Source organism: Peromyscus californicus, unplaced genomic scaffold (assembly GCF_007827085.1).
Source record: "Peromyscus californicus insignis strain IS unplaced genomic scaffold, ASM782708v3 Scaffold_13__1_contigs__length_99412109, whole genome shotgun sequence".
Lineage (NCBI taxonomy): Eukaryota > Metazoa > Chordata > Mammalia > Rodentia > Cricetidae > Peromyscus > Peromyscus californicus.
The window spans coordinates 14,707,740-14,829,635 of NW_026294424.1; the positions used below are offsets into that span (position 1 = coordinate 14,707,740).

Sequence of the window (121,896 nt, forward strand, 5' to 3'; positions counted from 1 at the left end):
ATGCTGTAAGCAGAAGGTAAAAGTGATCCAACATATGAACAATTGTGCTCTTTAAAACCAAACTAAGGGGCTGGGAATACAGTTCATTTGCAGAGTGCTTGGCTAGCACTCATGAAGTCCTGAGTTCAATCCCTAATACCACTTAAAAAAATAAAAATAATACCAAACTAAAAAACTAGTCATATATGAACTAGCCCAAGGAATCAAACCTATAGTTTGAAGGTGTACACGGTGTTCCAGAAAAAAATATGACTCCAGTCTATCAGAAATGGGCACCTATATCTACTGTCTTTTCTGCAGATGGTCTTTCATGGGTCCTCAAAGCATGTCCTTTATCTTGAAGATGCTTTCTGGGGCTGGGTTGAGATTGATGGCATGGCTGTCTTTTGTTACTCTCTTACAGCTACTGGACCTCCAGGGCCCTGATAGCAGCCCCACTTCTGTGGTGGATGGGGAGGAGGGGGGGGGATGACACATAAAACCTGTGTTGGACCAAAAAAAAAAAAAAAAAAAAAAAAAAAAAGCCGGGCGGTGGTGGCGCACGCCTTTAATCCCAGCACTCGGGAGGCAGAGGCAGGCGGATTTCTGTGAGTTCAAGGCCAGCCTGGTCTCCAAAGCGAGTACCCGGAAAGGCGCAAAGCTACACAGAGAAACCCTGTCTCGAAAAACCAAAAAAAAAAAAAAAAAAAAAAAAAAAAAAAAAAAAAAACCTGTGTTGGTTAAGTTTTTTTTTTTTTTTTTTTTTCCACCAGCTACAGAGAAGGAACCTCAGTGGAGAAAATACCTCCTTTAGATTGACTTGGAGACAAGTCTGTAGGGCCTTTTCTTGACTGATGATTGATGTGGGAGGGCCCATTGTACTGTGGGTGGTACCATCCCAGGCCATGTGGACCCTCCGAGTTGTTTAAGAAAGCAAACAAAACAAGCCAAGATGAGCAAGCTAATAATCAGTGTTCCTCTATGGCCTCTGCTTCAGTTCCTGCCCAGACTTCCCTTCGTGATGGACTGTAAACTATAAACTGATATAATCCCTTTTCTTCCCAAATTGCTTTTGGTCACACAAGGTGTTTGTTTATTTGTTTTGTTTTGAGACAGAGTTTCTCTTTGTAACAACCCTAGGTGTCCTGGAACTTGCTTTGTAGACCAGGCTAGTCTTGAAGTCCAGAGATCCACCTGCCTCTGCCACCTGAGTGCTGGGAATTAAGGAGTGCGCTACTGTACCCGGCGGTGCATGGTGTTTTATCACACCAACAGACACCAGGATCGTGGACTATTGCTGTGACAGAACTGACCATGTTTTTTTTTGTTGTTGCGGTTTTGTTTTTTGTTTTTTTTTGTTTTTTGTTTTTTTTTGGTGGGGCGAGGTGTGGATTGTGGAAATGTTCAGAACTTTGGGCTGGAAAAGCCATTGAGTTCTCTGAGCTTACTGTGTTGTGGAAGCTTAGAAGACAGTGCTCTAAAAGGTCAATGGAGGCTTGACTTGTGAAGCTTCTGAAGGAAGTGTGAGAGTCTGTGAGAGACGCTAACAGGGCAGTTCATGCCCTAGATCTAAAGAATCTGTGGTATCTGGTCAGCAGGAGCTGAAGAATCACCATGACCAACAAGAGACCGGCACCGCTGAAGCTAAACCTTTGCTTTACTGCAGTGGTTCATGGTTTTCAACCTTCCTAATGCTGCAACCCTTAATACAGTTCCTCATATCGTGGTGACCCCCAACCATAAAATTATTTTTGTTGCTATTTCATAACTGTAATTTTGCTGTTATGAATTGTAATGTAAACATCTGATATGCAAGATATCTGATAGGTGACCCCTGTGAAAGGCTCATTTGTCCCCAAAGGGGTCACAACCCACAGCTTGGGAACCACTGCTTTGCTGGGACTATTGATGCTGGTCAGCTGGAGCTGAGAAACCAGCTGTGGTTAAGAGGAGACCAGCATCACTGAAGTGAAATCTTCTAGGCGTATTTCCTCAGGGTTAACACACAGAAGCTGTGGTCCAGGAGTAACCAGGCTGCATCTCATGTTGGCAGCCGAACTTGGTCATGTGTAGGAGTCACTCAGGTGCTACCGATTTTGAAGGCATGATGGGCCACAGAGAACAGCTGAGGCTCGGCACTGTGAGAGGCCAGGAGAGGTCATTGGAAAGGTGTGTCCCAGATGTGGGACTTTGAGCTACAGGATTTAATTTACATTGCTGAATTTTGGTTTTGCTTTGATTGTGACTGTGGTCTGGTTCTTTCTTTTTGGAATAAGAGTGTGTAACTTATTTTTTATTTTACAGGAACCCACAGTTGAGAATTGGGACTTTTTAAGAGACTTTTTTTTTAAATGAGAACTTTGACTTTTAAAATGTTGAAATCTTTATAAAGTTATGCTTTATTTTCTGTTATGATATATTTTCATGGACTCTTGGGGACAAAGAAGAAGGGAAAGTTTATGGTGTCATAGTAATGTGGTGTGTGTCAAGGTGACAAGGAGTCCATTGTATTAATATTTTGTGACACCAAGTCATCTGAGAAGAGGGAACCTTAACTGAGAAAAATGCATCCATCAGACTGGCCTGTAGGAAAGTTGGTGGGGTGTTTTCTTGACTGACATGGGGATGCCATCCATGGGTAAGGGGTTCTGGAGTGTGTAAGAAAGCAAGACAGTAAGCAGGCTCCTCCGTGGCTCTTGATTCGGTTCCTGCCTTGGTTTCCCTTTATAATAGACTACAGCTGTAAAATGAAAGAATCCCTTTCCTCCCCAAGTTGCTTTTGCTTATAGTCTTTTATCACAGTAATAGAAAATAAACCAAGACAAAGTCCAATGTGGTGATATATTGTGTACCCTAATAAACTTGCCTGGGGATCAGAGGGGCAGAGCCAGCCACTAGATTAGACATAGAGGTCAGGCAGTAGTGGCACACACCCTTAATCCTATCACTTGGGAGGCAGAGATCCATCTGGATCTCTGTGAGTTCAAGGCCACGCTGGAAACAGAGCCAGGCAGTGGTAGCACACACCTTGAATCCCAGTACTGGGAGGCACACATGCCTTTAGCCCCAGGAAGTGATGTCTGGGCAGAGGAAGGTATATAAGGCCTGAGGAAACAGGAACTCACTCTCTTTAAGCTGAGGATTTCATAGAGGTAAGAACTAGTGGCTGGATGTTCTGCTTTTCTGATCTTTCAGCTTTCACCCTGATTATCTGGCTCTGTTTTTTTTTTTTTAATTAAAAGACCATTTAAGATTCGAACAACAGTCCAGTACTGTCAGTGATACATTTTCCATTGTTGTTCCCAATCTTTATTAAGAGTGAAGTCTAAGCGCCAAGGTGCAAAGTGGTCCGAACGAGTTCTCTACTTTTTTTTTTTTTTTTTTTTTTTTTTTCGAGACAGGGTTTCTCTGTGTAGCTTTGCGCCTTTCCTGGAACTCACTTGGTAGCCCAGGCTGGCCTCGAACTCACAGAGATCCGCCTGGCTCTGCCTCCCGAGCGCTGGGATTAAAGGCGTGCGCCACCACCGCCTGGCGAGTTCTCTACTTTAAAAAGCAAATATTGTTTTATATTTAACAAGCATTCCTTTGTCAATATATCTGTCTTAGTGTTGTTGTTTTTTGATTTTGGTTTTTCGAGACAGGGTTTCTCTGTGTAGCCCTGACTGCCCTGGAACTCACTCTGTAGACTAGGCTGGCCTCAAATTCAGAGATCTGCTTGCCTCTGCCTCCCAAGTGTGGGGATTAAAGGCCTGGGTCACCACCGCCCAGCTCCTTAGTGTTTTTTTTGTTTTTTGTTTTTAAAGATTTATTCATTTAATGTATGTTTGTATGAGTGTGTCAGATCCTCTGGAAGTAGAATTACAGACAGTTGTGAACTGCCATGTGGGTGCTGGGAATTGAACCCGGGTCCTCTGGAAGAGCAGTCAGTGCTTGTAACCTCTGTGTCATCTCTCCAGCCCCCAGCTCCTTAGTGTTTTAATGGTCATTGAAAACATATTTTTGTCCAGGAAGTGGTAGCATACTTGGGAGGCAGAGGCAGGAGGATCTCAGTGAGTTTGAGGTCAGCCGGGTCTACAAAGCGAGTTCCATCCAGGACAGCCAGGACCGTTACACAGAGAAAAACAGTCTCATATAGTCCAAGCTGGCCTCTGGCCTCTACATCACTGTTGTTAGGCTAGCCTTGACACTTCTGATCTTCCTGCCTCTGCCTCTCAATTGTTGGTATTATAGGTATGTGCACCTGTGTCTGGCACAGAAGATGTATTTTAAGCACTTATAAAGTAGTGAAATCAAGGTTCAGGTTGTGCTCTGAGCATTTTTTTTTTCTTCCCATGTGTGCTTTGTTTGGCTTCTGTCATCCTATTTGGAGTAACCAAAGTACATTTGAAACGCTGGCCTGGTGGTCCTCACCCACTTTGGCTCTCATTATTGGAGACCTGTGAAGGGCCACAGGGCTGTATCATGATGAGGAGAGGCATGTTGCCCGTTTTTTTTTTTTTTGGTGAGGGACGCTGTCGAAACCACAGATTCACATTGTGTGAGTATGTGTATGGTGTGCACATCAAGGGCCCGAAGCAGACATTGGTTGTCTTGCTTGATCACTCTCTACTGAATTTACTGACACAGTGTCTCCCTCCCACAGAACCCAGGGCCCCCCAATTCTGGCTAGTCTGGCTAGCCAGCTTGTCCCAGTGATTCTGTGACTGCTTTCCGAATGGGATTACAGATGGGATTACAGAGCTGCCACACTCGCCTGGCTTGGAGGTGGGCTCTGGAGGGTTCCTCCAAGTGCTTTGCACCAAGTCATCTGCATGGCTCCAGGGACTTGTGTTCTCAAAGCAGATGGCCAGTGTTACCAACACTGCAGGTGACAACATGCCCTGGTAAGTGGGTAACTGGGGCAGGTGTTGGAGGAGGCATGAAGACAGCACATGAAACTCTAGGGTACGTGGACGGGCACCTTCAGAGCCCTCACATGAGGACCTAGGGCAGCAGAGGCAGAGTGCACCATCCTCTTCATCGGCCAATGTCTTTTAAAAAATACTCTTTATGTGTGTGAATGTTCTGCCCACACGTATGTCTGCGCATCATGTGCACGCCTGGTACTTGAGGTCAGAAAAGGGCACCAGCTTCCCTGGAAGTATAGTTAATGGGCAGTTGCGAGCTGTCATGTGAATGTTGGGAACCAGACTGGAAGAGCAGTCCGTGCGCTCAATGGCTGAGCAATCTTTACAGCCCCCTCAATGTCTGACTTGCCAACCTGGGTCCTTGATATTTTAACGACTTTGTCCGAGTGTGAATGTTTTTATTTGGAGGTGTGTTTGTTAAACCTTTGTGGGTATCTCTCTGAAACCTTCGAAGGTCTGTGATTCCTTGTGTGTATGTTCACAGTCCTGGGTATATAGGTGTCCAGGAACTTTTGTGCTCCTTTGAATATGGAAGCCAGAGGTTAACCTTGGGTGTTATTCCTCAGGTGCCATCTGCTTTATTTTTAATTTTTTTTTTTGTTTTTGTTTTTTCGAGACAGGGTTTCTCTGTGTAGCTTTGCGCCTTTTCCTGGAACTCACTTGGTAGCCCAGGCTGGCCTCGAACTCACAGAGATCCGCCTGGCTCTGCCTCCCCAGTGCTGGGATTAAAGGCGTGCGCCACCACCGCCCAGCCCTTTTTTTTTTTTTTTGAGACAGGGTTTCTCTGTGTAGTTTTGATGCCTATCCTGGGTCTCACTCTGTAGACCAGGCTGGCCTCGAACTCAAGAGATCCGCCTGGCTCTGCCTCCCCAGTGCTGGGATTAAAGGCATGTGCCACCACCACCTGGCTCCATCCACTTTATGAGACAAATTCTTTGATTTGATCCAGAACTCACCAATTAGGCTATGTTGACGGGCCAGCAAGCCCCAGGGATCTGGCTTTACCTCCCCAGCACCACGGTGACACGTGTGTGCCACTACTGGCTTTTCTGTGGGTTCTCAGGATGGAACCACTACCTTTATCTTGTGTGGCAGCCCCTTCACGGACTTAGCCGTCTCTCCAGCACAAGGCTGTGATTTTTTTCTTGTGGGAGGAGGGACAGGAAGAGGCTGGCAGGGATGTCCTGGCAGAGGCGAGCTGGCCCCGAGTCTCGCCTGACTGTTACACAGGAACCGGGGTTCTAAAATCCGGTTCTCTTGCTTGCATTCACAGCAAGCACTCATACCCAATGAGCTACCCACCCCAACCCCGGTTTTTAGATACGGCGTAAATAAACACACGGGAGGAAATGAAGAACACTTTATTAATGTTTATTTCTAATAACAAGAAACAGAACATCAGTCCCTTATGTGTACAAAAATACCTGAAAGTTTACAAGTAGGTTCACGAGCCAAAGAGCTATGTAGCGCAGAGTGAAGCAAAGCACGCGGGAAAAGGGTTTTGTCTATGAATGAACACCCTCCGCATCCCCTGAAAACGATTACAATGTCAGGTCAATTTTTCCGTCCGCAGTTTGCACTATGACATCACAAATCTACGATGAGCTAGCTGCGCTCCCGGAGGCGCAGTGATCGGACAGACTGTCAGGTATTTAAGTGCAGAAGGGAGGAGAGACAAAACACCTAAGCTGAGGCACATATTTCTTCAAAGTTTAAGCAAACAAAAACACGTCCAGAAACTCTTAACACCTAATGATATAACAGAGCCTACCTATTAAAAACGCTAAAAACCCAAAGCATTTGGCATTTTCCTTCTCAATTTAGTCCAGGTGGCCACACGGAGTTTTCATTTGGAAAAGAAGATCACAGGCAGAGACTGCGAAGTCCAACAGGCTCCAAACAACCCTGAGCTGTCCCCTTTACATTCATGTCACTTAAATACAAAAATAAAAGTCAAATGTCCTTCCGTCTCTGGCTAGGGGGAGCTGGGTACCCACTACCCCAGGGACTAGCTGTTTCAGGTGGAATTCCCAGCTGCCTGTGCAAAGGCTGGTGAGCTCGGGACAACTGAAGTCTGCGACACTCAAGGTGGGTTGCAGCTTTCAACAATTCACTTCGGCTAGGGATGTACAAAATACGTCAAACCAGCTACGTAAAAAACTGTGAACCAGAGTCAAGCCTATACTTCCTTTTAAATAAAATGCGTACTTATAAATATGAGATGCATGTCCTAGCTGTCTACTGTAGAGCCAAAAGAGAAAACGATGATGCACGGTGGGGACTGGTCTGTGTAAACTGGAGAAAGAAACCTTAGAGTTGTTGGCTGTCTGTTTTGTAAAGTTCTGACCTGAAGTCAGCAAAGCGAAATGAGTATGGTAAAACTGAAATGTCCGTTATCTGTCCCTAAGGGGAAGATCAGTGGAAACCTGCTGCCAGGCATGAACTTGAGAATTATCTCATTGTCAACTGAATGATTAACTAGCTGCGAAAGAAAAGAGAAATGCAATTGAGCACTTAACGCTTACGAAAAAATGTTTTACTAAAAAATAAAGAAAAAAAGATAAAAAGATAAAAAGATAAAATGATAAAATGATAAAAAGAAAAAAAAAATTCTTCATTTGTTGTAATCAACATCTCGTGGAAACACGGTTGCGTGGTCTGTGAACTACAGTGTTTCTATACTGTGGACCAGCTCGCAGCTGACCTGTTTACAAAGCGCTGTTACATCTATCTTCCACTGCGTGCCATCCGCAACGCAGGGCAATCAGACGTGCTCCCTGGGGAGCACTTCAATGAGTCGGGACTGGCAATCTGGTGGCTAGCTCAGGTTCAAAGGGCCAGTCAGGTGTGGTGTCAGGAAAAGAAACCTGTTCACCACGGTTGTCTGTGTGTTTCTCAAGTGAGTCCCGTCTGCTAAATCATTAAGGGGACAACAGAGGGTCCTCCATGGGGCTCAGGGGACTCAACAACAACTCCAGCCACCGTTTGACTCCTCTCTTGGAGGAGGAAGCAAGCATCATGCTGCTCAAAACTGTCCAATGTTCACAACCACTGTGAGGTACTTCTCACCCTAAGCTAGCAGAGGCATTGCCTCTGCATACCCTGCATCTGCTGGCTTAGGGGGTTATCAGTAGGGTGCAGAGGTCATCAAGCAAAGACTCAAAGCCAGCCTATGCTGTGGCCTCTGCAGTGTTTCCTTATCTTTATCACCAAAAAGCTCAGAGTGACAGAGCACAAGGCCAACAAGTTGACATTTTCTCTTGAAATCATTTAACCCCACCCCCCCACCCCACCCCTGTGGGAGAACTGAAATGACCGAGGCTACTGCAGAGGGCAAAGGCAGCAATTACTCTACAACAGTGGGTGGCTGTGAAAATGTGAGGCACGGGGCACCCCAGATGGACGATGTGGCATCCACAATGAACACCAATGTGTTCCAAGAAGGCTTGCTGACATCAGTCTAAAGCTGAGGTCGTGCAGCTGTGCTGTGCTGGGGACCAGTGAGTCTTCCAAAGTGATGAGGTCTCCTGCACGGTGGGGAACGAGACACACTGATAATAGAGGACCAGACGTCTCAAGGTCTGCACACTGATAATAGATGACCAGACGTCTCAAGGTCTGCACACTGATAATAGAGGACCAGACGTCAGCACAACAACAACAACAATGACCAGACTTGTGGTAGCTTGACTAAGCCACAAAACATGCTTGGTGTCAACCACAACTGACACCTTGTATTTTGTTAGTTTATTTTTTAAAAACCAAAAGCTTTTCAAGTATAATGGGAAAGACTGGGGTCTCTAAATGTAGGAGGAGCCAAATCCACACTGCGGCAACCTGTGGCAAGCAGGATGCCCTCAAGAAAACTTTGGGGAACCATTTTTTCAGGCTGAAGTCTGCCAATTCAAAAATTCTCTGTCTCATCTGGGTTGCAAAGCCACATCCTCTCTCTCCTACCATAGGCTGAGTACAACATTAACAACGAAGAAGGAGTGCAAAAGAGTGATCAATACAAAAAAGTAAACATCGCGGTTTGAAATGTCAAGATTATTCCAGGGCAAGAGTTCATTTCCAATCACTTCTCTGCGGTTTTTCACCCTCACATGGCCTAATCAAAATTGTCATTCCAGTTTCTTCCCACACTTGCACTGGATCTCTTCCCTCCCCCCCATTTAAATGGCTGACGCAAGAGGGAGGTGGTCCTGCTTGATCCGCAGCGGTAAATCTTGGTGAAGTCCAATAACTAATTGATGTTGGTCGGTTGGTACCGATCAAAAAAGCTTTGTGTTTTCTGAGTCCGTGGGTGGGAGTAGGTGTGTGTTTTCACCCTCATGCAGGCCTCTCTTCTCCGTTCCAGTGTTGCTGCCTCCAGCCTCTGTGATAGGGCAAGGAGGTCATAAGGCCACGCGGATGCAGTGGTGCTTCAGCTTGCAGGGCAGAACACCTTTGTTGAGCTGGTAGAAGTCGACCAGCTGGATCAGGTCGGAGAACTTGGTGTTCCCATCATCCAGAGTGAAGAAGGTCTGCCCATCATCCTCGCATTGCTGAAATACAGAAAACACTTGCCACATTAGGGGATGCGACCTTGGGGGACAACCTGTGGCCTGCGGTCAGGAGCAAATCTGTCTGCTCATGGTTCTGTTCCTGAGAGCCACACGCAAAGTTGGCAAGGCAGGTCAGAAAACATGGTGGGTAGGGAGCCAGGATCAGAATTGGAGAGGAACTCACTGGGTGCTCTCACTTCACTGTCTGATACTGGGAAAGGGACAAGGGAAGGTACTGAAGGTATTGGTACTTACGGGGAGGATCTGGAAGTTCTTAATCTTCTGGTGGTGGCACAGAGTCAGCACAAACGCCTTCGGATTGCTCTGGCTGTCACGCAGGAGGAACAGCCTGTGGAGTGGGAAACCAGCCGTTTATTATTGATTCTTTTCAAAATCCAAAATGAATTTCCCATGTATGAACACACACGTATGCATACACACACCAGCTTGACCTGCCTGATCAAAATGGGCTTATAGCTACGACACTTTGGTGTTTGGGCGCCTGGGTGGCTTTCAGTGGCAACAGCACCCAGAAAGTTGCTTAGAATGTCATTTGACATCGAAAGGAACCAAGGACCCTTGAGAACATGGCTGACTCGGGTAGGGCAGGGAAACTACAAAGACAAAGCTGAAATGTTCTGTATTAGAGGGTCAGGAGGTGCTCAAAGACCAATGGGGACATGCCCACATCGCCCACTGAAGCCGCTTTTCCCTAGGGAAGATGCCGGCGACGCAACTGAGGGGTGGAAGACCCACCACGCCCTTCACTCACTGCCAAGGACAAAGAAAAGCTTCCATGGGAGCTAAAACCAGGGGATGCGAGCTTGAAAACTAACAGGATACTTCCGACTTCAAAGTGCCTCACTTTTCACAAAAGGGAAAATATCAGTTTGATGGTACAGGAATCAGACTGAGACCACCTTCCTCCAGTGTCAGACCACCACCATAGGCACAGGGCAAAGGGACCTCAGGTGTCTCCAGACTGGATACCCTGAGGAGGCTACTGCACCACTTCCTGTGTACTCCTGCCCTAGATCTATGAGCCAGCTCCAGCCACGGGACACTGCCTGGAGTAAATCCAGACACCGCCGCTCAGGTCTGGCTTCTGCTCACAACAGGAGCTGACTATAATGCCTATAGAGAAGGTAGATGTAATAACCAAGGTTATGGATCTCTTTCCTTTTGTTATAAAGCATACAGTGAGTGGCACTCTAAAAACTTAAATAAGTGACAGCTGTATCAGTGTTTGCTTCCTGGTTTTTATCATGTCATGTGGTTATGTCAAACCACACAGAGCTTCCATTCAGAAATCACTAGGAATAGAAGGCCATATATCCACCCTGACTCTCCAAGGGGCTTCACCACAAAGCCCCACACCCTACCTAACTATCACCTTCGTTGTGGCATGGCATTTGGAAGAACCTGCACTCTTCAGAATTTGAACACTCTGGGAAACAACCAGCACATTAGTCCATGGCTTGGTCCGGCCAGGCTCAAAGGGGGAATGTTATCTTGGACCCAAGATATGTTGTATGTTTCTCTCATATGCGGAATCCAGACTTCAAAATATATCTTTATGTGTGCCTATAGTGATCACATGAGATCAGTGCAAACAGAAGGACCTACTTGGCGTGAGGGGAGGGATCAGTGGAAGACAAGTGACAAAGGAAGGTAGGAAGGTAAAAATATGGATGGACTACAATGGCAGATACGTATTAGAACTCTATAATGAAGCCCACTGTTTTGTAAACTACATTTTTTTTTTTGGTGGGGGGAGGCGTGATCATGGGTGCCACTGTTGTGGGACATATTCACTGTAGGCAGCACGACAAGATGCTGGGGAAAGAACAGGGTTACTCACTCCCAGAAACCTGGGAGCTTGGAGTGTTCCTGTCTGATCAGAGGCAAGATGGCTGTTCTTGTCTCAGTCATCTGTCTACTTACTAGTTCTGTCTGTGGTTAGGGGGCTGCGACAAGACGAAGGCAAAGGTGAACACTTGCCCTGGGTTGCGAGAGGCCACTGGGACAAGAGCAGCCGTGAGATGGTGTGCACCCTGAGGTCCAGACTCTTGCTGGCCCTGCTGACCCTGTGACAGGTATGATGTGAATGCTTGGAGGTCAACCTGCTACAAACATGTTACTTCCAGTAACTCTGGCCAATGGCTGCCATCATCCACTCTACACATGAGTGAAGCCATCCATCCTCTGTTGTCCTGCCCCACTTAGTAGTGAGACAATCTACTTGAGTAGTTCCCAACTGTGAGAAGCAAGCTTCTTGTGGGCTAAGTCAATCACAACCTGGTCTTAGTAAAAGGCAGTTTTCTAAAGTGTGTAAGTAAAAAGGTATTGGTGATTGCTTTTTTTTTTTTTTTTCTGTTCGTTCACTGCCTCATCTTTTCTATTTAAATTTCATTTAAGGAGTAAAGGGCACATCTGGATACATCCAGGACAGGAGAGTTCAGAATCATCTCTGTCCTTAACGTGGCCTGGCCAGCATATTTTGCCTCTGAGCTGGTTTCTGCAGGGAACGGTGAGTAGTGAGCGGAGATGTGTGCTTATCACAGTGAGCGCTCGATAGATCATAGCTTCCATGAGTGGAGTTTCCTTACCCATCCACGAGTCCCTGCTGTTTGATGATACGGTGAGACTCCTCGCGGGAGATACGTCCATGAAACCAATGCTGAGTCCTGTGAATCACTGTGGGAAAGATGGAGGAGAAGAGAGGGTAAGACCTGGCTCCTCTGCAGAGAGACCTCCAAGAGTCCATGACAAGCTTGGATCTCAGCTCTAGTAAGTAGCACCTCACACAGCTCAGAGAGGTTCAGACAGTGGGGATCCTCTTTGCCTTTACATACAATACAGAGCCATTAGCTGCGCTCACCTGAATTCAGAGTAGAAGTATGAAGAGGGCTTTGGCTGCTCAGAACATTCATCCTAGTGCTTCGCTTCTGCAAAAGAAATGCCCACATTAGCAAAGACGAGAGACCGAGGTACCAAGTCATCTACTGTCCAGGGCAGGGTGGCTGAGTAGTGTCCCCAAACTCTTAGACTCTGATGACACCACCTGACTATGAAGAATAAAGGGTTTCTTGGCCAAAATGGTAAAGAAAACTAAGCAAATGCGTTTTGGTTCTTTCTAGTCAACCTAGCACTGAGGCAGTAACATGTTTCTTGTCCAGACTACCTATGATGTAAATTCTGGAGACTCTCAGCAAAGCAGCACAGGCTACCTCTTTAAATTCTGGCAGTTCTCAGAACATTTTTCTCCAGAGTCCCTGTGCTGAAGACTTTTGCCCTTTTCCCACACTATGGCTACAGGACTGGGAATGTCTTCTAAGCAGAGCCCTGGGCAGGTGTTCTGCACATGGTCTTTAAATTTCAGGGAAACCTGAGCTGGGAGATAATCTTCCCATCTGCAGATTCAGCACTTGAGCTTAGTGAGAGAACTGTTCCCTGTGGAGTCCTCATGCGAATGTCTGGCCCTGTGCCCTCTACAAACAGCCACTAGTAATTTATCAGCAGGAACAGCTCAGGACAGAGTGGTGTGGAAGGTCGACAGCATGGAGGGCCCCTGGGTCCGACTGCTTCCTACAGTTACTCCCAAACCCCCTCTCACCAACACCAGGAGAGTTTGTGTGTGACTCAGTTTGGGTGTTTGTGTATAACCAGTTTCAACCAGACTGGGGCTAGTGACTTACGCGCCAAGCATGGCCCTCTTCCAGGGCAGCACTCTGGGCCTCAGCCGGATTATCGATCACTCTTCCAATTTGTCCAGAAAAATCCATTGCCACCAGAGAACTCTCAGAGACACTGCGCTGTAAAGCAAAAGGCCACAGATTCTGATGCAGAGAAAGCAGCCAGGGTAGTATGCTGGAGACCACCCCACGAAACAATCATGAAGACTTCTACGAAGGGAGCTACAGAGTTCCCTGTTGCAGGTTTTTCAATGGAACCACACTAAAAATGGCAAACATGGCTTTGGACTTGGTTTAAAAAGAAAGGAAGGAGGGAAGGAGGGGAGACTGGGTGATCCGTCCCCAACGCCTCACCGCAGACCATGCTTGGGGGCATCAGTTCAGGGAAGCAAACACTACAATCTTCTATGACTTGGCTTGCTTCTTCTCTCCCGGGAACAGGTCCCAGAGGATCTTTAAGATCACACTGGTAATGTAGTGCATTTCTGTGCTTTTAGGGAGCAGGTTATATATATTCTCGATATCCTCACCAGGGAGTGACTTCCGCATCCACGGGGCCCATGACTTAAAGGAACAAGAGCCAAAGATAACAAAAATGGCTCCTGGAGAGCTGCAAATGGCGGCTGATATTGTTTGGAATAGGTAAGGCATGCCTCAATGAGGTTCCCACAGTACCTAACTGCTGAGGGTCCTCTACTTACCATAGGTGTGTTGAAAGGAGAGAGCAGAGCCTTCCTCTGCTGCGGGATGCGGTAGTTTTGGTACAGGAGCATTCCGTACTGAAGAGGAAAGACTAGGGTCAGTACCAGCACCCGAGAGCTCCCACAGCCCCAGCCTACAGCAAACCCCACAGCTGGGAGGGCAGTGCCAACCCGCAAGAGACGACTACTCTCTGCCAAAGGCCCCCCAGGAGCCTGACACGCTGAAGATAGCGTGCTTCTGTTCAGTTCTGCCTCAGGACTTCTCTCCTGGAAGAGAGGGGCTGCTGACTGGCCTGGGACTGTTGGAGAGGGAACAAACAGGGTGACAACACATATCATAATCCTGAGGTCAAGAGTAATTACCTTTCCTGAGTTCTGCATGAGTCAAGCACTGTACTAAGTGGCCTATTTCCTTTCCTGCTCCCCATTTTTATGATCTGTACACTATCGTTAGCCCCACTTTACAGATAATGGAACACAAAGAAATGAAGCAAGTGATCCAAGGTCATGAGAAGTAAGAATTCAGGACTCAAATACACACAGCCAGTTCTAAAGCCAGTCTCCAGGAGACAGAGACCTCACACGCCTTGAACAGCCCAGACAAATGGGAAACACCAAATTGGAAAAAGTATGAGAGAGAGAAAGAGAGAGGACACCAGAGTGAGCACCAGGAAGAGGAAATAGAGCGCTGAAGTAGCTGCATCACCCTCTTGCCCTTGCTTCGCAGGATGCAAGTTCTCCTGCAGCTCTTGGCCCTACAATACACACTCCCTCCTAAAGCATCAACATGTACAACATGACAAGACTACTCTCCACGAGTGTAAGCGCACAGGTCAGGACAAATGTCTGAAGTGAAAAAGCACCGAGAATTCCTCCACACTGTTGAGAAGACACCAAACTAAGGAGTCAAGAATGCATAGATCAGACACATCATGAGGAAACTGCTAACTAAAAACAAAAAAACAAAACCAGAGACAAAGAGGAAACCTCAAAAACAAAACCAGATAGTCAACATTTTTACATAAATGAAGAAATTCAAAGGACAGCGGAATGGCGAGGATGCAGTAGTAACTGCTACTAGTGGACTGTTCCTTCAAGAACATAGGCAAGACTAAGAGTTTCTTGGGTCCACACTGCAAGGATTGTTAAGAGCTGAGTTCTTCTAGTCCCCCAGAGAAGAACGCATGTTTGGGAAAAATTATAGTGCAAGTAAGTGGATGATTGAAATAAAATTTGAGTCTATGAGGCACAGCAGCCGTGCACTTGAGGGGGTTTTAATATACAGAGAACGACTATTCCCAACAAGAACATTTCAGATAGGTGGCGAGGGAAATGAAGAAAGCTCTTTGTCAGCCTGACTGTGGGGAAAGGACTAAATTACATGGCTTTTTAATAAGTTAAAAAGATGCACGTTGTGGTGCTGTGGTAGCCACTGGCAAACAGAAAATCAGTGTCTGAGAAACAGGCACTGTTTTTACAGGGAAGATGTAAAGGAAAACACACAGCAAGTACTTTACTTCCTGAGCCTTCTCCCCAGTCCTCAAATATAATTTTATTAAAAGAGCATTTCTCATCTGTTTGCTTGGTTCTGAGAACGTGGAGTCTGTGGTTAGGCAAGGCTGACTGTATACATCCAAGTATATGCTTGTGTGTGGTCTCTCTGTGTGTATGTCCATGTGTGGGGAAGTCAGAAGTTAATGTTGGGTGGGGTCTTCCTCAGCCATGTTTTGAGATAGGGTTTCCCACTGACTAACCGGGAGCCCCAGGGGTCTTCCCTTTTCTCCCCCCAGCACTGGGGTTACAGAAATGTACTGTCACATCTGGCTATTCCCGGTGATGGGGATTTGAATTCAGGTCCTTTTGTTTTCATGGCAAGGACTTTACAACTGAGCCATCTTGCCAGTCAAGTAAATATGGTTTCTGGGTGTAGAGATAAATGGAGAGATGGAAATGAGGGGTTACGCTTGCCTCAGCTTCTGAGAGATGACCTCTGAGTCATTAAAATGGCCTGCCTGATATAAGTGTTTAGCTGGGGGCCTTGGGCCAGACCACAGAGCCTATGTTAAGCGTGTGATTCATGCTGGGCCTGGGGCCATGCTAGGGACTAAGGCCAGCCACATAAGTGATAGGTCTATACGGCCAACAATGCATGGAAACTGGGGTCCCCACTAAGGCTTGGGTGAGCTTCCGAAGTCAGTAATGCTCTGGGTGTGTTACCATATATTTTTTTTTGTTAGCAGATTCAACTACCATGTGCCTGACTCCACTCTTCGGGATTCCTTTTAGGCCTCACTCACACCTATTCCTTTCACTACAACACTTGCTGAGTCTGTAGTCCTAGTTCATTAATGAGGAAGAGGGAGATATAGAGTATCTCCCAAGCTTGCCTGCACGTCTCTCCCTGTAACACATAGTGATACACCTAATAAATCTAAAACCTACAGTGTTCTAAAACCAAATCTTTTGAGGAATGATATAGGCTCTCAAGCAGAAAATCCAACATTTGATTTTGTGTGATAGGTCACAGTTAAAACTCAGGCAAGTGTATAAACTTATTTCAGGCTATGTGTAAAATATATGTATGAGACAAACACATTTCATGTTTAGACATAGGTCCTATCTCCATGACATCTCATTATGTTTACGTAAATATTCCTTGTCATAAAATGCCCAAATCCACAGTACTTCTTGTCCTAAGTACTTCTGAGAAGGGTCACTCAATCTGGAATGGCACAAATTTGGGAGTATTTTAACCTTCTATATGTTTTTCCCTTTCAGTACTTTTGTTCTTTATCTGGCTCAACTTGCTTGCCTTTTTAGAATGCCTTCAAGGAGATCACTGACTTTAAGCTTTACTTAAAAAAAAAAAAAAAAAAAAAAGTATTTAACATTAAAGATTTACTTCTGAAGTTCTGCTGTAATGGTAACTTATGATACTTTTATAATTACTCAACTGATGTATCTTGATTTTCTTTTGCATTCTACCCTTGATCTATAAATTAGTTTAAATAGATCTCTTTAAGGAGGCATCATGTAGAAAATTATACTTCATTTGCATCATATTTTTAAATAGGATTTAAAAAAAAATCTCAGTTATTAAAGAAGTAGACTGTTTTTGTATTTATTGTTTGTAGTTTAAAGATTACAAATTCACACTGTTTCTACTTAAAAATATGAGGACCTACATGGTGGTTCTTGTATTCCCACAAAGTCTTGAAATTGTTAAGCCATTAGCCATTCCATTAGCCATTTAAGGACCAGCTGCCTGTAGAGGTACTTTCTTTCCTTTCCCCTTTTATTTTAGTTGACTGGGCTTTACAGATACATGTATAGACCAATTCATGTTATTTCCTTTGTAATTCCGTCTATTGCTTCAGGAAAAGAAAGTATGACCTAACAATGTTGCCTGCTTCACTGCAGTGTACTCTGGCTTCCTATTCACATCAAATTAAATGTGACTCTCCTAAACAGTAAAGGATTAAGGTAGCAGTGGACTGTTTTGTTTCTTTGTGTAAAGAGACAACAGCCACGTCTCCACATTCAGAACTTGCCATGAAAAAATGTCCTTCTGGGCCAGCGAGATGCCTCAGTGAGTAAAGGTGCTTGTCACTAAGCTGGAATTTGGTCCCCAGAACCCACATGGTGGAAGGAGAGACCTGACTCCCCCAAGTTGTCCTCTGACCTCCACACACATGCCCACACACATTCCCCTAAAGAAACTAATTAATAAATTAACATAATAAAGAACCATAAGCACATCAATAAAGTTCACAGGAGTTTAACATCACAAATGGGTTGAGTTGGGGATCTAATGAAAGGAAGCCATTTGCTTTGTGAACCCATTGTGCACTGACAGAGTCCCTTTATTACCTAGTTTTCACTCTGGCCATTAACCCTGGAAGACCCAACACGTTGAATAAAAGGACAGATCTTTCTCTAGTAACTGAGTGGGACATGGAAGTTCTTAAGTGAGGTGGTAGGCAAGTTTACTGTTTTATGCAAAGGGAACAAAAAGGTTTCGAGTCCGGGCTGAAGAATGCTTCAAAGACTGCAGCTCAACTCTGGGCATACAAGACAAACTTAAAGAGGTGCTTTTTAATGGGGGTGGGCTGGAATCACATTGGAAGTACACCCTATTTAGCATAGATGTTAATGGAAAGGAATCTATTAAGTTCAACTCGGCTCAGCCTTCCAGAAGCCCTGTGATTTGATGGCCCATATCCCTGGTTCAGAGGTGACAAAGGCCAGTACAGGCTGGAGATTCTAACTGGGAAGTGACAGTACTCTTACCCTCCCGAGGCCATGGGAACCCAGGCTGGGGCTACTCTTGGCTGTTACAAGCTACTGAGACTGGGGGATGCCTTCTAATCCATAACACTCTAATCTACTGCATTTAAAAAAAAAAAAATCCGGTCTTTTTTTCTGTCCGTCATATTGGGGAGTTTGGGATTTGCAGTGAAATGGGAAGAATTCTGCTATGGAAATCTTTGAGAACCACTTGAGTTCTTTAGGAAAAGAAGGCAAGGAGTCTAAATCCACAACGCTTACATTTTAGACATGACAAAGAAACAAATTTGGGGGAGAGAAAAAAAGCTCCAAGTGCTTAAGGTTTATCAACTGATTTATCAAATTAGATAATTAACACCCATACACAAAAATTCAACCAAAGCTTCTACTCGGTCTCAATAACATTTTATGAAACAAAGGATATTTTAACATCATTCGGTAAGGTGGTCATAATCTCAGACTGAAGGATTGCAAATGGATGTACCCTCACTATGAACCACAACCGGCTTCAGGTCAAACGTGTCCCACTGGTCTTAAGTGCTTCATTTTTGCCATGAGCAGGAAATGCCTCCTCCCAGTAACTGAGGACTAGCTGTGTGGAACTCTAGGTCTAAAGTCTTGGCATCTAAAGTAGGACCAGGAGGGAGTATTTGCACGTCTGTAGAGGAAAGGCTCAGGACACGGAACCACCCAAGTCCTTCTGTGATTCCTAGCATGTTGCCCTTTCTGGCATGCCTAGGCTCCACGAGGCGAGGTTTCTCTGACCTCATTCCATGGAGTGCGGTCTTTTGTTTTGTATATACCCTTCTCACTGCTGAGAAGGCTTTGATCCCCGCATTTAGCTGCCTCACAGCGCTGCAGTGAATTTCTTCTTTGTTTCCAATATGCTGGTCCTACTGTCAGAGTGCTTTTGCAGAGGAGGCTCCCCGTGCCTCTTGGTGGTCTGCTGTCTTGCTGAACATGAACCTAATTGCCTTTTCAGGGCGGGGTAATTTAAAACCAAAGCAACCACAATGACAGGCTCTTGTGCTGACACAGCAAGACATTTTGTGGAGGGGATTTTTACATCAGTTTAAGAAACTTTTAGAAAAGGAGGGAGAATAGGAGAAGTAGGTAACCGTTACAACTTTCTACCACGTTGGCACAGTCCTGTGGCCAAGAAATGACTCAATGATGTACTAGGAAAGGATGAAGAACGCAATCTGACCCTATGTCCTGCACTGGCCACTAAGAAATCTGTAACGCTGAGCACAGCAATGCCTTTTTTTCCGTTTTTTTTTTAATATATATTTATGCAAGCTTAAAGATGTAAGATGGTCCTTGGTTAATTTTAAATAACAAAGTTATCCTTCCCCGAAGCTCCAGGATCACAACGTGATATAAATTACTGTTTCAACACTGCTGGCGCCAAGTCCATGTCCACTAATCAAAAATGGTAATGAGACAGGGTTAGGGATGGTGGGAGAGGACTTTACACGATGATTTAGGATTCTATGTTCACAGATGTAATAAAGCAAGGAAACCTCCATGCTGAATTCACTTTTTCTAGATGAAAAAAAACAAAAAAAAAAAAAACAAAACAGCCTTTTTCTAGCAGGCAAGAGTGTCTGAGAGGATCAAGTTCAAGGACCCGTTCCTGCATCCCAGACCAAGACCTGCACCCTGATCTGAGGAGACACAACCTGACAGTTTGTTATCTGGGCTGCTGTGAGTCCATTCAGTGCCTTTTCCCAGCAGCCTGAGGGAAACTTGGGTATTACCATGACACACAGAGGGAGCATGGCTTCAAGAAAGGAGAGAGAACACATGGGTGGAATCCCGGTTAAGGCAGGAGGATCAGTCAAGTCCTGCTTGAGTTACAGAGAGAGTTTAAGCCCAGCCTGGGCCATCTACTGCGACTCTGCCTAAAAATGTATAAAAAGAGGCCTGGGGATAGACAGATTGAAGGAATGGACAGACAGGCAAACCCACACACAGAGCCAGAAACACAAGTGTAATCCTGAGACCTTTGGCATCTGTGGATCACTGGATCAAATGATAACTGCAAAGTAGCTGGGACACTAGAACTCAATGCAGAATCAACTCTACTCCAAATACTAGGAAGGCTGAGGCAGGAAGATATTGAGTTTGAGTTTGAGTTCAGCTTGAGGCACATACAAACCCTGTATCAACACAACAAACCAAACCAAAACCAAACAGGAAGTGGACATGCAACTGCCCGGGGCTCTCAGGGAGGGCGGCAAAGCACAGTACTTAGGAAGTGAGCTCAGGAGCCAGGATGCTGCTCTCAACCTGGCTCTGCCACACCCCAGCGGCCATCCCTCCAGCCTCAGTGCTGTTACCTGTGAATGAGACAATCAGGACACAAAGCTGCTGTGAGGAGAATGTGAGGTTGGGCACGGAGGCACGGATGTTCAGAACAGGCTAATGGTATCATGTTAGCATTAATATGGTGTAAGATCTCATGATTTGCACTTAATGATAAAGCCAATTAGTGTTCTGCCCGTTTCCTTTCCTGTGATTACTCAGGGTACAGCAGCTGAGAACTGGAGCCTACTAACTGGGTTAGGGATCACCAGCTTCATAAAATACACTGTTTTATAGTGTACAATACCATTTTCCTATTTCTTTTGTTGCCTTTTTAAAAAATATATACATTTTCGGATTAAACAAACAAACAAACAAACTTGGACCTGTACAGAGATGTAAAGGTTTGTCTCTAGCGTCTGTCCCTACTTGCATAGTGGGGCTATCTCCCAGCGACCTTTCTTTCCTAACCCTCAAAGTTAAATACACATTTTGATTTTGTCTCTTTCTCCTACACAAAAATGGAGAACATCCTAATATTGATATACACTTGGTTTTTTAATTAGTAGTTTTCCTAAGACAGAGATCAACCTTTTATTTATCATTCACTCATTCTTTTCTATTTTTTAAAGAAAGGGTCTCTGTATAAGTCTAAGCCTCAAACTCAACAGTCTTCCTGCCACTACTTCCAACTGCTGGGACTCTAAGCATGTGCACCACACCTAGAAACCTCATTATTTTAGCATCTAAAAAGTATTCCTTTCATGGTTGGCTTACACATCCCATCACTTTGATGTCAGACTTTGCATTGGCTTAGAACTTAAGAGTTGTCTACTGCGGGGGGGGGGGGGGGGGGGAGTTCCTTATCCCTTGATGCTCAGAGGACAGTTGGAAACGTCTAGAGGCATTTTTGGCTGCCTCTACTGACTGGGGGCATCTTGTGGGCAGAGATCTATAATGCCCAGGGCTCCCCTTTTAGCTAACCAAGAATCAGTTTCCACCAACACTTGATAGTGCTCAGTTAGAAAACCTGGCTCTACCCTTTTTAATGCTCTGAGATCCTATGTAGACGAATGTACCACTACACACTTGATAAATAAATTCTGCCTTAATAGTAGAAACATCATAGTGTTTTTGTGCCAGGACGGACTCACATCCAGTTGTTTGCTCTGCAGGCGATGCAGCCACTGCAGCCTTGAGTCACATACCTTGAGCAGTCTGAAGGCTGTCATCCAGCAAGAACGGATCTGATCATCCTCGGCACAGAGCAGACGCAGCTCCTTCATCTCAACTTTCGCTTTGTTTGGCTAGAGGAGAAATGAAAACCCCACCCGTGCACCAGTGAGCAAGTGGGCACCCAGGGTTAGAGAAGGCTGCCCCAAACCAGAGGCAGTCTGCTGGACGGCACCTGAGCAGAGAGCAGAGCAAGGGGCACGTGTGCCCCTCGTCCAGTTTAGCCACCACCTGCTTGACAAAGCCCTTGTTAAGGACTAGTCACAGACTAGCCCTGAGCTAGCCGCAGCTACAAGTCAGTCCCTCAGCTGAAGCAGAGTCCCTCTCTTGACTAGCAATTTTGGGAGTTGTACAGCAAAACTAACCCTCATGAGGCTGTGAACACAGCAAGCACAATGGGACAAGGAGGAGAAGGTGTAGTGTGTGGAGGGGACACTGGTGTTCATAACTGCCTGCTGAGTTACGGAGAAGGCCCTTCAAAAGGTGAAGGTCCGTCCCTTCAGAGGCTAGCTCCCCGAGAGGGGATCACTTGAGGGGCGTGAGTGTCCAGAGGTCTTGAGGATGATTACCAGTGGAAATCCAGGTGAGTATCAGTGACAGCACTGAGCAGGGGTGCTGAGGTGGAGCTAAGAGCCCAAGGGAGATAGGGGTATGCCTCCATCCCTGTAGTCACAAAGGACAGACAGGGCCATGTGACGAAGTGATGATAATCAGGTGTCAGGTCAGGAGTCCCCTGCCTCTTAACCAGCTTCTACCTCTTCTTACTGTGACCAGGTAAAAGCTGCAACCAGAGCAGGAGGCCAACAGCTACCTGGCCTTAAGTCACTGAGGCCACTGACTACTCCAGAGGGCACGTGTTTACTTTCTAAAGCACCTGGACTATTCAAAAAATCACCAAATCCTAAGCACACAGTAAAGCCAGTGTAAGAACTAGCTCTGCAACCAAACACTGGGCAGCATCCTGCGGAGCGGAGTACCTTGATGCACATCCCATGGTCGTTGGGAGCATTGTACTGCTTCTTCCCAGCAATCACGTAGAAGATGCTGGTCTCCTCCAGATCAGCCAGCAGCTGCAGGTGTCTTGGTTCCTGCAAAATAGCAGCCAGGCAAAGTGTGGGGTCACAATTGCGTATAGCCATTATGAAAGCTGCTCATTAATAAGTTCACACTAGCATAAAAGAGGTTTGGGTGCATTTAAAAATTAAGCCCACGTTCACAGCAAGCATACCTAGCGTACGGAGGAGTAAAATGTTTTCAAATGTACCTTTGAAGTCCCCTTGGTGGAGTAATAAAGGCCAGATCTGCGCAGGCACACGTACAGCTTCTTCCAAGACTTTTTCCCAACTTCCTTCACCTGCAGGAACCCTTGGATCTCAGGGCAGCTGCTGGTGTTCAGAAAATTCTGTGGAGGAACAAACTTTTAAAATTAGGCAACATGCATATAAAAAAAATGAAAGCAGTTATGTGATGACATATAGCTGATATTTCCAGCATTATTAAAAATACTTCAGGGTGGGTGTTGGGCAAAATTTTCTTCCTTCAAACTCCTTAAAATCCCAGCAAAACTGGTACTGCATCGAACCCAGTTAGTGCTGACAGAGAGAGGAGCAAACGGCTCGCCCCCACAGGAGGGCGGGCACGACGCTGTGGGTTCCCTGAGGAGCAGTTCAGGGACCCGCGCTGTGTTTCGGACCCTCAGCAGGCCTGTTTCGGGGGGACCCGGTTCTCGCCCCATACCTGCAGAAACTGAGCGTGGCTGCCATTGGGCTGCTGGCACCAATTCACCATCTGATCCGGGAAGAAGTTCTGAGACACAGAGAGGGGGGGAGAAGAAACAAGCGCGTTACAGACGGCACAACCCGTCAGCATTAAACAACCTCCGGGTACACGGTTGTGATCATCTGTATTTCAAACAACAGCATTCTCATCTTTCATCAAAACCTGTACTACCCCAGTACCAAAAGAACACCACAACCACAAAATAAATAACAACAAGGTGGCCGCAGTTGGAGACGGTCTCTGTCACCAGTCTCAACGACATCGAGTTATGATGGCGTCGCGTGTGAGGTCTGCTTCATGAAATGGCGACACTTCTTAAGCCCATGTACCCACAAGTCTCAGCTCGTCATCTGATAATCAGGTTCTATTCAACCCCAGTACAAATGCCAAGATTTCAAGAGTCCCAACGTGAACCCCAAAAGGAGACTTACCACTGGATTCTTAAAGAACTCGTACTTGGCATAGTTCTTTCTGAACAGAAATTTACTCTCATTTGGCATGGTGCTCTCCACTTGGACCACAATCTCATGGTCCTCCAGGCACCTCTCTGTAGGGAGAAACATCACATGCGAGATGAGGCAGAAACTTCAGCACAACCTTCCAAGGTCAAAACCTGTTTTTTTAAGCTCCGAGAATGAAGAGTATGTCAGGAATGACACTAAATTTAAGTCTTGTCTTTAACAAGCTGATGGATATCTAAAAGAGGTCTTAAAATTCAATAAAATGCAAAATTCAGGTCAGTACTGACAAGCACTTGGAGTCAATGCTACATTAATGAGAGGGGTACAAATGACTTTGCCCTTATACTACAAAATTTCAGTTCTTGCATCGAATAAACCATCACATCTGGAAAACACTCCAAAGCAAAGGCAAGGCAGAGACCCCAAGCAAGGAGGAATTGTAAGAGGCAGGATGGAAGAGTAGAGGGCGAAGAGGTGCTAGGACCAGGGGAGCTGTGGACAAGATACCATAAGCAACGGAATGTCCAAAGCATTTATCCTTCCTATCGTCTCTCATGCTGTCAGAGCTGAGTCTCATCTGGGAAGGAAGGGAGATGCTGAGCAAAAGCCACTTTAAGGGTCTCAGAATTGGGAGAAAGACTTTTTGTCCACAGAAGAGAACTGTGAGCACGGGCACTTCTCTAGGAGAACCACCTCTGTTATCAAGAAGAGCACATTCTGGGCTGACACATCCTTGGCCTTAATTCTGATGCTGGACGAAGGGGACATCTTGGTAGAAACATATTTAAAACCAGAATTGGTCCCCATGGCAAATACAAAACTCACAGAACATGAAAAGCCGTGCTTGACGCAAACCTAGAATAGTTTCCATTTACCTCTATCTGGGAGAATTCTCCCTGTAACACATGAGAGCTTATGTTTACACAAGGGTTATATTTCCTCAAGACATAGGCGAACAACCACATACAACTTAAGCATTGACTAAAACTGTGATGCATGGTTTGAAAAAACAGCCAGGCTTAAGTTCATTCATTTTAAACAGACTTTCTCGTCTAAAAACAGATCAGTGAATTCCATTAGGAGTTTTACTCAGAGAAAATATTCTAAACAAACTTGAAAACAAAATTCAACAACCCCATAATCTGTGGGTGGCTGTTTTACAGAATAAATTACTTTTCCATTTAAAATACAGAGTAAGAAAGGGAGGTAGCTGTCGCCTAAGTAAGGACACAGTGGCTAGCTCTAAATCAAAAAGTGTTCTGCTTTCCAAAGAACTCTGAGGAGCACAAAGGACCCTGTGGAGAGCTTCCCAGCTAAGACCAGTGCTATGGTCTATACTGCTCTGGCCCGCAATAGTAGCTGTCTGGGAGGGTTGCACACATACTGCACGTACACACAGAGGGAGGGCATGGTGCTTGGGGAAGGAGCAGGGGAAACGGGGCCCCACTGTGGTTTCAGGTAACCAGTGACTACCAAGCTGGCCTGCGCAGCTCTAAAGGATCATGCTTTCCCCCACTGCCAGGCTGGTGACCCCAGCGGGGCCTCACTGTAGCTCTTCATGAAGACCAGCTGCAGCGTCAACTGTTTCCTTCCTCAGTGAGCTGGGAAACAGTGGAGAAACCCTGCTAAACCCTTCCTCGGGCTGCTATGGGATGCCTCGAGACACAGCCGTTGCCTACAACTTGGTACCCTCAAGTGTCTGCCTGTGAACTAACTTCCTGCTGTTCGAGGGCTAAAACCGGACCAAGGCTGTGCTTTAGGATGTTCCTAAGCTACTCTGTGTTCACGTGGAAGAAGTGGAGACTCCTCAAAGGCCAGTTGTTATTTTTCAACTATTTGAAACTATATTCAGCATCTGTATCAACATCTCACTCTGTGACAGAAGGGCTTGAGCATCAGACGAGTCAAAGAGGAAACCGTACTTCTTTGCTTTTAAAGTACATAGCTACTCAGAGCCTCAGCAGAAACTCGTCCAGCCCAGGGGGCATGGAGAGATCGTCATGCAGGACAGAGTGCAGAACAAGGCTCAGTGCAGCCTTTCAGCTGGCTCAACCCCCTGGTAGAAGGTCTCAGGCCTCCAGGTTGACTGCTGGGAATCGTGGCACCAGGCAAGGAAGCGTGTCCAAGACACCTTGACGCCAAGCCAGCCAGCCAGCTTTCTTTCTATCCGTATATTTTAATGAGGAAAATATACCACTTGGCATTTTCAAATTAACAGTCAGGGAGCTATAGACGGAACACCAGCTCATGGTAGGCTCCTTCTGGGCATGGAGGACTGAAGGAGACTCTGTAGTGTCCAAGGCACTATGGCATCTGACTGGAACACGGAGCTGTAAACAGCTCCCAGAAAGCCACTGCTCTTTCCTGGGGGTGCCTGTCTAACTCACACAAGCCACAGTGCTCACTCCTCAGTGGCTGAACCAGGCAGGATCTGTGGGAGCCTGTCCTCGTATGCCTGCCTGCTGCCCTCGCTCCCCAGCCCTGGACTCTTCCTGCTTGATGCCTGCAACGTGTCAAGGCCTGGATGTGAGAGCCCCGGTACCAAGTGACCCTGCGCTGCGGTCCCACTTTCAAGTGCTGGGGAGGGAGCACCAAAATGCTGTTTTGTAAAGTGTACTTTGCAAAATGTCTTTAAAAAGTCATCTGTTTGTCTGCCATGTTTGCGGGATGACTATGTTCCGTCACTGTGTTTGTGGGGAACTTTCCCGATGGAAGGGGAGATTCTAGAGATTTGCAGCTCACATACTTGCACAGACGGGACTTCCCCATCCACCCTATGCTAGCACACTAGTCAGACTTAATCACTGACTATCCCCACACACCAAGGCTGAAGAATTCCCAGTAGGGAGGCCTTATAGTAAATGCTCGTCAGGAAGTGTCCAGTATTTCAGCGGCTAAGACCAGCACAGTAGCACTGTTTGGAAAACCTTAATCTGAGATCACACATAAACTGAAAATATCAGAATGCTCTCCTTATGCCCCCAACTGTAACAGTTTTGCTGTTTAGTCTGTTTTAGAATCTGCCCGAAAGACTTGCACACACAGTCTCCCCTTTGTGTGTCCTCCTCCCTAATAAGAAGACTCAATATAGAATTGCCTAAGAGAGCTGTTTCCATGGAGACAGCGATACCCAGGAATGTGGGGCAGGGTGGTTCCCCACCAAGCATAGGTGAGGCCCCACTCTTTAGGCCGGGACCCAAAAAACACACCCTAGAGCAACATCCATTACAAAGAGCCTCCCACAAGTCTGTGGTTCACTCATCCACAGCAGGGCAGCTTAATGCTAAGATGTGAACAGGGCTTTCTGAGAGGAACCACACAGTACTACATCTTTTCACCAGTGGGACCCCGACAAGAGACTGCTGTGGAGCTGGGGCAGAAACAGGATTTCCTTTTAAAGAGCTACATAGCCGTGTTTTCTTTCTTTCTTTCTCTCTTTCTTCACACACACACACACGCACACGCACACACACACACACACACACACACACACACACACACACACGCACACACACACTCGGAGAGAAGTGAGAGAACTAGAAGGCAGAAATGGAGCTTGTGCTGGGGTTGCTCACACAATCCTCTCTAAAATCTAGCTCAGTTGGAAAACGTGTTTCACTTTTCCTAAAAAGGGAGGAACTGGTGTGGAAAAGACACCTTCAATGAAAGTCTGACAGGCTTCTTTACCTGAGATGAACCAATTTGAGGGAAAAAAAAAATAATGAATGCACCCCAGCAAGTTTGGGAGCTAGTACACATTTTCAAATATTCTATGGTATAAAATATGCTCTTGTTCCATAAGCAACACGACTGTGTACACATGCACACCGAGTGTAGACATCGCCTCAGAAAGATGCCATGCAGGCACTTAATTCCTATGAGATTCCTTTGGAATGTATCCTGACTCCCTGTCCCTACCGCAAGGGAACTATGGCTCTCTTCTTCCTATGAGATGGGTAGCTGATGGGCCAATGGGCTCCAAGCCCCTCTAGGCTCTGGAAGAAGAAGCAAGTCCTAGAGAACCTACCACCTAGGCTGAGCCTTTGGGAAGTTACTGCTCCGAGTACCCAAGGTGAGATTTTCAGAGTATCAGAGGGAGAGGACTGAGAAGGAAGGAGAGCAATGTTTAGGAGAAAGCAAGGGCCAGAGGGAGAGCTGAGCCTCCTATTAACTGCCTGCCCGTGTGGCAGGAGATGGTGACACGTTTACATTTGGCTGTGGCATACCCATTTGATTACAGACTGAGGTCCCCAGGTGCTGTGCGACCAGTCCCCTACCTAATCCCAGTTGGGGGTGGTGCTCCACCAGAGTCCAGCTGTTGTCATCCACACAGTGACTTCTGTAAACCAGCAACTGGCACAGGTCCCTGGCAGTCATGTCAGTCAGAATCTCCACCACCCTGCTTGTCCCGTCTTCACTAAAGACTTTGACATCCTGCAACACACAAAGGGACAAGTACAGATGAAACAACTTGGCATTTACAAGAAAAACAGATGAGATAAAACACAAGTAAAAACATTAGTGTCTCAACACATAGACAAGTGGTTTCTCGGGCTCCACAGAGGCAGGTCCAGGGCTATGGGACTCCCTTTCCTCTCTTTGGAGGAACCAGGGAACCTCATAGGCATAGACAGCACAAAGCCAAGCCACCAGCCTGGCTTAGGGAATCACAGAACCCCCTAAAACACTATAGCGGTTCCAGGTTGGACAGTTTACGCTTGTACAAATGCAGCAAATGTCTGAGCTGATCCTCCTCCCCTAAACTGTAGCAACCCCTTTCTCTCCATTCCCAGAGTCCACAGGGCCTGCAGCTCCTGTTCCCTCTACATCCTTCAAGTTCCTGAGGCACAGGAGGAAGTTGAGATAAAGGGGTATAGAAGAATACAGTCATGAAATTGTTTGGCCCTTCTCCTACAGTTTCGAGGTCCTATCCAAATCTACAGAAACCAAATAGTTCCTCGGGAAAAAGCATAGTAGACATTTCAGAGATTAAAAATGCTACCTGCTCCAGTGGATGGGGCTGCAGTCTTTGGGGAACAGTGAGATTTAAACAAACAAAAAAAATAACAGCTACAACAAAAACCCTCAATAACAAAAATTCTACCGAGAATCTTACCTCAACAGCATGGGAACAGCAGCTAGAAGGACATGGTGGAATTTTAAATTGTGATTGCCTACTGCCTGGTACTTTCTTCTGGTGTTTCCCGACCTTCCCTGGGAGGCCGGGCTCACTGTCCAGCAAGGGCTGCAGTCCTGGGCAGCTTTGCCCTCATCAAGGCTGCTTTTGTTCGCTGCCTGCCATCTTACTGGTCCCAAGGTAGGAAGGCAAGCACTCCAGCAACCCAACTGTGCCCTTCCGAGGACTGACGTAGCCTCCCCAGGGGCTTTTAAGGCTGATGACAATGGTGACAACATCAACAACACACAACACGATCGGCTGCAAAAATCCCTGGGCAGTGAGACACCAACAGGGCCACTCAGGCTGGAACACGTGCGTCCTCTGGGGTTGGACCAACCTTCCGCTAATCTCTGTCTCCAACTGCTGCCATCAGCCTCAACTGACCGGTAGCTTGTTTTGAAAGACTGTCTCCAGTGGCCCAGTTCTCTGCCCTTTCTCCAGTTCATGAGCTTAGAAGGACGGACGGCTCTATGGAGGGGAGTCAATGCTAGCACTTTGGAGGGTCCTGTGGCCCCGGGGGGCAGGAGCTATATCCACATCGTCTTGGAGAGAAGGCTCCTACTAATGAAGGACAAAGTAGTCCTGAGGCTGGGGAGAGAGAGATCATATTCCTCTGGCTTTGAACTCCCAGATGGGGTTGGGGATGCTTCGGGGGTATCAGGAAAGCTGGGGGAACCCAAAGGGCCTCTCTACCCCTGCCACTCCCTGACTCAAAAAATCAGGGTTTGCTTTCAAACCCACTTTGACTCTTAAAGAAAAATACCCCTCCCTCTTCTGGAATTTATGTCTCACTCGGGGAAGTTTGCCTCTATCAGCAAGGCACATGCCTGCACACAGCTCACATGACCGACTCAGTCTAGGAACTAACACTTAATTCAAATCAAGAAAACATGTCTGTGGTCTCTAGGCAAGAACATTCTTTCTAAAATGCTTTAACATAAAAGCAACAGAAATTTGGAAAGTATAAATGCATTTGATATTCTGGTTTGCAGTACGCAGGGCCTCTTGAGTCTGTGAAGCTTTCCACTCCCCAGATCAGTCTCCTAATGCTCTTCCTTTCCTAAGCTTCGAAACATTTATGTGGTTACAGCAAACACTGTCTCCTCCAGGAAAGTTATGTGGCAGTGAAGTATGTGTTTCATGTCTCCCCAAGTCCATTCGCCACTCTTCCTGCCCAGATCAGCCGTGGCTCCACGTTTCAAAGTCTGCTTTCAGCCCACTGCATTTTTCTTTAAACGCTCTCTTTTTCCCCTCAGATGCTCCACAGTCCTCCTGCCCACCCCCCGTCCGCCCTCCCCCCTCATCTATATATAGTCTGGGCAGTACAAGCTAACACATACTCTGTCACAGGTTTATCTCCACTTCTTTGAGATTCTCACAAAAAAAAAAAAAAAAAAAAAAAAAAAAAAAAAAGCCAGGTTGGCAGGATAGGGCAGTACGTGATGGCTGAGGCCTTCCCCCCTCCCCCTGAACCCCAAAGCCTGTGAGAGAGAACAGACAGAAAAGTACACACCTCCCGTTATAGACTCTAACTGACACACCACCATTCTTTGGCTATTTCCCCAAACTCCACAGGGCCTGCTGCCCGCAAGCCAAACAACCTCCAAGACAGAACTCTGGAAAAACCATTACACATACCAGCAGTGTTGATCTGGGTAAATGTTGGAAAGTACAGAAGGGACATTTTGTAGCAAATATATAAGGCACAAAGCGAATGCTGTGTGCAGCTCCAACGTCCTTCCACAGAATCTTTCAAAGGAGGGTTCTAGATGGAGCATTTGGTGCCACACTGTCACCCGCCCCCCTGAGCAGACCTCTGAGCTGCACTGGCACTCATTAAGGAATCAAGTAAGGGTTGTATATTTCATAGGTCTGTGCAAGAACCTGGGCCAAGAGCGCCTGGGAGCAGCCGGGGCCTCTGAGGCACACTGAATGCTCTCATTTCTTAACCAGGGTGGACACAGAAGGTTCTCTCAGGCAGATCAAGGTTCTGGGCCCCCAGCAACTCACATTTCAGCAGGGTAAGAGCCATAACACTGGCAGTTATTTTCCATGGGCTAACTGTCCAGGGCACATAGGAATCTGTGCAATACTGGAAAGGATTAGGGAAGCAGGAGACCCACGGTTCCATCTTGACACAGTAAGGTTCATTTTCCTCATCTGAACTGTGGGACACTGTTTTGTCAATGAGTGGAATACACAAAGACCAATGCTCCATGGATGCAACTTTGGCACTGGCTTGAAGTTTTGGTATGGCAGTTAGGGCTGGTTCTAAGTGGCAACTCTGGAGTCAGAGGGAGCCACAGCTCCCTTCATGATTTATCCGACTTTTCTGAGCCTCAGTTTCTCCATCTGTGAAGTGGGAAGGAACCCACAGGTGACACTGGCCTCACAGTGTTAAGACGGCTCTTTGAAAAGCTTACAGCCGTCTTTGTCCACAGACCCGGGATAGGTTGGGGTGGGCCAGCTGAAGGCCTGTAGGTGACTTCATAGGCAGATGGGGAGGGTTCTAATGCCTGTGCACCAGCACTCCCAATTCTTAGAAAGCAGACCTCAACTGGTTAAGATGCAATGCGGAAAGCATCACCAACCAACCACCCAACCAGTTAATTGCTTTAAACATAAAACAGTAATATGAAAGAGAACAGGCACAATTACGTCAACATGAAACTCTCTTTCAGAGGGGATGGGGGAGGGAGAGCTTTCTTGCTGGATTGGCCCACTACACACTCTGCTGTAAGGGCTCTGATGAGGTAATAAAACGTTCCATTGTTCCCAGACTTTCTGTTGTCACTTCCTATACATTCACCATATAGAGGAAGGAACAAAAGCCCCTTTCTTTGCAGAAAAAGAGGGAAGGTGTTTGAGAACAAGTGGGGCTGAGCACATCTGCTCCGTGGCCCCAAGCTACAATCTGGGATGCCTGGCTTTTTGTCTTCATGGTCCCAGGCAGGTGGACAGTATGGGGTCTTTGGGCCTCCCTGCTCCCAGTTTTGGCACACAATCTCACCGCAGCTTCCTGTAATAGTCAGACCTTGCTGCTGCTGGCTGGGGCCTAAGGAATCTTGTTACTGAATTCAAAAGATCTTCTGACTTTGGCAGTGAAACTGTGCCAGAGGCTCACCTTATAAAAATAGAAAACAGGACACTCGAAGCTCTGTGCCTCCTTGGCCCCCCTCACCAGCTGTCTGCAGTGCAAAGATTTCCCCATGTAGATGGCCTGGTCCCTGGGGTGCGCAGGCTGATGGCCCAGCATCACTAAGGTCTGCTCTTCCCAGACACCGCATAGTAGCTGCGACAGTGGTGGGCATCTGAAAGCATCCCTGGGACCCTGAGTTGTCCTCATTCTTCATCTCTGGCTAAATAACTCCTTAAATCAAAGGATCTTGTAGGATGAAGGCTAGAGTTTTTGCCACTCTAGAGGCTTTACTTCAGGAGAGGCTGGCTGCAATCAGAGGACGAGAGGAGGCATGTTCTCAGAAAAGGCATGCACGGGATACTGAGGGAATCCTACACTGAATGTCTCAGCAGGGACTGTTTTATTCTGAAACTACAGGGCTTAGCCGGGCAAAGGCAGAGAAGTCATGCTGAGGCAGGAAGGGGAGAGCTAGCCTCAAGGCGGGTATCAAATCAGCCTCATCAGAATGATGCCTGGAGGCAGTAGGGATTTCCCAGTGACAAGAACAGTCAGTCCTGGGGCGAGGGTTTGAACCCAAGGCTCTCTGACCCAACTGGCCTTTTTGTCTCCACCAACCAGCTGCCCCTCAGCACCTTGTATTGATCCTTCCTGCCACACAGGCTCCAATATTTTTGAGTTGAGATGTCCTTAACACCCACAAATAGAGGAATGGAGAGGTGCCTGATGCCTAGGAGTTTGTGTGAATAAGATGGGCTAAATTAATTTTGGTAAAAAAGAATGAAATTCTACTGAGTCTTCCTGAGGTTTGTCCTAAGTTATGGCACTGCTTTGTCTCTGAGGATCGACACTGAAGCACAGGACTCAATGTCGTGAGCGTGGCTTTCCAGCCACAGGAACACACAACTCTGCTCTTCAACCTACTCTGAAAAAAAACTCTATGCAATTCATACAACCTCATCAACTTCACATTTCAGTAGATTTATAAATACTTCGAGTCCTTGAAAACTCCTTACAAATAAGACAGTTCTAACTATTACTAAAAATAGTTCTCAAAACTTGAACGGGGCTTTTGGAGTCACGGCTAAGACTTCTCTACAGTGAAAGGGTCTCATCAGCCAAGACTGCCCCAAACCAGTTCTATTTCAAAAGAAAGGCTCATCTGATGAGTGGATTTTGTTCTGCTTCTCTGTGTATGAATGCTCAGCTCATCTGAGATGCATCAAGTCTGCTATTTTTTTTTTTTTAAAGATTTATTTATTTATTATGTATACAGTGTTCTGCCTGCGTGCCAGATCTCATTACAGATGGTTATGAGCCACCATGTGGTTGCTGGGAATTGAACTCAGGACCTCTGGAAGAGCAACCAGTGCTCTTAGCCACTGAGCCATCTCGCCAGCCCCCAAGTCTGCTATTTTGACAAAACTGATTTTTATAAATTGGCACCCCATTATATCAAATAAAATTTGAAAGCTACTCAAGAAAAATCTGTTAGTGAATCAAAGAGGAGTTAAAAAAACAAAGCCTCCTTACTCTCAGTGGGGGATTTGTTCAAGGGCCCCAGAGCTGCCTGGAACAAAGGATAGTACTATAAGCTACAAGTGTTTTTCTATACTTGTGTACTTATGATGAAGTTTAGTTACAGCCACTGCCGAAATTACCAGCTCGTAATAACAAACAATAGCAGGTCATAATGAGATAAAAACAATTCTGAGGATGGACTGTGGTAAAAGTTATTCAAATAAGGCATTGCTTTCAAAATATTTGATTTACTCTTACCTTTTTGGTTAAAGAAAGTGTTTTACAGCTTCTCTTCATCATTTCCAAGTGGCCATTATCACTATTATTGGGCTTTAGAGCTGTTATTAAGTATCAAGTGTTGCCTGAACTCAAGCATCGTGATACCACAATACACAATCACATGTATGAACGTGTACATAGTAACAAACCTATACAGTACCAATATGTACACATATATCCAAATACATATATATGTATAAAGATGAGGAATAAAGACACATACATATGTTAGCTTTATATAGAGATGACGTGATTCTCGTATCAAACTGGAAAAATACAGTAAGGAACGAAGGGGAAATAAACTGCTAATCACTGACAGTTCACAGACTCACTGTGACAACATTCTTCTGCACAGATATTTATAAATAGAAACCCTGACAGAACTGTAATCATACTGCACACACACTTTTAAGCTGGGCTGTGCAGCTTCACATTACATCATAAACACCTCGCCATGTCATCATGCTTCTTCGTTGCTTTAGAGCTTACAAGGCATCCAAGATGAAGAACTCTCCCACGCTGCTCAATGTGCGCTCCCCCACCCCCTCACTTTTTATTCTTATTATAGAATTATTTAAGATTATCTTCAAATATGTCTTAGTGTATATGTTTATTTTCTTAAGATGAATTGCTAGATATCATGCCTTGTTAAAATATCTCTCTACTAGGTTTAAACATTTCCCAAGAACTTAGTCTGCCAGACATTTTGGGTGAAGCACTCAAGTTGTTGAGGAACAAGCAAAATGGTGGACAAATCCATCTGTCATCTCCAGATTTTCAGTTTCCCCAATTTTCTGGGTAGATACCTCCCCAGTGCCTACTCCTTACACCCACAACACTAGACAGAAATTGTGGTACAGCATAGACTTCAGTCCACATGTCCTAGACATGTTGCTGGGCACAGCTACCTGCTGCACGTGTAGTGAAGCAGGATGGTTCTACGGACTGAAGTATCACACAGGGCAGTGTATGAGAGTGTCTAAGAGTTTGCACCCAGTGAATGACTTCCAACAGACTCACTGGCCTTCTTCCTTTGCAGCTGACTGCCAACAGGCCTAGAGACAACCGGGAATACATTCATCGATACCACATCCTCCCAGACTGCTGTGTTTCCAGTACTAAAAATCAGACAACCCAAGCAAATCTCGCCATTGAGAACACCACTGGCAACTTCTGGCCTGCTGGGCAGATGTGTCTGTTGGACAAGCAAGGAAGAAATTCAAAGCAAGAAATAGCAGCATGTGTGCTAAGTCCTTTAAACCAAAGGAACAAGGTTCTGTTGAGCAGAACCTTAGAAAGGTACAAAGACCTGATGAAGCCAATGGTGCACATCTTACCCCTTCTACTACTAACTGGTTGGTGCTCTCAGAGGCAAAGAGCTTTACAGGACGGATGTGAAAGCCAATGACAGTGCCTCAAACCTCCTGGTTTATCCCTCTGTTCCAGTCAGGCTCGGTAAACATCTTCTAGGGTTTCTTGAAACTACAGAAACAACTAATCAACATGATGAATTGTCTGGTCCTCTGCCTTCACATCCTGGGCCGCTGTCGCCCCAGAGTTCCAGTGATGTGAGGCCAGTGGTAGGGATCTAAAACCAGACTGCAGCAAATCACAGAGCCAGGCTAGGGGCCAGTCCCACCAAACCACATGCCCTCAAATTTCATTCCAAGGGACAGACTGTATTTGACACTATTTATAAAATATATATGTATATGTATGTATATAAATATATATATGTATATGTATGTATACTCATAAAACCATAAATTGCTTAGCCCAGCCATGACACTGTTAGGAATCTATCCACCCCATCTATTAAGTGACCAAAGACATATGTAAAAGAAGTCACTTCAGTTTTGTTTACTACAGTAATGTGGATGGAATTGCAAACAGTGAAAATGTTAATCAGCAGGGCATTCAGTTAAAAATGAATCCTGATACCTCTGTGTGACAGAACACATGAAAACGCATATTAGCATGTGTGGATCCTGTCCACACTGCTCCCCTCTGGAAATGATCACACTTAGGAATTTACTGAGAGGATCATCTCATTTTTAACAATTGTGATAAAATACCTAGGAAAGCAATTTAAGGGAGTAAGGGCTTGTGTCAGCTCACAGTTCCAGATTACAAGCAGGAGCTTGAGGGAGCTGGCCACACCACATCCATTATCAGGAACAGGGAGCAATGATGACCGTAACTAGTGCTTAGCTCTCACACACCCGCTACTTCACATAGCACAGCATTCCTTGCCCAGTGGAGGGGTCTTTCTACCTCAATCAACGGTCAAGATAAGATAATCCCCCAGAGGCCCATCTCCTAGGCGATTCTAGACATTGTCAAGCTGACAAATAACACTAGCCATTACAACCAAAGCCATACCCTTCCCCCTTCCTTTTAAGAAAAGGTCCCATGTAGCTCAGGCTGACCTTAAACTCACTATGCAGCCAAGGATGACCATGAACTTTCTGATTCTCCCATTTCTACCTCCTGAGTGTTGAATTACCACACACATGGGTTTTATGTAATGCCAGAGATCAAACCTGGGGCTTCAAGCATGCTAGGCAAGCATTCTGCCAATTGAGCTATATGCCCAGCCCCATGTACTTTCTGGTTGTGTCTGTAAAAATCTGCTGTATTGTTGCTGCTCATTTTTTTTTTTTTTTTTTTGTCTCCTGGCTGCACACAGATGGAAGCTCTGTGAAAAGAGCGGATTCCTTTTATCTGAGGTTCTTTCCCCGGGAGTAGGTGGCTCTTAAAAGACCCATAGATCATTCCTAAGTGTCATGTACAAAGCCTTATCACGCCGGGGCTGCCGTGGGTTCCATTCCCACCCTTCCAGGGCAGAGGGGGGGGGGTGCTTTGGCAGAAGCAGTGCCTGGCTCTTTCACTGGGCCTGACCAATGTCAGCAGCACAGACATCTCTACAAAGGTGACAGGGAGAGGCATGGGGTGAATCTGCCAATGAATGGAAGACAGCTCTTTGCAATGAATAGTACAATTCCAGTACAGCTGCCTTTATTAAGAATCTCAGCAAAACAAAGTGAGTAAGAAATCATTTAACAACTTCCAACTGCCAGACTGAAACTTTGCTTGAACTTGGGGCACCCACAATACTTTTATAATTTAGGAATCCCATCAAAGGAATCAGCAATACACAACTATGAGCAGGATTCATAATTTTTTTTCAAAAAGGGGGTATTTTTTATTGTAGATATCAGACTTACTATGAAACAAACCTAAAATGTAATTTATAATTTTATCAAAAATTTAAGACTTGAGTTGGGCTGGGTGAAACTTTGCAAGGTATTTCAGGTTCATTTGCACGGGATGAGGTGAGAAGTACACTCTAAAACTCATCCCCTCGGCTGAATTTCCCCAAGGACCTATTTAGTGCTGGGCATGGAGATTCTAGGGATCTGGCCCCTCAAACAAATGTGTTTGGAGTTATGGAGCTTCCTAGAGTTGGGGGAGAGAGACAACCAGCACAGAGGCAAAAGTCAGAGGTGTCAGATACTGGAAGCTGAAAGAAATGAATTCAGGATGGGGCGGGTGAAGGAAGCATTCACCCTAAAATGTGAAATCACTATGGAAAAGGTGTCACTTGGGTCCTGGGTGGGGACCTGTGCTGGAAGGGCAGCAGAAGGTAGAGACCAGTTGAGCTAGAGGTTTTAATAATGCCCCAGGCAAGGAAAACAACTTAGTCCTGAGTCCTGGAAGAAAATATAGAGACTATCTAGTTCTTGTGTGGAACACCAAAAATTCAAAGCTGTGGTCCTTGTAGATAGGGAGAACTTTGGTGGCCTGCTCTGATGACTCCTGTCCCTCTGTCATCCTGTGTGTACAGAGGGCGGGTGTGCTTTTGGTTTTAAACAGAGGGCTTTTTGTTGTTCTTGGTTTAGCATCTTATTTTGTAATAATTTCACACTTGCACAAACTTTTTAAGTAGTGCAGATTTTCTGTATGTTCTTCATCAGGGCTCCCCGAATAGCAACATCTGGCCCCATTTGTCTGCTCATATTTCCACGCTCTTCTCCGTCTGCTTGGGTTTGCAGACAGACTGTGTGATTTTTTTCTTCTAACAACTGAGAATGTTCTTACATAACTGTAGTTCAATGACCAGAAGCAGGAAATTAACAGTGGCCCACGCCACCATCTCATTTACAGACCCTACTCGGGCTGAGCTGCACTCCCTGTTAGGGCTTTACTCCCTAAAGGGTGGATTTTATTCTCTGGGACTTTTCTACACACTAGAAAGCTCTCAAGAGCTCTGGCTGTTCAGTAGAACATGTCCAGGCCCTAGTTCAGGGGAGGAGGACCACTAAGGAGAAGCCAAGACCCTTTTTGGGTCACCGGGTCAGAAGAGCCAATATTCTGTTTCTGCTTCCCACTTCTGGAGATATCTACTGGGACCACTTGCTCAAGGCTTCCTGCCCCTCACTCCAGTTACCATTTCTCTCTGCTCTTCCAGCTGTCCCACATCCTTGTCACCTTCACTCTTTAGTCCTTTTATTGTGGGACATGTTTAGAAACCTAAATCTGAGAGAGGAAGGACTGACTGCCTTACTGTTAACAGTTGGCTTCTTCTCTGTCCTTCGGCTGCTACCTCCTGAGGTGAAGACTTTGCTCTGCTACACGCTTCTGCCATGATATACCATCTCTGCCAGCAGCACCTCCACCCCAAGGGGGGCCACTTGATCTTGGACTGGAACCTCCATAACTCTCAGTCAAAATAATCTTTTTCTCTTTACAAGTTGGCGCCTCAGGTATATTTTGCTGTAATGATGGCAAGCTAACACATTTATTGTTGCTACACTACTGTTTTGCGATCACCCGATGGTCAGGAATCAGATCCCAGTCATATTTATATTCCACAGTTAAATGAAAAAGGAAATAATGTTGCGTCCCTTTTCTTCTTCAAGTATTTATGATATTCCTGCCACTGGTCTGGTTCCTTTCCAGGGCTCGGTGGAGAAACTAGGGACGGTGTGAACAGAAACACTTCCAGGGAACAAAAGCTGAGGAATGCACTACTCATATAAATGAATCCAAGATGCCAGGACACCATAAAATCGTTAGGACCTGCCGCTTTGATTCAGCACAGAATGTCTGCTGATGAAATTACAAGAAGGAAACTACTTTGAGGTAAGGTGAAAGATAAACAACCAGTCATTTGCATGTAGTTCTCTAGAGAACCAGAAGACATGTAATTATTAACCTTTCTAAACGAGGTCAACATCTGTGTTCCCTTTCCTAGAAATGTGGAGACTTGGCACCCATGGCCACGGGAGGATGTTTACCACATTCCCCCTGCTGAAGGCACTCAAAACACCCTTGCTTGCTTCCCTCCAGGGATTCTCTAACGTTTTTACATTTGTTATGACTCCACTCAGGCTGGTTAAGAGACTGAGGTGAAAGTCTGGGAGATGAGTACAAAGGAGAGGAGGAGGAGGTAGGTGCTATGCTGGACACATGCAGCCTGCTGGGCAGCTGCATCTAGGCGTGGCAAAAAAAAAAGCCTTACAGGACAGGCACATAGATGAAGAAGGAAGACTCTCACCCAGCAATGCAGTTTTATATGTAGATTAGTGTCTCCGACAAGAGTGAAAAGGCTGAGATTTAATGCTTGGTAATGGTGGTGAACACTTCCTCATGGAAGTGTCTCAGCTAAGACAAAAAGCTATGAGACTTTTCTCCTTTGTAATTTCATGAGACACCTTTGTTCTAAACCAGGAGGAACCACCAGAGGTGCAGACTCTCGGTTGCTCATAGACCAAGTGTGGCCTACCTGAAAGGTTTGTGATTGAGTTACTTTAGTTGGGGGAATATTTACGTATACATGATGAGGTCACTTGGGGAGGAGACCCAAGTCTAAATGTAAAATTTAGGTTTCATGAGTGGACTAATTCTTAGACTGGAGGTTACTTTATATAATAAAACAATAATTTTAATATTAATAGTAGCATAGGTGGAATCTTCCACTTGTGGCATCATGCTGCAATCTGGAGCATTTCAGATTTCACTGTTGGATGAGAGACGCTTTGCCTGCAGCTCTGAAGAGCAGACATTCACATGCTGTGGGAGTAACAAGCTGTTCCTCCACAGGGGGAATTGTGGATTCTAATACAAACACATGGAAGATGGCAAGCCAAGCCATCATAGGAGGGATGCTAGCTTGTTTTCAGATGCTGGGATAAAACACCGACCAAAAGCAACTTGGTGGGGAAAGCGCTATTGGATTTATAACTTCCAGATCCCAGTCTATCACTGTGGGGAGTTACAGCAAGAGCTCAACACAGGAACAGTGCAGCTCGCTTTCCTTATACAGCTCAGACTCATTTGCCTAGGGACAGAGCTGCCCAGCAATGGGCTGGGCCCTTCTGCATCAATCATCAGTCAGGACAATCTCTCACAGACATGGCCACAGGCCAATCTGATCTGGGCAGTCTCTGAATTGAAACCTCCCTTCACATGACTCTGGGTTGTGTCAAGTTGACAGCTGAAGCTAACTAGGACAGAAGCTAATCAGGTAAGAAGTTCATGAGCTGGCGGCTCTCCCATTTTCTAATGAAATTTAAAGTCGAAACATCAAGTAAGAATTCGCAAATCAATTTTCCCAGGAACATGATTTCTGGCTCCTAGCAGACCAAGAGGCTCTTTTTGGAATCACCAATGTTCTTTCCTCTTGCTGGACCCTGATTCTGCAAAAGGATCTTATCATGTTGGTCCACATGCAGGCAAGGCACAGACTCACTCCCGAGGCTAAAGTATGGAGGTTCTTTCCACAAAAAGATAAAAATTTAAAGGCTTATGTTTGCAGTACTCTTTCAAGATAAGAGAGATCTGAGGCTGTGGTAATCAGCCAGGCTTCTCAAATTTATAGAATTTATATAAGATATTTATAGTGCAGAGAAACACTAGGCTGGGATTTCACATGAGATTCCTGGGATGATTTCCTGTCTCATTTTTAGCCAAGCACATAGTCTGCTCCAGGTCACGACTCCCTGCTGTGACTGCATCATTTGTTCAGAGACGAACAGAGACATGAAGGTACCGTCACGTCGTCCAAGCAGTAGGGATTATTCTCTGGCTCCAGGGGCTATAATGCTCAGGGCTCCGAGGACTTAGCAACACCACCAATCAACTGTGACAGTCAGGGCAGCCCTCACCATTTTATCTTGGGCAATTCAGCACCATATCCAGAATAGGCTCAGTGGGAACTGTTTTTATGTAAGTATTTTTAAAATATAGAATATTTAATAAATATTTAAAATATGCAGAACTTTCTTTTTTTTAAATGTCAAAAAAGCTCTAGATTAACTTGAATTTTCCCTGCTAACTTTTTCAGGTCCTTTAAAACCAAGCACGAAATGTGAATTCCCAAGAATGTGGGAGAAAATACACAATTTCCCTAACTACGGAGCTCCATGTTTTCCAACCCAGAGCCCTGCACTTATTAGACAAATGCTGTACCACAAAGCTAAATCCCCAGCCTAAGATGGTGGTTGTTGCCTGGTTGCTTTTGGTAAACTCACACGGATACTCCTAGCGAAACGCTATGTGAATGTTCAGTTTGCTCAGAGGTGTTTTTGCTGTGTGGGACTCGCGGTGGCACCTTGCTTGCACAAAGGCTTACATGTGAACGGTCTTAGACATGAACTCTATTCTTTGACGTTTTAGTTACTGACCACTGCCTTGCCCTTTCTGGACCTCAGCTGACATTTGAGCACGTCTCTGGTGGTCTGTTCTAGTCCACAAGGGGAGACGAGGATGAGGGAAGCAACCATAGCGGCAGCTGTGGCATTAGGCATTTATTAAATATAGGAAGCAGCAGTTGCACAGTGCCTACATTTTCCTATGTGCTGAATTAATGTCACAACTGGTCTGAGAGGCTAGGGTCAGTGACATCGGCTCCCTTGGACAGACAGGGAACTGAGGCTGCTGCTCAGAGGGGGCCACCAGCCCTGTCCTAATGCCTGGGCTAGGGCTCACCCTCCACACACTGGGCCTGCCTCTTAGTACAGAGAAGACAGGCCACCAGGCAGGGCCTCCCTGGAGAGATGTGAGGGAGCAGTAGGTCAAAGGAAAAAGGGATGGGTGTGCCAGACGGAGGAGTTTATCTTTTAACATGGGATGAGCTGATGTATGTCTTATGCTAGGCTGTCATGAGATGCTGGCATTGTCTCTGTCTCACTGGGGATGGGCATCCCCGTCTCTGTTCCAAACCAGCTACAGCCCAGGGACTGACTTCTTTAAACAGTCACAATCTGCCTCGGGCAGGGGTCCCGAACTAAAGTTAAACTTCGGCCGAGATCTAGGTCCTGATAACTTCTGATCTCAGAAGGTACCCGAAAAGATGACAGGACAAACTGTGGGGGCGCCAAGAGCAGGAGGACTGGTGAACAATGTGCGGTTGGGGCCCTCAGGGAGTGACAGCCCACTCTTCACACGGTGGCCAGGATTAGACTGCCCCGCTATACAGGGTTCTCTTATAGCGGCTCATTCACCGAGCGGCAGTTAAAGCCTCGGAAGACCCCATTCTGGTCATTAGTAAATGCAGGGGTGGAATCCTATGTAAGGCCATTAATTTAGTTCCAGAAAATTAATTTTTAAACTTAAGCAAAGAGAAAAGAACTGACTGGAGTTGAGACAATATTTATGCCCCATTAATGATGAGGCACAATATGAGACTAATTGTGTTTAAACAGCAAATGGAAAAACATGCTCTAACGAGTCATTGTGTGGCCACAGGAAATTCTATTGGCTGAAAGAAAGAGAAGCCTGCCATTGCTGAGCTTGTTATGAATTCAAAAGAGGCCCCGTCTACAGCACTACCTAGCACGAATCAGACCTCCTCTTCTGAGCTCCCTTGACCCCCACCGCCATCTTTCTCAGCAGCTGTGCACTCGAACGGTACGAGCCAGCCACAACTCTACTCATCATGTCCTGTTCTTCAGGGCACTCCATAGAGTACCTCAGTCTCCCCTTTCACCATTACACGTGTCCAAGCACCTGGCTCACTGCCTGTGGTGGAAAGGTTGTTGCTGAATGACAGTCCCAACTTTGGTCACACCAGCTCCAGCTGCAGAGACTGAGTGCAAGTCCCACAACACAGAACAAGGCCAGGACAGCTTCGGCTTTCTGCCCCAGATATCCTACCCCATGAAAGTTAAGTGTCCTCATGAAGGAAGCCAGCCAGGTTTGGTTCTCTGCAGCTAAATATATCCCGACAGTGGCTGAGACAGCTTGGAAATCCACAAATCCAGCACCCGGGTTACCACCACTGTCGTCTGTAACTATGGCAGTGCTCAGTGATACAGGGTCTCTCTCATGCCCCTCCCAACCAGGAGCTGGCTCACCAGGCTGCTGAGCCCACAGTACCCTAGACAAGCTGTACTCAGGACAGTGGTTGTCTGGGGATGGTAATGAGTTGGGTTTAGACCACCCTACCCTATGATCACAGCTCCCATGCAGGATGAGGAACAGAGCCTGGGAGCCCTGAAGCTGTCAAGCTCTAGTTGGTGAAGGAACAAGTACCCTTGGCAGGTTTGGGTTTCAACATGGTAATCTCCAATTGGAAGCTTTCACTCTTGGACATTTTCAGTGTCCCCAAGTCAAAGGATTAGGGGTACTTATGGGAAGTTCAGTTATATCTGCCAGCCATGAGGATGACCTCGGTGAACTGAGGGCTACTATGGCATAGCATCTGCTAAGAACCCAGCCACAGCACAGCCAGCAACCTGGTGGCTGATGTGCCCTCTGGGATCCCCCAAAAGTATGCAGAGTAGCTACGGAAGACTTCCCCATCCTTTCAGGTAGCGTGAAAACTTCTCTCTGCACACCACCACGTTCTTTTGACTATTGGCTGTGTCTTTGTGCCTTTGCCTTGGGTAGCGTCTGGCTCTTAGTGCCGACACTCTAAGTTCTGCAGCCAGCTTCTAGTGGCAGGGTCTGCCAAGGAGCTGGCACAGGCTAAGGGCTTGGGATGATAGCCTAATCAGACAGGTTGGAGGTAGATGGCACCAAAACTGCTGCTGGCATTACTGGGGTTGGGGCTCTTTCCTGTCCCCTGCAGAGTCCCTCTCCTGCACTTCCCTGAGCCTTGAGGCCTCTATCTGGCATCTGCGGGTTACTGAGCTACATGTGCCCATCCTGCACTCTACAGTGCTCAAGATCTTTGGTGTTTAGCATGTGGTCACTGTGCCTGACTCAGGGGGTTGTCTCATGGTGGTGGGGGTGGTGGCAGTGGTCCACTCACACCCTCATCTTCCAAAGAATGGGCGCTTAGGGAGCTTGCTATCTGTGATAAGCAACAAGTCTAACCTCAGCAGTCTTTCTCCAGAGTTGGGGGTTCAAACATCTAGGCCACTCTTGCCCCATTAAACAGTCACTGAAAAAACCCTTGGAAAGGAAATTCAAAGGAAGTGGAGGAAGGCCTCCAACTCCCAACGCAGGACTGAAGCAGGAGGAAAGCATGCTACTTTCTTCAGTGGCGTAGCCACTGGTAAGTTGTCCGTACTCAGTAACAGCCTTGACCCTTACTAGAACTCAGTGGGTCGGAATACAAACAAGAAGGCTGGAGACGGCTCTGCAGGTAAAGGTACCTGTGGCCCAGTCTGAGGGACTGAGTTTGAACCATGGAATCTACACAAGAGAAGGGGACCAAGGTCTTCAAGTTGCCCTCTGATGTCCACCCTCGCTGTCTGTAGCACATGTGTGCCCCCCCAACTCCATAAATGTATTTAAAAAATTCACAGCAGTGAAAAGACATGAAAGTAGGATGGGGCTTTGGGGGAAGGAGAGAGTGGGGAGGGATCAATGGGGGATAACGATCAAAACACACAATTTACATGCACGAGGTTATCCAAGAATAAATATAAAACAAAAACAGCCACGAAGAACAACGGCCCTCCACAAGTGAGAAGCCCCCTCCCTGCTCTCACTGGTCCCAGTCAGCTTGAGGAATCTGACGGCAAACACGCCAGTGCGCTGTTCTCATGAGGAGCCAACTCTGATCCCAAGAAAAACACAAGCAGGCAAAATTCCCGGGTTTCCTTATTCTTACAAATTTGGACAATCGGTGGGGAGGAGGCTCATTTTCTTGCCAGCCAAGGCGAGGGCCAGACAGTACTTTTGTGGTCTACTTCAGGACAGGAAACTTGTAAACAACCTCGGGGACAAACCATACACGCTCATCAGGATCCTTACTCAAGGCAGAAGGTCACCAGGGAGGTAGACAGCCCAGATGCACTTCAGCATGTGACCGTGTGCGGAAGCCAGGACAGTGCTGGCTCCCAGACAAGGAACACTGACCTCACCTTCTAAGTCTGACAGTGCTGTAATGTGGGCGGCTCGAGAGGCGCTCAGGGGGAGCAGTGTTCCAAAGCCAGCGAATATTAGACAAGAGCCTGGGGCTCGAGGGCCTGGGGCTGCATGCCCCCAGACTGCGGGGAGTGGGGCTTGCTGGCTCCCAGGGTCAGAGAACAGCAGAGGTGTGCAAGCGGGAAAGCACAGAATCCTCTCAGCTGCGTTTGTTTGAAAGAAGGTCAGGCACAACTCTATGCTGACCATGGCCTTGCTTTCCTCCATTGTAGCAGACGGTGGCCCTTGAACCGAATTCACAGGGCTGACCTGAGCAGTAAGTGAGCACAGCAGTACATGTGCTGCTCAGAACAGAGCCTCGGTGTGAGTTGCGTCTGTTATATTCAATCTCTAGCCATACTGCAGTAAGATGTGGTGTCCTGCTCCCTATCTACTGCTCAGGGAGTCTGAAATGTCAAGACTCCCCTGCCAGTGTCTCTGATAAGCTGAGTGGCTGTCACTGGGCAGTTTCTCACATGGGGGCAGTGACTAGATCTCTCCTTCACAATACCACTTCAAAAGAGAAACTTAAGTTTTAAAAGGGCAGTAATTATCTTGGGGGTCAAGTGGCCATTCTTTGGCCGTGAGCAGGCCCCATACAAAGTTAAGACCTCAAGAAGGAAACTCTGACTGTATCCCATACTGTAGAGTAGGCGCTCAGGAAGGCCCAGTGGTGCTGTAGCAGGGCTGGCAGACCAGGATGACCTGGTAGCACAATTTCTTTAAAGGAGCTAAAATTCATCTCCAAGTACCAAATCATTAATAAAAAAGCAAACCAAAACACACAGGTAGGACTCTTTTTAAAACACAGCGATGCATTCCTCAGTCTGGTGAGAGGCTAAAGACACTTGGATACCAAGCCTGAGGACCTGAGGTTGATCCTCCAGGACCCACATAGTGGCGGGATCGAACTGTGACCTCACACACATACCACAGCACACATGCTGCCCCCATAAATAGATGAAATTTTATAAAACTACGCCCACACATTCCTAACTTATTAAGTTGAATTTTGACCAATCAATTTAAAGGACTCATGAGACAGAAGTTCAGGATCAACCCAAAGGAGTGATCTCAGAACCTCCCACCTTTTCCCACAAGGAAATGCATCGCTGTGCTGCAGCTAAGGACCACTCACCTGCTTGGTAGGTGGCTTGCTCGGAGGCGGCGGCACATTGCTCGGAGGAGCAGCGGCCGCGGCAGCAGCAGCGGCCACGGCAGGGCTTCCAGGGCCACCAGAGAGCTCCGGGAACGGATTGGGGATGGCCGGAAGAGAAGAAGTTCTCAGCTGCTGGTCTTCCTCCTGAGCGCGCCTGCAGGAGGCAAACAACGGTTAATGTGCGCCATCCAACAAAACGCATCACAGCACAGCTGCTGCTGCATCTATGCCGCGGAGAACGGAACATAGGATTTCTGGAGATGCTCGCACACCTGTGTTCATGACAGCATTATTCACAGTGGACAAAATTGGGAAGTAACCCACCTGTCCAACTGTGAATGGATAGGATAGCGGAATGTGGTGTGTCCTTGTGATGGAATATCATGTAGCCTTAAAAAGAGAATTATCTAAAAAACGAGGAAGGCTATTCTGACATATACTACAAAATGAGTGAGGCTTAAGGAAATTATGCTGAGAGAAATAATCCAGTAACAGGACACATACTGGAAGATTCCACTTGTGTAGGGCATACAAGTTAGTAGAATTCAGAAAATAGAATGGGTAGTTACCAGGTGCAGAGGAGACAGGGGAGCTGCTTGTTAGTGAGTACAGTTTCTGTTCTATAAGATGAGAATATGACAGAGACCGGCCATCAGTTCTGAGTGTTCAGACACTTTAAAAGTAGCTACTACACTACCTATCTTTTGCTGCCCGGCACATGATGTTCTGTTGGCCATCTGTTCACTGTGTACCCCGTATGTAAAAAGGTTCTGTGAAAAAGGCAGCTTCATTCAAGTCTCTGAAATGCATACACATCTAATCCTAGAGGAGGTTTCACATTTCCTCACCTGAATGGAGGGAATGATCAGGTTGTACAGAAGGGTGGTTAGTACTACACTGGAAGTCACAGGTTCAGGGAGCTATCTTCTTGGAGTATCCTTACCGATTCATTATCTCCTCTGAACTCCTGGGCACTTCTGCAGCTTCACCTCTCCTTCCTTTCCTCCTTTGAAAAATCCAAAGCTCACTGTCACACCATTAGGCAATGGATGATGAATTGGATATAATCATGAAAATAGCATAAAAACGAAGTTCAAAGTCAAAGCTACAAACGATACAAAATGCTCAGTGCTTTTCTTTGCACAGTCCTGCTAGTGACCTCCTGACCACATTTCCTAGAGTTTCCTGGAGACATTTCATTCCACCCACCTGCCCACATAACCACCCACCCATCCACCCAAATACCTACCCACCCATGCACCCACATACCCACCCACCATCAAGGGGCCATGACCAGTGTGTAGAGCCTTCCTTTTAGGAGAAGCAGTCTGGTCTACTCACAGTCTGCTCAACTTTTATTTTTGCATACCTTGGGACTACCTTTTGTATATTATCTTCAAATAATTTTTTGAATATCTTTACAATCTGATAAGTTCATTTATCTATGAGCCTTCCTGAGAGAACTGCTACTTGAAAATTCACTATGTGACCACTGGCCTTACCGACCAACCTCTAACCTCAAAGGAAGATCTGTCTTGCCACTTTGTGTGGACTGAGAAATGATGCACTGACTTTTAAGATAACAGATCTTCCAAGGCAGGAAGGACATCTGTTTCGTTCCAATACCAGCTTGATGATGTGGCCAAAAGCTTATTTTTATTGTTAACAAATCCTTCTCTTCCTGTAATAGCCTCAGCCTCAGCATCTTTGATCTACAGAACCAGACAGGACTGTTTCTGATGTCCCAGCAGCTCACAAAAGCCTCCTTCTTTATTAGGGTATTTTGAAAATTTATAATTTCAATTTTTAACATCATTAATTTTTTTTAAGCTGTAACATTTCACAGATACTGCGCAGAAGCATAATTGAGGGGCACTACATAAAGATGACAGCAATTCCTGTTACAGAGGCCCACATTAAAAGATTGTCCCTGAGGCTACAAAACTAAAGTGTCTATGGAGAGGGACTGAGATTCAGGGATATCAAGGTGGCCAGGACCTGGGAGGTGGAGGTGGCCATGCTTCCAAAACCTTGCCTGGCTCATCTGCCTGAGAAGTCTCCCTCGCCTGAGCCTTCCTCCTGCTCCATTAGCCTGTGGGAAGCACTGGGAACCCACCCATAGTGTGTACCCAGCACCCATCATGAAACTCTATGGCAGCAGTTTTCAACGTATCAGACATCCTGTACATCAGATATTTACATTATGATTCATAACAGTAGCAAAACTACAGTTATGAAGTAGCAACAAGATAATTTCATGGTTGGGGTCACCACAACAAGAGGAACTGTATTAAAGAAAGGGTCACAGCATTAGGAAGATTGAGAACCACTGCTCTAGGGCTTTCTTATGTAGGCTGGAGAGCAAACTCTCCCTTCCCCTGCCTATCTCTGCTGTGAGCCTGGGCTTTTCGAGTGATCCAAAGCAACAACCGCATAGGACTTGGGTGAGAATGACTCCAGTAAATGAATGAGAAATTTTATGGAGCCTGTTGCTCATTGCTCAACAGGTGTGTCACTTTATAGAGCATGGTCACTTCTGTTCTAACCATTTAAAACAAGTCTCCCTTGATGGGAGGAGACAAGAGACACTTACACACCCAAGAGAAGAGTCAATGGCAGGCAATGATGCCTGTCACCTTGCAATAGTCAGCGCTGTTGTCCTATTGACCAGAGGCACCAAGGATACCACAGAAATGACAAGCTCAGCTAGAATCTGAAGCTGAAATGTCTTGGGCAACACATGAACTCTCATCAGAAGCCGGGTTCTCTGCTGTTACCCTCCTCCTGACACATCCTTGGGCCCTTTCTCCTCTGAGCTTTAAGAAGGCTCCTTCATGCTGGGGCACCCTCAAGGCAGCTTTGGATGGGCAGTTAGTAGACCCCTGAACCTTGGAAAAACTCATAAAGAAATGAGTTTCTCTTCCAGACTCAACAGAAACCAGAAATGGGTGAGAGGGTCAATTCACCCCATGAATATAACAAAAAACAGAAAGCCTGAAAGGCAGCTGACCAAGAGTCCAGCACCCTTCACCACCTCCTAGGAAAGAGGACACACTTAGGGGAAGCTAGTCACTGAGGCTAAAGAAGACTTAAAATGTCAGACCAGAAAGAACCCTTCTAGAAGTTTCTGGAAGCATGGGGGAGTAGAACATTCCAGAATAGGCAGTGCCGAGAAAGTACAGCCACGACAACTCCAGCTGGACAGAGGCTGGGCAATAATCCCAAGCACAGTCCACTACACACACATCTGTGAATTCCCAGAGAGGCAGGAGCAGGCTTGTATTAAGAGCTCATCATCCTTGCTCGGTCATGCACGCACACCTGAAACTCATGGGAGCCCTGAGACTGGGTCAGGCAAAGGCAGTGCTCCTCAAGAGCTGCCTTCCTCAACTTGGTTGGTTTCATAAACCGGAGATGACTACAGGCCTCTCTACCGTCTGCACACTCTAATTACCCTCCTTGCTTTGGCTCAACACGAAGCCAGCCACTCTCCCACTCCTGCCTGTTTTCTAAGTCCATCCACAAGTCCCATGCTTCCTGCTCAGCAGTACCCTCAACTAACTGCACCCTTCTTCATATGGTGACCCCACCACCTACAGGCCTGTGGGCTCCTCTGACAGCTTTCATGTCAGTGCATTCTCTGCAGCCATGTTGACCTCCTCCTCCTGCCCCACAACCCTTCAGGCCATAACTGCGCTGCCTAAACCAAAACATATCCTCTCTTACATGTTCTAAACCTTCCTCTGCCCAGTTGCTGGGAAAGGTACAGAAGCCTTTTAGAACCTGTTCTTCGCATCCACTTCCCAACCTTCCATTTTCTTATTAGCTTGGACTCAGCTCGGAGACCTGCCACCTCCCAGGAAGTTCCCTCAAGGTCCCAGTGCTCTCTTCTCGCCAGGACAGATATGCTTTCCTGTTTAGTCCCCTAGGGCTAAGGCCAGAACAGAACCACGGCTGAAGTTTGGAACTGTACATTTTTGACTAGGCCCTGGAGGACACTGCAGCTGGTCTACGGATCCTACTCTCAAGAACAAGAACTTGGAGCATGGTCATGGTTTCAGCTGTGAAGCTGGAGCTCGGGAGAATGTACAGGCAGCGAGTTCACACCAAACACTGCAGTGTTGCTTAGCATACCCGGGTCCACTGAGAGCTGCACTTTCAGTTCTTTGAGGTCAGCTGGCATAGGCATGATTTGAAAATTCTGATGACAAAGCCACAGACTGTCAAAAGTAGCCTGGCATATCGTGACACCTGTCTGCTCCATTTGCTTCCTTCTACCTTATCACATTGTGTCATCTCACTGTCACAAGGGTAGGACCCACTCATGTGACTTCCATTATTGTTACAATTGTTCTGTTTTGCTATTAATTATTGTTGTGTATCTTATGGTGTCTAATTTCCAAGCCAGAATTCACCATTGGTATGTATGTACAGGGAAAACTACAATAAACAGGGGGCTCAGGACTGTGCTTTGGCTTTAGGGCTATGGCTCAGTTTCCCCAAGGTTATAGGATGACAACTGTACTTGCTATTGAGAGAAACCCATTTAACTTGATTCTATAGTCATTTCCCACCCCCATTTGGACCCAAAAGAATAAAAATGGGCTATACAGTACCTTCTCTGGGCCCACCTGATAGGCAGAATATGAACAGGTTGGGACCGTTGCACTTTTTGCTTTGGCGACGCCTGCGCCTGCTGGCCGCGAGAGCCAGAGGCTGCTGGCTGGTTGCCAGCATGCTGGCCATTCTGAAGAAGCGGCACAGTGTCAGTGTCAGACTGCATGTTGCAAGCTGAGTTAAGGCTTTCCACGGATGAGTTGATATCACTCATTAGCAGTTGAAGGCCAAAACTACGTTCTGTGTAGAAAAAAAGCAAGAGAAGAAAGAAATGTCAGTGAGGGGGTAGAGTTCCATCAAAATGCTCATCTCTGGGTGGTCGGGCCCTCAAACCAGATACTTTTTCAAAATACTATGAAATCATATTATTACTTATTAATTACATAAATACATATACATACATGCTGCATACATATATAGTTTAAAAAGCTATCCTACTGGGACTGACAATGCTCCTTGCAAGAGCTAGAGACTATTTAACAAAAACCCCAGCACCAGGAAGGAGAGACCCTCTTTTGAGTTGTTGGTCAGGGGAGTTCAAGACACCCTCAAAACAATACAGGTTATTGCAGTTGCTCTCGGTTGCTTTCTGGAGGTTGAAGGTAAGTCCCTATTGCTAAAGATACCATGTAGTTTAGACATAAGACCTGGAGTCGCCAAGCTGGATCTGACTTGAAAATCTCCTCCCTGAGGATTAGCTTTTGTCATACCAAAAGGTGCTATAAAAGCTACTGTGGAAGGAAGTAACCGTCAGTCCTACCCAGCTGTAACACTTATGAATGTAACAACAACAGCCAGCATGGCAAGATATAACAGTGCAATAGTGGTACCCATATATGGGTGGCAACCAACGATTTCTCTATTTTCACTTAAGGCCTGCTCAACAGGATGAAATCATGCCTAATACTAGAAACCTACCCAATTTCCCAGAGCTAGTGAGGTCACGGATCTTAGAGGAGAACTTTTTTTTTTTTTTTTTTTTTTGGTTTTTCGAGACAGGGTTTCTCTGTGTAGCTTTGAGCCTTTTCTGGATCTCACTCTGTAGTCCAGACTGGCCTCGAACTCACAGAGATCCACCTGCCTCTGCCTCCCAAATGCTGGGATTAAAGGCATGCACCACCACCGCCTGGCTAAAACAGCATAATTTCTAATTGCATTCTACTAGTCCTTGTATCCACAGATAAACTGTAGCTCTCACATCTTTGCAAGAGATGGAGACAATTACAAAAAGTCTACCAAGTAAAAATACAGAGAACAACTGATCAGGTGGTACCCAGATCCTATGGATATATCTACACTGTAACTCTTGTACTTAAGGGAACATAGAGGAAGAAGGGGTGGAGAGATGCTAAGAGCCAGAATACTAGGAAGTCTTCTACGAAACAGTGTTTTCTAAAGTTGTCAATTTTTAACAACAGGACAGACAGTGACCTAGGATGATGGCATCATAGTACTTTACAAGCCGTAAGATATGGTCTGGAGTTATCCCCAACCCCACACATGGGCTGCAAGTCACAAACTGTTAAGATGCTCACCCTCACAGGTCATGACTCCTAAGCATTAGAAAGAACAGAGAAGGCATTTGTGAGCCTGTTTATTACGCTCTGCTTATTCCTACACTCTCCAGGCCCAGGACAACAGACTGTTCTGTTCTTAGCCTCTGCAAGTCTAACACAGAGTTAGCAATATAGCCATCACCTTGGGGGCTGTGAGAATGAAGTCAGGTAAAATCTGTTTTATAATAGAGTCTGATACAAAAGAAGCAGCGCCATTTCATTTGTTTTTTTTTTCATAAAAATAACACAAAGCGAGCAATTGGTCTACCAGCTGAGGAAACAGGTTTGAGGAATGAAGTCACTTGCTTTTGTTCTAGATCACATAAGTAGCATTTCAGATTTGAGAATAAATTTCGATGTTTGTTTGACCAGGAATATGAACAATACATGGCTTAAAGGTCTTTCTAGAATAGCGGGTTGTCCCTACCCCTCTATTCCCCACACTCATATGGCAGGCTGGACAAGTAGTTCTGCGGTAGAGTGCTTCTCTAGAATATATGTGCCCCAGGATTTGTTCTTCAGCACTAACTACAATGTCCTAGATGGCCTTTCTTGGGTGCCCCTTGTTTCTCAAGACTAAAGGATGTGACCACAAAAGATAGTAAAGGTTACCAGAGGATACATGGCATGATGTAGGGAATGGCAAGAAACTGTGCATGATAGGAATTAGTACCTTTCTGGGGGGTGAGGAGACAGGACACAATTATGGGAATATATGGGCAGAAGCAGAACCTTGAATCCCCCTGGCTTGAAGCTGCAAGACAGACCCTGATGGGAACTGGACAGCGTCAATGATATATGGTATATCTAGGCAGTTCATATTCCAAGGCCATCAGGAGACACAAGACAGCAGGCTGCTGAAAATAGTGGTAATGAGCCCTTGCTGTCTGACTGGTATAGTCACTACTGGAATAAGAACAGAGGCCCTCCCTGTGTAAGAGATGCTGACAAGGAGGGAACAGTGGGCTGTGGACCCGAGAGAGAAGCACTGAGGTGGACACAAGGACTCCGATTGTCAGTGAACTCTAGGAACTATACACAGGGAGAAGGGGAGGAGGAGGAGGTTGATACAGCACAGGCTTTGGATGGTGAGACAGTAACCCTCTTTCTAGAGAGTAAATGGGTAGAAGTGCTGAACTGGTAATAACAACTGTAAAACTAAGACATCACAAAGGGGACTGCACTTGCCTAGCTAGGGTCTGAGTGGCTAACAAAGACTTCAGTGGGAGTAAAAGTTACACTAGGGTTCACAAGTCTAGGACTTCAGGAGAGTTCTAGAATACATGCTTCCTGACACATCTATACTCAGGTTTAGTTGACATACTAACAGTGGCTTAACCTAAGCTCTCCAAACAATTAGATATTCATGTTTCCACCCACAACTGAGCATTTCTGCCTTGATGGATCTTTTAAGAATTAACATTGGGTGAAACAAAGTTTACTAATAGGGATGGTGGTGGTGGTGGGGAGGGGGCGGGCAGGCTAGCTCAAATTCACTGACTAAAGGAATCCCCACATGAACCGAATCTTGCTACACACAGAACTGTTTCCTAAGTATTTAGACAGAAGAGTGCTTGTAAGACACTGAGCCTTATTTCTACTGCTCATTTCTACTGCTCTGGTCCTACTGAAACCCAACGACAACACGATTCCTGATCCAACAGGGCCCCCAGCCTCTGAGAAAATGAAATGGCTTGGATCATGCTGGCAGATTTTCATTTGTAGCTATTTTTCCCCTGAGCTTGCCGTAGCCTTTGGCTGTGCCGACCCCTGGTGGCAGTCTCTGGTGTCTCCTGTTCTTTTTCTTTCTTTTATTTTTTTTTGTCAACAGGTAAATTCCTGGCTTGGTCTTCTGCACTAAAGCCAAGGCCAAAGCAATTCTGATATCATACAAATATTATTCATATAAAGCACGTAGATGCTTTATATGAATACATGTCCAGATTACTATCTTTTCCTCTAAAGTAGCAACTTCTTTAACTGAATACACTTTATTGGGTGGTCTTTGAAAGAATACCAGGCTAATCTGATAGCATCCAGTTACCAGGTTACAATCTTTACCAATCAAATACAGCTATTATATCCCCATTCTTCAAACCTACTGGCTTTCCACAGCCACAAAATGAAAATAAAACTTCAAAGCTCAAAAACGGCTTACTCTACAACCAACTTTAATATGTCTTATGAGAACAATGACTAACTTATTTATATGTTTAGATTAAAAAAATACTGTGAAAGGACTTTATTTGAACTTCCTTAAATTCTAATGTAGACTAAAAATTAAATCTTCTAAACCATTTTTTAAGTAGCCGATTCTTCAGGGTCTACACCAATCTTATTTTTTAAGCACTAGAATAAAATATACTGAAATCATGTTAGTTCTTTGTCTTTCCCCATTGACCTATCTCACATTCAGTTCTTGCAAATATTATATAAGCTTATATTTTTCTCAGTGAGGACCTTGTGTGTCTTTTCTGTCCACATGGCCACTTGCTAAACTGTTTTGTAGTCCTGTGAACCTGAGTGAATCTCCAATAAACTGTTTGTGAACAGAAGTGGGAGAATGAGGCAAACTGATGTTTCTAGAAATGAATATTCAGGTTGTCTATTCAAGGCTAGCCTGATGAAACACAATTTTCCACAAGAGTATTCCTTCAGAAAGAATAGTAGGAAAGAAAAGAAATGACTTTATATATACAGTTTCACTTCAGATGAATTTGTAAGGTGTTTCCTGAACAAACATGGCTGCCAATCAAACCCTTTGTAGTAGCTGTCTCCCTTCCCTAAAAGCCCAGTCTCAACTGGGCATGGACTTTGCCCCAAATATTTGAGGTCATCTGATCTCAAATTCACATCTCTTCTTGCTTCACTGTCATTAGCAAACTCAAGGCTAGTTTTGTTTGGAAATACATATAAATTCAGTTAAATAAATTCAGTTAAATAAATGTGGTTCATAAGCCATGACTGGCAAATATCTCTCACAAGCCAGGTAAGGTGTGCTGATCCGGGAAGGGCAAGGAGAGGGGAGTAGTGTTAGCCGAGGAGGGTTTCACTCCCGGGCGCACCTCAGCACCTTAACACACTTCTTGGTTCACAGCACCATCTAGTGTCTTTTTTACGCGAACTGGAGATTAACGGTGGTTCCGGATTTTCTTCACTAAATTACTTTCTCTCTTTAAAGGCATTTGCACTATGCATATATGACGTATCCGTTATGGTGGTCCCTTCTTCAGAGACCCCCTCCGTGAGTGAGAACACTCAGGGCCTGCCTTGCTTGCTCTTGATTTTACATGGAAGGTACATCTGCTAGGAAATGGAGAGTTGTAGGCAAGCTTGTGTGTCTGAATGAGAGTGACTGAGTCTCTGGAAAGAAAAAAATTAAACAGTATTCTATCTAAGAAGTTCTGACTCTTCATTTTGGACCATGTCATTGTTGCCATTTCCCCAGGCTTGAGATATTTATTGGAAAAGGCATTTAAGTCCCCTCAGGCAGGGTCAGAGACACAGCATGTATTTGGTCTTTTTGATTAAGTGTGTGATCAACAATACTTGGTTAACTACACATACTACTCCATGTCATCCCAATTAAAGGATCATGTTTTTCTAAGCACCTTCTGTTTCTAGTAAAGTTTTTTTTTTAAATTCAGTCAAAAATCAGTACATATGCTACTTTATTTGTGTTTTCTGATTTGTTACTTTACAGCAATTGCTTAAAAAGCTTGAAGACAGAAATGAATAAACACTCTTTCAAAATAGACTTGAATCTAAAAAAAATGACCTAAGGAACATGATTTCATTGTAAAAAAATAGTTTATGGTATTAAGCAACTATCACAGTTCATCCTCCAATCTGAGGTGGCAGAAATCAAGCAATTAAATACGGTACAAATGTTACAACGGAAAGCTGGAAGTTCACTAATATTTTAGTAAGTATCTTCAGTAACTAGATGAAAGATGTTAAAATTCACTCTAGCTTTCCAATGTTTCATTTTTTTAAAAAAAGTAGATGAAGGTACTGTTAGCCTTCTCTAAGGTTTCATATATCCATGGATTCAAAAAAACATAGAGCAAAAAATATTTGAGGTAACAAAATCTATGCATCTACATTGAATATATACAGATGATTTTTGCATTCCTCTAAAACAACACAGTATATAGCCTACATTATTTATGTAGAATTAGGTGTTAAAAACAATCAAGTAGTAATATACATGGGGAAATGTTCCTATTTTATAGGCAAACCCAACACCATTTTGCACATGGAACTCAAACATCTGTGACTTTTAGTTTCTTTGGATCTTGAAGTCTATCTGCACAAATGGGAAGATCCTCACATATCATAAAAGTGAAGGGAGGATTTGAAGAGCACTGTGTATGCACATTACTATAAGCAACTCAGATACTCCTCGGTGGATGGATGGATAAAGAAACTGTAGGGTATCTACACAAAAGAGTACTATTCATCCTCAAAGGAAGGGAATTGTACACAGTGAAAACAGTTACACACACAAAAAAAGAGTTAATGATTCCACTCCATGAGGGACCTAGAGTAGACACAGCCATAGAGAGTGCAGTGAGGTGGCAAGTAAATCATGAGGATGTGCAGGGTGCCCAAGACTGGCTTTGTGGGGACCTCTCCAGGTTGTACCGAGAGCACAGGGAAATGCTGTCTATTTCTTAAGTGAGTTGCAGTAAACATGGGGCTCCTCTCCTTAAGAACATGAATCGTCAGTACAAATTTCATGTGTATTCACTACTCAAGATGGTGGCAGGAAGCGGCTGTTCAACGTGCTCACACATTACAATGGTGTGTGCAAAGCTCTCCTGCCAATGGAGCCTCAATAAACAGAACTAAGATAAACAGAAAGTGTGTCTACTCTTATAGACAGTTGGGGCCCACAATAACCCAGGGGCAACTAGTACCATAGGCTAAAGTCTAGGGCAAATCACAAAGTTGAAAACAGATAACTTGGTGGTTGGGCAAGGATACACCATCTCCACCCTCTAAAAACAACAACAAACATCAGTAAGAAAATGATTAATTGCTTTTTTACTTTGATTCTAGTGAGATTTATTTTTAAAACTATGTTACAGGGAACTGTACAGTAAGTAATTCCATTTAAAAAAAATAAGGAGAGCCACTCATTTTACTCAATGATTCCATTCATTAAAACTAAAGAGCTGGCACCCAGTGTTCAATGACTGACCCATGGCAAAGTGTGCAGTGTCCTTCCTCAGATTTTATAGTATCCTCCCACTATGTGCAAGGAAGCACCTGGGCATTACTAAGTCTCTTCCCAGTTCTTTAAGATGACTTGGATTCTACACCAAAGATTCATACAACACAGAAAAGGAATTTTCCACTACCAAAATGTTTCAGCCTGTCAAATGAGAATCAAAGACCTGAGCTGCAAATTACATTCTAAAAGCACAGATTCAGCCATGCAATTGCTATTTTTACTTTTAGAAGATACCTTGTATGTGTGCATAGTCTACAAAGTAACACTCAAAAAGGACACAAGATAAATTATGTCTTTCTTAAATCTTCCTTAGCAATCTGATCTGTTTCTTTTCAACCTTCTAATTTCAATTCCTACTTTTTTCTATTACATCATAAATCAGGCAGAAGCCTGGGTACAAGAAACTATATAAATAACTTGTCACTTTAGAAGGTTCCCATTTTCCATCAACCCTAAAAATATTAGTCTAGGAACACTGGACTCGAAAAAGGAAAATCAAGGTGATGGTCCAAAAGTCTGTCACTCAGGGTAGTGAGCTCTCAAAGAGTCAATGTTTTAAAAGCAAATGAGACATTGGGGAATCTTTATCATCATATGAAACAGAAACACCATACATTCATGAACTTAACTCTACAAATTCAAAATCTATTCACCTATCCAACACTGTCTGTTTCAACATATATCTGAACACAAACTACCTATCCAACATTATTTAAGGTACTAGAATATAGATGTTGATAAAATAGACAAGTTTCCTGCTTCCACACTATTCATAAAGCACCCCATATTTTTAAATGTTTACTGCAAAGGGTAATTATTTGAGAAGGATATGTTTACCCTTACTTGAACATTATACAATGCATATATGTACTAAAGCACCACATGGCGCCTACAAATATGTGTAATACTTATGTCAGTAAAAAGTATCCGTGCCACCAGATATAATGAAGACTTATGCAACAAGCTTTGGAAAAGGGTCATGATGCTAAATATAAAGTAGTAGGGAAGGATATGAAACTTTCTTTTACAACTTCTGGAAAAGTAATTCCTTCTATGAAGTTAAAACCTGCTCCAGTTTAAGTGGCACCGAACAGGGAGTAGTATGTCCTGTAGGAATATGAGCCTGGGCTCCCAACTGAGAGGGGTCATCTCAAGAAGGGATGGTTCTTGGCTCCAGCTTAGGGGGAAGTGGGAAGGTACAGCAGGCTTGTGTCCTCAGATGAAGGGATTCTTGGCAGAGTGAAGTTCCTGGTCTATAAACACACTCCAGAGGCCAGCACTCCTCCCAGCATGGGTCTGCTCAGTGCTTAAGAGAGAGCAATTGACGCCACCTCTGTTTACAGACAAGGCAGTCGTAGAAAGGGCACTCGGCTCTCAGAAGAACCTCAGGCCTAAGGCATCAGAGGCAGAAAGTCATCCCAGAAGAACCCAGAACCAAAAAACCCAGGAGATAGAAGCTGGCTTCTAGGACAGAGACTAGGCTGCAGCTTCACCAGGACAGCACACTCAGACCAAGGCTGGATCAGTAGACCATCTAGAGTCATCTCTTAATGTGCCCACAATGCAGGACTACTAGGGGTTCTGTGGGTGAATGCATGTTCTTGGAGTGCACCTGGAGGTATGAGTCCTGGTCTCTAGGGCTGGGCTCAGGGAATAGTAGAAATGAGTTCCTGCTAAGGTCTGAATATTTCAATGTCTTGAAACTCCAGGTGCTGGAACCAACTTCCATGTTGTTGGTGGATGGGACCTCTGGTGCGTGATTAGATCAGAAGGGCTATGTACTGGGAATGGGTTAGGCTCATTTGTCTCTCCTACCAGCAGCAAACACAGTCAAGCAGGTAGCAAGGAGGAAGACACTGCACCTTGTAGAACTATGATATCAAAGATGTCCAGAGTCAAACAAAACCAAACTGAATCTGCAGTCAAACAGGCACAAGTGACCAGTCATGCACATTCTAAGTGGTAAAGCAGAAAGTGAGGCAAGATGCTGGGCTCCCATCCCTACTGATTGGTGGTTATTTGCAAACAGTTTCTAACTCTACTGAAACATCTTCTCTGTGGAGATTCACTGCAGCCCAGCATGTATCAGTGTCTTAGAGAAAGGGTTCACAGTGGAACAAACATTAGCCATGCCAACAGAAGTGACTTTGGAGGCCCCCCTAAAGTGTTTCTGAATGGCAGGGGGCTCTTTACTTTTGGAAAACCTCTAGCTAAGTCCTGACTTTCAGATAGACTTTTTATAGGAAAAACAACTCATCCCCAAATCATTCTCTTTACCTGAACAAGGAGAGAGAGTTTTAATACTGGTTAATTGTAGTAGTTTTGAGGTTTTTTTTTTTTTCTGTCTCTCTCACTTTTGTTAAGATCTGAGAACAATGTAATGGAAAATAATATTGGATTTTCAGAGAACACATGCTCTTATTTTCTACCTAGGAGAAATTTGAAGATTTTCTTTTACCACTGATCATAATTAAGTGAAAGAATTATTTATTTTTAAATTGTTCCCTGCTTGATTTGAAAGGGACTTTATTGGACAAAATGACCCACACTACATGACTGATAAGTTAGACTAGTGTGAGGCTTACTGCTGCATCCCCTGGGAGTAGCCCCCCACCCCCACCCCTGCCCCGTGTTTCACATGGTCTTGGTAAGCAATAGACGTTTGTATAATGAAGGAAGAAGGGATGAATGAATAGAAGTCACAGGAGAACTACCCAGCAAGCAAGCAGAATGAAAAGCTAACCTGCCACGGAAACAGAAAGAGTTGCTGGGCTAAAGCCCTTTACTGAACCTTGAGTATCCTGACAGCTAAAGGAGACATGAAACATTAATGGAGCCCAATTATCTGCTCAAAGGGACCAGACAAAAGAGTGGCGTGAACTGGCAGAGCATCAGCAAAGCAAGGCCCAGAATAGCTGAAACTTGAAAAATGGCAAAGGATGACAATGGCTTTTTCAATTCTGCTCCAAATAAGGACCAGGAGGAAGAGGTCGGCTGCTTGCTTGACACTAGCCAAAGACAGAGAATGCAAGCTCCTCAATGCCTTTTTGTTCCCATCTTCTTTATGAAGATAAATGATCTTCAAAGTGGGAAGGAGGGAAGAAGCACAATTAATGGGAAGCCAGTGTTCACTGTGCAGAGGTGACAGGAGGGATGGCATCTTCTCAGCTGCTCCCAAGCCCATGGTCACAATCTAGTGTGGGTTACAGAAAAACCCAAGAATCAAAAATGAAGGAAAATGGCAGATAAGGACCAAGTTCCAACATGCAGGCCATAAAGAACAGATGGACAAAAGGCTCAGCGGATGGAATCCACCAGCCTGGGTTCAAGTCTAGCCCCAGCCCTCAAAAGGGTGGCGTCTAGACATTGCTCCTACCTCAGGCCTCTGTCCTTCCTATAAATATGACCCTGGTAACAATTTCTATCACGTAGACTAGTGAGATGAGTTTGATGAACTAAAATATGAATCCAAAGTTCTCACTATTTCTAGAACCTATTTTTAGAACACAGAAGTCACATAAACACATAAGTAGAAGACAGAGCCAAGAAATCATGTCAAATCTAACAGTTTATAACGCCTCATGCTATCTGATACCATGGAACAACCATCATGACGTATAAATATCATTATCTGGTATGGCAAGAGCTGTTTCATTTTCCATAGTGCAGAAGGAATGCAGACATTAGAGATTTTGTGGGAAAAGAACTAGCGATGGTTCTCCTACTTTTTAACATCCTGACTCTAACAAGGGTGCTTAGGCATTTGGATGGAAGTAAGGGAAATTCTGGCAATTCCACCCCTAAGTATAAACCCACAAGACTTGAAGTCTAGAGATTTGGACACTCACATGCTAACGGCGACAAGAGCCCCACTAATGGTGACAAGGTAGAGGCAAATCAAAGAAATGTCCATCCAGAGACAAATGGAAGTCAACATAGCAAGAGCATTATTTAGTAATACAAGATATGGGGCAATAATACAAGCTAACATGGACAAACCTTGAAATTCAGAAAGACAGCACGTAGACTAGCGATTGTAAGAGGTAGGAGAATTTATTGCTTAATTGGCTCAGATTTTCTGTGGAGTGCTAAGTAAATTTTGGAAATAGATAATGATGATGGTTGTATAACACTTTGAATAAAATCTAATTATACACTTCTGATGGTTAGAACAATAAATTTATTTTACATGTTTTTCCACAATGAAGAAGTGTTTCTTAGAAATTGTCGAGTGTACTTTTAAGTATTAGAAAATGAGCCATTTTCAAAGGAAAGTGTGGCCCTTCCTGTTGGTGCTGCTAAGAAATACATGGAGTGTTTTTAGCAACTGCCACATAAAAAATAAGCAGCTTATGTTAGGAATGAGATAATCAAACAGGAACGACAAATCCTCTTTGCCAGAGAGAAGTAAGAGGTCAAGGAAAGGCACAGCTAATCTTCTATTCTATACATTAGGTCCCCTGTAAGGAACTGGCAGCTCTGGGTCCCACATACGTGCAATCCTAAAATGTGTATCAGAAATTAGGAAGCAAGAAGGATCAGCATAGTATCTTGGTCCTATTCAGCCAAATAGCCCAAGAAGGCTTCTTAAAAATAACCTCACACATTGAACTTGGTTCTGGGTGTAGGATGGGAGGAGAAGAGGGTGGTTTGGGGGAAAGCACTGGGAAGGCCCCCTGCATGCTCCTGTGGGGCTCCATGCTTGCCTGGAGACAAGCTGATCCACTCTCTCCCAGGAAGGGAACAGCCTTTGTACTGTACTGCTGGAGAGCTGCACACCCCAGGCCTGCTCACCACAGACTCCCAAGTGCTGTGTGTGTGCCAAGAGGGAAGATGAACATTGCACTTGGACACACTTGAAAGAGGGACTGTGCCCTTGTGTTCCCCGAAACCTCCCTCAGAGCATCGGCTTCCTTGATTTCCACTCAGCTGGTTTCCTTAGTTTTCATGTGAAATGAGTGTCCACAATCAGAAGGAAGACAGCATGCTTGATGTTTCTGCAAATTGCCTGTCCAGACTCGATGCTACCTTTGCTATTTGACAGTGTCTTTTTTATGACAATAATACTATGCATGTTATATGCATTGAACCCTCCCACCCCCGGGCTGAAGTGCCATTCAGTGTTTCCTGTCATTTGGTATATTTATACAGAAATGTATTTATATGCAAACTTATCATTTGCCTTTAGGGTTATGCAATGCCTTAGTAAAGAATTTTGTCTTAGCCTGAAAGCATGGAGACTCTCACTTCTCCAAAAGAGAAACTGTCCCCCCACCTCCACTTTTAGTTACTTAATTGGCCTCAACTTGACTGCGGAATAGAATGTGCCGTGGGCTTCATCCTCTCTCACCAACTACAAGTACAGTCAGTTGTGGTTACAGGCATTTCCTTTCTGTCAACTTCTCTGCTAGACTTAGTTCTGCATGGCTCCTATCATATCTGTCTGCTCTGGTTCCACATCTACCTGTCTTGAATGAACATATCACTTCCTTTCTGTGAAGAATCCTTGCTGTCTGTCTTAACTCACCCAACTATAAACTTCATTCTTCATGTTTCTCCTGGCTATTATCATCTTGCTTTTCTTGGTAAAGTTAGGAAACTTTTGTCAAGACAACCCAAAACTCTGCTGGGAATTTCATGGCATCTACAACTAGGGCAAGGATACACTTGGGAAGATGTTGTTACACATCTTCTCATCCATCAGAACAATTCTCTGCATCTCCTCTATAATGCTAGACCCTAGTGATTTCACGCAGCAGCGGAAAATCTTGTTGAATTCACTCATCCTGGGGATGTTATAATTTTTACTACTCCTATTGATAAACAGAAATACTATTACATTTTTATTTGTGTTGGTTTGTTCTCCTTTGGCTTTTCCTGTCTGTGTTACATGCTACGTGAAGAGAAGGACTAACAGCAGTCAATGTCAGAGGTGTGCTTAAAGGCTAAAACTTTCAGGGCAATAAGCACTTGAATTCAACAGTAAAACATGATCTTTTCCGCTTAAGCGGTCTCAGGTACTGTGACCCATCGGAGTCCTAGCTTCCACTGGCTGCTACATAGGAGAAATGCAAAGAGCTCTCTTTAGGAGGCCAACTCTACTCACTGTCTATGAATAGTTGAGAGTACAATGGGTAAGAGATAAGCTTTTAAGAATTTTTTCTGTTTGATTACTAATTTTATGATAAAAGGGCTAAGCATAGACTTCTATGTGAACATTAACACAAAGACTTCGAATATCTCAACTTCAGTGAGATCATTTGTCAGCGGTATGGTGTATTGAGTTATAATTGTCCTATACTTCAAACTAGTCCTAACAAACAAGCACACTTTCATTTATATTATCTCATTGGAAAATTTTCTAAAGTGTGAACCTGAGTTTGTTTGTTACAGACAACCCTGGCTCTTTTATGAGCTGCCTAATGCTTGAGAAAACACTTATCTGATTACATGGTACACCTCAGTGTTTATTTTTTGTTAAATGTCATCCTCATTTTCATTAGACAATTTTAAAAAAATCTGATTACTCTAATTACCAGCTCAAAAACATATGATTTCTTGGACTTACACTTAACTTACCAGTAGCCCAACGATGGGCTATGTGCATCCTGGTTCCATGTCAGGATCAGAGTCTTCAGTCTTGATCAGAGTTTCCATTTCTTAGATCTAACTTACCATATTACTTCCATATGCATTTAGAGACCTTTCCCTCTTCCCCACAGTGACACTCTCAGAAATTTAACAATATAGAAAGAATAAGAAAAGGGACAAGAAGAAGAGAAAAGAAAAGGGAAGAGAGATGCCAAGCGTACATACATGCATGCTAGCATAACTGAAAATACAAACATGCCCAAATATAGAGGATTCTGCTGTGGAGTTACTCAACACAAAATTCAGCAGTTCCCAGGGTGGAAGGACCCTTAAAAGGTAAAAGAGAAGATCCGCTCTCTGTGGAGGTACCTCAACAGGCAATGGCCAGTTGCCTTCATGTAGAATTCAAAGGGCTAAGCATAGACTTCTATGTGAACATTAACACAAAGACTTCGAGTATCTCAACTTCAATGAGATCATTTGTCAGCGGTATGGTGTATTGAGTTATAATACACCTAGTAAGGTAAAAGTTGAATCCCAAATAATTCACACAAAATCAAATTTAACCTTTGACTCATCAAAGTTTGCCCATTGAAAGGAAATATATAATGATGTGTGTGTTAGCTCTTACTGGCCTTAAGAGAAAATGAAGATGCTAGAATCTTATTTTATTAATGGCAAGAACATTTTAGACTATGTAGTTGGGTTTTCATACCCCCAGGATTCACATTTATAGGCTTAACCAAGCACAGATCAAAAACACTGGGAAATACTGTATTAAACGGATGCATACATTTCCCCTGTATCATTGTGCCCTTAAACAACACAGTGTGACAAGTGTTTCAATAGTATCACACTCTATCACAGTGCATGGGGGGGATGAGCACAGGTTCCAGGTTTTAGGACATTTTATACTAATGACTCAGTCACCTTCACATTATGTTCAGGGGATTGTAGAATCTCATGCATATCAAGGACCACTATGAAGTTCTCATGTAGTTACACAGTTATAGTCGGTTCTTACCTGGCTGCCTTCTTGATTGAGAAGAGTAGCCAGTCCTGGCCGGGTTTTGTGGTTTAGAAGATGACTGCCCCACTTTGTCCTAGAAAAGAAGACAACGGAGTGAAAGGAGGCACTGCAACCCACTACCACTTCCTCTCTCGCTCAGTTCCTTCTTTCCATTCTGTTTATTTATTCCTTTTTTATAGTTTTAAATGACAGTTGAAACTGTGCTGTGGAAGGGAAACCAATCATGGCAAATGGTGATCCGTTGTCAAGGGAGTTAGAAGGTACTCCTCCTGTTTTTGATTTCCCCGAATAGTAATTTAAAAAGGACAACTGCTGACTGCTCATCTCGGGCAATGAATGTCAATAATCAACACTCTATGGAACACATGACACTTTCGAGAATTGCGAGGTAAGCAGTCTTGGACTTCCTGGGTCGGAAAATCCCAGAGAGGGGCCATAAAGAGCTCTTTGCAAACAAAGGACGAGGAGCTCAGTGGCACATTGAATGGAGATCCAAAATTCTAGAAAAAAACACCTTCATAGAAACACCTCAAACCAATGAGAGAAACATTAAAATATGGGTAGAAATATGCTACCTTTATATCCATATGCTTACAAAAAAGAGCAGTGATTAATTCTTGGTAGTAAGATGTTAACAACTTCTTATAAATCTGTAAAATCTGTGAACACTTTTGAAAACAAATACAGTACTTCTGTAATTAGAAAGGTTTTGAACTGTGCAGAAGTACAGTGTGTTCATTTAAGTCTACTTATTAATATCTAGTCACAAGCAGAGTGCAGATTCCCTTTTACAGTGGGATCAGACCCCAAAAAATTCACATAAACGCGCAATATCCGAGGTGAAAAGTGCATTGAACACGTTTGAACGGCTCCACATTGTACTCGGGACACGGCGGCACACTATGGACACGGCGCACTCTGGAGTATTTCTTGTTTCTCTTATGACCGCGAGACTCAACTTAGCAGGAACTGTGACTCATATTCACTACCCTGCATAGCAAGACAGCATCATACTATACAACATTAGTCCAGGAAAAGATCCAAGTTTAAAATTCAAAATGCCTGTGCTGAATGCATATTGCTTTTACACAATCATAATGTCAACTGGACTTCTGGAGTTGTTTGAGAAGATGGTTTTTCCCAAGCCCCCAACTAAGCAGATTCATACACTCAATACACCATATTCCCTGAGAAGTCTCAGAAATCACAAGTAAACTGGGTTATACAGACATATCTTCTTAAAAGACAAGTAGCTTACAAAAAGAACTAAGGAAAATAGTCTAAAGTAGAACTAGAAGTTCATGTGTTTGTAAAATCCCCAGATGAAAAAAAAAAGAAAGTCACCTTTTAAAACTAAACAGGTTAGAACTTCAGATAAGAATTCTGTTCCTGTGAGAAGCCACGAAGATTTTACTGAAGATGAGTGGCCCTTAGCTGAAATGCCTGGGACCAACAGTTTTTCACTTTTCCTTTTTGGAGTATATGTGCATGGATATATCGATAGCTAGATCTTAGGGATGAAATTCAGGTCTAAACATGAATTCAGCTATGTTTCATACACACCTTCTCCTCACAGTAACCTTATTCAGTTTTTTTTTTTTTTTATTAATTGTATGCAGGGTCAGGGAGCAGATTTTTCCAATTGAGTTTTTTTTTTTTTTTTGAGACAGGGTTTCTCTGTGTAGTTTTTGGTGCCTGTCTTGGATCTCGCTCTGCAGACCAAGCTGGCTTCGAACTCACAGAGATTTGCCTGGTTCTGCCTCCCAAGTGCTGGGATTAAAGGGACGTACCACCTGGCTTTTTTTCCCCTAAAGTTTTTAATCTTAGAGTAGTTCAGATTTCAGGATTTTCAATTAGAAACAGTCAACCTGTATATTGAAAATTAAGACAGCAGAGTAAAGTTACCTACTGACTGGGGCATTGACACCCAGAAGGTCAAGAGCAAACGTCTGCCCGCCATTCCGAGGCAAACAATGTCATGCTGCCAGGAGCAAGGGAATGAATGGCAAGGCCAGACTAAAGGTTTCCTCTTCAGGTTAGTTTCTGTTTATCTGTGTGTCTGCTTCCTAGCCTCCTGGCCTCCACGAAGATAGAACTGGGCAGGGGAGAGAGAGAGGGTGGCCTTGTGGTCACAGCCCCCCTTATAAGCAGGAGGCCCAAGGCTTGAGAGGAAAGCTGGGTTTCTTCTTTGAAGGACAGGCTAACAGTAAATACTTTTTAGACTATGGTTCTTAATTACTATGCTGTCTGCCTCCAGAAAAAGGTGGGAGGATTGGGAATGTGTTCCAAAAGTCCTTTACCTGAAGCCATACAGGGCACTTTCTTAGTTAATGCTGGACCTTCTCAGATCCGTGTGGTTTTTGGAAGTACTTGCTAAAGTCCAAGCCTGACCTGCCAAGCAGATCAGAGTAGAAACATGCCTTTGTGAAAACGGGACAGGAAAAGCCCACCCTCTCTTGGGTGGCCCAATCTGGGTCACTGCACTAAATGGTAGAATGGGACTCACCCAAAACCCTGAAATTGGTGAAAAGGGACAGTGAAGATGGTCAGCTACTTTTTGTCTCTGCATTAAGACAGCAAGGCTGCTGGTCTGCACTATCAGATCCCTAGACCTTTCGCTTCAAGAAATGGCGGCCAATGGAGCAAGGTAAGTCAGGGAGGGACAAGGGCTGGGTGGGGCTCAGTTGTCTTGATCGACTCTATGATTCATAAGCCACGGATCCCTTTGCTGTGTGAAGGCCCCTTTGGGATTCTTGGTGGCCAGAGGCTGGGGGCCCATCTGCTAGTCTCCTGACTATTCTCAGCTTCTGCAAAGAACCCTCTTCCTTCTGCCTCCAGCACAATGCTGAGACCCTGGCCCAGTGCACAGGCAGTTTAACTTCTTCCATTCCACTGATCAAGAGCCCAGGCATTTCAAAGCTTGGGGAAGTGACTTGGGGAAGGAGGACAAGAGGCAGAGGTGGGTGTGGAACCCAATTCGGGGGAAAGGCCAGTATCTATTGAGCACTGACCACCTACCTACTTGCTGTCACCCCTCTATAATGTCTTGGTTTACCACCAACCTCTGGCCATCTGCCCACTTGGGGACATCAGTTGAGACCATGCTGGAGTCCCTACCAGAGTCTTCACAATGTGATTCTTCTGAAGATGGCACATGAACTCCAGTAGGGCAGGGTTTTAATTGTGTTACTTGAAATGCAGTTAAAGTTGTGAGAAGACTCAAACTGAAAATTTAATATTCGAGGCTGCTGCCCAGTGACTATGCACAAGCCTATCTACTGCTCTCTTACCTGCACTCTAAAAGGTAGAAAATCATCCTAATTTCTCATTAAATCCCTTCAAGTGTCAGGTACCCATATCTACCTTCTGTATGTAGCCTATTACAGAACCACGATCACATCCATGGCGTATTTTTGTTTAAAAAAATTAATGTAAAGACAGTGGAGCCTCTTTGCAATTTCTGACTTCCACATCCATTGCTGCTATACAGTTCACATTCATTCCAATTTAAATATTTTCTGGAACACACACTGTTTGGTGGCCCACCAGCAAAAAGGCAGAGGGGGGAAACAAAAGGACTTTGTCCAGAATATAATCCATGAGTATGAGTCCACTGGTTCCTAACAGCAGAAGATGTCACTGTACCTATTTTCCCTAAAGCCCCTAGAGTATCAGACAACTTGGTGAAAGTTACAATCCTGGCTGCTCTCTAATGCCTCTTCTAGTAAGATGTACAAAGTCAGTTCTCTCAATGGCTAGAATACTTACTACAAATGAGCTAGAGGCATGCTTTTGGCCCACATGGCCCTGCCTGTTTCGATGCCACACTTTATGACTATGTAAAGGCAAAGGGAGGGCAAAGACTTGAGTCAGTCAAGCATAAAGCCCAGGCCAGAACAGTTTCCAGGAGCCCAAAGGAGAGAAGAGCTCAGCATGCCAGCTGTCTCTATCAAGGAGCAAGACTTTTCATCTGTAGTGGTGTCAATTACACTTTTTGCTTATGATTCTATTTATATAAGCTGCTGAGTCTAACATGAAAATGTCTGGGCCATTTCTGGCCAGACTTCAAAAAACTTGTCTCATATATGCATATGTATATGTGTATGTGTGTGTGATAGAAAGGTGGGCATGTGCACACACCCGCTCACATACGCATGTACATGCACGCACGGATACGTGCTCAAGTTTTCACTTAAATCTTACTACTAACCTAAATACTATAACTTCTTAAAAGGCACAGAAAAGCCCTAGTATTCCACATTCGGCATTTCTAGAACATAACTACCTCCAAAGGAAGCTATTTTTGACATCAGCAAAAGCAACTTTGAATTGCTTAACTTTAACACCCCTTCTGCTATGTTATACACACACACACACACACACACACACACACACACACACACACACACACACACACCAGACTGAGTTATTCATGGTAGTTTGTCAATGTTTCATATTTTAAAACACCTACACTGAGATGTTATATAGCATACACTTCCTCTGTTGGATGTGTAAATCCAGTGAGTGCTGGTATCAAGACAGAGCGTACAACCCTCACCATGTTCTAATTATAGAATATTTCCATCACCCTCCAAAGAAACCTCGTGTCCGGGGCCTGTCAATCTTGACAAATGGTTTTCCCAAAATAAAATGTCTTTGCCAAGTCAGTTTTATTCCCGGTTTTAGATCCGGCATTCCCATATCAAGAAGGCAGCTTGGCCTTAAGGTGAAGGAAACTGGCTCTAGAATTTCTGCAGATGAGCAGCTACGTGACCTTGGGGAAGACTCCGCATTGTGTGACCATGCTCATAAAAGCTCCTCAAAGCAGATCCCAGCTGATGCTTCCACTACAACCACTGCTGGACAGCTTTTCCTCCGCTACCTCTTGCTTCTCCACCACCGCCTCTACTATGAAACCTCTATCACCATTTCAGTCCATTTCTTTCTCCATCTTCTCTATGGCCACCACCTTCACCATCACCTCCCCTACGTGACCTCCCAAGTTTATTACCTGATCACCCTTTCCTTTTCCGTTATCTCCTCCACTTCTATCATGCTTCTACCTCCTTCCTGTCATCTACTAGCACAACTACAGTCTACCTCCTCAGCTTCCACCCTGCCTTCCAATGAACTCTAGTACTACCTCTCCTCTACTAGTTTAATCCCCTTCAATCCAAGATTGCCAACAACATCTCTTACATCCTCAACTTTAACAAACCAATTTCCTTATGAAAAGACAACTGAAGGCTACTTTGTAAGAACTGTCACCTGGGAGAACCTTAATCTACTGTGAGCTCTACAGTAACTTCAGGCAGCACCTAGAAGCTCTACCTGGAAAATCTCTACCCACATCCCATAAATATCCAATCAGTGAGACTAACAACTACAGCCTTTAAAGTATATAAGACTATCAGTCAAGGCATAAATTGGGGGCATCAATATAATTGGAGAACAACCCATTTCAAAACTGAATAAAAAATATTTTGATTCTGATCTCAAGAAATTCTGGCCCCATGACTTAAGTTTTGGAAAAGGGGGAAATTCCAGGTTTTACTCTCCGAATATTTTCCCCTATCACTTTCCTCTCCTCTGTCATAGAAAATTATTACATAGAATGAGTTCCAGGGATCTTCAAAGAACCAAGCTAAAAGGTCACAAAGAAGCTCATCCCTTTGGAACTCAAGAATCACCCAGCAACATATACACTCACCAACCTCCAAATAAAAAGGAGCATGCACTAGTTAATAAGAAGGCAATGTGGCATGCTAGCAAGTAAGAGTTCAAACTTGGAAAGGCAACACTGGACATTCTGGTCTGCTAGCATCTCAGAGCTTCAGCTGCCTTGTCTAAAATAGGAGTCACTACAAGGGCACTGCCATCAAAATGAACCTAGATTCTTCAGCTCCATGCTTTGTATGTTCTCTCTTGGTTCCAGAACTCCTGTAACATCTAGACTGAAGCTAGAGCCTCCAAACACACATTAAGAATAATTAACTGGATGGAGTTGCCTTCAGAGTAGAGTACCAAGCCCACAGCAGGCATACAATATGCCTATACTCTGCCCCTAGTTTAGCAGAAGGAAGGCATGCACTCCTTCCTTGAACTTGCTCAACAATAATCTCAGAACTTGGAAAGGGCCCTCGCTGTCCTGGCTGACCGGGAAAAGGCCTCAGGGTTGAGTGTGATGTAATCCTTGGTAGTGGTTCTTCCTCATCTCTAAGTCCCTGTAGAGGGCAGAGGGCCAAGGGTAAATGGCAGCTCATGGCCAAGAACCCAGAGGCAGAATGAGATTGGCCCAGAGCTCCAGTCTAGATCCCCACAGCATATCTGGACTAGGTCTGAATGCTCCTCAGGACAGGTCTGAGATGGGTGATGGTTCAAGGTGATACTTCCTTAAGATCTGTTGTGATTTGAATATGAACCATCCCATCCTATCCCTAGGCTCATGGCTCTCTTTAGGAAGATTATGGAACCTTTACGAAAATGGAGCCTTGATGGAGGAAGGCTTTGAGGTTCAAAAGCCAGTAGAACTTCCTATTTTTTTTCCCTCTCTCTGCTTCCTGACTGCCAGGTAGACTGGTGCCCCTGCTGCCATGCCTTCCTGCTCTGAAGGACTGTGCCCTTTTGAACTGTAAACCAAACCTTGCTCTCATAAACTCTTGTGTCAGGGGATTTTATCAAAGCAACAGAAAGGAACTGATATAAAATCTGTTTTGTCTTTGAATAGAGCATGAGGCTAATACAAAAAGGAACATATGGGCCAAATCAGGATACAACTAACTCAGCCCTGCATAGGAGGAAGGATGGTTGGGACACAAGACATTCACCTCCATCCTTATCGTGACAGGAATCAAGTATTTATGAACTACCAGTGTGGCAAACTAAATAATATAAGTTAACACTTCACTGTATGGGCCGTTTCCTCTTCCTGGAAAACAGGACCAGCAAATTCCCTAACAGGATCAGTAAATTCCCTTCAGGTCTAAGATCAGACTTGTACATTTTATAAAAATATTTGAGAGACTCTATTCCTAGAACCATGGTAAAAAAATAGTATTATGAGCTGGGTACCATAGTGCATGCCTGTAATTCCAATGCTCAAGAGGCTCAGGCAGGATCACTAGTTCAAAGCCAGCCTGGGACACATAGCTGGATCCTGTCTCTAAAAGAGTCCTAGGGAGGCGAAAACAATGACCTGAGCTCTATCAGTTACCATTGCATTGTCTGTAGAGATTTTTTCAAGCTGCAGTGGCCCATTAGAGGAAAGTTTGTGGAAATCAGTCCCAAGCAAGAGTCCCACCCTGCCCTCTTGCTATCTGGTATGATTTGAAGGAAGCTAAGTGTTGCCTTTACTGTCTTCTTCAGCATCTTGAAGAGTTGGACTATCAACCACACCAACCCAGATTGAGTAAGAAGTTGACATCTTCATGTTTCCAGCTACTTGTCCTGGATCAGTGAGTCCTGAAAAGTCTACAAAACCCAGTTTTATTTGTTGACACAAATTCAGACAGTAACACTAATAACTGTGCCTATTCCAAAGGGTTTGTTGGGAAGGCAGTGAGATGAGGGATAAACAGTTCAGTCACAAAACACAGGCCAGTTTCTCTGGCCATCCTGGAGGAGATGGCCTCCAACTTTATCATAGCCTACTATGAGCTGGGAGAGAGGAGGTAGTGGGCGAAGGGCCAAAGGGAAAAACATGGAGGCCTTCACTGTTCTTTTTAATAAGCCGTGTACGTACTCTTCCATGCCTGAATAGTGGTTATAAATGGCAACAGCCTGGCTATTCATAGGGCCACTCCAGCTTCAACAGACAGCAAGGAGGAAGAGCCAGCTGGCTTCCATCACAGAAGCCCAGCTGCTACGCTGTGCACTTCTAATACTGTTAACAAATGGAATGATACTTGCAAGAGAAGATGGAGGACTGTGAGGGTGAGTGTATGCACACATAGATATGGTGTGTGTGTGTGTGTGTGTGTGTGTGTGTGTTGCACGTAAACTAATCACAGATACGAGTTATCTCTAGCTACTATAAGCCCTTGCCTTTTCCACTATTACAAGGATGTAATCTCATTGTAAATCAAAAGTATCTGTACTTTCTGTCAGTCTTCAGAGAGATTCATGCATGCAGCAAGTATTACCAAGCACCTGTCCTACATTCAGCATAGCAGTGATGAAAGGAAAGACTTACCTTCATGAAGCTTCTCTTTAAGCTGGAGACAATAATAAATAACAACAAACATACTATGCAATTTGCTCATTTATAATTTAAGAAAGTGATACTACAGAATAAGACAGATCACTGTAGCATAGAAACATGGCGGAGGTTCAGAAGAGAGACCTGGGGAGCCAAGACAGCCTTCAGGAAACAGAAGGAGGGCAGTGGTGCTCACAATGACCATCTAGGAAGAGGCCACAGCCATTGCAAGTGGCCTAATATGGCACCCACATAGAAGTTAAAAAATAACGTCAATATTCATTCATAGCAGAGTAACTTCAAAATGTTGTTTCTTCCTTGTTAACAAAATACAAAGGAAGAAACATGGGTGTGCAGGGAAGGATGGAGGGGAAACTCCTAGTTACTTCTTCAGGATCAGCACATAAATGTTTAACATGTTCTAGGGAAACTGTCCATGTGTATACTGACAAACATGGCTATAAAACACAAGTGGACCCTTTTGATGGAGTGTAGGGCTCATCATCACTAGAAGCAAAAGCTGTGTAGAGGCCTTGCTGAAGATACATGCCACACCCTAGACAAGAAGCCCAGCAAAAGCACTACTTGTTCAGGGAGGAAAAAAAAATACAGTAAGCATAAAGAAATTCACACATGCAGTTAAAAAGCCCCATGTGGCTGTGGTATAGGAACATACAAATGGAACTGAAGCAGTTACTAACTTAAAAGCCAAGCACTTAAATAGGTAATTAAATAAATTATTTAAATTATTCTTCTGCTTTAGTAAAAGGAGTAATTTACGGTCCCTCTTAAAAAGTATCATTTTAAAATAATCAGTTGCCAACTGCCTAATTTTTTGTCAATCGATATATAATTATTGCTTATTTAAAACATATCATTTTTCTTTGTCTAGTTATCCAAAACACTGAGAGTAATTATCCAGGCATTTCCCCCATTTCTGCATCTGAGTGAGTGAGGATGTTTTATAGCACCAGAACCCAGGCAGTGAGATTGTCAAAATAAACCAAAATAAACACATGCTTCATCCAGGTGCCAGAGAAAGGATGCCCCAATTCACCGAAGTGTCACAAAATGTTAACACAGATGCCATGTGTATTGCTTGCCACACTTGAAGAATTACAGCACAGTAAAGGTACCCAACCAGCAATCTATTTTAAACTTTCTCGGAATACAAAAATCACTGCAGGCCTCTGTGTACAGCCTGCTCCGCCCATTGCCAAGAGCCAGCCAGGACCCACCTTCCTGAGCGGGGAACAGGCCCAGCCTGGGGCCCCCACAGTGCAAAGCCCAGGCTGGTTGCAAGCAGGGCTCAGGGTGTACGTGCAGGAGGAGGAACTGGCCAGTACTCCTGTCCACGTCCTCAATAGGTTATTTTTAATTCCTCTTTACCCATCTGAGGTAAAGACAGATCCCAGAGGATTAAGTTGTTTCTCTAGATTCTCTGACATTCACCATGACACAGGCTAAAAGGCTACATTCCGACTCTGGGAAGGTGGAAAAATACACGAATCCCTCAGATATCAAGAGCCTGACCCAAAGACTAATGGAAAGATGACTGTTATGTTGGCAGTAAAGAACATTCATACAAGATTTACTTTTCTTCCAGCAAAGTTCTAAAGAGATAAGATAAACGATAACCTATAAACACACTGAACTAGAAAAACACCAAGCCAACTTCTTTTCTCCGGTAAGTGTAAAGTCGTGGTGAACCAACAGCAACTTTGTTAACAAGGGCCCCAAACTTCATTTCTCTATCCAGAGGCAACTTGGGTCTTTCCTTCTCATCACACCCTTGGGAGGACATTGGACACTGTGTGTCACCTCACTCATCAGGGCTTTCAGAAGTAAGTTTCTCTTGCTCTGTAACACCTACACTTTCTTGAGCCTTAAGCTATGTTGCAAGTACACTGATATTTTCAGAATGGGCAACCACTACGAAAACTTTTTAATCAACCTCTCACTGCCCAAAGAACACCAAAAACAAATGTCCCAGCCAGGGCTGGGGGCACACGCCTTTAATCCCAGCACTCGGGAAGCAGAGGCAGGAGAATCTCTGGGTTAAAGGCCAGCCTGATCTACACAGGTAATTCCAGGTCAGCCAGAGTTACATAGTGAGGCTCTGTCTTAAAAAAAAAATGCAGAAAGCTGGGAGGGAGGGAAGGGAGAAGAATGTTTTCATATAGTTTGGGGAACTTTCAAACTAAAGTGGGTTTAAGATGAGGTCTGGAAATGCAGTAGTGCTACCTTGTCCACAAATTCCCAGTCAACAATGAACAGAAAATATTACATAAAAAATTTCAGTGATGAAACCTAGCATGTCCCTTTGTCCAGTAGAGCCTCACAATCATTAGACACTTGATAGCCTTCCTCATTGTCAAATCAATCATCATGGCTTTACAGTGTTTGTGTCATGATTCCCCACTTTCTAAATCAAATAATGGCTCCAAAGCATGAGGATCCCATACCCAGGAGGACTAAGAAAGGATGGTGCTGGGATTCACTGGAATTAGAAGCAGAGTCAGCCTGGCTGCTGGGTAAGGTCACTTCCTAAAGACCACATGGCCACCAAGACATGCACAAACACTTGTTGGGAACTGTCAGGACTTACACACTGCAACAGGGGAGAGTGCTGCAGAAAGAAATCCTGAGCTAAAGTGATGGGAGCCTAGACAGACAGCCACCTCCAGCTGTGGTCAAAGAACAAGAAAGTTCCAGAAAAACCGTAACAAAGGAAGGAGGTGTCAAGAAGCTACGGGACCTGGTAAAGTAACAGACGTGACTTCAAATTTACTCTTCTGTTACTAAAAGGTGTACAGCAAGCCCATTTTTTTACTAACTACAAATGGACAGGCTATCTCTACAAGTCATCAAATGACGACCATATGCAAAGAAACAGTTGGCAGAAGACTTCATGTTTCATCAAGGTAAATATGATGCCTCTCTAACTCTTAAGTACCTGTGACACCTGTCTGGGGTGGGAGAGCAGCTGTGTAAGGAGCTACATTTGCACAAGAAGTCACACCTGCTTCCCTCTGCCCACCAGCTAACTCCTACTGGCCTGCCTGCTGCTATCCACCTGCCTGCCTGCTTCCTCATATACTGCCCACCTGCCTGCAGTTACATGGGGCAGGGAGGACCTTGCACCAGTAGATGTTCTGGTCTTTATAGGGACCAGTAGATGTTCTGGTCTTTATAGGGACCTGTAGAACTGAAGAAGCAACCATCTGGTTTCAAGAAGGGTTGTGGGGGTGGTTGACAAGACTTGGTGAATAAACAATGGTCCCTACAACTCAATTACTACCTCCACCGCTCAAGCAAAAATCAGGGTCATTAGATGCATGCAACAAGTCTGGGGCTTCTGTATGTATAAAAAATTCACCTATCAGTGACTCATTGACTGAATTATATATCTGATCCAAGCCACAGCTATTAGTGAACACAGCTAGAATTAGAAAATTATTTGTATATTGAAGATTTTAAGAAGATTTTTTTTCTCTATAAAACCCTGGAGATTTATCTAATTGCTGTAATTGCAGATTGCTCAAGACTGGAACCCACTGTAAATCATCCTGTTTTCTGAGAAATTCTGGAACTGTCATCTAATTTTCCAGGAACACTGAATACATACTGCCAAGTCTTGCTGCTGGATTTTTATAGGAGTAGACAGTGCCTTCAAAAGCCACTGAACAGCATTGAGCATGTCCTTAAAGTATGACAGAAGAGAGCAGAGAATAGCCAGCACTGGTGCGTTCCTGGTGTCCTGGCTCCTGGGGAAGCAGCCTTGGGCACAGCAGCATCAAGGACAAACACCCAGCAAGTCTACAAAGTAAGGCATTGATTGGAGTCTGTGCCGCTGCCATTTCTGTATGTACCAGCAGGAAATGGAAAACGCCAGGGGGAGGTGATTGAAAAGTAAGAGAGTCTTTGTGTCCTTACCCTTCCTTCCCTGGGCCATTATTTGGCCCTCAACATCTATCCTGTACCCAGCTGACATTGACACTAGTAAAATAACTGGGAGAGCTTCTCCCTTGGGATGCCATCCTCTGAGCTCCCTGCTCTGTTCTCTTGGGAAGAGGCGATGAAGGGCCACACAGCATGCAAAGGGAAGGGCTACAGTATGAGCCTAAACAAGTCAAAGCTAACTGGCCACATGACAATCAGGCCTGTGACCCATGGATGTAGCACAGAACTTCAATCAGCCACAGCCTCTTTCAGAACAAGGAGACCAGTATGTATGAGGCGGAGGAAACTGGATTTCTGCATAAGAGCTCACCCGCTGAATAGACGCGTAGGTTGCCGCCAACCTTCACAGTTGGCTACAGTTTTCATCTCTTTTTCTGGCATGTAACTGATTTTGGCTTGACATCAGATTCAATGATTAGAATGAATGGTATTCCTAATCTTCAACTTTCTCTATAGATTTGCTCCACTTGGAGAGCAAAAAAGAATGAAAAAGATTTTACTCTGCAGCCATGGCACTGTAGGCAAATTCTTATCACTGTAACTACAAAAAGACTTCACAGACTAAGGGAGAAGAAACACATTCAAAGAAGTACAGAAATCTGTTCAAGGCCAGTACATATGAAAGAACTTCAAAATCAAGGACTTCAGCAGGTAGAAGGATGAAGGCCCAAGAGAGCTGGTGCAAGTACTTCAAGTGATGTGAGTCCTAAGAAGCATGAACAAGAGTCACTGCTCAAGTCTAAAGAGCTAAGGATCAACCCTCAAGACTCTATCCCCCCAAGTAGTAAAGCAAAAGTTGAAACTAAAATCTGTTTCAGAAGTTGAAGGATACTGGAAGCTCAGGGAGAGACCTCGAGAAATGGAAGGAACAGAGATGAACTTCTCTCCTAAAACCCTACCTTAGGCCTCTTATTTTTTTTATGTTGCATTATATCCTTCCCAAATTCACAAGCCCTAATCTATACTACCTTAGAATGTGACTTTACATGAAGAAAGGTTTTTTTAAACAAAAACTAAGAAATGAGGTCACTCAATACACACACACACACACACACATACACACACACACACACACACACACACAATCAAAAGCATCCAACCTGAAAAGGATGAACTAAATTTTGTTCTATTCATAGATGGAATTGTCTTTTTTTTTTTGAAACTGTCTCGTATGTTGGAAAAACTAAAGCCTACATATCCAAAACAAAACAAAGTAGCAGACATGGCAGTGCATGACTTTATCAAAGGTTTAAGATGCAAAAATAAAAAAAATATTCAATTGTATTTGTAACTTATAACAGTTGATTAAAAAATAATTAAAAATATTCAATTTACAGAATAAGAAAATACCTAGGAATAAGTTTAACCAAGGAGGTAAATGACCTGGGTAACTGAAAACTATAAAATGTTGTAAAAGAATATAAATTAGACATATGTAATCAAAGATATACCATGTTCATGGATTGAAAGACCTAATATTGTTAATATAAAATACTATCAAAATCAATCTACAAGACCAATACAGTCTACTAGCAAAATCCTACTGGTAGTCTTTTTTTCTGAAAATAATTCTAAAATATAGGAGTTCTCAAGGGACTATGAATAGCCAAAACAATTTTGAAAAAGAACAACAAAGTCAGAGTGTTCTCACTTTCTGTATTCAAAATCTACCACAAAGCTATAGTAACTAAAACTGTAGTACTAGAAAAGGTCATAGACCAGAGGAACAAAATAGTTCAGAAAAAAAAAGCTTTTGAGGATATAGTCGATTTTCAACAAGGGTGCCCAACAGTTCCTTTGGGACCAGACAGTTTTTCTAATAAATAGTTCTGGGAAGATTGGCTGATCAACATGTTAAAGAAATAGATCCTACAGTACACCATGTACAAGTTAATGTGGATGAAAGACCTAACACAGGGCTAAAACTAACTCACAGAATTCATAGATGAAACAAGAGAAAATCTTCGTAACTTTCTATTTGACAGTGATTTATGCTATAAAAATTAATGAATTTTATAAAAATCAATGGAACAAGTAACAAAAGAGAAAAAAAATCATCACAAAGCTTGTATGTGCAAATACACAAACAGAATGAAAGAACAACCCAGAGATTGGGCAAAATAACTGCAAGTTCTTTATGTGGGAGGCATTACGAGCCAAAACACATGAAGGACTCCTACATGGCAGCAAGGAAAAGTACAGACTCATACTTTGCTTAAGAAGACATGCATGAAAGTATGTTCAATATCACTAGTCATTAGGGAACTAGAAACCAGAACTATACTGAGATACTAAAGCACATACATATGCGTATGAGAGAGAAAGAGAAGAGAGAGAGAGAGAGAGAGAGAGACAGTCAGACAGACACACACACACACACAGAATAACAAGTGAGGATGTGGACAAATTGGAGCAGTTCTGCACTGTGGCTATAAATGTAAAATATCGTGGTTGCTGTTGCTTGTAACCCCATAAAAAATCAAAACACTGAATTAATATATAATATATCATACCATGCTCACAGACACTGAGGAAGTGTTTTCTAAGCCAGCAAGTTCACAGCAAATTAGTTTCTTTAACGACACCAGGCTCTCTCATTCACAGCTGTAGCATGACTACAGAAATGTGCCAATAACTGAGGCCCACTTGTCTTCCTTGATTTGAGGGCCTATTGACCAATTTGTCTTGCTGTCTTGATTTCATGTGTCCACTTAATGTTAAATCCTTCTTTGCAGACTGTCATTATAAATAATGTATGTATGACAGTCTGTTGATCTATGCTGAGTGGTGACCTCATAAGTACTTAAATAATCATCATTATAAAGTTTATTCTTCTTTATTAAAACTATAGCTCTGAAATACAGTCAAGACAAAGTCAAGAGTTGGATGATACTAAAGTCAATATTTTTTCTTTGAAAAGTCAACATTTATACTTCTGGATCCCACAAATGAACTTGAATATGCCTTTGTTCTTTTGGTATTATGCTTTGTTTTACTTTTCTCTTTTAAGGGTCATTCATACCAATTAAATTATTTTCATAAGCTTTAACAATGTTGTACCTAGGAACACTCTATATGAAAAGTATGCTGGGCATTCCTCACTGACCTCTGGACACTGGCACAATGCAGGTAATATTTAAGCCCTATCTATCACAGCTAATTGAAAATCCTGTTCATGATGGACGTGAACTATAGAGTGTACATACTCCCACCCTACTGTTGGTCAAGCTGACAAACCAAATGCAAAACAAACAAGCAGATGACTAAATAGCACTCTGTGACGAAGCCAGATTTACCTCAGTTGTCTTTCAAAATAGGTATTGCATGACCTCTGGCAGTATGCTCAGTGCGTGGTAAAATCTGTGTGATCAAGGCTGAAGTTTCCTATTTTAGAGATTTTCATGACCCACCACCTTAATTTGACAGCACGGTTGAGGGCTCTAGCCCATAACCTGTAAACAGGGTCCTGGTGGAGTTTGGTTTTGTGATAGTGATGCTTGTCCCTCCCTTCCACACCCACCAGGCCAAAGACTGGCCCTGAACACCCAGGCCATATCTAGCACCCAGGGATGGCAGATCTACCATCCTTGCTATCCTTTCTCCTCTTTTGGTTGGCTCGGGCCCTCAGCCTGCTCCATGCCAACACTGTGGTCATCATGACTGCCTCTTCCTTCCTCTGACCTCCTCTTTTAGAAAATGTGACACATCTGCTTAAGCGCAACTAGCAAGGGGAAACTGAGGTTGGGGGAGTCACAAAAAATACACAGTTTGGATATATCACAATGGTATTTAACACACTGTGTTCTAACTTAAAGTTTTTTTAAAATGTAAATTAAAAAAAAACCAGCTGCTTACATGAGAAAAAGGAGAAAGTGATCATGTGTGCATGGGGGCAGGATCAGAAGAGACCTGTTATGACCTTCTTCTTCATGCCCTGAATGTCACATAGTAATGGAAGATAATTTGCTAACTAATAGCTGTGTTTTGTTTGTGTCTTTTGATTGTTGTTTTCTTTTAAGATGGTTTCTAGTAGCCTGTGATGGAGCCACTGATGATGAGAATCAACTTTTGATTCTCCTGCTTCCACTCCCAAAGTGCTATGATTACAGGCTTATGCCAGTATACCCAGCTTTAAATAGCATAATTGTTGAAGCTTAAGCAATACAATTTAACTTAAAAATTAAAATTAAAAAGAAGTTTAAGTCTTAAATTATTACTACAAAAAGGTTGTACCTTCCATAAAAGCTGGGAAATTCTATTCTTTATGAAGAGAATTGAGCAATGTTCATGATCTATTAAGATAATCACATTCAGAACAAACAACAGAACATTTGCATTCTCAATCTTAATGAAAGGATAAAACGAAATGAATACTTTACACATCAAAGGGAAAACAGAGAACAGACAAATGAAGAAACATTTAAAGCAGAGACAATTTATGACAGAAGATAGATGGCTTGTGGCAATGAATGTCAACTGCCCAATTATCTCCTGTTCAAGACATCATTCACAAACATTCTAACATTGAAAAAAAGATGAGGCAAACTGAAATAGAAAAGTTTTAAAGAGACAGAACAGATACTTACAAAAACCAAGTGGGGATGGAGAATAATTTAGTAAGGAACAGGGAAAGGCCAAGAAAAACTAATTCAAATTTTAAAATGATAAACCAATAATGGCTAATACTAACTTATAAGGAAAGATACATTAGGCCTTTTCAAAACTGAGTACTGGAGAGATGGCTTAGAGGTTAACAACACTGGCTACTCTCACAGACGACGGTATTAGTTTTTAGCACGCACCTGGAAGCTTCCAACCATTTGTAACTTCAGTCCCAGGGCATTCCAGCTTCCTCTTCTGGCTTCTGTGGGCATTGCATGCATACAGTGCACATACATACATGTAGACAAACCATTCATAATAAAACAAAAAATAAATAAATCTTTAAGTTTTAAGAATGAGGTTGAGTTTTGTGGCATGTGCCTTTATTCCCAGCACTTAGGAGGTAGAAACAGGGGCATCTCTGTGAGTTTGAGGCCAGCCTGCTCTACATAGCAAGTTATAGGCCACCTCAGGCTACTTATAGAGATTATATGTGGTTGGGGACTTATTTATCTTATAGGGGAGTGGAAGTGCACGAACCAGTAAATATTAGTTTCTTTAGCCTGAACGTTTGTTTATGACAATGAATTCAAATCTTTTTATCTTCACCACTCTTTCAGACTTTAATGCAAATCTTTTTATCTTCCCACCTTGCAAATTCTTTATGCAAGTGTTTTAACCCCAACCATCATGCAGTAAAACCTTTGCTTACACAAGCGTCTTGCTGTATTCTCAGAAGTTAAGTGGCCAACCCCTTCATTTTCCTTGCACTGATTCTTTCAAAATCTGTGAAGGACTGTGAGGTCTGATACCCCCCAATGAGGAAAAGACACAGTCACCATCTGCTGTAAAATAAAACTTAAGTGCATGTCCCATCCTGGTGTGCTTACTCCTCCACTTCCGAGGAGCTCACCCTTTTGAGTGATTTTGTCACAACCCCAAACTTATTTCTAACAGAAGGAATAAATCCCAGTTGAGGTTAAAAGAATGTGTGCTAAGAAGGAGTTGCCGGATACTTATGAAAAACAGGCATTTATGAATATTGACAAACATGTGAGATGATTTAAAAATACTAAGTCACAAAGAACAGCAATGCATTTAAAAAAATGCAAAGATCTTTGAAGCTGAAGAATGTGGTCCTGGGAAGAACCTCTTCCAAGTTCTAGAAGCTCAACCAGCATTCCATGGGGTCCAAATACTGACATTGGGACTTGTAGGCAATGTGGCCAGAGACTCCACACGACAGCCCAATACAACAGATCCAGAAATGAGTAAAAAACTCAGAAAACTTTAAAATTAAAAACAAGCTCTGGCCTAAATAACTGGTCCAAGGGGGAAATTGATACAATAATAGTCCCTAGACAATTAGAACAATACACACCATCATGTGTCAAGACAAATAAATGAGGCAAGAGAAACAAGCAAGGGAAACTAGTACAATGACACTTGCATCTTTTATAAAAGAGAAGTTAAATAACAATGTTGCTCCCCACACACAGCAGAAGGAAGGAAATAGTCAAAAACAAACCAGAGAAGAAAACAATTTACCAAAACCCAAGGACAGCAATCAAATACAACTCTCTTCAAAACACAACCTAAAAAACAATAAAAGATTGCCAAAAGAAAGATAATGATTTCTAATAAGAGAAACTGTATGAATGCTGGGAAATAAATTTAAAAATTTCAACAATTTTTTCTTAAAAACATAAACTAAAAATAAGAAAAATCTAAAACTCATAAAATAGAAAATAGTGAAGATGATATTGAGTATAACCTATCTCCATTCCCATTATACAAAAAGTCATGGAATTGGATAATTTTCCTAATTAACTATTATAAATTTTCAAGAAAGCATTATGCCCAAGTGGTGTATATATATATGTGTGTGTTCACTTACTTGTTGATTTCTGTTCTCTGAGTACAACCTCTATCACCATCTTAAACAGAGAAGCTATGATTACCTGAGAAAGAGCCTCAAGATCAAGCCTGTTTCTTTTCCTTTGTGATACTAGCCCAAACCAGGGCATATTTTTCCTGATATTGTGGACTTTCTCACTCATTCTCTAAAGTTTTCTCTACCACCTTAACCCCCACACAGCTATTTGTCTACCATGTGGCTGCTCGCTACCCCCACTGAAGAACATGGCAGCCTAACTCAAATGCTATAGCTTTCTTTCTTCCTTCTTTCCAATTCTCACTTCCTGGCTGCTTCCGAGATGCACAGCTTGTCTGTCTTTGAGCTTCCTTTCAAGAACACTTTTAAATTCCTTTATTAACATGACTAAGAACTCAAAAGAGGGAAGCCCAGTTTTACTGGTTACACCAATGCAAAGTATGAAGTTTCTCTTTAATGATATTTATCTCTTGGAAAATCACATCTTCATTACCATTTTACAATGACTTTTCTTCCCAAACTACAGACCTTTTCAGTCTTATGTCTTACTTTTGCTCCTGATTTTCAATGTAAACCTGGCTAAAAGCAGAGAGCAATAACCATGCCATAGCCTGAATGTTGGATTACCTTGAAATTTCCTCTGCTAGATTAGTCCATCACCTTTATTAATGTTACCTCTCACAAAGTTTGAAGGTATGGACAAATTTAACCATGTTCTTTGCCAGAATGTAACATCAATGGCCTCTAGTCCAGTTCCTAGGAGTCCATGTTTCCACATGAAATCCATCTACATGAACACAGTAGTTACTGTCTATATCACTATTAGTATTCTAATCTCCCACTGGAATTGCCCATTAAACTTTGCTTACAGCATTCTTGGGCTTATCTAGCCACATTTCCAATCATTTCTACCCCTCTCAAGTCAATTCTTAGAGCAAAGATCCCACTTCTCTAGTCCGGGTTTTCTATATTAAGACTTTTTTGTTGCTGTGACCAAGCAACTGAGAAAAATCACTTCAGGGAAGATGTCCTTGAGCTAGTGGTTTCAGATGTGCCAGGTCATCATGTCAGGAGGAGTGTTATAGTACATTACCTTATATCATGGTGGCCAAGAGGCAGACAAGAAGAATGTCACCATTACTGGCTTTCTTTTTTCCCTTTTATTCCACTCAAGTACCAAGTCTATGGGATGATGCTACCCACATTCATTTTTGTATTACCCATGGTTGTTCTCATGCTACAGTGACAATTATATAGTCACCTACACTATGGCCTGCAAAACCAAAAGATTTTTCCACACAGCTCTTAGCAGAACTCATGTACTGGCTCTGCTCCAGTCATTCACTCTCCATGTTACATCTCCAGCTCTGGGAATGTAAGGACTCATTCTTTCTTGCTCTGAACTTCTCCATGTCTGATCACTCTTCACCACTTTCTACCCTTGGATCTTGAATAATTTTGTACATTTCCCCTATCAGGAAGGCTATGTGAAGTCTTTGTGTCTTTCCAGTGACACAACTCATTGTAATGCATGAGGCTCAGCACCCTACATCAACAGAATCTCTTCAAGACTGTAACACCTCCAGTGGAATTCTTTCCCAACTTCTTCATAACTTGCATGACAACTCTCTTTTCACAGTCTCTGAAGTGTTTCCACCTACCACTGCCTGGCAGACAGGCTCCTAGGTTCATACCTACAAATTTTAAATGTGGTCTTCTTCAGGTTTCATGTGTGCGATTCTACACTGGAAAGATCAGAACTGGGATAAACAGGGACTTTCTTTTAAAATAGTTACAATGTGTACAGTACAAGTCAGGGAGATATTCCAAAGCATTTAGAGATTTTAGTGGTCTTGTCTCTCTAGGTCACTGGTGGTGGGTGAGGTTGGGGAAGGGTTGAGGAATCCTCTTCAAGCCAGAAATAGCAGGTACAAAATTTAAACCCCAAAGTTGGCTGGGGTACATGCTCTTGATGAAGAAAAAAGCAGAGCTCAGCAGAAGTCTGGAGAAAGTTCCCACATTCTTTCCAAATCCACAAAACAGACAAGGCTTTATAGTAAAATAAGTTTGGGTTTTATACAAAGCCAAATGCTTGGCTTTCCGCTAATATGTCTTCAAGCCTTTAATCTAGTAAGGCAGTTCTCTAAAGCAAGGTGAAAGGAAGCACTTTTTCCATGATTTAACTGACTTCCCTCCTTTCTGCTTTCTTTCCCTCCTCCTTTCAACCCTGGCCCTCCACCCTCTCTCTTCATACCCGTCCCCATACAGAAAGAAGAGCTAGCTGGGCCAGGGCGGTGGAGAACCTATTGTGAGGACTCTGCCCATCCAGACTCACCACAAATATGTGAGCTGGGAAATCAGTAGGGTAAGACAAGTCCCCATCTTACAGGGTCACTCTGGTTCCTGTGTAGAGGACATTTTGTAGAGGACCTGGACAGGGAAAAATGCTGAGGCACCAGCTGAATCCTTTGCTTAGACCCCAGAGGATGCAGCCTGAGGATAAAGCTCTTATATCAACTGGAAGATAGATATGAAAGAGTCTAATGTTGAGTATGAGCACTCAAGAGGGCATTTCTGTTGAGAAGGATAGGGAATGTTTGGAAGAAGGTAGAATGGTGAGGTTATTCTTAGTCGAGGTGCCTCACTTAGCAAAACCTCAACTGATGTGATCTTTCTGCTCCCTGCATACTAATAGTAATAATACTCTTTCTTCAATGGATGGAGGTAGGTAGATCTGCTTTATATATCAGACTTTCAGGTAAAACAAGGATGGTGTCATGAAGAGGTCTGGAGCTGTGTATAAAAAAAAAAATCAATCTCCCCAAAGCACATGTGCTTGGTGTTCCATGTGGCAGTGTTGGGAGGTGGTAGAACCCTTAAGAGGTGGGCCCAGGGGAAAATACTCAGGTTGTGAAGGCACTGCTTTTCTGGTAAGAGTTTGGAAGATTAGAAGGCTAGAAAAATGCAGATGGTGGATACCTGGATCATGAGGTATCAGAGGAAACAAAGACTTTATTGGGAGGTGAGAAAGAGGACATGCTTGCTGGTAAAACAAAACAAGAACTTGGCTACATTCTTCCCCTGTCCTAAGAACTTGTTTCAGGATGGCTTTAAAAGCAGTAGATGGATTTCCTCAGCAGAGGAAATTTTAAGACAGCATAGCTGTGCTTTAAGTGGACTATTCTCCATCAAGAGCTGGCAGAACGAAGTGGCAGTGTCATCTTTATGGCCCTATCTTTGCAGGAATGAGAATTAAGATCGAAAAGTTCACTGTTCCATGGCTTTAGAGGGCACCTGATGCCAGGCAATGTGTGCTAGTGTTGCAGTTCCTATGAGGAGGCCCTGCAGTTATATGAAGCTGTGAAGGTAAAAATCAAGTTTCGGCAAAGACCCCCAAGATACTGGAGATGCTGAGACCACAGGATACCTGCTAAGGCAACCTACAGGAATGCATGAGGTGGAACTGACTTAAGAGATGCTACTGCGGTACATCCAGCAGAGCTGGATGGTGGAGCTACCTAGCCCTCTGGATGATTCCATCAAGATCCAGATGCTAGATCTGAAGCTATCGAGGTGGTATTTGCCTTACTGGTCTTGCTTTGCTCTGCTTGCTACTCCCCCCATTCCTTCCTATTAAAGTAGAAATGTTTACTTTGTACCATTGTATAGTGGAAGTATGTGATTTTTTTTTTGGGGGGGGAGACACTCAAGACCCTGTATTGAGTAGATTCTGCATGGCAGTTTGCTTCTGAAAGTCACCATGAGCATCATGGCTGTGAAATCTGCTGTTACATATACATGAAACACAGAGTTGGGATTGTGGGAGTTTCTGGCTGTATTTTTTTGACAACTGAGAAATACAGAAGCTTGTCTTATATACGTTTCAGCTTAAAGATACTTTATCTGACAACAACCAGACCATAGTACAAACTTTTGGTTTCCAGTATAGAATCCTTGTCTGACCTCCACTAGAACACATGTTTCTTATTCCTGCATGCGTATCTGTGACTGACCACAAAGGTCTACAAAATAATAGATCTGGGAGCTTCAGCAAGTAGTCAAATTTACAAACATGGAAACCTCAAATATTAAGTATCAAGAGTGTCTAGCTTCTGAATGTCTTGGTGCTGCCACCTCTCTGCTGTGGCGAAGGATACTTATTGACATGTATCAATGCATGGGTGATCAAACAGACCGGTACCTTGCACATACAAAGTACAGCACACTTGAACTGGTGTGCTGTTGCTAAGCTTATTAACCTTATCTGGTCTCTGTACCCATAACAACTGCTACTCTCCTCTTTGTCTGACACGTACTTCGTGTTGTTATCTACTTCCCAACACACCACTCCTAACATCTGTACATGTTCCAAGGACCAGACCACACTGTATGACATCAGAAGCTACAGAGATTGTGCCTGAACTGAGACTGCTAGATTTTGATCTCTGTAAATTATCTTAAATGCCACATTAACTGCTTCTTGACTTGCACTATACTCTGTCCTACTGCAATATTGGCCTCATCACTGCTTAAAAACATTAAGAGTAAGCCTTATCTCTAATGATCCAACACCCTACAGTGTCAGAAATGTATCAATAACCACAAATACTTCAATATGATTTCATTCTTGAGAAATTCTTGGTTTATAGACCCACTGGCACTGACCACAATTAAAGCACCATGATTTCAGGATTAGCAATCAGATCTTTCTTCAGTTCTGAGAGGTATAATAATAGTGTTTCTGAAACCCCCCAAAAAGAGATGGGTCAGCAACTCAAGAAGAAACAGAAGACGGATAAGCCATCAGACTTTCAAAGATCACTGAGCTATGGTCCTTCCAATTCAGGAAAGTGCTGTGGTTTTTTAGACTTGACTTCTAGAAGGTACTGTGAGAATTCTGACAATTATTTTCAATTTCTGGCTGAACCTCCTAAGGGCCAAATGACAACTCCCTAAACATTGACCTAAAATGCACCAGCCATGTGGAAATGAAAATGTTTAAGTAGGAAACTAAACCAAAGTAGGACTGGTTATAGCGGTGGTGCGTGCCTGAAATTCCAGCATTAGGGAGGCAAAGTAGGAAGACCATGAGTTTGAGGCCAATCTGGGCAGCACAGCAAAACCCATTGGAAAAAACGGGAAAAAGCCAAAGTAGAAGTCTCTAATTCTGCCAAGATGGTGCAGTGCCATTCCTCTCAGGCTTTCCTACTCTTACTACCAAGAGAATCAGGGCTTTTTAACAGCACCCACTAGCCAAGCACTAATGGAAAAAGATAGTCCTACCACTAATTTTAGGGAGACATCAGGAGTTAGCATCCCACTCCCTCCCAGATTCTGAAATGCCTCAGGCAGTAACACACCAATCCCCAGGATTGTGTATGCTGCCAAGTGGGACCTAAATCATTTCTCATTTGGTGAAAGTAGGTGATGAACTGATTCTTCTATAGGGGGCAAAGCCAATAAGGGCTAATGGGAGCCAACTCCCTCTACCCCATTATCAGTGAGGGGAACAGGAAGAGCTGGGGCTAGATGTATCTATTTTTCCTCATGGGGAAAGCAGTGTCTATGGGACCCACAGGCAGCTCTACCACTTTGCAATGATGGGACAATGCATGTGGCCTCTTTCCTTCCTCATCCCTTCCTCACTGCTTGGGTACATAGCATCCGCTGCACTCTACAGGTCAAGAGGGAAACTGCTCACTAAGAGGAAGTTTAATCAGGATTCAGAGACACAGGATACAATGCCTAAAATACACTGGGAGAACAACTGGTCAGATGAAGAATGAGGAAAATGGCAGCTTAACTAAGAAAAGACAATAGATACCAACATCAAGACGACTCAGAAGATTTAAAAGAAGCTACTGTAGAATTGTTTCTATAAGAATTGCAAACACTCCTGAAACAAAGTGTTTGCGCTGTGATTGTGCAAAGGGTTTGTGCTGTGATTCACAAGTAGACTGACAAATCATCTTGTTGGCTGATGAGGGATGGCAAGGCAAATGATCTGGTGTGATCTGAGAGACAAGGCACAACACAGAAAACCACCAAGTCAGGACGAGCTGAGTAAAAGAGCTGAGTAAAAACGGTGAGGCAAAATGAAGCAGTAAGGGAATTCCACAGGAGAATACAAGTCTCCCTCAAAATGTAAGAATGTTGCTTTTGGCTTGTGCTATCAGTTCATGTTTTACTGCCTCTATTCTACTGGGCCTCTGAGAACATCATGGTAGCAAGAGTATGTGGCAGAGGAGGCTTGCTTCCCAATGTCTGGGGCATCCTTTCAGTGACCTGTTTCATCTAAGGCAAACCCCACTTGTTTTGAGTACCATGAACCCATCAGGGGAATCATCCATCAATTCGGTCAGAGCCCTCAGAATGCAATCACTTCCCCAAAGCCCGTCACCTGACAGCCAAGTCTCCAACACATGAGCCTTCAGAGGACATCTCAGTTCAAACCACAAGCCTTGCCCACACCAGGCCTGGATGCCCTGGTCTGACACCGCAAAGCCATTCCTGGCTGACAACAATCTGCCCCTGCCACAAACCCTGATTCTATTTTGTATCATCCTCCTGAAATGCCAAGGGATTGGGCTTCAATCAAAGCATAACTTCTGAGCAGAATCTTTCCATTCAAAGTATCCCCTAAATAAGAGTGCTCTGTACCAAGTGTGTGCCCACTACAAACATGTGGAATGAATTAAAAAAAAAAAAGAGTTAGCAAAGTGAGAACAAATCCACTAACAGTTTCAAGGCTTACTAATCCAATCAGTTTAGTTTCCGGTCAGATCACCCCTTAACAAATGGGCCCAGGGATACTGAGGAACCCTGTTGGTATCCCTGGTGGGCTGGCACTGTCTTAGATATATATTCTGGAGCAGAGAGTCCAGACTATACTACCATCTTCTACTATAGCCATTTCCCCATCACATTGTCTTAGGAGCTGTCTGGTCAGGATTTAGGATGAAACGTAGAACCAGGAAGCATAGGTGTACCACCATTAACTGGCTTTCCTGAAGTCTATGCCTGTCTTTGTCTATGGAGTAAGTTCAGGACCAGTGTGGGCTCAACAGATGAATCAAAACTAAACAACTCTCCCTACCCCCCAAAAAAACCTTACAACTAAAAAAGCCTGGAAATTACTTCCTTGGAGCAATGTTTGGTGGGCCACACCCTATATTCACTACCCACTGACACCTGTGAGGACTCAAAGTTGTCAATCAGAGCAATAAGGTTCAGGGAGTGTCACTGGTAAAATGCTTGCTTAGTTAGTATATGTGAGGCCCACGGTTCAATCCCCAATACCAGAAAAACCAACTAAAATAAACACAGCAATGGATATCTGCAGACCCAGCTCTTGGAGTCCAGATGAAAGGTGGGGCCTGCCAACGCACTAGGCCTTTCCTGCCAGGAGGCCCCATTACTTAAGCTGCTATTGATAACCACATTTCAAGCCAGAAAGGCCAACTGTGAAATGAGTCTTCGTTTCCATGCCTGTCCACATCAAGCAGTCCTGATCAGGCTATTGGAATGCAGAGGCTTTGAGGAAGAGCTCCATTTGAATGATGTAACCAGAAAAGAAAAACACAGGAGATGCAACTTGGTCAGATGATCCCAGTGGGGCCAAGAGTGGTTAGAGATGGCCTTCTGCCTATTTCAGATGTGCCTCTTCAACCCCGCAGAGGCATGCCAGAAACAAAAATAGACCTACACCTCAAGGAACCTCAGTGTTGCTCACAATAAATTCTTGTTGTGGAGAAAGACTCTCTGGTAATACTAAGGGACAGAGAGATCCAAGGGGGCTTTTACTGCTGGATGTCAGAGCACTGTTTCTGGCCCACCAACTTGGGATCATCCTCCCTAGGTGTACACCAGCCTGAAACTGTAGGCACTACAAATACCATCTATAATGATCAATTGAGAGCTAAGACATTCACTTTGTAACTGTTCCCTGCGGGGGGGGGGGGGGGGGGGGGGGGGAGGAGGGGGGGGTGTCTCAGACACCAAAGCCCTAACACCCATACTGATCTGTGCCATGAGGAAGAGAGTAAGGGTCTTGAAGAGAAATCATCCCAGAACACTCTATCAAGGGCTGTGGACATCAGTAAAGGCAAGTGATGGGAGTCCAGTTCCCTAGCCCCACATGAGCCCCTTAATCTGGCTTCTATCTGTAATGGGCCACCTGTGCTCCTAGAACATTCATATGTTGAAGTTTTAACCCCAATACTTAAAAGTGTAACTGTATTTGGAGATGGGTCATGAAGGGGTAACTAAGTTAAAGTGAGGTCATGAGGGTGGTCCAATATGACTCATGTCACGCCTTTAGAAGAGGAGGTTAAAACATAGACATACACAGAAGAACAAGCATGTGAAGACAGAGAGAAGACTACACTGGCAAGCCAAGGGGAGAGAGAAGCCAACCTACCAACTCCTTCACCATAGATTTCCAGGATTGTGATATAAAAAAAAAATCTGTTGTTGGGTTTTACCATCTGTGGTCCATTTCAGCAGCTGGAGTGAACACTCTGACAGTCATCTTCCCTCAAAATAGAGGCTCCTGCCTTAGCCCTCTTCTACCTTCCCTGAATGCATCTCCTGCTTATACCTTAGGTTGGCCAAAAGCCTTGCAAGAATTCATCCCAAGGGCCAACCAGCATCAAAAAGAGGTCCTTGAGGCTTTAGAAGAGCTGGTACAAGAGCAGTTAAATGTGCAGCATATTGAGGAATCAACCAGCCCTTGGAATTCTCCTATATTAGTGATTAAAAAGAAATCTGGTAAATGGAGAATGGTAACATATCTAAGAGCAATTGGTAAAGTAATTCAGCCAATGGGCTCTCTACAGTCTGGAATTCCTTTGTCTATTCTGTTACCTAAAGGATGGCCTCTTATAGTTATCAATTTAAAAGACTGTTTCTTTTCAATACCCTTACAAGAAAAGAACAGAGAAAGATTTGCCTTCACGGTGCCTACTTATAATAATTCTCAACCAGTTAAGAGATAGCAACGGAGGGTTCTTCCACAGGGAATGTTGAATAGCCCAACCCTTTGTACAACAGCCATTGGAAGCAATACGCAAAAAATTTCCTAAATCTATAATTTATCATTATATGGACGATACTTTATTAGCTGATTCAAATGCAAATACTTTAGAAAAAATGTTTGAAGAAGTAAAGAAAATTTTGCCTAGTTGGGGATTACATATTGCTCCTGAAAAGATACAAAGAGGAGATTCTATTAACTATTCAGGATATAAAATAGGTCTACAAAAAATTAGACCCCAAAAGGTGCAAATTAGGAGATTGATTATGGACTCTTAATGATTTTCAAAGATTATTTGAGACATTTCCCATTTGTTGTTGGGGTAAAAAATGATGAACTGAGTAATTTGTTCAAAACCTTAGAAGGTGACAAGGACTTAAGTAGTCCAAGAGAATCATCACCTGAAGCTGAGAAAGAATTGGCCTTGGTGGAAAAGAAAGTACAGGAAAAATTTAGCTATACCTGGGTATAGTTCTTGGGGACCCTTAGCTCAGAGGACATTCTGAGTGGTACATGAGCTTTCTTAGAGGAGGGATGCAGAACAGGAAGGCCTGTAGTCTGATGTCTAGACCTCATGATTTGCTCTGATTTACATTCAAGTCTTGTGTGCCAAATAGCCCAAGGTCTTGTTCTGAGCATGGGAAGGTAAGGACAAACCCTTGCCCTGCAGGAGATGGACAATCCATCCCTCTCCTGGACCATGAGTCCTCTGCATGGTACTGGGTTGATAAAAGCCCACTTCACTGTGCATCTTAATCAACTGTACTAGGATGCCACTGGATTTCAATATTTCTACATGATACAAACAATAACTAACTTGGTAGAGTGGTTGGCATGGAGCATGGGTTTAAACAGATACTCACTCATTCATGGTTGCTGCATTTCCACTGGTCTATCTATGATGTGGGGGGTCTTGAACAGGTAAGTAAACTCAATGAAGGATACAGCAACAGACTTTTCCTAATTGTTAAGGGTGAAAATAAGACCCTTGCTACCTCTTACCTGCCAGTTGGTCCTGGCATGTGGTTAAGAATCCAGGCATAGGACTCACAGAGCCCTAGTTTGTCTCCCGATATTACCCTGACTCAGCAGGCTACATCTGGGCAATTATTTGCCTCACTGAGCTTCAATGTCCCTAGTTACAAAACAAATATAAAGTAAAGTAAAATCTCCCTTATAGGATTTTTGTGAGGATTAATGTACATAAAGACTGAGGACAAGCTCTAACCATACAGTAAACATTAAATAAATACCTGCTGTCACCATCTGTGACATAGCAAATGCTCCCATTATCAGATGAAAAATTGTTAGCTTTGAAGTGGCCCTGGAAAACAGATTTAAAGCTGCCAGAAAGACAGCTAATGGATCCTATCTAATTCCCATATTTGGAGATTTCTACCTCTATTGGATATAATCTTTTCCTGGATTCTCGCAGAATGCCTCTGCCACACATGTGCCTTCAGATTTAGAGACTTGCTTTAAAAATGTGTGAGGGTACAATAAGCCAATCTCTAAGGTAAAATTTAAAAATTTAGAGAAGCTCACCACATCAACCATTTTTGTCTAGTTTCAAGAAAATAGATGTTAAAACTTTGTAGTTGGAAAAATAAACAAAACACCTTTTAAGTCTTACAAAATGAACTGAGTAATATACAACCTACCACAATGACCTGAGGGTTGATCCATAGCCACAGAGCCTGTACAAACACCTCTCCTGGACATTGCTTACGATGACCCCAGACAGCACCTACAGCAGCAGGCTCTGGTAATGTTCCAAAGCAGACCAACATGCCATGGTCATAGGATGACCTTGACCATCCTGTGGGAGACTGAGTCCAGATGAAACTCCTTTGTCTGTCTTCCTTTTAGTCAAGAAAATATGTCTCATGCATCTGTATAGTTAGACACGGAAAAAAACTTAAGATCTTATTAAAGGAGATACTAACCTGGAGAAAACAGATGTCTTTGCTTCTTACTCCAAGATTTTCAAGAAACAAGGTACCTCTTGATTCTTGTTTGGTATCTTTGGTATCTTCCAAAAATTCCTGAGCTAACATAAAGTGTTCCTTCTGTCTAGCTTTCACACACTAAATATTTAGAGTAATAACAGTGACTATTTAGACACGCAACAAATTCCAACTTTTCACAACAAAGATATTCAACCTAGTTGGCCACAGGGAAGCCTAGGCCTTCTTGAAAGGGGGCAGAATAAATTTTAAAAAGCAAATTCCATATTGGAAAGATACCAGAGACTACTGTGTTTTCACAAAGTAAGATGCTTAATAGGATAAATTAAGAAATATATGAGTAAATAGGAATGGAAGAAATGGCAAATTTCTAAAAAGCAATCATAAAATTTCAAAATGCTATGGGTAGAACATAAGGGCAGCTTCAAAGTGAATCAAAAAATTAAATACAGGAGATGCAGTATAGCTCAGTGGCAGTGCAGTTATCCAGCCTGTATGGGGCTCTGGATTTGAAAACAACTAGCATCTTGAAAATTGAAAATAAAGAGAGAAGTGGTCTAAGCAGAAAACTCCATTGGTAAAATCCCTGCTGTGCAAGCATGAGGATCTGGTTTGGGTCCCTGGAACCCATGTAAAGGGTCAGGCATGGGAGCCACAAATTCAGTGAGAGATTCTGTCTCAAAAGATAAAAAGGTGAAGTACAAGTATGTATGTGTGTGGTAATATGAACAAGTATGTGTTTGTGTGTGTGTGTGTGTGTGTGTGTGTGTGTGTGTGTGTACATATGTGCATATAAAAAACAAGTCAGTGTCAGATGTCTTTATCAATTGCTCTCTATCTTACTTTTGGAGGCAGGGTCTCTTGCTGCAGTGGTATAAATAAAAATTGTCCCCCATAGGCTCATGTACATTTGGTGCTCAACTGGTATTCCTGTTTCAGAGGTTATGGAGCTTTTAGGATGCAGAGCTTTGATGGAGGAAGAATGCCATGGAGGGAAGGGGGCTTAAGAGCTTACAGCCTTGTTCCACTTCACTCTCCTGGCTTCCTATGTGAGAAAATGTGTTCAGCTAGCTTCCTGCTTCGGCCATTTGCTTCAATGCCTTCCTCACCGCCATTATGGACACTCCCTCTGGAACCATATGCCAAAATAAACTCTTCCTTTTGTTTTTGGCTATGATATTTTATCACACAACGGAAAAGTAACTGATAAACATTTACTGAACCTGGAACTCACCAGCTCATCTAGTCTGGTTGGCCAGCAAGCATCGGGATACTCCTGTCTCTGTCTCCCTAACATTGGAATTACACATGTGTATGGCCATGCCTGCTTCTTCACATGAGTGCTGAAGGTCCTACCCATTCTTGCGGAGCAAGCATTTGACTGACTGAGTCATATCCATAGCATTACTATTATTTTTTTAAAAAAAATATGATTAAAAGAGAAAGCCTAAAATCCAAAGCACAGTTGGCAAGAGGAAAAAAAATCCCCTGCTTGCTTAAGGATTTGTGATAAAGTATGAAACAATAAACACCCTTAACCTTATACGTGGTATATGCTAGAAACTTCTAGCAGACAAGTAGCACACACACAGAATGTGTACACACAAAAAAAGGGAGGGGGAGGGACAAAACAAGGCCATTTCTATTACATCAAAGGCAAAAAGCCCACACATAATGAAACCTAACTATCCCAGGGGCCAAAGACCAAATGGTGAAATAATAAACAGAAATGCAAAGGGAATACTGAATAGGAAAACAGATTTAAAAAAAAAAATCATTGTTGAGACAGCCTGAACTGACCTACTCTGGTGATGGGATGGCCAAACACCCTAATTGTCGTGCTAGAAACCTCATCCAACTACTGAGGGATCTGGATGCAGAGATCCATGACTAGGCCCCGGGTAGATCTCTGGGAGTCCAATTAGAGAGAATGAGGAGGGTTTATATGAGCGAGAATTGTTGAGACCAAGGTTGGATAAAGCACAGGGACAAATAGCCAAACGAATGGAAACACATGAACTATGAACCAATGGCTGAGGGGTCACCGACTGGATCAGGCCCTCTGAATGGGTGAGACAGTTGATTGGCTTGATCTGTTTGGGAGGCATCCAGGCAGTGGGACCGGGTCCTGTGCTCATTGATTAGCTCGGCCTGGGAGGAGGGGACTGGACCTGCCTGGACTGAGTCTACCAGGTTGATCTCAGTCTGTGGGGAAGGCTTTGCCCTGGAGGAGATGGGAATGGGGGGGGGGGCTGGGGGGAAGGTGAGGGGTGCGGGAGGGGGGAGAACAGGGGAATCCGTGGCTGATATGTAGAACTGAATTGTATTGCAAAATAAAAAAAAATTATAGGATACAGATATGATAAAATAAAAGGGTAGATTATTGAATCTAAAAAAAACCCATTGTTATCTACAGATGAAATGAAAGGACAATCAATTGGAACCAAGGTGAACACTCGATAAGGCTGCAATCTGGGAGCAGGCTGCAACCATTCTCTTTCTGTCTCTCACTATCAACAGGGTAATTAGAAAATCTGAGGGTAAAAAATTATTTCATTCACAAAAGCACTAAAATAATACACTCCAGACAGAAATGAACAGGAAATTCTTTGAAAAGAATGGAAGACTTTTATGGAGGAACCTGAAAGAGCAAATGTAGAAACACATTCTCTTCACTGGAGGGAAATACTTCTATTACCATTCCTATGGGACAGGGCAACACAGCTCAATTTACACCCAGTCTTCAGGGAGTTCCCTTGTTGAGCTGACCCTTGCTGAAGAGACATTCATGTCCATAGATCACACAGAAAACTTGAGATAACTGAAACTGACCTGCGGAAATCCTCACTTCTCTTAATTCTGTTCACCTATGGGGCACCCACCAAAGCTCATCATCAAGAGTCCTCCTCCATTCCCACATGCCTTTCACCCAATCCACCAGACTAACAAATTTGGGCTATAAAAGCAACTGAGAGCTACTCACTTCTTCCTCTACTGCTACCAGCAGCTACCCTCTTCTCTTCAGACATAGAAACTTGTTTCATCCCTCAGCATCCTCATCCCACCCATCCCCCAACACTGCAGAGTCCATGAGCTAAGCGCCAGCCACATGCCATCCTTACCCATCTTCTGCTGAGATATCAAAATATCTGAGCCTAGATAATTTATAAATAGAAGTTTATTTGCTCATGGTTCTAAATGCTGCCAAGTCCAAGTGCATGGCCCTGGCATCTGCTTGGCATCTGGCAAGGGCCTTCTTGGTTCACCAGAACATGGTGGAAGCACCACATGGTGAAACTCAACAAATATGCTAGTCTGTATCTAACCTCTTCTTCTTATAAACTCAATACCATCATGGGAATCTCTTATACTTCATCTAAATTTTATTACGCATTGAAAGGCCTCAGAGCTCTATAGACTATTGACATATGAACTTGGAGATTCAGTTCTCAACAAACATGCAAAGGACACATTCAAATCGTAATACTGACTGTGCTTTGAATTCATCCAAATGTTCAATGGAAGTGGCCAGGCCTACTCCATGGTGTTCCTCCCTCTGCTTCAAGTTGCCTAAAAATGGATGGCCCTCAATTGACTAGCCTTGTTTATCAGAGCCTCCAGCCATGCCTGTTCCCTATAGCCTTGGCATATTCTGTCCTCCAAAATTCTTCCAACCATCTACTTTTACTGATTGCAACCTCATTGCAGAGGCAAAGTTCACATCTGCCTTGACCTATTCCATCCCTCCCTGTGAGATGGAACCAGCTTGCACACTCCTAACCCATTTCACAGCAGGTTTGGTGCTCAGCATTCTCACTTCCTCTTCCCCATCCTCCAAAAGCAGGTTTGCTGCTGCTGTTTTTCCTCCCGTGGACTCATTTTGTAGTGATTTCTTCATTAAGAAGCCACTTTAAGGTCAGGACCCTTGGTCCTGATCACTACTCTATGTCTCAGGACAGGACTAAAAGGCTTAAATTCTGAATACACAAAAAGGGGGTCTAATCCAGTGTCATAAAGCAGAGTGCTCTTAGATGGCGGATAGCCAAAAAAAGTATGCAACAGAAGAGGTAGAGTGCAAAGGAGTCTCTGGCCATTGACAAGCAGTCAAGGAAGACTGGCTAGACTATGTGATGCACCATGGATTCCTCATCACTGTTGCAGGTCTGAGCTCTAATCTGCTTCCTATCTCAGAAGCTGAGGGAGAGCTGGCCTAGCTTTACAATTATATCCCACCAGACTCCCCAGCCTACAGTCTGCTCCTCAGCCTAGTATCTTGTACCCCCCACCTCCAGGAGTGATGAGGGTAGTATGAGCAAACTTGAAGTAAGTAGAGCTTTGACTCTTTGCTTAAGACTAGATGAAGACATGCTATCATGGCTACAACTTGGAAAAACAACCATGGGAAGCCGAATACTGGACTCCACGCTTTATACCTGACTGAAAATTTAGTTAGGAAAAGCAAAAATTCCGTGTTTGTCTCCTTCAATTCCCAAGTGACCCTCGACTTTGGAATTAATTGTCCTAAAGGAAGAGCCTTATCCCTTCTCCTTCCTTCTAGAACCCTTGGGCTAATGGCCAGCAGCCGTGTGGTTTACACAACCTTACATAACATTTTATTACACCAATAGTAATGGACTGAGATATCACATACCTCTTTTAGATTGGATCTAGAAGAGAATGAATAAGCCTACCAGGATGAAGGTTGTGATTATATAGGCTTTGAAATTCACTATTTTCTCATTACTGAATTAATTAATTATTATTAATGATTGAATTAATACTTCTGGGTGCTCATCATATTTTCAGACTTCCACCCTTGGTTATGTCTCTAATATGGGCCCTAACTTTGCTTCCATAGGCCTAGGGATACAAGCCATAAGCAGTGTCGCCAATGCTTATCATTGCTCAAGACCCAGGAATGAAGAGCATGGAAAGACAAACAGCTTGTGGCATGCATGGTCAGCCATTACTTTTATCAGTTCTGCAAAAACTGCACGTAAGCAAGTGTTTAAACATGTTCTGACTGAGCTTACCCTCAGGGGGTATGGAAGGGGACCTTAAGCTGCTGACCTTTGCTCTTCAGGCAACAAAGCCCTCTGATGGGATGTACCACAGCTGCATCTCTGTGGCCCTGAAAGACAGCCACAGACAAGAGCCACTGAGGGAAAGCTGCTTTCTCTGCAAAGCCCTTACTGCCTTGTATGTACCAAGTACAAAGGGCCACCCTGCCACGCCCTAGTCATCCCACCACTGCCAAGTAGCTCTCCTTTGCTCTAGAGTACTCTTGGATGGCATGGGAATGATACTAGCATTGGTTTTGCTGACCCCTGGTTGGTAAGAGAAACTGAAGACAGAGCTTGTCTGTCAGTAGACCTGTTCAGATCAGTTTACTGCACAAGCTCAGCAAATAGTGGGCAGGGGGAAGATATAGCTGCCTGAGTTCATGTGTCAAGCCCCCAGATTTGAATAAGGTAGAGCTTCTTCTACACCCCTCAGACTCCAGGTACTACTCGGCCTGGTCCCATTCACTTCTGTTACATGGCTGATAAAAACTTAGTCTTCAACTAATTCCTCTTGAGGTGGCAAATAGCCTTGGCCATCAACATTTCTAGGGTGCTCTTTTATCTTACCCTGTCTATGGACACAACAGGACACCTGAAGAACTCGGTGCTTTACAGTTGGCAACCAGGCAAATGTCTCTGAAACTGCAGTCAACAACATAGACCGAGGTGCCTCAAGGAACAGGCAGGTTCTGGCAAAGGGTACTGTAGGGGCCAAGACTCCACTGGGCCTCCAGGTCCCTACACCACCCCATACTCCTCAGAGCACATGTGACAGGCCTCATGCACTGGAGCAAGAACCCTCCAGGATTCAGGGGGCCAGAATTACATTTAAGAGACTACAATGCAATCTTTCCTGCTTCCCTCTCATTCTTTCCTAGGTGGCGGTTGACCTTTCTGGATTCATAGGGCATGTGATTGACAGTCCAGCTGCTTTCTTCTACACTAGGCACTAAAAGGATTTGAGAAATGGGCAGGAGTGTCTCTCTTCAGATTAAAAAAACAAATCCACTTTCCATAAGTGACATTATACCCATATTGTTTTAAAGGGAGGGAACCTTTAAAATATATTTGCTTTGATGTCTCAAATGTCAAATACTGGCAGATACAGCTTATTTGGTAGAGTGTCTACCTACCATGCATGGCCCTGAATTTATTGCCCAGCACTGCATTTAAAAAAAAAAAAAAAGACTGGGTGTGGTGTTGTATGCCTACAATGCTAGCACTCTGGAGACAGAGGCAGAAAGAACTGAAGCATAGGGGCATCCTTAACTAACTAGAAAGATACTTGAAAACGAGGAGGAGGTGAAGATCAACATATGTATCCATTTAACCACTGTTCTTTAGGCTCTTTGGTCATTTTTAAGGATCAATGGGTCTCGGGACACAACTTATAAAAAAAATTTCACACACAGTGTCCTTTGCCTCCATGGCCCCTAAACCTCAAGTAGCTCCCCTGGTGACCAAGACCTCACTTATTACCCAGGATTTCAATGCACATCCTAGGGCAGTCTGAAGGAAGTCAAGACACCACCCTTGAACTCAACCCTCCAAGTCAGCACTGACAGAAGAGTTCCTGGAATACGACCCCTTTCAAGATAGCTTCTTCAAGCACACCAGGCTTCATAAATTTTCACTTGAGACCCAGCCATAAATATGAATGTCCCTGACCGGGACAGTTCCTTCCATTCTGCTCTCTGTTAGGGGCCCCCGAGGTCAGCACCTTGAAAAGTAGCTCAGCTATGCTCCCCAAACCCCAGCTGGCATGCTGATTCTGGCGGGATGTACAGCCCCATCATGGAGAACTTCTCTAACTGCCTTCCTGACAAGTCACACACACTGGGAGAGACAAAAGGAAAATGTCACACTTCCAGTATTTCCAGTTTCCAAGAAAAATTCTAGCCCTGCCTCCAGGTGAAATGCAGCCCAGATGACAGACAACTTCTTTGGGGTGGCTAACACCCAGAAGTAGCCAGAGCTCGTCCATCTTCCCTTTGTCTATGTGAACTCAGAGGCAGAACCCCAACTCAGATCTTCCTAGCTACAGAGGAGCAACACTGCCCAGCTTGTACTGAGAGACACTATCTGTGTCCATTTGTTCCAAATGTGTGACGTTAAGAGGCCAGAATTGGCTGCCTAGGAGGAATGAACCGTGAGGCTCCAGTGAACAACTGTGCATCCCGGGCCTCCCAACGGGTAGGAACATCCAACCACGTTCCGCCTGTGGTCAGGTCACCACATTCGGGACTGAGCAAAGCTCTTCAAGGATCTATTTCTGACCTGGGAACATGAGGCACTGCCCAAATGGGGCAAGGGCCTTATCACACCTCTTCCTTCACCTGAGGGCTTGGTATAGTACAGTGTAGACTGTTCTCCCTTGAAAAGCCAAAGTTGGCCCTGGGAGAGTGTTACAAACTCAGTCTACCTTCAATGTCATATGGGTATACTGATCTGACAGTAAACTGATAGTCAAGAGACTTGATGGTGGTGTGCATCTTCAGACAGTCTTACTCGCTACCCTCACTAGCTCTATGGCCTCAGAAACGAAAACATGAATAGAGTAAGGAATGTTGCAAACCATGGCACACGTGTTCCAAATGGCCACAGTGAAAAACACCCAACAGAACACCTTACAGGGAACTACAGGACTATCAACCAATATGGATTCTTCCTTGAAAACTATCCCAGGGGGAAGGAGATTGAATATCTTCTACCTAATATTGTGTTAGTACTGTGAAAAGCCCATGAGTGATGTAACACTCAATAGTGGAGTAGTAAAAGCATGTCCCCCAAGACAGAGAACAAGACACGCCTTCTCCTTTGCTACTTTTATGTAGCACAGTTTAGTTTGAAAGTCCTAGTCAGGACAAGCAAGAGAAAAAGTAGTGACAATAACAATAAAAGGCACCTAACTGGAAAAACATCCCCATGATGGGATTTGATAATGGGTCCCTCAGATACGCGCCGCCAGAAGCAGAGCTAGTGAAAGGTTAAACCAAGTTTAACTTCATTAAGAAAGAGGGACTTGGGAATAGAGTTCAGTGGTAGAGTTCTTGCCTGGCATGTGTGAGGCTCTAAGAACACAGTCACAACAGGGTGAAACTGGAAAAAGGTGGACTCTCCTATAGTGCTTTGGCCCCCGGGGAAAGTTTGGCAATTCTTCAAAATGCTAAACACAAATCTACTAAATGGCCAAACACTTCCAAGTCTGGATATAGACATCACAATCTAGTGGCTGGAAAAAATCTAATGTGAAGGCAACCAGTACTTCTGCTGTCCGTACTGCTCCTGGCTTCCAAGATGGTACCTCAGTGCTCTGCCGTCCATAGGGGCACGCATCTCTCCATGCACTAAGAGCAGAAGAGAGTAGATCTACCCACTCAATCCTTTTCTTAAAGCCCTAATCCCATTCAGAAGGTCTTTGACCTCATGACTTACCTGTCTCCTAAGAGCTACAGCTTTTGATGCTACTGCACTAGTAAGTAAGATACAACACAAGAATTTGGGGGCATACATTCAGACCACAGCAGTGCACTTGTCTACAAATATATTAACCGGAATTAAGTTGAAGACTTTAAATGGGTAAATTTCATGGTGTGTAAATTATGCCTCAGTCAGCCTGACTGTGTCAAAGAGAAGGGACGAGAACACTACAAACGGCTAGTCATGAAGTAATAGGCAAAACAGGGAGTTCTGGGTCCCATACCTTGAAGCCACCGAAATCACTCCTCCCCTCAGAGTATCACAGCACATTGAAGCACTGCCACAAAGAACCTGCATTAGCCCACTGTTTCTAAGCTTCTTGGGCCATGAACCTTCAGGAAAGCACTAAGTTGCCCAATATCTCAACATGACCAGGATGATTCTTGATAAAAAGGTGACAAGGAATGGGGCCCAAAGTCCAATGGGCTCTATTAATACATTCATTGAGCAACTAGAATAGGCATGAATACAAGAATTTAGTAGTGCTTTTATAATCCAGGGAGGTGTTTTGGTGTGAGAATTTTTTTTTTAAGGTAGCACTCAAAGTGGTGGAGTGGATTAATAAATACAAAATGTAGGGTCACATCTACAAATGAGATTAAAGTTAGTGTTATGTCATCTTCACTAACAGGGTTAATAATGAGACAGTTTAGACCTACCTACCTTTCAGGACACAGCAAACTTCACGCTGATAGAAGACAGAGCAAGAGCGCAGTCTGCAGCCTCACTAGGACATCTTTGTTGTCCCGATGACACTGTGAAAGGCCCTTCCTAGTCCTTACCTGATCGGAAGAGGTGAAGGTATGGGCCCCTGGAGAAGCAAGGCGGTAAGTATACAAGTGCAACGCGAGCCGCGCAGTGGTTGAGTGCTTGGGTACCACGCCCAAGGCTCGTGTTCAATCCCTAGCACGGCGAGGAAGACAGAGAAACCACCAGCTTCACGGCGAGGAAGACAGAGAAACCACCAGCTCAGAGAAGGCAAGTAGCTTCCTAAGCCATTCAAGATTCAAAAGGTTTATGACTTTTCCAAGAGTTGTGCGGTTCTAAATGGAGGCAGAGCTACTACATAAAACCTACAGGAATTCAAGTGTCCAATAGGACACTCCAAATATTTATAACTGAAAAACTGACTTATAATCAAGCACATTTAGGAGTGTTGCTTATGGCGATACAGGGCTAATCACAGCACAAGTTTTGGTAAATATCCCCGGGTTAATAGCACTATTAGTGATAGTTCTCAGAGAATGAAGTATCTATAACAGAAAATTTCTAGAGGGAAAAAAAAAAGCATTGGAGGGAACCACACTAAGGCCTTACTGCACAAAGCCTGGTCACTTTGGAAGTGCATGGACATCAAGCAATGCTGGTCAGAAAAATCAGACCTGGGCCCCACACCACACCTACTGTGGCAGATTTTAACAGGGCTCTGAGAGGCTTATGCATGCTAACCTTAAGGAGTACTACTTTCAGACTGTGAAACAGTGTTAAATATTAACAGTTAACAGTATTAACATTTAACTTGTCAGAACTGAAACTTGCTAGCTCCCTTTAAGACAATAAATAAATATTAATAGCAAGCCTCTCTCCTTTCTTATAGCTTTAATTTCTGTGGTTCCAGTTACCTGTGGTCAACCAACATCTGACATCAAATGGAAAATTCCAGAAATAACTAAACTGCGCCTAATTTACAAATAAAAGCTTATTATAGATATGAATAGTACTGCTATAGTTTAGGTCTAAATGTCTTTCAAAGAACCACATGTTAAAAGAGTTGGTCTCTACCTTAGAGCTACAGAAGATGGCTGCCACCTTTAAGACATGGGGCCTATGGGAAGATTTTAGCCTTTGAAGGAGCTCCAAAATGTCAGCCTTCTTTTTTCCCCCTCTATCCTTCTCCTTGGCCATCACAAGACGAACACTTCGCTCTGGGACACATTCCTCTCACCATGGTGTACTATGTCGCCACAGGTCCAAAAGAATGGAGACAAGCCGACTATGGATGGAGATCTCTGAATCCATAAGCTAAAATAAGACTTGACTCTTTTTAACTGATTAACTCAGGTACTATCTGTAATCCTCCAGGGATCATGGGGTGCATTCCTGTGGATGAGGGGGGCTCTTGGACTCCCGTGTTCTGTTGAGTCATCCTGACTATCCCTGCACTATTCTGTTTTATCATTTCATTTACTTTTCACTTCCCCACCAGTTACATTTCTCTTACATTTGTTACAGTTGCTGTGACAAAATGTCCACCAGAGCAATTCAGCAGAGGAAGGACTCATTCTTGGCTTATGGCTTGAGAGGGGACAGTCTTCTATCACTGCAGGGAAGCCGCAGTGGAAGAACGGCTCCACGCTGCAAGGGCATGGGGCAGCTGGGGACACAGAGAAAGCTCCAGTGGGAACAGTCCTACACACTAACCTATAAGGCCCACAGGCTACCACTAACCTATTTCCTGAAGGTTCCACAATCTCCCAATGCAATGGCACCAGTCAGGGACCAGGGGCTCAAACACATGAACCAATTTGTAGCTATTAGTTTCAACCTAGGTTGGGGAGAAGAGACCGAGCAAGTAGACTGATTCCTCAAACATCTGTTGAATGTGAAGAGAAGGCTCCGTCCAAAGCCATCAAGGCACTCCTTGCAATTCTCACCCCACTTAAGTGCTAAGCAACTGCTTGGGCTTGTATTAGCCATCATGGCTATGGCTAGCAAAGGCAAATAGCTCCTGGACCAGCACCAAAGTGGAGAGAAATCATGTGTAGGTGACTTAAAGTCCCATTTATACCCTCAGGATTTTCTTTCCTCCCCGATATCAGGTTTCAGCCTGAAGCATCCTGAGCTCACCCCGGGTGCTTCCTGATGCCTGTAGGCAGCTCTTCACAGACTAGGAATGGTCCTAAAGAAGTTCCTTGCCTAAAGAAGCAGGAAGGCAGACCCCCCAAAATGTCAGCCACCTCCCAACTCAAATTCGTCCTTTTACTATTTAACTCCCACCAATCTCAAGGGGGAACAAAGCCCATTTACTTGGAAACAAGGAAGGAGAATACTCTAATTGAAAAAAAATTTAAACCTCCATAGGAAGGGTTCATGCACTGATGGCTTCAGGAATAAGGCAAGCCATTGTGTCATTTCCACCTGCACACACAATTCTTGGCTTAGAACGGCTTGGAAGTCTAGAATATGAACAGCATATAACACACCCACTCTACAGAGCATCACTGCAATTCAGTACACTGCAGAATGCCAGCCTTATTTTTCTTATGGCTGACTAGGAGCCATGCTTGTTGTCTTAGCCCAGAAACATGAGAGAATATTATAGCACATCACAAACCCAGAAAACAATCAAAATTCAAAGTAGGGTTTCTACAGAATGTATACTGTTTAAATATCATCATAAAGTCGAAAACATTTTAAGTCTGGGTTAGGAATGATAAATACAGTACTCACTTAAGAAACTCTCAAAAAATTTAAATTAAAAAAAAAATTGAGCCAAACTACCATGCCATGTTCCCTCTGTAGTGTATTCTACGGATTACAAGCCAATGCAGATTATCCAAACAAATTTGGAGGTGAGGAGTGGCCGCACCAACTGTTGGATTTGCCTTTCAGTGTCCTGCACTGGTTGAAGCTGGGTCCTGGGGCCTCGGCCAACTCCTTTTTTTAAAGATGATGAAATAGAGAACAAGATGGCTCACACAAAGGCCTCTTATGACACACTCACCCAGACCTCCCAGAGTCCAAAGGGCTCAGACTGCTTCCACACCACCCCTCATCCTGCTGTTGTCCACTGGTTACGCAGTAACTCCACCAGAGGAGGGCTGCCAACCCCAAAGCCCACGTGTTTAACAAGGCTCAGACACGGCATCTCTTCTCCAGCTTCATGTCCTTTAAGAACCCACCATGGGGGCTGGTGAGATGACTCATCAAATAAAGGCACTTGCCACCAAACACAGCAACCTGGGTTCAATCCCCAGGTCCCACACAAAGAAGAGGACTTACATTGTCCTGTGACCACCACACATGGTCTGTGCTCCAGTGCCCCACCCTCATAAATAAAATTTAAATTTAAATTTAAATTCAGTTTTAAAAGAATCTACAATTGGTCTCACAGTGATGGTGGATTCCATTTCTCAGATCCAGCAAGACCCAAGTGGTGTCTAAAGATATGCACTGGGCAGTGTGTGCCCCAATGTCAGACCCTGGGCCTCCCCCCAGATTCTGTCACCTTGAGTATCATTAGACCTCAGTCTCTCAAGTCTAAGATGGAGTAGGCAACTGTGCTAGTCTAAGAAAGCTTCCTAAGACATTCCTCCTAAGTCACAAAACTGTCTGGTTTTTGTGGGACCACAAGGGTTGAAAGTCAGTGAATTCAGACTGTCGCCTAAATGTCACCTAATTCTAAAATTCAAAAGATGCACTGTTCTCTGAAATTGTAGAAGCCCAGTTCTGGGTGGTAATTACATGACTGTGAGAAGAGTGACTGGTGATGGAAATCCTTAAGAGAAGGTTTAGGAACAAAAATAACCCACATTTTAATTCTACCAATCTGGCACTTCTCCCACCCCTTCAAACTGTAGTGAGATTGCCATTATCTCCATCTGCTGCCTTCTAACTGTTAGTGCACAATTCTCAATCCTGCCAGGAAAGGATCCATAATCCCTGTTTTCTAGTCCAGACACAGGGAGGGGCAAGAAGTACAACAGGAATTCAGCCTTAAGTCTACACAGGGACCTCATACCTACCCCACAATTAAGTACATAATTGTGTGGAACCCTAAATGGGAAGTGTCACTTACCACCTTCTTCCCAGGAATGATGGAAAGGAAAATCCCAATAATCCCATCCCCCAGCCTACCATCACCCCCCATCCTCACCCCATTTGCTAAATACAGAGAGCCTGGGCTAAAAAGGAATGCATAGGGCCATTACCAAAACCAACCAACCAAACAAGACCCAGCCCAGCCAACACTGCTAGAAGCAAAGAAACAGGACCATGCAGGAAATAAAGGCCCAGCCTGAGGGACCTGGCTACCAACAGGTCAAAATCCCTGCAGTCATTCACTGCGTTCCAGATTCAGACAGTAAAAAAAATGAAAAACACTCACTTTTTAACCACTGGTCCAGGAATGAAAGTATTTGCTAATACAGTCAGCAATGTCCCCAGCCAGTAGCCGCCTGGGTGAATGCTCGGTCCAGGTCTCTTATCAATACACTGGCAGTGGCTCCCGCCATCAACAGAAAGATGGCAGCTGATGAGAAAGGCAGTCAAAATGTAAACAGGTGATCTGACTGTTTCTCTGAAGATCTACGTCAGGGGGCAACAAATAGCCGCCATGGTCATGTGGACAATTTGTTGAACTCAATCAAAAAAACATAAAACCGATGACAAAAATCTCTATCACTCAATTTTAATTAATTGCTATTTTCTTTCAGAAAAATAAGAGATTTTTATGGATAAAGATACACAGTGAGAATGTGTATTTTATCCGAAGCTCCTATACTAGATTACTCTCCATCTAGGTTTAAAAGAGGACCAGGCTGACCTTAGATCCTATTTTTAACAGAAAAAAAAAAGGTCCAGTTACCCCAGATGCCCGTGTCTGCTCACAGACCAAGCTGGTACGTACAATCACTGCCCACCACTTGGCTGAGAGCAGATGCTACGTCTCCACGTTCCAGTTACAGGTTTACGTGGGTACAGTTACTACTTGTTACATAATATTTAAAAAAACCGAGATTAAAAATGGTTACATAAGACTATCCTACAGCTACGGTCCACCCAAGCTCGCGCGATCCCGGACCGTAGGCGAGCCGGCAAGCGAGCCGGCAAGCGAGCCAGCAGCTAGCAGCGCAACAGCGCGCCGAGCCCGCGGCCATTCGTGCTCGCGAGCTCGCCGGTGCTGCTCACCACTTGGATCTTTGCAGATCTCGGAAGGCGAACCCTTTCCAAAGGACCACCGTGACTTCAGCACGTCTCCTCTTCCCCCCAGACCCCCGGAACGTCGCGGATGACGGAGCCCACCTGCGTACCTGGAGAGCCGGCTACCACAGACTTCACCGCACGGGGTCGCTGCGTGCGCGCTACCGGCTGGCGGACAGCTCCCGAACCCGGCAGTGCCCAGCGCGCGAACAGCGCTCCGCATGGACAGCGCTCGGCCGCGCGGCTCGCTCGGGTTCGCCACGGCTCCGCCCCAGCTAAGGGCCTACAGCGTGGGAGGAGGACTCTGGGGCCTGAGAAGCGCAGAGGCCAGCCAGGCACGCGCTGACACGCGGCAACGCGGCAACACGCGCCGATACACGGAAACACGCAACACGCGCCGACACACGAGCTACATGCGCCAACATAAACCAACACAGCCGACAAGCGCCTATGCGAAACGACAGGGCCGGCAAGCTCAGAAACGAATGAACGCGACCGGCACGCGCCAACACGCGCTGGCACGCGCCAACATGCGCCGGCACGCGCCGGCACGCGCCAACATGCGCCGGCACGCGCCAACACAAGTCGGCACGCGCCAACACGCGCCGGCACGCGCCAACCGCGCCGGCACGCGCCAACACAAGCCGGCACGCGCCAACATGCGCCGGCACGCGCCAACCGCGCCGGCACGCGCCAACACAAGCCGGCACGCGCCAACGCGGCTGCCACGCGCCCACACGCACAGACACACACAGACACGCGCCGACACGGGCCAACACGCTAAGAGAAGCTACGTAGCCTCCCAGGAGGCCATCCCGGCAAGGGTGCCGTACCTCCCCGCCCCCCCCCCCCCAACATGCCCGCCTGGACCCACCCCCATCTTTACACAGGTGCTGGGAAGCCTGTCTAGCCGCGCCGGTCCCTGGTCCTCCACCGCTCTCCTCAGCTTCCTGGGGACTGACTGGGCACCCCTGACGACCAGGAGGACGAGGGACGCGGCTGGTCCTTGCGCACTACAGGAACCCCAGGACCAAACCCATGTGACGCAGCCACGCCCCGAGGCCCAGCGGGGGCCCTCTGCTGCCCAATCCCTGGATCCCTGGTTCTCATGGCAACCCTGAAGAACCTCTTGCTCCCAGCTTCTCGTCCTCCCCTCCCCCACACGCACTTCGCTCTGATGGGCAAGAACAGGAACAGCGCCTGCAGATCTCATGACGCCAAAAGGCCACCATGTCCACCGATTAAACCACGTACAGAGCTCAGATATGGGTGGTGAGCCCACCAAAAGTCAGGAATGCCACCAGCAACACCATTTTCTTGACCTGAGAGAGGAGGCGAGTTCTAAGTGACTACAGTCAGCCAACCTCGGTACCCAGAATCATTTTCATCTCAAATCCTTCCTCAAAATGTCAAAGCAAAAACACTAGAAAGGGAGAGGCTCCGTTTTGAAACAACAAACACACCATTATTATATCTTGGTGAGAAAGTGTGGTTCCATATACAGAGTTAGTTAAGAAAATAATATTCTATAGCAAGCAGCTGTTATGCGCTAGTCTCTCTCTCTCTCTCTCTCTCTCTCTCTCTCTCTCTCTCGCACACACACACACACACACACACACACACACGCACACGCACACGCGCACACACACACACACCATGGCTACAACAAAGGAAGCAATGGTAAGATTAGGAAATACTTAGTGTTTCACACACACACACACACACACACACACACACACACACAGCTTCTTAGTATCCTCAGGAGCATGGTTCTAGAACCCTACAGGTATCAAAATCCACAGATGCTCAAGTCCCCTCTATATAGTCTATGAACACCCTCCCCCATGTATTTTAAATCACCCCTAGATTTATAATGTCTGATACAATATAAATGCCTATAGTTGCTATAGTAATATTATTTATACATAATGACAGGAAAAATTCTGAGCATGTTCAACAGAGAAGCAATTTTTCTGAATATTTTTGACTCTGTTGACTCAATTTGTGGATGCAGAACCCAAATACAGAGCACCATACACACACACACACACACACACACACACACACACACACTCCACAGACTCCCAATAAAGCAAAAGAGAAGGTTGAGAGAGATTATGCCTCTTACCAAGGTACAGAGCTAGGGAGCAGTAGATTTTACACTCCCCTCTAAGAGAGAACATGGATAGAAGGAAACTGTAGAAGGCAACAAAAACAGTGGCATTCAACAGATTTGGAAACTGAGGTATACTATATAATCTTGACATCTGCAAAAGGAGCAGGAAGCTTTGAACCCCCCCTCCCCCCCCCCGCGCCCATCTAGGCACTTTCTGAGGCAAAACAGAACAGCTGCACCAAGGCAAGCAGCCTTGGAGGTCAGCTCAGGTCCCTAAGTGCACACAAAGAGTGTGGGGAAACTGAGATGCTCCCTAGGGGGCAGAGACTTCAAGGTAATCATGCTATAGAATTCTTTGACTGTCAAGTCAACCAAACAAAAGCAGGTTTGAGGCAGTTCTGCGTGTGGCCACCAGCAGTGCTAAGCCCAAATCAAAGACAACAAGTCCTTTAGCCCGGCCCGCTCTAGAAAGTGTGCTATTTCACACGGGCTGGGGCCTGAAAACATAACTTGGACTAGGTGGTACTTTATGGAGATGCTGAGCGAAACAACCACCACAGGCACAGAATGCCAGAGGCCAACCTTGACATTGCAGACGTCAAGCTCAAGTGCAGGGAGATCAAAGAACACACTTAAGCTCATGCCTAAGCTTAGAGCACAGTCCAGGGAGAGAAAAATCTGGGTTCCAGGATTATGTTCAGTCTGGACCGTTAACTCACATAGGTGGCTTAGGTGTCCCTGGGCCTCCCTGCTTGGATGCTCGAAGCCAGGGTGGTGGGTGGGGGTGGGGGATAGGGGGACACTCCTTTGCCTGAACATGACACCTCCTGGCCTAGAAGGGCAGGCCACATAGGACAAAGAGCTCAACCCCCACTCTTCTCTATCAAGAGCCGGGCGGTGGTGGCGCACGCCTTTAATCCCAGCACTCGGGAGGCAGAGCCAGGCGGATCTCTGTGAGTTCAAGGCCAGCCTGGGCTACCAAGTGAGTTCCAGGAAAGGCGCAAAGCTACACAGAGAAACCCTGTCTTGAAAAACCAAAAAAAAAAAAAAAAAAAAAAAAAAAAAAAGAAGAAAAAGGGGAAATGGTCCAATAATGAGTGAGGAGGAATCCAGAGGAGCTAGGTCTGTGCCTTCTAATCTCCTGGACACCTGTTTTTCCTCAGTTATGACATCAAAACCAATGGATTGGAGGTAACTGACTTATCAAATGTTTAAGAGCTGAAATCTAACTGGAAAACAGTGGTGAAATTTGATGTGCTCAGTGAAAGTTCACAAAGTCTCAGAAGTTAGCACCATTACTTCAGCAGACAGAGAAAAGGCAGATTCCAAAGCAAGACACACTAGCAGTCCTAAGGAAGTTAGACTCAAGAGTTCTCACCCCCTCCTCAACAGACTACCAGAGCAGCAGGGCAAGCCATTGGACAGGAGTCAGCAGGCTTAGGGAAGCCTTTGGTTGCAGACTAGAAACAATGGATCTAGTGAAAATCCCAAAGAACCATTCCCTACAGAGCTATGGAGAACTCTGGAGATATGGGCATCATGGGTGCCTCACATACTGGGACAGAGGCTCAGTAAAGCCACTCATACTGGGGTCCACGGGCTTCTCAGCCAACATGCTTCTCAAGTGGGAGAACAGAAAGGGCCTCAGAGGTCCATACAATGCCTCTGAAATGGGAAAGGGGACCCTTCAGCATGGGCATAAGCCACTCCAGCTCTCCAGGGGTGAGCTATGAGCCTCAGCCTGGGACCTTGTCCACCACTTTGCCCAACCACCACTACTGCTCCGGAACTTCTTCCTTCATGCCCTGCAGCATGCATGAGAACCACTGCCCTGTCTACTCAGTCCCTATAGGCATCAATGGAGCACTAGCCAGCCAACGGCAAAAGGTACCCATGAGAGAGACAACCTTGGACCAGCTTTCCCAGCTCCACATTCAGTCCAAGTCAGATGTACACTGCTGCTGCCCTCAGCTCCACTCAGGTGCATGGTGGCTCATTAGGCCCTCTGCTTCCTACCTCTCTCTCCAGGCTCATACTACTTCCCATCAAAAGTCAGACACAAAGAAGCCAAACGAAATGAAATAAAATAAAAATTTAAATTAGAAGAAACTATGCAGAAAAAGTCTTAAAAATATTATTTCTAAATGAGATAAGATATTGCACGATGACACTAGAATGCTATGCTATTTTAAAGAACACTTGCTGGCTCTGGGTATTATGGTGCCAACACAGGTGAACCAGCTAAAACAAATCTATCACTCTGCTGTGGGATGTGGCATCACAGCAGATGCTGGCGAGAGGGGCCAGCATGACAGATCACGTAAGCCATGTCCAGTGCCTTCAAGTATACTTGAACCTAAGACGGTTGTTATAAACACTACTTTAAACACAATCAGAGCGGGCTGGGGGTATAGCTATTGTCCAGAATGTACTAAGTCCTGAATTCAGTTCCCAACACAACAACAAATAAAGTGGCCCTTCAAAGTTTTAAAAATGAAAACACAACAAAAGCTAATAGAAAAGTTAAAGGTAAAATTAAGGGTATCATCCCAAACCTAAAGCCATATGATAGATAGTTGGAAATCAAAACTTTAATAAGAGAGTACTTACCTCTCATGAGTGAAGCCCTGGGTTCAGTCACCAGAGAGCAAGTCCAGAAGGCTAAAAAAAAACCAAGTAAATACCACTCTTGGAAAGTAAGGGAAAGAAACTGAATTGATTCAGTTGTCCAAGACTCGGAAAAAAAAAAAGTTGCTTCCAGCTTCAGAGTCCTCAACTTACCCCACCAGACATATGCAGATTTCACCAGGTTAAATCTCCAAAGAAATTCAGCAAACACAAAGAGAATCCCTAAAAGTTTCCAGACACAACAAGCACAAAGCCAAACCACCACCATCCCCCAAAACAAACACTTTGGTATTCTTTGATCCAAAAAAAAAAAAAAAAAAAAAAAAAAAAAAAAAAAAAAAAATCAAATGAGCTTCATTCTCAGCTTCTGGCTGCCCTAAAACAGTAGCTGGGTTCAACTCTTGGAGGGAAAACTAACTGACATTGAGAAATTTGTTCAACAGGCGGGGCTAGATTAAGGACATTTCACGTATAAAAGGTACCTTGTTTGAGAAAAACTGATATAGAGTGCTCTCCATTAGATTTAATAAACCAAGAAATTAAAAAAAAAAGTTGTAAGATCCAGGAGAAAAACAAAGGCCATGTTAAAGATGTTGCAGAAGGAAGATACAGAATTGACAATGTGCAGTATGCAGGGACTCTCCAGTGCAGTAGGCATGGGCAAGAATCACCTACAAGATTGCTTGTAAAAGAGAACTGAGAGCTCACCCACCTCCTGCAACTGACAGGTAGGATTTGTAACATTTGGGGGAATGTAGAGGTGATAACCATATAAAAACACCTAGGCAAAAAGAACTGCAGCAAAAAAGTAAAATGTCCTATGAGTTTATAACAAAGTTTCCACTGTAGACTATGTTGGCAGAGATGTGAGTGGCACACACTTAAGGGGCTATTCCCACTCTGCCTACTCTTTATCTGGTCAAAAGAAACAATGAGGAAACCAGAGTACTCAGGACAGTACAAGGCAAAATCCTCACCTTTCTACAGCAAAGGAAACTGGGAAAACTTAAGCTCCAGAAGGGAGACAAGAGATGGGGGGGGGGTTAGATTGCAAGGGATTTCTATGTATTATTTATTTAGCCTCTGTTTATGAAGGTAAATGTGTGAGACTGCAGCTAGACTTAGTTATTATTAATTAATTTTAATCATAATTAAATTATATAATTATTAAAAATTAATTATAATTATATAATAAATAAATAAATAATATAATTATTTCTGAATAATAATTTACTGCTTTCCTTAAATTACTAATAGCTTATCTAGCATTCTGATTAAAAAAAACCCCACACACATACACAGAAAGACACCCTCACTGATCTGATAACTAAGGAATGGAGCCTGTGTCCCTCCACCCAGTAATCCAGGGCGCCAGGGACACTAACCCAGCCTGTGTCCACTTGTAGCCCCCAGGCTACAAAGTGTAGAGAAGGCACAGGCACAACCTGATATCTAAGGATGATCCAGCAGGGAAGGGAGGGGCTCCTTTGACCACCTTCACCCTCCCTCCTGTGCTCAATCACCACAATAAGGAGGTGCACAGCACAGAGCACAGTGTTCTCATCTCTCCAGGAACATCCTGGAGTGGTTTCGGTAAGATCCACACAATTTTCATCGAAAGAGAGCAAGCAGCTCCCTAGAACTGGCAACCAGTATGCTCTCAGGGAAAAGTACACCACAGCCTGTGCTGGCCCCTTAGATGCAAAGGTGGAAGGAAAGATGGGCACTACAGGCTTTGGGTGAAGTCAGCCCATAGGGATACTCAGAAGGCTCCAGACTCACCTGGCTCCACCTCCTACCTAATACCCTAACACAAAGACCTCCTTGGTAGCAGTACTTCTAAGCAGGCCCCAGATTTGGTGCAGGGCACTGTCCTCAGTCAAGAGGCTAATTGCAGATATCTAAATTTAAAAGTTGCTCAACTCATAGCAGCCTTGGGTTATTATAAGTTTCCTGGAGCAGGAGATCCTAAAACTATTGCTATAGATTTTAAATTTGGTAGTCAGGGGATTATTTATTTGTTTATTTGGCTTTAGATTTTAGAATATTTATACACAGATGAGCTGTGAGATATCTTAGGGATGAGACACAAGCCTACACATGAAATGAATTTGCTTATTATATACTGTATACACATGGCCTGAAGTTAATTTTATACAACACTTTTACTAATGCCATGCCTAAAATAAATTTCATATGGTAGGAATGAATGTCCATTTGTTACAGTATTAAGTTGTCACTCAGAAACTTTCAGATTTGTGATTTCTGATTTTTAGATTATGGATGATCAACCAACATTACATTTAAAAAAAACCTTTATACTGAAGAACATCTTAGTTGGAAACTTGCTTATGAACTCACAGGGGTGATAATTTAAAAATATTAAAGTAAGGAAAAATAATTAAAGTACTTGCTTAACACATACAAAGTTCTGAGTTTGAGCCCCAGCACTTGGAGGGGAACAAAAAAAAAGTCAGCCAAAGTCCCTATAAATCACAAAAGTGAAGGCAGTTTGAGGCAAGTTGCCTTTCCCGGTCAAGTCTCCATGCGCCTATGGGACAGCGGGGGAGGGCAGGAAGGGCCTGCAGGTATCCAGCGCGGTTTTCCTATTGTCTGTCAGAGGCTTAGGCAGAGCCACCCGGAGAGCTTACCTGATTGAACTGGACCAGCCAGAGCCGTTTACTCTGCAGCTCTACCTGCTCTGGAAGAGCAAGTGAGAATCCCAGGCCTCCAACTGAGCATTAGCTGCGGTGACAATGATGGTGGGGTGATAAGGACCAACAGAGCTCTTTCTGTGCCATGTGCTTTAGGAGCGCCTTGTTAATGGCAGTTACCCAGGCCTAATTACTTGGCTCAAAACCCTGCAAGGAAGTCAGTGAGGGGTGGGGCTGCCCACCAGCACAGCCCTGGAATGGGGCTGCAGCCACTCCCCAGGGGACGTGGTCAGCATGTCCAGGATAAGCGTACGTGCTCATTTCAGACCCGGCTGGGATAAAAGCCTCTATGGAGTCCAGACGCAAATCTTTAGAGTCTGGAGGCAAATGTCGCGGGCTTCCTGTGCCTGCCAGCCAGAGACTCCTTTTTACACCAACTTTCAGCCCATCTGAGGTGAGTTTAAGCGATTCCACAAACTTCCATTCTACAAATGGTGTTAACTTGTTCAGACTCACAAAGGTAGCAAATTGTAGCCCCAGGAGACACAAAGGAATTGCCGGTCAAGCAAATCATAAAGGGCTACAGTGAGAAAGGCAAATTCCTCTCAGTACATATTCCTTTTGCCCCCGTAGATGTGACCAACAAGTCCTATTTTGCAGAGCTCAGATCAAATAACAAGCACCTCTAATTTAGGATCTGAACAATCAAGGAAAAGTCTTTCCAACATCTACTGAGAAGTAAATGGCTAAAAATACAGAATATTCTAGCACAGGGGAGGGGGAAAAAAAGGAAACCTCCTAATTGTCCACCTCCAGAGCAGAAAACAGAGGCACCCACTTCTGCCTCTGAGAGATGCTTTTTGATAACTCTAGAAAATGGTTTTTGTGGTTGATATCTCAAAGGACAATCATGCCATTTTCATTCCATTTTTATAAATGAGCTATCAATCTGTCTTTTCATTAGTGTACAAACCCTGAAGAATACACCCCAAATCCCAAAGCACCTATTTGCCAAGCCCTACCAGGTAACTTGACTGCCTCAATTTCCCCTCATAATCTCCCATCTTTCTGAAGTGGATTTTACAAAAAAAATAATGACTACAATATCAAGCTTTGCGGGATGCAGCCAAAACAGTGCTTACAGGGAAACGCCTAGCTTTAAGTTTTTGTATTTAAAAAATGAGGTCTAAAATCTGTGCCCTAGGATTTTATATAGCGAAAACTTTTAAAAAATGAAGAATTTCTACAGCTTTAGGAAGAAACTGAAGGCACAACAGATGTCTTTGTTGAAGCAGAGTTCAGTTTCTGAACACTGTAACGTCTGTGACTTCGATGGAACATCGAAATCCAAAAGCCACAAAAGAGGAGAAAAATAAACTTCTCCAGGCAAGTGAAAAATAAAACTATGGATAAACCACCCCCCTCAAAAAAAAAAGAAAGAAAAAAGAAAAAGAAAAAAAAGACAAAAAAAGACCCCCCCCCCAAAAAAAAATCAAGAGCAGTTTCACTAACGGAAAAGATTTGTTTAAATTTGAACATGTGACCAACTACCTAAATGAAAAGCAAGTCAGATTTTTCTCCTCCCAAACAGCTCCATATTGCTGTAGGTTTTTGTGAGGGGAATTTCTGCAGGGAGGAGGATTTGGCGCTAGAGTTAAAGCCAAGGCCTCATCATGGCTCTCCACTGAGCTGCTTCGCCTGCCTGTCCTCCATGTTGTTTTAACGGACTGAGAAACAGACACTGGATTATGTACAAGCTTCCCTGCCATGAAGGAGCCAGGACTGAAATCCCTGGCAGTTAGGGCTAAGTCTTCATAGACAGACAATCTCACCCCGCGTGCTCACAGTTGAAAAAACACACTACTGTCCTGTAGTTTCTCACAATTACATGCTGAACAAATTTTAAGCAAACAGGTTCTCTAAATTATGCCATATATAAAATGTTAGTTTTTTTAAAAAAGATATACCAACCAAGAATTTGTACAGCTCTAAAATGAGCTAAAGGCACATGGTGTCTTGGTTCAAGCAAAGTTTGCCTTCCAAACACTGCAAAGTCTCTGACCCAGCGGGTTCAGTAATGTCCCCAGTTTTGAGCCGGATCTTTGGTTCTGACTTTGTTCTTGTTGACTAGTGGGGGCCAACTGGACAGGGACAGCTGCTCTGGCTTCCAACCATAGCAGTAACCGCCATACAAAGTCCTAGACAATTAGCCACCAAAAATCTGCCCTGCTTTCTGGTTTCCTGGTCCACCAACAAACTCCACTTTGACCAACCCAACACAGCCTCAAAAGCAATACAGGCCACAAGTGATGTGCAATAAGTGAGTTAGGTGGTACACAACTTTTTAAAAAAAAATTTTAATTATAATGAACAGTTACCATATCAAACTCATCATTTCATGAACATTGAAGTTTCTTCTCAAAATAAATGAGTATGCAAGTGTAAAAAATAAAGAGTGATAATTGCTTGGTCTACGTGGCATTAATCTTGGAAGGCTTGAAACAACTGGACTAAGAAACTAGGCCCCAGCCTCCATTTGCTGAGCTGTGTGGCGGGCGGGCGCGCGCGTGCGTGCGTCCCTCCTCCACACCATTTCTTCCAGAGTGGACGTGCTTTTGCAGACGTGTAAAGCTCAGGAGGTCTCCCAGAGCTTTGTCCTTTGTTAGCTGGCATGGCCTCAGGCATACCAGTTAACCTCCTGAGCCTTGGTTTCCAGACCTGTAAAATGGGGACCATGGGGGCTACGAAGTGGATAAAAAGCAACAGGGCTTTTGAAAGTGCCTTGTAAACTGCGAAATGCTACCTAAGTATCAGTGGCTACACTTCTCAGTTACTGCAATGCCTGCTGGGCTGTAACTCTGTCTGTCCTCAAATTCCCTCTTTGTAATGTGGGGACTAGCCTGGGTAGCACGTTTTTAAAAGTTCCCAGTAAACCTCAAAAAAGTATGTTCAGTAATCCTAAAGTTCTGATTTTTTTAACACAAAAAAATTTGGTAGGAAAGAGTCATTCCTGGGAGCACATTTGATAGAAGCGCTCCTGGTGGGGAAGGAGAGGAAGAAAAAAAGAAAAAAAAAAAAACCCCTCAAGACTCTTTATCCATCGCCTTACACAATTCCCTCTGCTGCAGAAATCCAGAACTTGAGGTCCACTTCTGTAAAAAAAAAAAGAACCTCACTAAAGTGTAGTCCTAGTCTGTGCCACTGGGGAGCTAACGACTGGAGTTCTGGTAAGGCAGAGCGGAACATTAAACTGAGCACCATTTCTGAAACTCAGGGGCTCCAAATGGCTGAATCAGCATTTTCTGAAACAAAGTCTTTTGGGCCTGGCCTTTTAAACGGCCGCAAAGAGAAAGTTGTGCAATAACACATATTTACTCACGAATGCTACTTGTTTTGGACTTTTTCTTTGCATCTCTTGAATGAAACAGTTACAAGAAAAGAGTTTTTCAAAAACATCCTAAAGAAAGAGGGCCTTGTAAAAATCACCTGTGGCTCTCCAGTTTCGGTCAAAGAACACGAAAAAGAAGTTCGCGGGGTTTCTTCCAATTTCCAGAAAAGACAAATACAACTTAAAAAGTAAAGAATACCCTAATTTCCATAACGCACATGCTGCAGGCCGTCGCCAGGCAGGCGTTTGGAGAGGCAATCAGCAAAGGCGGAGAGTTGCATCAGAAATTTCCTTCTGCAAACGGTACCGCTCTTATCACGCTTCCACCGCTGGCGGGCTGCTAGTTCGCGAGCCCTCAAACTTGGTGTTAGGCCCCAGCGACGGGTAGCGGGGCCACTAACAGAACCAAAGAAAGAAAGGGGTGGGGGGTGGGGGGGGCAGATCCTCGGTCCGCGGCGCGGCCGCGCTCGCTTGGGACTTGGGAGTGTCTGGCACCGCTGCCCGGCCCGCCTGGCGCGCGCGGCGAGGCCCGGGGCGCAGCAGGAGCACCCGCAGCTCCAGCGGCGCCTGGGCGCCCACCCTCCAGGGCGGTGGCCCCCGGGAGCGGGCGGCCCTCGAAGCGCGGCCTTGACCGCAGCCCCCGCCCCAGCCCCCGAGCCGCGGCCGTCTGACAAGATGGTTCAAGAATGCGCTACCGGGGCCCCCCGCACCTCCCCCTAGGGTCTGGAGCGCAGGGGAGCGCCCCGTGGGGCGCCCCAACCATGCACCCGCCGTCCCGTCCCGTCCCGCCATCCCACGCCGCCTTGTCGCGGGGCCGGGGGGCGCCGTAGCCCCCAGCCCCGAGGCGACGCCCTTCCGCCCGCCCGCTTGCGCCTCGCGGGGCCCCGCGTCCCGGCCGCGGCCGGCCAGAGCGCAGACAATGACGGCGCGCGCGGGGAGCCGCCCGGCCGCCGGGCCCCGCGAGGCGCGGACCACAAAGTAACTTGCGGCCGCTCCCCGCCCAACTCCTACCTGCTGAGTTGAGCCTCGTTGCCTCCGCGTGGCCGCCGGCCACACGTAGCACGATCCTCTACAGGTACCCGAGGGCAAAGACGGACACTGGACGGTCCCGGTCGCTGTGCGCGTGAGGGTGCGAGGAAACTTCGTGCTCCCGTGGGTGTCGGAACGCGAATCCCGCCCGCCACTAGACGCAGCTCCCTTCCCTTCCTGCCGCCTACGGCCCTCCCCACCCCCTCGATGGGCTTTAAACTCTTCGGGCCCCGCCCGCCCTCCCCGCCTCCGCCGCCGCCTCCGCCTCCGCCTCCTCCCCCGGCCGCTTTTCCTGCTCCTCCTCCCGCCGCCGCCCGGACCGCTCGGCGGCCGCCAGCGCGGGAGGAGCCGCGGCCTGGGCGCAGGGCGTGGCGCGGGGGGCGCGGGCCCAGCGACCG

General features: G+C 44.5%; 1 protein-coding gene across 11 annotated transcripts; it reads right to left on the reverse strand.

Annotated features, from left to right (window-relative positions):
• Positions 1 to 6,232: 6,232 nt before the first annotated feature.
• On the reverse strand, positions 6,233 to 121,661 carry Grb10 (growth factor receptor bound protein 10). Of its 11 annotated transcripts, none has more exons than XM_052734537.1 (17): positions 121,481 to 121,661; positions 65,556 to 65,634; positions 51,145 to 51,385; positions 47,472 to 47,555; positions 46,508 to 46,682; positions 28,171 to 28,327; positions 23,864 to 23,979; positions 23,391 to 23,459; positions 22,918 to 23,055; positions 22,631 to 22,741; positions 21,629 to 21,727; positions 13,827 to 13,904; positions 13,129 to 13,245; positions 12,312 to 12,378; positions 12,040 to 12,127; positions 9,686 to 9,779; positions 6,233 to 9,430 (listed from the first exon to the last, which is right to left on the reverse strand). In XM_052734537.1, exons 3-17 carry the CDS (start codon positions 51,357 to 51,359, stop codon positions 9,281 to 9,283), a joined length of 1,758 nt encoding a protein of 585 aa, XP_052590497.1. In that variant the 5' UTR covers positions 51,360 to 51,385; positions 65,556 to 65,634; positions 121,481 to 121,661; the 3' UTR covers positions 6,233 to 9,280. The 11 variants fall into 11 exon arrangements, with proteins under 11 accessions (XP_052590497.1, XP_052590496.1, XP_052590493.1 ...); XM_052734536.1 differs by lacking the exon at positions 121,481 to 121,661 and adding an exon at positions 110,570 to 110,874; XM_052734533.1 differs by lacking the exon at positions 121,481 to 121,661 and adding an exon at positions 110,558 to 110,708.
• Positions 121,662 to 121,896: the final 235 nt, after the last annotated feature.

Excerpts from the sequence above, each read along its gene's own strand:
- Grb10 (XM_052734527.1), bottom strand. Across the intron at positions 21,728-22,630 it reads ACCATGGGATGTGCATCAAG|CCAAACAAAGCGAAAGTTGA; the intron begins GTACTCCGCTCC and ends TTTCTCCTCTAG. Across the intron at positions 9,431-9,685 it reads AGAACTTCCAGATCCTCCCC|CAATGCGAGGATGATGGGCA; the intron begins GTAAGTACCAAT and ends TCTGTATTTCAG.